This window comes from Peromyscus californicus, unplaced genomic scaffold (genome assembly GCF_007827085.1).
Source record: "Peromyscus californicus insignis strain IS unplaced genomic scaffold, ASM782708v3 Scaffold_21__1_contigs__length_65335640, whole genome shotgun sequence".
Taxonomy (NCBI): Eukaryota; Metazoa; Chordata; class Mammalia; order Rodentia; family Cricetidae; genus Peromyscus; species Peromyscus californicus.
The window spans coordinates 1,683,552-1,827,730 of NW_026294514.1; the positions used below are offsets into that span (position 1 = coordinate 1,683,552).

A 144,179-nucleotide genomic window follows, 5' to 3' on the forward strand; every position below is an offset into this window, starting at 1 on the left:
GCCTAACCATGATAACACCAGTAAACATGCCAACATGGACGAAGGAAAGACCAGGAGGCCTCAACCTGACACAGAGAACTACAGGCAACTGAAGAATGCTGAGCATGGCAGAAGTGGCCTTCCCCAGGGAAGAGCACACCAATTGGCTACCCAATACCAAATGGTAATCCCTGAAAATATACATGCAAGTAACCTAATAGAGACTGAGCAGGTTGCATTTATGCACTTAGAAATAGATATGTCTCTGTGTGCGTCCATATATGCATTTAACTACAATTAATGAAAACGTAGGCCATAAGTTTGAAAAAGAATGGGTATATGAGAGGGAAGGGAGGGAGGAAAGGGAAGAGAGAAATGATCTAATTATATTAATCTCAAAAAGCAAAGAAAAGGTATCTTGTTAAATAATCAAATGGGAGTAACAGAAAAACAAATATATACAGGAAAACATAATCTTCTCTGAGACTGCCAGTTTTCTTCTACTGTGAGACCATTTGAGATGCAGACATTATCCTGGCACCAAAACTGGGCCAACTTTTTGTGTATCTTGTGATCTTCACTGAAGTACTGAGATAACGGATGTTTGTGGAGAATCTACAACTCTTGGAAACTATTTCCAGGCTGAAAATTCTAAGATGATAAGGTAAGATTGCAGGATCTGGAGCACAGTGAGCAAATCTACTCCTCGGTATCTGCTGCCACCAGCTTCCATTTGCTGTTATAACAGTTATTATGTGCTTGTTAATATGGGTATTTTAAGTTTACGTGTGGGCACAGCTTTCATAGGGGAAACTAAAAACACTTCCAGATACCCATAGCATTTACCATCTCTTTGCAACAAACCAGGAGTCTGTGATAAGACCATAGGAAACATTTTCCTGAGAGCCAAGGTAAATTAGTGTTCACATTGTAATACTCCATGAGCGTCTGTCATCTGTTGCCATGAAGCCACAAATAGTGAATTTTTTCCAACTAGGGCTTTTCTTCCACATTTGTCATTGGGTTCTACACAACAATGTGAGAAATTCTAAAATGTACACAGGTGTCAGCAGATGTACCAGTTTAACAGATGTAGTTGAATTCCAGGGAAATCAAGTGCCATTATTTCTTAGCTTTTTTTGTTAAATTTTGTATTAAGAAATTTTTTTCATTCATTTTACACACCAAAGATCTGCCTCTTGCCTCCTCCTGCCCCCCTAGCCTCACCCTCCTAACCCAACCCCCTTTCCCACCTACAAGAAGGCAAGGCCTCCCATGGGGAGGCACATCCAGTAGAGGCAAGTCCAAGCCCTTCCCCCTGCCTCAAGACTGCACAAGGTATCCCACCACAGATAGTGGGCTCCAAAAAGCCGGCTCATGCACCAGAGACGGATTCTGATCCTCCCAAGCAGATCAAGCTACAGAACTGTCTTACCATGCAGAGTGCCAAGTCCAGTCCCATGTAGGCTCCACAGCCATTGACCAACTTTCATGAGATCCCTCTAGTTTGGTTTGGTCGTCCTGCAGGTTTCCCCATCACGATTTTTAGAGAAGTAAAGAATGAGCTCTAGCCATTGCTATTGGATCAGAGCTGTCAGAACCCAGGCCCAGTTCTCATGAGGCATGCCAGCAATCCACCACCACAAGTACTGGAGTGAATCTATAGCAGTTCTCATAACAACCCTAAAAGCTTACTATGGGTTTTCAAACTCTGTATAAAAACTATGCTGGGAAGAAGCTTATTTGGTCAAGTTTGCCTAACTAGTACATGTAAGCTTCCACTTATGTGGTGGTCAACTTCAAAGTGAGGGTTACCATTGCTTCCTGGCTCTTCCTAGACCTGCCTGACACCATGTTCTAGTCTCAGGGGAAAAAAATACATTTTAGCATTCTTTCTGAGTTGATCTCTCCCTTTCCATTCTTCTCATTTCTTCAATTTATCTTGGGACATAATGTCCTTTCTCTCCTTTGCTAATTTGATGGTTACTCTTCTGTGTCAGCATAACCACATCTAGAGTCAAACCCAAACAGCTTGAACATGCTTGTGAGGAATTTTCTTGATTACATTATTTAAGGTGAGAAGCCTCACTCACATATTCAGTCCCATATTCTGGTGACAACCCACATAAAAGAATGTGGAAGGAGGTTTTTCCTTTTTTCCTGTTGCCCTCACTGCCACTAGCAATTTCATCTATCTTGTTGCCAAGGCTTCTCTCTGCTGATATGAGAACCAGTTTCTTTGGGATTCCAACATAGACTGAAGAGTAGAAGCTCTCCAGGAATTCTCTGGAACTCTAGGCCCAGAATGGGACTGCTGAGACATCCAGCATCCAGTCTCAGAGACTGAGCAAAAACTGGATTTTTGACCTTTCTACCATGAGACAGCTAGTATGGGGCTACGTAGACCACAGCCTGTAAGCCACTCTAATATCTCTCCCCACTTCCCCGTGTGTGTGTGTGTGTGTGTGTGTGTGTGTGTGTGTGTGTGTGTGTGTGTGCATGTGTGTGTGCGTGTGTGTGTGTACGTGTGTGTGCGCGTGCGTGTGAATATATATACATATATTCGTTTTTCTATCAGTTCTATTCCTCTCTCTAGAGGAAGAACCCTACTACAGCATCTCTTTCCTCTGTTTAGTCCATTTCCTGAAGCCTGTTCCCCTATCAACTACCTGTAGCTTATTTTCTGTACACGTGTATGTGTGTATGTCTGTGTTGTATAAATGAGCGTGCATGTGCCTATGCATGTGTGTGATGCTGGACATCTCCATCTTCCTCTGCCACTTTCTACCTTAGTTTTTAAGACAGGGTCTCTAACTCAGAGTTCACTGATTGACTAGACTGGCTGATCACAAAGCCCCGGAATCTTGTCTCCACCTTCCATCACTGGGACAATAATAATGTCTGACTTTTTACAAGGGAGCTTGGGATCCAAAATCAAGTCCTTATTCTTGTGCAGCAACTACTTTACCCATTGAGCTATTTCTGCAGCTGCTATAACTTTAAAAGTTCCTAGTGAAATTTCTCTTAATTTCACTTCTTTTGCATCCATTCCTTTACCTCCCAATCATGACTCTACCTTGGCATCAGGATTCCAACACCAGAACTATACTCTGGGTTGCATTTTCAAAGTGATCAACAACCTCTTTGCTAGTACACTATCTTCTTTCTTTCTGTATTAGCTTCTGTGTGAGTCAGGGTTCTCTATAGGAACCAAACCAATAGAATGAATATGTATATCCTTATCCTTATACTTACTTAAAATGAGTATATATTATATGTATAATGTTACAAATGGAGATTTATTAGAGTGGCTTACACAAGACCTGGGGAGTTGAGTATTTGCTGTGTATGCTTAGGAAGAGCTGAGAACCCAATAGGCCATGAGGGTGGATCAGCAATCCCAATCTGTCTCTGAAGCTTGGAGGAGTGCTGGAGGGGCTGCACTGCAGAGCCGAACAAGCTGGTTCTGATATTAAAGAAGGATGTGACATCAGGCCACTGTCAACAGGCACTGCCCTCTCCAGGGAAGGAGCTTCCTTCTCAGCTAATCCTTCCAGGAAATACCCTCACAGACTAGCCCAGCATATCTCTTGGTTGATCCAACCAAGCTGACAATCCAAGATTAACCATCAAAGTTACCTTTGTCTTACTCTATCCACAACACCTGACAGAAACAACTCAAGGGGGTGGGCGGGGTGATTTTGGCTCATGGTTTCAGTTAATCGTGGCTGGGAAGGCATGCTGGAGCAACTTAGTTCGAGGAAGTAGCAGAAGGTAGTGGAAACTGGTCACATTATAGCCTACCAGGATGTAGGGAGTGACACAGGAAGTGGTATGTGCAAGGACTTGATCCCAACACCCTTCTTCCTCCAGCTAGTCTCCACCTCCCACAGGCTATACAGCCTCCTAAAACAGTGCCACCAGCTGGGAAATAAGCATTCAAAAGATGAACCGGCAGAGAGTATTTCAGATTAACCATAATGCCGTCCTATAATGTTTGATATTTTGATTATTCCCTCCCTCTTTTTGAAACCCTTTTCTCTCTCTGTCTCTGTTTCACTACTCCAATTTACTTTGGTACGCCCTAACTGAAAGAGGTTGGTGTTTTCAATTGTGTTTGTCCTGTTAGAATTTTCTTTACTTGCTCATTGAATTGGGCTATAGTAGCAATTAGCTCCCCTTACCTTTATTTACATGCTGATGAGGTTCAGCCAAGACTCTCCCCCGAGCATGCTGGAATTATAGATATGCATGAGCACACCTGGGTAAACTGTTTAATTAATTTGTTTAGGGGCTGGAAAGATGGCTCTGCAGTTAAAAGCATTTGCTGTTCTTGTATAGGATCAGAGGTTGGCTCCCTGCATCTACTTTATTGAGTGACTCACAACCACCAGATCTCCAGCCCCATGGCATCCAGTGCTCTCTTCGGTCTTCCAGAGGCACCCACACTCACAAGCAAATACTCACACACAGGCACAGGCACGTACACATGGATAAAAATAAAAAGAAATCATTTGTGCACATCCTGGAAAATAATGGTTTCTTTATTGCGCGCACACACACACACACACACACACACACACACACACACACACATTTCTCTATATATCTTATTATATTTTGCTCATTTTTGCTGAATCATCTCCCCTTATCCCCACTGCCTGCTCTCACTGGTCCCCTTCTTACCTCCACATAGTCCGCCTCCTGTTTTCATTTCCGTATATACATGTAAATCTAGGCCCATATGGGAGAGGACCTGTGATGTTTGTTGTTCTATTCTCGCTCCCACTCTTCTCCTGTGTAGCCTTATGCCTTCCTCTAGAAACATCATCTCACCCCACATACTCCCCTTTCTACGTTCATATACATTTATATCTCTTAATCTAGAGTTTCCATATGAAAGAATCATGAAATACGTGTTTTTCTGAGTCAGGCTAATTTTCTTAATGATTATCTCCAGGTCTGTAACTAGAGTTTTCCTGCCTGGCCCACAGTCAGGACAAATCTCTGTTACCTGCCAGTCCCACAGCCCCTCAGACCCGACCAAGTAAACACAGAGACTTATATTGCTTACAAACTGTGTGGCCGTGGCAGGCTTCTTGCTAACTGTTCTTACAGCTTAAATTAATCCATTTCCATTAATCTATACCTTGCCACATGGCTCGTGGCTTACTGGCATCTTCACATGCTGTTTCTCATCATGGCGGCTGGCAGTGTCTCTCTGACTCAGCCTTCAACTTCCCAGCTTTATTCTCCTCCTTGTCCCGCCTACACTTCCTGCCTAGTCACTGGCCAATCAGTGATTTATTTATTGACCAATCAGCAACACACTTGACATACAGACCATCCCACAGCACAGGTCCATCCCTTTTCCTTCAAACAACATAATTTCACTCCACTGTACATATACATAAATATGTACCATATTTTCTTTACCCATTCCTCTCCAACAAAGGATTGGAAATTAATTGATTTTATAGACAGCTGAATGGCATGTAAGAAATGTATTGTATAAGGTAAAGATGGAGGCAGGGACTCACATTAGGTAGCACTTTATTTCAATGAGAGATAATAATATCTTGGACTAAGGAAGCAAAATAAAAAGGAGTCAGGGAACCCTAAGGCTGCTCATCCACTAAAAATGGCAGAGAAGTGGATTCCATAAGGACAACACTTCTGCCACCGATGTAGACGATAAAGCCAGCGAAGCTTAGTCATTGCTTCCTGGACCAGCCATTCTTCTCTTCCTCGATACAGACTGACATGTTTGTAGAGATCCCAATACCACACTGTGTTTATCTGTGTCTTCTACCACATTGAAGGCTTTGTGATGGTAAGAACATTTTTGGTTATTTATCCCTAGTAGTTATTTGTTGAACACATATTGTTCAGTAAAGAATCAAAAATGTGGTTTACAACAAAGAGAAATGGCAGTGAACATAAATAAAGATGCCCACAAAATGTCAATTCCAGATTACTAGGAAAATGATAGAAATATCTGTACTATCCGAGGAAGAAGAATAGGTAATGGAGCAGAAAGGGAAAACATCATTTGTTAGGTACGCCTATACATATAAACTCTTTGAAACAGCAACATGGGAGTTTGAACAGAAAAACATTATTTTATTAATATAGTTTCATCAGGAGCCACTGTGAAAATAAACACAGTAATAACATGGTTAGTATTATTAAATACCACGTAAGCACTACATGTATATTAACTGTTAATCTTCAAATTAAGCATATGGAGGTAGAACGATAATTGCCTGTTTTCTGGATTGTAGCTAGAGAGTTTTCTCTCTGGGTCCCACAAAACCCCGGCAGTCCAACAGCCCACTTATAAAATAAACACACAGACGCTTATATTATTTAAACTGTTTGGCCTAATGGCTCAGGCTCCTTGTTAACTGTTCTTATACCTTAAATTAACCCATTTCTATTAATCTATACTTTGCCACCATGGCTTGTGGCTTACCGGTACCTTAAATCTTCCTTGTCATGGCTGTGGCTGGCAGTGTCTCTCTCTCTGCCTTCCTGTTCTCTAGTCCCGCCTATACTTCCTGCCTGGCTACTGGCTAATCAGTGTTTTATTTATTAACCAATCAGAGCAACACATTTGATGTACAGACCATCCCACAGCCCTGGATGGTGAAAGAAATTGAGGTTCACAGAAGTTTAATAATTTGACTCAGTTAACATGCCAGGGGAGCACCAGAGCCAGGGCCAAAGCCCTGGCAGCATGGTTGTAGCAAAAGCTTGAAATTCACTTATTGTGCAATGTTTAATTCGTTATCCTAAATTGTGTCACTAAATTTTTGAAACATGTGGCAATAGTGTAAAATTCAGATTACCTGCCTAATATCTTTAAATTTTTAAAATTGTGTCTTGTTCGTTTATTTTGTGTATGTGCATGTGTGTGCATGTATGTGTGCATGTGTGGACATTCTAATGCTATGGCACAGATGTGAATTTCAGAGCGTAAGAAATAGATTGTGACGGCCTCTTTTCAGGGTAAGGCGCACTTTGCCTAGAGAACATCAGAGTTACAGATGAGCAGGGGGCGCTGGGACCTCTCTTCCCCAGCTGATGGTGAGTACTTGCCTCCCCCAGAGTTCTGAGAGATGGAATATTACAGGTGGTCTGCGAAGTGGTTGATCACACAACCGGAATAGGTTTTCTCAGGACCCAAATTATTCATTATATCATCCATTGTCTCAAATGAGAAGGGGACAGGTCCAGCCATGGAAGAAAAGGACAGGAATGTCTTGCAATCACCAAATCAGTACACCAACCATTTCTGCATCTTCTCTATGCTGACATTCTTTCTGTATATTAAAAACTGCTTCATTTTCTATCATCTCCTGAATTTGCTATTATCTCATTTTTAGTAAGAAGAGCTTGCAAAAGGCAGTTAGTTCTTTCTGAAGTACAAATCTTGGGCTCAAACTGAGCTTTGCACGTCTTTACCTGCTGAGCTATTCACTGGTGCCACAGGATCTTTTCAAGTAAATAAACATATGTGTTAACTGATTTATTATAAATGTTATCAATATCCAAACTTCATAAATATGCTACTTCTATCTAAATGTCCACATTGAAAATGTCTTTATATATTTACATAATTTGGGATCTTTTTATGTTAGAAGATCATAAATCCCTACTACATGACTTTTCTATTTAATAGGCAATTATGCTTCAGCTGAGTCATATTTTAAGAAAATTTTGATATTTTAAATTTTAAAATATCTGATTATCTTCTAAGGCAATAAACACTTATGTTGAGAATTTATGGAGCGTTCTCCAAGCCAAAGTTATAAACAGTGTTGGTGATTATCACACCGTACTCTACAAGCACTATTTAAGTTCAAACATCTCTGCAACTCATAATAATACAGACTTGATGATAATTTTCTTTTGCTACTGAGATTAAGAACAATTAAGAGCAATTAGCTATTTTTCTCTGAATTAAAACAATCCTTCCTGGACAGAGGCCCTGGTAGTAATGGAAAATGATAGAATTCATGAAGCAAGCAAAACTCACAAACATAGGAAGTGCCTGAAACTTACAAGATCCACAAGGCCCCTCCACAAAGTCACATTAGCAGTAAGGATTATTGGGGAGAGGAGACTCTCCAAGGAGCCTCACTTTGTAAGTCATCATGTTGGTGGGTTTTTCAGTGACATAACTGTCTTTGAGTTACCACAGGTTCTTAAGTACCTTTGGTAAACTTACTGGTTTACCAAGCTACATAGATGGAGTGTTCCTTGATCTGTCATCAGTGATGTTTGCTTATATATCCCTAGGAAATGTCAACAACATTAATTAATTTTTTCACAATTCTCCTAAGGCAAAGAATGGTTGTCAAATATAACTTTCCTAAGTCTTAGCATGCCTTGCATTGTCTTTGATAATTTAAGTTTCCCAACTTTTTTTTTTTTTTGGTTTTTCGAGACAGGGTTTCTCTGTGTAGCTTTGCGCCTTTCCTGGAACTCGCTTTGGAGACCAGGCTGGCCTCGAACTCACAGAGATCCGCCTGGCTCTGCCTCCCGAGTGCTGGGATTAAAGGCGTGCGCCACCACCGCCCGGCAAGTTTCCCAACTTTTATTAATTAGGAAAATAGCTTTAAAAATTCCATGGAATGCAGCAGTTACAAATATGGCTCTGAAGCCAAATGGACAGCTCAAAATGATCATGTAGTCATCTACAAGATGAGTGATCCATGCCTTCTCTTTGACTCAATCTCTTCATCTGCAAAATAGGGATAATAATATCATGTAACTCATAGGGTTGTTATGAGAACCTATGAATTAATATTCTAAATATTTTAGAAATTATCAAGCATAAAAATAGTGATATAAGTGCTGATATAATAAAAAGTTTGTCATCAGACTATTAAGTTTACTTAAAATAATAATAAAAAAACAGTGACTAGAAAATTTAATCACAACGTATGTTCCACTTGCTCCCCTCTTTAGTATTATGGTTTTTAGAGATCATTTATACAGAACACAAGTTGTATTTTAAGGTATACAGTTCTTTGGATTCTGACAAATGTGTGAGATCATAATCATGGTCACAATCTGTAGGACATTATCTTTGCCTCCCCAAACTCCTCAATTTGGAGTTGGGTTTCCTGCCATCTAGGCCCTGGCAGGCTGACCTGATTTCCTTTTCTATGGCTTTGCTGTTCTATGATGTTAGATAAATAGATTCATTCTATTCTCAGACTTCTGTGTCTGGGTCTAAGACTCACCCATGTTGACCTTTCAGTAGCCTGTTTTTAACTTTTTGTATTCAGATTTTCAAGTTTTGTTCATTTTTAATCCACTAATCCACTATTTACTTTTAAGTCTAATAAGTTTGAGGCATGGATGATTGTTTGTACTGGAATAGACAATGCTCAGTAGTTAAAATAAGAGTCATGAGTCAGGGCTTCCCCAGGGGAAACTTTTTAAATGGCAAGGCTAGGTACAGGCTACAAAGGAGAAATTGTCTAGAAGCTCACTGACACCAAAAGCCATTTCTACCAAATGAGCATGCTGCCCGCATGCCTGCTGTAAGGAAGTTCAAGTACTGAAAGTTTCATGATGGTTTTTACAGAAAGCACCATTCAGCCCATCAAGGCCTTACATTCATTGTTCAATTAACCACTATGTGGAGGCCAGGGGTCTGGAAATTGGTCTTTTCTTGATATAGAGAGGGCAGTAGAGAGCAGGGAAGCCCTGTGATATATTTTATCCTGTTTTATATGTCTATTGGTATTTGTTAATTTTAATATTTCCTGGCTTTGGGGGAGCTGTTTCCTGTGCCCTTTAGTAACTTGTTTTGAAGTTTGGGGAGTCTCTGCCTTTGCAGGGGCTTGCATGAAGCTGCTATAACCTAGCTCTTAGGCAGGATAAACAGTTACATGAACCTGCTTGAAGCCATTTCTGCTGTGTTCTGTTTTATAAGTTATAATTGTGTTAGGGTTTGAATGAAAGTAATTATCCCATTGATCAATGTGTCAGAAGTGTGAAATGCTAAACTTCTGGAAAATATTTTTAGACGATTTTTGAGTAATAACAAATATCATCTGTTCTTCCTCTTTTAGGTGGAGTGTGTCACATGGGAAATGAACAGTAGGGCTCAGCCTTGAATAATATAGAACAGTAGAAACAGCTGCTCAAAATACCTATGAACACAATTTTTTACACATATGCATAAATAATAGGTAAAAAGCTAAGTTTACATTATTGACTTAAAATATATGACATATTTAAAACATAATCTTTCTTTAAATATCTTTAAATATCTTCATGTAATCCCTGAGTTCACAAATGTATATTAAAGTAAACTTTAACCATCATAACTGAAGTTTGAATTATAAATTGAAATATAGTTACCATGTAGTGAGATTTTTCCAATATTCTAAACACCATAAGACTGCTCACTCATCGATTATACCATTCTGACATCAGAAGCTTAAAAAGCAGTTTATGAACTTGATTTTAAGTACATTGTCAATTATTGTGTCGTGATAAGCCTGGATCCTCTTTGGCACCTGAACTAAAAGTCAAACTCCAATGTGATCACTTCCTATGAAAATACATGTACTATTCCTAGCTCATAGGAAATTCTAGCACAGGTTTCATTCACCAGTAGGAAAAGTGCTGTTTTAATTTTGGGGGATGAGTGGCATGCTCTCATAAGATCTGAGAGAGCACATGTGTCTCCTGTGCTACTTTACTGTGACTTTCTTTTTTTTTTGCTCTGGTATTATTGTATGAGTGGATTTTATAAATGTCCTCTGGCTTCCTTTCCATTGGTGTGCTTACCACCCTCATTCAGGAACAAAAGGAATCTTGAAAAGTGTTACTAAACTGTCTGAAATCTCTTTCTGGTTATAAAATACCGAGCATAGACAACGGAATGGTTCTTAGAACACCTGGCCATTTCTTGTTAACCTACTGAAATTCAAATACATCCATTTGTCAGCAAAAGATAATTTTATTAATTAATGTTCATAGTCAGTCTCCAAAGCCCATCAATTCTTGGGGCTATAATATACTTTATTTCCTACACGAATTCTGGGAACTACTAAATTTTTAAGAATCTGTTGAAATCTCCTGAAATATTTCAGCTACGTGGAACATGAAAATTACAAGTGACAAGAAGAATTCAGAAGTTACTGTACTCCTGAGACATGCGCATTAGTGACCACACACTTGTCTCAAATGTACCTTGTTCTTAATGTCCTTACCCAACATAAGGACAAAGGGGATTCCAGTTTCAAAGTTGTGCGTCATTTGATGTAATGCACAATTGCTAAGAAAATGCCTTAGGGATATAAATATGTACAGGGTGGAGTCCTGGCCCTGTACTAGATTGGGTAGTAAGCCCAACCACTGACATTTGTATCACGTACAGTACAGGGGTGAGTTCTGTGGAGGTACACAAAATATTAGAAGAATAAGGGTAAAATCTTGGAAGAGACACTCATTTTGATGGAATCAAAACAGAACTTTAGAAAATATACTAAACCAGCAAATAGTAGTTCAATCAGATGGTTAAAGAAAATTTAGGTGGCCTTAAAAATTATTACCAGCCAAGCAGAGTCAAGTCACTTGTCCCTCACCCAAATGGACAAACCAAAATCCCAACCAAAACTCTTAAAATTTTAAGAGTACATATGATGGGAAGAATTACTAAGAATGTCTTAGAAATCCAACTGTAATGGCACCAGCTTTATAATGTCAGGAGGCCAAGATAACTTCTATAATAATCATTGTATTTTGGAACTTTAAAAAATATATTTATTTTATAATTAATTTAATTTTACATATCAGCCACGGATTCCCCTGTCCTCCCTCCTCCCACCACCACCCCTTCTCCGCAAACCACCCCCCATTCCCACCTCCTCCAAGGCAAGGTCTCCCCTGGAGAGTCAGCCCAGCCTGGTAGACTCAGCCAAGGCACATCCAGTCCCCTCCTCCCTGCATCAAGGCTGAGCAAAGGGTCTCAGTATAGGTTCCAAAAAGCCAGCTCATGCACCAAGGACAGGTCACAGTCCCACTGCCTGGGGGTCTCCTAAACAGTTCAAGCTCATCAACTGTCTCACTTAGCCAGAGGGCCTGGTCTAGTTCCATGGGGGCTCCTCAGCTATTGGTTCACAGTTCATGTGTTTCCGCTAGTTTGGCTATTTGTTCCTGTGCTTTTTCCATCATGGTCTCGGTATCTCTTGCTCATATAGTCTCCTGGAGCTCCACCTGGGGTTTGGCTGTGGATCTCTGCATCTGCTTCCACCAGTCACTGGATGAGAGTTCTATCATGACAGGTAGGGTGTTCGGCCATCCAATCACCAGAGTAGACCTACTCTGGTATTTTGGAACTTTTAAAATTATTTCATTAGCCAGGCTGCTGAACTGGAATCTCTATAGTATCATGCCATTGGGGAGACAGAAAAATACTTGAATAATATCCCCACATCTTTATTCTTGTTGAAAAAAATTAACGTTTTTACCACTCTGCTTAGCTTTGTTGGAGAACCACACCCATGTCTTTCCTTCCAAAAGAAGACAGGGTGCAACAAAAGCTGTGGTTGAGGAAGAGACCACATGTAGATCAGAATTCTGTTTTTCATACAGTGATGTCATCCCATCGCCCAGGCTCACTCTAACGTCTTTTTCAGCAGCTTACTTCAATGTCTCAGAGAGAAGCGAAGCATACACATAGGTGGACCCCTTCTAATTTTATCTAGGGAGTTTCTACTTCAAATACAGTTTTAATGCAAAACATTACAGAGATGAATATAATCAAATTTTAATTTTATATGAAAACAAATGGAGTGAAAAATCCACATTTTGTGAAGTAAGAAGTCTCCAAGAGGACTATTGTTCAGAGTATTAATGCTGGCATAAGGGCCGTGGAAAATGTGAGGTCTGAACTCTTTACATAAGGAAAGTCTCAGAGTTCCCTATAGCCCAGTGTCCTTCTTTGTAAAATAGGATGGTAAAAGCATTTTGTGCTTCCAAGATTTCTACAAGAAACACTCACGAGTACGTTTTGTAAATTCTAAAAATTAAATTACAGATTATTATTATTTACCAATATAGAAAGATCCTATTCAATTATTGCTTAAGAATACAGATTCTGACATCATTTTTAACCAAACAAAGAACTTTATCCTGGGTAAAAGGAGGTGGGGAGTAAGTGATGCAATGCTTGTTGATTTTGCAGTTTCCTTCAAACTCCCTGGCTTTGGTTAAGCCTTGACTTAAAAACATCAGCCAAGAGAAAGAATAGCGACAGAGAGTCTCAGAGGCTACTGGATAAAACAAGCTTTACAGTTTCCTAAATATCAGACACAAAATCAAATTATTATTATTTTACCATTTATGACCGTAAGAACTCCAAATATCATTACTCTTAAGAGAATTTTTTTGATGTTGTAGTTTAAAAATGCCTGTTACATCCCCTCTGTTTTGATGTTGAAGATGGTTTTCAAAACAATGTCTCATTGATTTTTCTCAACCACACAATAAGTTACAGACACATTTTGTAGATAATTATCATTTGATTAAGAGATACTAAGTCATATGCAAAAATTATACAAGTGAGCCACTCAGAACTTAATCCCATATCTGACTTCTATTTATTCCTCTGCATCACAGACAGAATAAATACACTTGGGTGCTCCCAAAATTTTTACGAAGAAAGGAAACAGGGTAAATCTGTGAGATTTTTCTTTTCTTCTTTTTTAAAATTTTTTATTTTTTTTTTACTTTTTCTGAAAATAGATTTGTTTTCACATAATACATTCTGATTATAGCTTCCCCTCCCTCTAATCCTCTCAGCTCTTCCTCCCCTATCCCCATCCAGATCCACCCCTTTTCTGTCTCTCGTTAGAAAACAGTGAGTCATCTAATGGATAATAATATAATAAAATATCAGATAAAACAAAAACTAACATATTGAAATAGGACAAAATAAACAGAAGGAAAAGATCCCAAGAGAAGGCACAAGAGAGAACCACTCATTTGTACGCTCAGAAATTCCATAAAAACACTCAACAGAAGATCTGTAGGGTAACTCTGTGTGTGTGTGTGTGTGTGTGTGTGTGTGTGTGTGTGTGTGTGTGTGCAATATATAACATATATAACATAATTTTTAAGATTACATTTTTTAAAAAGAATAAAAAGCCTTGATATGACATTCTGAGACAAGGAACCTCCAAAGATGCTGTTAAGTTTCTTTCCTGTAGGCAATCTACTTCTGGGTATGCAGCCTAACCTTGGTGTAATTTATTTTCCCAGTGAGATTTCTTGGAGAAAACTAAGTTTTCATTTACAAGTGGCAATTAGTTGAAGATTGCTTCTGGGTTAAGGGGAGAAGCATACATCTATGTCTTCTTTCAGCTCTAGGACCCTTTGTGCTGCAGACCTATGCAGGCCCTGGGCATGCTCCCTCAGACTCTGTGAGTCCATACACTCAATGATCTTGTTGATTTAGAGGGCATTGTTCTTCTGGTGTCCTCCATCACCTCTGACTCTAACACTCTTTCTACCTTCTTTTCCCCAGGACCCCCTGAGCCCTGCGGGGAGAGATTTGATGGGGGAGATTTTCTCTTTTTAACTATGTGTCTGCATGAAGCCAGAATTTTTCAGATCCTTTAACCATAACTTATGGCAGTAGATTGAAATCAGATGTAAATATGAAAATTCTACTGTATTCTATTAAATCAAATATTAAAGGTATTTCTTTAAAAATATAAAGTAATGCTCCTCTTCTAATTAAATTTTAGTTTCATATTTGTCAATATGTAATTGTTATTATTATTTTAAATTAATTAATAACTTAAAAACTAAAAGTGAGTCAATAAAATGGTTAGTATCAATTGATATGATCACCCAAATTTATTTAGGATCCTTAATAATTACAATATTTTGAAGAACTCCTGAAACCAAACCAAAAGTTTGACATTGCTTGACAAATACTGCTCCACTTTATGATCCAAGAATATCCATCTCTTGTCTTTACTTTTACCACAGTATTTACTTTTCAAGTGTGCAAATGGACCTTGTTATTTTTATTCCACTCACGGAAGGAAAAACACAGAGCGTTAAAGAAAGTAGTTTTATCATCAACCCCTGTGCAGTTATTGTTTCACACTTATAACACCAATCGCTTTTCACCGATTTGTTTTTCCATCTCATAATGTGATGGAATTGACAATTCAATTTAATAAGAAGTCAAGGCCTTTGGGGAAGGAGAATATTTGCATGGTTAAATGACTTATATTTTCTTGCTTGATGTCCTATCCTTTTCTAGTTACTACTTTAAAATCACTATTAAATTTGCAAACATACAGCTCTTTCAATGGCTGCTGATAATCCATAACTAATTCAAACACTCTTGTCAAATTATTCAACTATTTCTCAGTTTACAATAATATAATAGGAGGTAGGAACAGTTTCTGGAGAAATTGAGTAAGCGTCTGGGTACTAGATGAAGGGACCTGGAGACATTCCTACACTTTGTGTCATTAGATAAGGGAGGGTATGCTGAACAAATTTATGCTCGTTTTTACCTTGATAGAGTACAAATAGCACCAAGGAACCATAAAACAAAAGAAACCACGATTTGAAGAAATCTAGTGATCTTTTCTTAAAGGTAGGGAAGAAATGTTGATAGGACTGGGGAAAATCACAGAGGATTTCTTGTTTTGTTTGCAAATGGAAGCCAAATAAATGAACAAAGCCATTTATCAGAAACCTTCCTTAATTATATGTCTGAGAAATCAAAGTCATCCAAAAATTGTTTTTGTAATAGTAAATGGTTTTAATGATTAAAAATGAATTCCATTTTTAAATTATCTATGATACACATAAGTTGTGAGATATATATATAAATTTCAAAGGAAAATTTTCCATCTGGGCTGACAATGTTCCCTTCAAGAGCCAAAGACCACATAATGAAATTCCCAAAACCAGGCATGAGAAGCCCTCTTTTGAGTTGTTAGGGTTGTCCAAGAGATTCCCAAAACATTACAGGCTATTGCTATTGCCCTTGGTTGCCACCAGAGGTTGAAGTAAGTCCCTGCTGGTAAAGATATTACATACTTCAGACAAAGGTTTCAGAGGACCCTGACCTGAAACTGACCCTAAAACCTGCTTTCTGAGGACTGATTTCCATGGTACAAGAAGCTTTGTATACTTTTTGGCATGAAAACACCAGGCCAGCCTCCAAATGAGGGAAGCATCCAATAGTCCTACACAAATATGATGCCTGTGAGCCACAACAATGATCCGCCCATAGGAATGAGAGTCCTGAGCGTGCAGTATCAGCATGCCTACTTTGGTGGCAATGAACAGTCCTCTAATCGGAATAAGATTTTCTCAAAAAGAGGGAAGCCATGCCTGGTACTAGAAACCTAGCTCTTGAATGCGAATCAACAACCACCACTTTACTACCAACATAATCCCTAAGTACATTCTAAATATTTGACTTATACCCATGGATATAAGTGTCGTCCGTCCTCATCACTCTTCAAGGAAACTTCTCTTCACAACAGATGGAGAACACTACAGAAAGCCACAACCAATCCGAATGCAGAGTTGTGGAGCTAAGATCCAATGGATACATCTACAATGCAATACCTGTACCTAAAGCTCAGGGATCATTGTAGAAAAGGGACAGAAGTACTGTAAAAGCCAGAGGAGCAGGGAGTTTGCTGTGAGACTCTGCCTCCTTATAGTATCAGATGTGTGGTAGTTTGAATGTAGCTGACCCCCATAAGCCCATTGGGAGAGGCACTCTTAGGAGGTGTGGCTTTGTTGGAGTAGGTATGGCCTTGTTGGAGGAAGTATGTCACTGTGGAGGAGGGTTTTGAGGTCTCACATATGCTCAAGCCACACCCAGTGAGACAGACCACTTCTTGTTGCCCATAGGTCAAGATGTAGGAATCTCAGCTCTTTCTCCAGCGCCATGTCTGCCTGCATGCCACCATGTAGCGCCATAATGATAATGGACTGACCCTCTGGAAATGCAGCCCTGCCCAATTAACTGTTTTTACTCTATAAGAGTTGTGGTGGCCATGGTGTCTCTGAACAGCAATAGAAGCCCTAACTAAGACAAGAGGTTACACTCATACCATAAAGTCTCATCACTGTGACTGCTAAACATGAGCTGAACAAGGACAAAAATAGATATGCCAAAATGGATGGGGAAAAAACAGGAGGCCTCAATCCTTCACAAAAAACTATATGCAACTAAGGAATGCTGAGAATTGGAGAAATAGTCTTCTCGGGGAAAATCACCCTAATTGGTTGTCTAATACCAAATGATCATCTCTGCAAAACTACATACAAGTAACATTTTATGGACTGAGAAAGTTGTACCTGTGTATTTAGGAGTATGGATATGTATACATGTACATGTACATATATAACAACAATTAATTTTAAAAGAGGCCAGCCATGAATTTGAAAAAAAAATCAAGATGTTTTATATAAAGGGTATGAAGGAAGAAAGGGAAGGGAGAAGTGATGTAATTATAATATAAACTTAAAGAAATAAAAAAAGTAATTTAAAATAAAATTTAAAAAGCTTTATTTCATAACCACCTTTAATGCAGTGTGGCATTGAAAAGAATACAGAGATCTAGTTCCACTGATACTTGCCTGGTCTAACTCTATACTGTATGTGTATATACTGAAGGAAGTGCGTAGTACACCAAAAATGGCTGAAGGGGTAAAAACTAACATTTTACTTACAATTCCAGAATAGATACATGTTACCATTTGTGAGAGCTATAGAAAAGTAGTAATAAAATGAAATTATTGGAAAAAGGTCATCACTGATATCATTATCAAATGAGTAAACTATGAGGATGTGTGGACAAGTGTAGATCAGAAGCATAAAATCCATCTACTATCCTGTTCTAGCAGAAGTTTCCATCATTTTACTCCCTGCTAAACTGATAAATATTAAGAATAACTCTTCATTCTTAAAAGGAGTTAAACTTAACAAATGAATTTCCCAGAATAATATCGTGACTGATGTCTTTTAAAACCTTTTCATCAACGTATGGTTTTCTGTGGCACACATACTTTAAAATGGTAAGAGCAAGATTCATTTTTTGTACTCTTAACTGGTACAGGCAAAATACAAATCTATAATAGAGTTTTTAAATTTATATTTTGGAAAGGAGAGAAATGGTGAGCACTTCAAATATACATATGGTCCAAAGACACATAATGAGGATATATCATGGGCATAATGTAATTGTCTGGCTGTATTTCTTTGCACCCTCCCAAATCTAAAAGTGGCACTGCTTTCAAGTTCTAACCAAAAACACATAGAATGAACTTAAGTACAACGTAGTTGAGAACCAAACACCAGAACCCCAGCTTATAATCAGCATGCCCATCCCATAAATACAGGAGAAATTCTGGTGGAATTACAGGGAGAGGCCAGTATTTGCTTTGGCAGATGTTGCGTCTGTGCAAGTGGGAACACAGCTGTATGCAGAATGTTTCAGTGTTTCTGAAACTGCTGAACTAGACATAAAGGAATACCCAACTTACAGTGTATCAGCCAGTTTAGAGAACAAAGTACCGTTTTGTCCTTTTTTAGAAATTGTGTAGAATAAGCAAGCAGTAATAAACCACCAGTGAGTGGGTCCATTATAGTTTGTTTTGTGACCCATCTTTGCCACACGGCTGTAGTTGTTTTTTCGCTTTCAATATTTCATATTTTCTATGTCACAGAGAGAAAAGCTGGTGATCCTGAAGTCTAAAGCATGATTGACAGGTTACATGTGAGTGGGAAGTTCAATAAAAGTGGAATTTCTCATATTTGACTTCAGAAATGTCATGCTGCAAATTGAGAATACAGTTCGGGAACTGAAAAAAGGATTTTCACAGAAGGCTGTTCAGTTCCCTTCACTTAGTCAAATGCGCTGCTTCTTGGAGAAATTTATGTCCTTAACACATGAAAAGAAAGAGCAGCAGCGTTTCATCCTCCAAGCCAGGCTCTACGTGAAGGCATTTGTTACGTGAGTAGAGACACGCAGAGTGCCTTGCTACTCCCAGTCTCAGACTTTGCAGACTTCTCTTGGGCTGACTGATCATGACTGGCTGCAGCAACTGATTCTAAATTGAGTTTGTGTGTCCAACTCCTCTACTAATTCAGTGTTAGACCTACCTTGTGTTTCAGTATTAGTTGGATTAACAGAATTGTTTTCAAATTTTTTAATCTATTGTTTTTCAAATTTAATTTGGCACACCACAATATCTCTTCATAACTTCATTTTCTTTTCCAGCTTTAATCTCTAGACTATTTTTAAATGTTTGTGTAGTGTATTGGATTGATTATATGTGCCCTGGGCGTAGAATGCTATTATGCAAAATGATAGGATATCTGCCATTTATCTGTGACTCTGCCCCCAGGATTCCACTAGTAGAGCTTACCATTTTAGATCATAGAATACTAAGCTGAAACTACTAAACATCTTCCACATTCTCTGTGTTCTGTTTTTCATATGTTTGAAGGGGAAAGAGAATAGCAGCACTGTTGTGTTACCTACTCTCTCCTTACTTAGTTCAAGATTTTACTGAGAGTTGACTCTATCCCTTACCTTCCCAGTGAAACAACTTCCTTCTCACGGGGATATGAAGACTTCTCCCTTTCTAACACAGTTTACTGTGGCCTGCTTTGCTAACCAAGAAAAGGCATTTTTAAAAGCAAAATATCTACATCCATGAAAGAAGAATGACTTTGTGTTTGTCGCACACCAACCACTGTGTTCTGTGCTTTGCAAGGTTTATCTTAGCTCATGCCGACGTTGTCTTGCAGCTGTTCGGAAAGGCATGCTCAAGGTTCCAGTGCAGTAAGAAAAGAGTAAGAGTAAGAAAAGAAAGGGCTGGGGACCCAGGGAATCTATTTCTTAAATACGGTGTGAGGTGATGTCTGTAAGTAGAGTGACCATTTCTAGTGCGACAGATGAACTGGGGCTGAGAGGGCACCTCAGTGGTTAAATGCACTCAACTCTACTTGAAGAGGATCAGGGTTCAGGTCTCATTACATGACAGGACTCGTGGTTAATTCTGTCATCCCGGTAGCCATTTCTCTACGAGCCACTTTTGTATGTGTGGATAATGTTCTCTAAGCATGGAAATAATTAATTATGAGAATTCATGAAACAATTGTATGTTAATACATCTAGGCAATAGTAGGTGTCAGCAATTGTGTGTTTCTATATTCATATTTTAACTTCTGGTTCTTATAAAAAACAATCATCTTAGGTTTTAGAAAAAGTTGTAATTGACAAAGAAAGCAAATGTAATGAACATTTTTGTGAATCAGATTTGTGTAACATAGTAGAATTGGTACATCACGTTTACTAAGAAAAAATAGTAAAAAGTTTATGTGATGGATTTCTTACTACACAAACAAAAATTATTATTTATGAAAAGGAACTGCTTAAAGTAGGAGGGCAATTACTCCCCCTCCCTACAACAACGTGCTCCATGCTCTCTGAAGTCTATAGTAAAATTTCCAATAGTTACTAGATCTGTATGTCATGTCACGGGCTGGAAGGAGACACTGAGAAAAGAGTTGCTTTCGGTGAGTTTGGGCTCGTAGTGGAGTCTGCAAGAACAGCTACATTAGAAATTTGTCAAAGCCAGAGAGATGACTGGAGCCACACAAATAAATAGCAAAACAAACAACAGCCAAGATGGAACCAACCAAATACTGAAGAGCTTCAGAAGCAAACATTTAGCAGAAAACATCAGTCCTTAACTGTCACAACACTCTCAGAGTCCCAGTGGCCCTACATGCTGTAAAGAGGCATGTACTTCTGCGGGGAACATACATGACCTCTAACACTCTCAGAGTCCCAGGGGCCCTACACGCTGTAAAGAGGCATGTACTTCTGCGTGGAACATACATGACCTCTAACACTCTCAGAGTCCCAGGGGCCCTACACGCTGTAAAGAGGCATGTACTTCTGTGTGGAACATACATGACCTGAGGGAAAACTGCATGCGCAGCAGAGACAGTGCCTGGTGTCGTATTTGATTTGAGAGAAAATGCTGTTATTTGTCCATAATAGATCCTGTGACAAAGAAATTCCTTCCAACTAAGCATGGGTTCCAGGATCCAGGCAGGAAGAGCCAGGCCCAGCTGGAATACCCATAGGAGGAGGAAGGAAAGTCTACCAATCTCCATGTGCCATTTACAGTCATCCGAAAAAGTATTTGCACAACCTGTTCACACTGACAGACATTTTAAGGGAGTTGCTTGAGACCCAGAAAATACAGGAGGCAGGGAACACATGAAGACTCAGAAGATAGAAGGGTCAGGTGACAGAGACACAGGATAAGTGTGGTAAGTGTGGAAGTATATGCATGGTCCTTCAGCAATTTGTTTTCAAGAGCATTGTGAGCAGTTCTTAAATAAGAACATGCAATACTGTTAAACACTAGTCTAGATTAAAATCATTTTGTCTTGTAATATCACAAATAATGAGAAGAAATAATTTAAAAATATGCTTCCAAAGAGAACAAGTATGATATTGAAATAAACTAGATTTTATGTAAATTAAATTAAAATTTGTCATAAGATTACAAGGTTAGAGAATACATTTTGAAAAAAAAATAGCAAAAATATAAACAAAGCTTAGCTTTTCAAATGTTTATATTAAAGTAGGGTACATGTTTGAGTCTTCAAACAAAAGCTATGAATTTTGTTTTTGGACTTTTCAAAACCCAGCTTTATTTTCCATTTATTCCTATAACTTCTTTTCTAGTTTTTAGTATAGAAAATGTTTTCATGTTGTTGAAACAGCCTCAGAATTAGAAAAAGAATGAACAAATCTTGTTATTGGGGAAATTGGGATCCCTTTCAAACTCTTGCCTTGTTAACAAAAGAATTTTGAAACAGATTCAGAAGGAAACTCAAGCACAATTTTATTTGTGTGTCAGAGAAAAACAGGGCAGGAAAGCTGTAAATCTTGGCAGCACCCAGCAGGAGAGAGATGGGGAAAGGGTCCAAGGACACCATGCTGTGTGGAAGCGGATGTGCTCAGTAATGGAGGTCCACAGTGGCTGGTACAAGGGTCGAGTGGAGCTTCAGATAACTAGTGAGATAGCCCAGGATGTCAGGAAGGCATGTTTACACAGGAAAAAATAGGTCTAGGCTTTTGGGAAAAGATGTGGATCAGCAAATTATGTTATTTAAGCTTAGAATGCATATTTTTTAAAAAGTGGTCAAGTTTAACAGTGCTGACTTAAGGGAAGTGTGTTTGTGGCGCACTGAAGGAGAGCTTTGGGCAAAGCACATTATCTCATTAAGTGGGTAACTATTATACCTCCCATTCCCTTACAACGTATTGAGATTTCCAGTGGGGTGGCCTCCTAACCAGGTAATTGACAGGCCCAGCTACATTTACTTCCTGAAAAATATATTCTACTCTATTCTTTTGGCCAAGAGGCCTAAGGAAGGGCAATTGTGATGTTTTCCTTTCCATTATCCAGGAAAGTCAGAGGTGGTGTCAAAGCCCATCATGAGGGAAGGATCCATCTTCGGCAGCCTCTAAGGCTGTTGATCCCTACCCACCCTAACAACCTTCCATCCTTTTAAAGCCAAGTTGTGGTGATATATTGTGTCCCCCAATATATTGTGCACCCTAATAAAGCTTATCTAAGGATCAGAGGAAAAAGGCAGTCACTATAATAAACATACAAGTCAAGCCACGGTAGCACATGCTTTTAATCTTAGCATTTGGGAGGCAGAGATCCATCCAGATCTCTGTGAGTTCAAGGCCGCACTGGGAACAGAACCAAGCATGGTGGCACATGCCTTAGTCCCAGCACTGACCATAGAGGTCTGGAAGTCTGTACAGACAGACAGGAAGTGATGTAACTGGGCAGAGAGAGGAAGTGAGATGGCAGAACAGAAAGGCATATGGACCTGGGTATACAGGAAATAGGTCTCTCTGGAAGCTGAGGAGTTGGTGAGGTGAGGTTGACTGTGGCTTGTCCTATTCCTGATCTCTCAGTTTTCACCCCAATATCTGGCTCCAGGTTTTTTATTAATAAGACCATTTAGCAATTCATCTTATACCAAGTCATAAAAATCTTGCTGTTATTTTATTATTAAATTCATCTTTTAAAAATAACTTCCATCAGTCACACAATTCCTTTATCAGTTCCTGATGCAAATGATAAGTCTGCAAATATTGATAACTGCCCAAAGGAAGTTTATGTGCTGTTTAAAGAATCAGTACCAATAACAAATGCAATACAGTAAAATCAGTACCTTGGGGCTGGTGAGATGCCTCAGTGAGTAAGGAGGACACTAGAAGCCTCACCTGATGACCTAAGTTCAAAACCCAGGATCCATGTGGTGGGAAGAAAAAGTCAACTACCACAAGCTTTCCTCTATACAAGTGCACTCTGTGTCATGTGACATCCATACACACAGAGAGAGAGAGAGAGAGAGAGAGAGAGAGAGAGAGAGAGAGAGAGAGAGACAGACAGACAGACAGATAGATGGACAGAGAGAGGGAAAGAAGCAGAGATAGACAAATACACACATGCACACAGACAGACAGACAGACACAGACTGACAGAAGCAGACAGAAAGACAGGGACAGTGAGAGAGAGAGAAAGAGACAGACAGACAGACACACACACACACACACACACACACACACACACAATCAAAAGAGAGAGAAGAGACAGAGAAACAGAGAGACATTCATACAAAATAAGTTCACTTTTTCTTCCAGTCAAATTTCTCAAGCAAGCTCTTTATAACAGCCATCTCCATTTCCACTCCTTTGACAGGGCTCTCATTCTGCTGCAAAGGATCTCTTTGTGTTTTCTAGTGAGATTGTCAATCCAGTGAAAACCCCTGTATGGCGGCCTTAATAACTTCAAGAATGCCCAAGGCTATGGTGCCTCTACATTTCGAGATTTTTTTTCTCCCTGGCTCTGTTCCTCTCTGAACATCCCTCTTCTTACAGGTGAAGCCCCTCAGTAGACTCGTGTGTTAATTGTTGTCAGTCATAGTCCCCCTCTTTCCTCTCCTTAGCACTTCAGTTAGGATGTACACCCAGATGCCAAACGCATCTCTCCAGTCAGTCATCACTTTAGACTTCTAAACTCATTTGCACCACAACTTTTTTTTAAAAAAAGTCGATTGACTTGTCTAAAACCAAATTCATTACTCCTCTCCAATCCATCTTCTTTTTCCTAGTTACCACTAGTTACTGCAGATTCCAGTTCCAGGGTCAGTTCCACAGGGTGGTCAGCACAGCAGAGACCAAGGATGCTGTCACTCATTACTGTGTGTCAGCACTTTGCACAATGTCTCTTACATAATAAGAGGTCAATACATACTTTATTTGAATGGATAAAGGAATGGTTCATGGACTTACAGAAGAACAGGTGACGTTGTTTGAATCAGAATGACTCCCCCACCCTCACCCCCCACCCCATCCCCACTGCCGCCATGGGTTCATATGTTTGAATAGTTACTCCCCTGTTAGTGAAACTGTTTGAGGAAGGATTAGGAAGTGTGCTCTTGTGCCATTGGGGACAGGCTGTGAAGTTTCAAAAGCCCATGCCATCCGTTCCCAGGCTCGCTCTCTCTCTCTCTCTCTCTCTCTCTCTCTCTCTCTCTCTCTCTCTCCCCCCCCCCCCAATCATGGTTGTATCTCAAGATACAAGCTCTCAGTGACTGCCTGCAGCTCCAGCACCATGCTTGCCTGTTGTCAGGCTTCCCACCATGAGGGTCATGAACTCCACCCCTCTGGAACTGTGAACCCCCAGTTAAACACTTCCTTTTATAAACTGCCTTGGTCACCGTGTCTTGTTTAAGAAATTTAAAAGTAACTATGACAACAGGTTATTAATTTTGCCTGGGAATTTCAATTCAATAGTAGAGATGAATCTTGAATAATGAAGATTTCATTAAAATATAAAGGAAAACCAAAGAGGCAATTAGAAGAAAACACTGGAGGAAATAAAGGTTTCAAGAGAATGAATCAAAACCTACAAAGTCAAGGGCCTTGCAATTTGGGATAATGGTGAGGAAATAAAGGATTTGGAGAAGGAACTGGAAAAGAACATGTTGCCTGAAGTTTGAGGCATCTGAATTTTGTCACCTAAGCACTGGACAGGCAGTTGATTTTTTCAAGCAAAGGAGCGGTTGTGTGTTTTACACAATACTGTGCTGCGTGTGTCTCATCCAGTTCACCGTCCTCTATTCTGTCCAGGTAGTGCTGCAAATCACTTCATTGTATCAGCTGGTTCCCTTAGAATCTGGAAACTGTAGCTATAAGCGGGGAGTGGAAAACAGCTCCTCTTCTGCATGTTGCAAATTTTTGTCAGCATCACCTTACATTTGGACCTTCATCTAGCATTCCTATATTTGGTTTCATCTGTTCCCTGGGGAGGTACGAGGGTCATCCAAGCCATGCCCCCTGCTCTAAGTTTAACTCCTGCTTTATGGAATTTTTAGTTTAGCTCCTGAGCACCCCAGCCTCCTGCCTTGTTGCCTCTGCTTTAGAGGAGAGAGAAGTTATTCATCTGGTTCCTTCTTTGTCTTATTTTCTGTGTTCTAATAAATGACAGTCATCCCATCTTTGATTCTGTATATTGAAATACCTAGTGTGACTTTATAGGGCTCTGACTGGGTCCTTGATTGGCAGAAACTCTGCTGTGGATTTGAAATGGAATGAGTAGAAGACTGGTTAAATAATTCAATACCCTAGGCATAAATAAGGTCAGGGACCATGTGACTGAAGACAATAGTTAAAAAAAAAAGACAGCGGCTGACATCTAGAGAACTCTTTCAACGTGCTAGTCTAAGTCCATGATTCTTTCGAGATTGGCATCACATTATCTCTATTTCATAGGAGACCCAGGGAAATTTGAAGCAACAGGTCTCTGGCAGGAAGTGGAACCCAGGGATTGAACTCCAGTTTTCTGGTTTTAAATTAAACAAGGCTGGGGCCAGGCTTGCACCTCAGTAGGAAACCACTCACCTGGCGTGTATAAGGTCCTGGCTTCTGTCCTCAGCACCACAAAAATGAAAAAGAAAAAAAATGCATGAGACTTCCAGGGGTGTTGGTCCTTTTATCTAGAACAAAGCAATGGTGTTTGGCTACTAGTTCACCAGAAAGAATCACCGAGAAAGAGAAGTCAAAATCACTTTAGAAACTCAGTCTTGATGCCCGGTGACTGATGAAGCTTTTCACAACAGGGGAGAACAAGAATAGTCAGACAGAGGCTTAGGTGTCTGCTATGACTCCCCGGCTATTCAAAGTCACGGGACGTCCGAGGCATGACGTGGGCTGGAGGCTGGATCTGAGCTGGATACTGTAAACAGGCTGAGGTGAAGATAAAGAGTTCAGGGCTTAGATAAATCATGAAAGCAGAGAGCAATGCCTGAACTAAGAGGAGCACTGGAGTGAGAAGAATTCTCAAACTGTTAGATACAGGTCTGTGTCATTCTTTTTCTGTCCATAAAGAATAACAGTCGTGAAAAAATATGTGTTAACCAGTGGAATAGGACAGGAGGGATGAAAAGAAATGTGTGTGGTGTAGCACACAAGAAAGCATGCAACTATTCCAGAGATTTACATTTACCCTTATTTCTTTCCTTTTTACGGAGAGAGAAGAAAACAAAAGGAGGAGGAAAGGGAGATAAGAGAGCTTGCAACAATGTTTTCCTTTCCAACTGAAAAGCAGGGTCTGCTAGATTGATTATTCTCCTTAGAACTGTTTGGCCACCACAACAAGAATGACATCAGCAACCCAATCCCTGGCTGAGCAGAATGAGTCGGGTTTTTTTTTTTTTTTTTCCGTCCGTTTTCACTTTATTAAAATATTTTACATTTGTTGAGAAAAAACAAAACAGAAAACCCACAGTCAGAGGAACCCAGTGAAGGGAGAGAACTGAAAACCCAAATATGGAGAGCTTCTGATTCGCCGGAACTGCAGAGGCCTGAGCACTAGTGCAGTTCACAGAGTGAAAAGCAAAAGGCTACTCAAGAAATAAGTCACCCTAAATCGCACGAACTTCAGAGCTTGAACTTGTGAGAACAGATAGGGGTGGGTCTGGGAAGGGGGCAATCCTCTGTTCTCAAGGACGAAGTTGCAGACCTTGCTAACTGTAGGGAAACAAGCAATATTGCAACATCGTCTGTTCTCCATAATGCATTCTGCTCACATTAGTATAAACTTCTGTCGAGGTTTCAAATGTATCTAAATATTTGTTTCCTTGGATCGAGGCAGGCAGGAAACGCGGAGTAAAGGGTGGGGCGGGAGCTTGCTCCCTTGTAACGCTCCGGGCCAAGCAATCTGCGAACACTCCGTTTTTTGGCAAATGATTTGCCATGATCTGTTTGAGACCCAGGCTGCTAATGTTGACCTTTACATCCCTCAGCAATGGGAGATTTATAACTAGGGGGCTTCGTTTGGAAAAGGAATCCCCGTTTGGCGACTTTCAGCAGTTACTTTTCTAAAGAACCACTACAGACTCAGAAGTGTGAGTAGTGAGGCCCTTAAGCTGTTGCGAGTGTGTGCATCACAGACTACAAAGAACACCATGTCATCTTATTTCTCATTAAGAAGACGTGCAGTCTCCAAGATCCCACTGCTTGTTATTTTATACAAGTACTAATTAAATATTATCAAGAAAGCCTACCAAATTCTACAACAATACATGAAAAAACACAAAACAGATAAATTCATTCCCTGAAATTCTTTAAAGATTAGTTTTTAATGTGTAATTGTGTATGTGTGGTGTGTGTCTGCAGTGTGTGTGTGTATGTGGTAGAGTGTGTGTTTGTGTGTGTGGTGTGTGTGTGTTTTAGGCCTCCTGAAGGCTTCTCCATCATCTCAGCAAACTGAATCAGACTGAATTGGAAAGCCCAGGTTTAATGGGAAAAGCATTCCCAGGTGATTCCCACCCCTCAGAGAGGAGACAGGGACATAAGACCAAAAGAACCATGTGTCTGTTTTCTGGGATGCAGCTTATATACCCTGTGGGAGTGGTCTTGAGCCTCTCTGGGGGAGGAGCTGTGTTTGGCTGGCTTTGAAGTGTTGAGTTTGGGGAAAGAGATGGGGAGGGGAGTTGAGGTGGATCTTCCACCAGACTCCTTTGGGTATAGGGATACCAGGGTGCCAGGGGTTGAGGTGGAGCTCCCAGCCAAACATTCCAGACTCTTTGGGTATTGGGTCACCAGTTCAAGTCTGACTACTTCCTGTGGGCATGGGGCAACATGGGGAAGAGGAGTTGAGAATTGGTGAGCTCACATTCGCATTCAGAAGGAGGTGTGAGTGCAGGAGCATCCGGTTAATTGTCATCCTGGAGACCTCAGGAATCTGTTTCTGGAGGAAGCAAAGAAGACAAGTTTCTAGGGGAAAAAACAGGTCATTAACATCTGCCATAAATGTAAAGATGAATGTACAGAGCAGAAGAGCAGATAGGCCATTTAGTGGGACATCTTGGAAAACTGGAGGGTGGAAGGTACCAGCTGCTGGACAGACCACGTATCCTGAATAGGTGACTTCTTGAGCCTGGAGAGATGGTACCAGCATGGATGTCCCAGGAGCTTGGCAGCCGAGGGGGTGGTGAGGATCACAGTATGAATGGAGAAGGGACCTCAGAAGAGAGAGATAGGGGAGGTACCTGACCAGTGAGGGAGTTTGAGCCGGGAGGTAGTGATTGAGGAGGAAAGGCCTTCCATAAAGGATCTCAAAAGGGCTCAGGCCTGTAGGAGAGCATGGGGTGGTCTGGAGGCAGGTAAGGGCAATGGGGAGAAGGGAGGGCCAAGATAAACTGAGTTCAGTGGAGAGCTTGGTGAGCTGTTGTTTGATGAGTCCATTGGCCTTCTCAACCTTTTCTGAGGATAAAGGTGTCAACCATAGTTAGGAGGTAACAGAGTTCTTTAGGTGTGGGCATGTGAGTGAAGTCCACCTGCCAATCCTCACCTGGTTGATGTCCTCAAAGCTGGTGCAGAGGCTGACATATCTGGAAGGCCCCTGTGAATGGACCTGTGAAATACTCAGGAGAGTGTGGGGGCTGAGAACATTGCAACCAACCAGAGGTGCAGGGCAAGCAGATATGACCAGAAAAAGAGTGTGAGAAGAATCGCCCTGAAAGAATGCAGGGAAGTGTCAGGGTCTTAAGTGGGAAGGAAGGGATCCCATCCACCCCTGTGACAGAAATTGGTGAGGAAACTGCAGGAATTGAGTGAGATGCCAAAACAGAATAGGTAGCTCCTGTGTCCAAAGGAAAGTCAATGGACTTACCCACTACCCAGAGTGTCATCCTAGGCTCCGAGAGAGCAATGGGAGTCAGCAGGTCTAGGCCATGTCAGTTCTACACCAGGCTTAGGAGTTCTCAGTTGCCAGAGTTGGTGAGGCTGGACCTCCATGGCATGACATAGAGGACGAGCCTGCACAGGGGCATTCGGATTTCCAGTGCCCAGGCTGTCGGCAGACGGGGCATGGCCTCCTGTGCAGCTGGGGGTCAGGGCAATACCGTGACCAGTGGCCCTGCTTGCTGCATTTGAAGCAAGTTTTTGGAGGAGATGACTTGGGCTGAGCTCTGGTGGGATGGAGCCTCATGGCCGACTTCCTTTGTACCCTTTGTGGGGGCCCTGGTGGCCTCAGAGCAGCTGCTAAGGCTTAGGCTTGGAGCGCATTCTGTTGCAGCCTTGTCTGTTGGGTTGACTCAGTTGTCATTCTCGAGCATTAAAAACTTTAAAAGCCATTTTCACCAATTCCTGTAGGGGAGTTTGGGGATATTCCTCAGCCTTTTTAAAATTTTTTCTAATATTTGGTGCTGACTGAGAAATGAAATGGGTGGGAAGGCAGGAGTCTGGCGAGACCGAGTATAAGAAGAAACCAGGGAAGATTTGGGGGTGTTAGTCCAGTGTGTAGGTTGAGGCTTTGGGAGATGAAGGGGGAGCAGTTAGGAGAGGGGAGGACAGGAAGGAGGGTAAAGAGGAGGAATTTGGTCTTAGATTTGCAGCCCCAGAGGAGGAGGTTGGGTAGGTAGAGTTTGGGGGAAGTGGAAGAGTGGTGAGTGTCTCCAGCTGTGAATGGACCCATGCTATGAGATATTGGCCTCTGCAGAGAGGGCAGGCACGCAGAACCCAAAAACCATGGATGTAGGACAGTTCTGTAGCCCCAGTTTGAATAGATTTTGTAAGAGACCCTGCAGGGGTGTTTGGGGATCAGGCTTTGAATGGCAAGTGCCATTTCTCAAGTCTATGCTGGGGACCCGAAGCCTAGCACAATGAGTCCAGTGTGGTAAGTCTTGGGTCAAGAAAATGGGTGTGTGTGGGAAATTCCCTTCAACAGAATGTCTTCTGAAGAAGGGGTCCCATGGAACAAAGGTAGCCCTTTGCTCCAGAATGGGTTGGGTGGAGCAAAGGCAGCCCTGTGCTCCGGAACAGGTCGGAGGGTTGGTGCGGCCACGTTTTGGCAGGACACCCCGAAAAATGAAGAGGCCCTGGGCCTCCTCGGCAAGGACTTGGAAAGGGCAACTTACCCAACTGAGAGCCGATCTTAGTCTAACAGAGAGCAGGTGTTGGGGAGAGGGGTGTTTTCCCACCATGCGGCCCTGGGCCAGTGGGGAAAAATGAGCCCCGCTCAGTGGAACCTCCAGATGATAAGTTTTTGCACCCTGATAGGGCTCTCAGCCAACGCAGCAATCCAAATCAGATCGAATCAGGTAAAGCCCAGGTTTATTGGGTAAAGCATTCCTGGGAGACAGGGCCATGAAACCAGAAAAACGACTGTCAATTTTCTGGGATGCAGCTTATATACCCTGTGGCAGTTGTCTTGAGCCTCTCTGGGAGAGGAGCTGTGTTTGGCGGGTTTTGAAGGGGCACGTTTAGGGAAAGAGATAGGGGAAGGGAGTTGAGGTGGATCTTCCACCAGACTCCTTCCAAACAGTATCAATGCTGAAAATCCTGAGACGTCATTGAACAGTGAGGATGAACACACAGAAATTGCAAAATTCACCCCCAAAAGAGAATAAAATAAGAAAGAAAAATGACAGTAACATTAACATTGGAAACATGTGTCCAAACCTTACAATGTCCTCAAAGGGGAAATGAGCACACCAACATTAACACTGGAATCAAGTGTCCAAGCCTTACAATGTCCTCACCTCAAAGTAAAGACTAAAGAAATGTAACCCAACTAAGCTGACATTTGACACATGGTATTCAAACAGGGGCTGTTCTTCACCCTTGCAGATAAATATTCCCCATTGTTACTCCATACCTAAGAAAAGTTCATTCACTCTTCCATACTTATCACACCAAATCTGTGCCTTTCTGGTGAAAAATTGTGTGTATTAGCATTATCAAAGTGGGACTAAAATCTGAGAAACTAATGACACCTGAACTCCACTGTTATTTTGTCTCTGAGGCGAAGAACATTTATATTTGGATTCCCATCAGTTATTTACATTTTACTGCTAACTTTTCTTTTATTCTCCAATGAGTGCTAGCAATCAGTTCAACAAGGTATGATCTAAAGATCAGGTCATATAGACAGACGTGGTCGTTTACCCAGAGCCATCTGAGATAACTGACAGAAGTGATGTTTTTAGGCCTCTTTACTGGAGATGCAGATTCATCAGGACCAGGGACATGGTCCACATATTGAGAAATCCTAGAATAAATGCCCAAGTTTCAAGCTTTCTAGTACTCTAAATATCATTAAAATACTGTGCAGCATGTATGAGGAATATTTAATGAATAAACTATTATCAGGCATAATTGTTTTATAATATAGTCTCTAACTCTTTGTAGGTCTATGAAAATTATTTTCTATCTCATAGTAGATGTATCCTCATATCTAGGGAAATAGCCAGTTCAGATCCATTCCCCTACACAACTGAAAGAAACAGATGTGTACTAATAGATGCCAGAACAGAAATGATTGGGTAATTTCCTTCTTAGGCTACCTTCACTGATCCTCAAAGAGACTAGCCTAGGCACTTGAAAAAGCACTTAAGGGCTTGACTCTGGGCCATGGGGTTTTAGCCAAGGCAAATTGGCCTGCTTTCCTCCTCAGAAGGGGCATCGCTGCTCATAGTTCAGGAAGGGAAATCACTTGGATCCAGTAGACAGCCTCTCAGAATACGAGCTGTACAATTCTGTTACAGGCGGAGTGAAGAGCCATCACTGACCATATGAAAAACAGATCTCAGACCAAAAGAAGTCAGCTTTGCTCCTGTGAGCTACATTCACACGAATTCAGCCTGGACTGCTAGGTTGAAAATTTCTCATTTATTTATTATAGTATTCCCAGGAGGTATGTTAGAATAATTCATGGATAACAACCAACTACTATAAATAAATAAATTCTAAGTTTCAATTAAAAAGGTCAAATATCTAGTTTTATCATAATCAGCCCAGCTAAAAAATATACCTATCTAAAGCAACTTTATAGCAAAATATCTTAATGTCTTGTATTCATTAAAATAAATTTCTTCAAATTATCCACTAAAATAATTACTGAGTAAAGCCATGATGGAAAAGGCATTTTTAAATTCTAAATGGGCTTCTTCTCCCAATTTACCTCATGTATAAGAGTTAGACCCAAAACATGTGCAGGAGCAATATTTTATGAAAAACAATGTCTGACAGACATTTGCCAAGTCCATCATTCTTTGCAATTCTAAATGCATATTATTCTTTTCATTTATGGAGTCCTCATGAATATTAGACCAAGCTAGCCAATAAAAGACAAAAATAAGCCAGAGAATTTAGACAAACCTAATTTGATTCTAAGTAATCTATCTGTTTGCTAATGAAAAGTCATAAACAAGGATATTCACTCCAGAGCTATTCCTAAAACAATGACAACTACTCAAATATATATCAACAGCATAATGGATAAATTTGTGACTATAATCACACAGCAACAATGATAAATGATCTACAATGACACAATGCTGCAAAAATATTTCAAATATAGTTTTGAATAAAAGAAACCAAAGTCAGTTTGTTTTATACTATATATTTCAAATTATACAAAGTGAAAAATTAATCTTTCATGGTATAAATATAAACTATGCTTAATATGGGAAGTAGAAGACGTGATACTGACTGAAGTTGAGTACAGGAAGAGTGCCTGAGTTGTTATGAGCCTTGGTGTACTTTCTGGGTCCTGTTCGTGTGGGTTTGTTTACTTTGAGAATATGAGCCCATGAGAAACTAAGAGAAATAAGTGTGTGTGCTTGTGCTTGTACACACACATGTGCAGTGCATTCATGCATACGTTTGAATGTTCACAAACAATATGCACTTTCTGTGTGAATCGCACAACAGTGAAAAGATCATTTTCAAAACTGTTGTGATATTTGATACATCTGAGGGAAAAATATATTAGCAACAAGGATGAGACAAAACAAAGAAAAGAACTGCCAGAGAAAGCCAGCAGAGAGGGTAGTAGGTGAAAGAGCATTCTTATGAAATGAGTGCTGCTCTCCTTGTGGATTCACAAAGAAGCTGTAGAGAACAAAATATAAGCTAAATTGTCTGGGGAACACTGAAGACCACAAATACTAAACATGCAAATAATCCAATTCACCCAATGAGCAGAACAAATTAAAGAATAAACAGAACAATATACAAATCACAAGATCATCACAATAGATGTAGATAAGGTGTTTGATAAACTTAATCACATTTAAATAATAAAAGCACTTAAAAAGCTAGGAACACAAGAAAATTATCTCACTATAAGCAAAGTCATATATGAAAATCCCACAGCTAATATCTTACTCGGTAATAAAACTGATAGCTTTTCCCTCCAATCAGAAGCAAGGCACAAATACACACTGTAGCCACTTTGATTCAATGTAATGCTAGAGTCCTTAGCAATTAGGCAAGAAAAACAATAAGAGACATCCAAATTAGAAGAAGGTGGGGTTATCTTTTATACTTACTAAGAATGATGTGAACTTATACAAAAAGAAAATTTGTATCCTCTAAAGAACGCATCATCCTAGTTAACTTTAGCTGTCACCTTGAGCCTGGAGTTCTCTGCAAGACTTGACTGAGGAATTGCCCAGATCAGACTGGCCTGTGAGCATGTCTTTGGGGGATTGTTTTACTTGCCTTATTTGATGTAGGGGGGACCAGCCCAGTGTGGGTAGCACCATCCTCCTGGGCAGGTGGTACTAGGCTTCATAAGAAAGCAAGTCAAACAGCCGAGTTCCTCCATGATTTTTACTTCAAGTTACTGCTTGCATCCCCACACTGACTTCTCTTAATGATAGACTGTGACCTGGAAGTATAAGCCAAAGAAATCATTCCCTCCCCTGAGCTGCTTTTAAAAGATTATAGTGTTTGTTTGTATGGGAACAGAATTATACTAGAAATAGAAGCAATATTTTTTTAATCAGTAAAGTTCCAGCATGTAAGAGCACAAAAATCAGCTGTGTTATCATCATTTCCAGTGAACAATTCTAAAAAGAAGCTAGGGAAATAATCCCATTTACATCTGCATATAAGAGGAGAAAGACTTGGGAATAATCTTAACCAAGGATGCATTTTTTTCTTTGTTTTGGTTTTGATTATTGCAGACAGGGATTCACTGTGTAGCTCTGACGGTCCTGGAATTCACTCGGTAGACCAGGCTGGCCTCAGACTCAGAGATCCACCTGCCTCTGCCTCCTGAGTGCTGGGATTAAACGCATGTGCCACCATGACTGGCAAGGATGCATTTTTTTAACCCCAAAAATTGAGTGAAGAAAATTAAATGAACACAAATAATATAGGAAGACATTTCTGTTTGTGGACTTCAAGAACTAACATTAAAATGCTCATACAGCCTAAATCAATACACAGTGTAAACTCTCATCAAAATCTCAATGACCAAAAGAATCCTATTAATTTAAGAAGAACAAAGTTGAAGACTTCATACTTTCTGATTGTAAAACATTACAAGACTCCAGCATATACAATGGTGTATCGTAGGCATAGGTAAATAAAGCTATGAGTATATGATTGATTCTTCTTTGAAAAGGGTGCCAGGAATAAGATAGACATACTCGTTAACAACTGGGGCTAGAAAAACTCAATATCATATGCAATAGAAACAAATATGACCTTCATCTTATACCAGGAAGGAACCCTCACTTGTTCCCAAATCTCAGTCTAAAGAACTATGAAACACAAATGTGCATAAATGCCTGTTCCTGTGGGTGTTTCTGTGTGTGTGTGTAGTATTCATGTGGGCGTCTGTGCAGGTGTGGGTGCTGCTAAGTATGCATGTATATGCATCTGTGTGTGGAGGGCAGAGGTCAGCCTTCCCCGGGATTCCTCAGGAGCCCTGTGTTTTGAAAAAGATCTCTTGCTTGCCTGGCTGGAGGCTGCTCTTTAGGCTAAACTGTTTAGCCAGAAGTTCCCAGGGATCTGCTTTTCTCTGTCTCCCTGTTCTGGGATAACAAGCATTCACCAACAGGCCTGACATTTATGTGCATCCTGGGATTGAACTCAAGTAATCATGGTTATATGGCAAGCAATTTACTGTCTCCCCAACCCAAGAAGGAAATTTCCATGATTTATAAACTACATCATCTATAATATTTTTGTAATAGCAGCCTAAATTGACTAAGATGGGTTTTTTTAATTAAAATTTAACTGGATTTTCTTTGTTTTGTCTAGTGACATTAACAAGAGTCATAAAGACAAGCTGGGCTGTAATGAAGGAGTACTGTGAGGGGACTAAAGTTGTGATTTAAGGGTATAATTATCAACTGAGGGTGAGGACAGGTCTAAGTATCATTGTGCCTATCCAAAAATGTCCTCACAGCCCCTAACATGAATATTGAAGAGAAAGGGCTATGATTAAAGAGTAAGTAACACCAAGAAAGATCCAAGCTGTGTCGGTTCGGAGATCGTCAGTGTCAGTCCAGGATACGGGAAATGTGAGCGCTGATGCCAACAGCTTCAGCAGGAACAACAGTGAGATAGAACCACTGATAGCAAGAAAACAAAAAGGATGACTGGTTATCCCAGCCCCCGACGTGGGGCGCCAGCAATCACCTGCATACATGCTGACATAAAAAGACATCTAAATTGAAATGTTTGACTCAATGGCCAAAGTAACCATGCACTCAACTCTCAGATCTATAACCTCCCCAAGTGATGAAACACTATGGTGTTTAATTTGATGCATTTTTGAACTTCAAGCAGAAGCATACTATACATATTCTTTAATGCTATGTTTCTTTAGTTCTGCATTGCATTCATCTACATTGCCACAGAAGAGTGGGTAATTATATTTTTCCCTCTTGTTTGGCAAGCTACTGCATGTATGTGCTACTTTGCACCCATTGTTCCAGTCTAGAGTTGACAGACTTCAATAATCATCTTCCCCTGAATAGTGATGGAAACCCATGCTAAGAAATGTATGACCAGGTGACTTCATCAGTACGAAAGCATGCAAGATCCAGGGTCCTTGCTCAAGTGACCTCAGTGCAATGAAACTAATGAATGGTTCAGTAACTGGAAGCCATACGAAGCAGCTGCTGGTTTTAATAGTATTTTTCTAAACATTCTTTGTGTGCCTATAAGTGGTACACCCTAGCATAATGATTAGAACATAGTAGCTACGTCAGTGAGTAGCATAGATGTCCACCACTACTGAGCATCCTTTACTATGTGTATGTGCATGTGGATGCTTTCACAGGAATGGCAGGTGATAGGCTTGCCCACACCTGTATCACCACAAGTATGTGAGGAGTAAGTCTTGCTAGAGCTTTAGGCCAGCTATGGCACCAGTGGGTTGTAGGGTTCTGGATCCATTAGAATGCTGTACAGCATCTCATTTTACAGAAACATGCACTGCATGGCTGCGATCCTAGTCAGAGGCTTGTGCAGAAAAGGTTTAGCACAACAGGTTGAACTGCTACACCTAGTCAGGCTTGTCTATCCTTCTGTTCACTCCTTGGCTGGCAAGAGAGAATTTGGATTTTGTAGTAACTAACCGGTTAGAAGCACTTCACTCTGCACAAATGGTTTATAAAATAACACAACTTCATGCTAAGCACCTGATTTCCTACCTGAAGTCTGTGTGCTAGGCAGAGACCATGTACTTGACCATTGCCTAGTAAACAACCAACACTGGTAAAGGACTAGTGGCAACAGAGAGAGCTCATTAAGAAAGGCAATAGAACAAATAGTTATGGATGGATAGGGGGTTCTGGAATGGGAGGATAAAGAGTGTGGGGGGAGGGAAAAGAGGATGAGGAGAGAGACAGATAAAATTAAGGGTCATTTGAGGGGTACTATGGATACCTAATATAGTAGAAGTTTCCTAAAATATATGCATATATGAAGGCAATATAAATGAAATTGCCAAATAATGGGGGAGACAGAGACCCAACTGGACATTCCTTGTCACCAAACGAAGCTTCTTGTTTGGGATTCAGTCACATCAAGTTTAGGTTTTAGCCAAAGGGGTCGCATGGGAATCTCCAAACAATGCAGGCCATTGCCAAGACTATAGGTTGATCTCCACAAACTGAGCAAGGCCCTACTCCTGAAGACAACACCTACACAACTCATTGAACATAGAAAAGTTGAGCTGGTGTCTACACAGAACCTTCACCCCTACATACTAGTGTCTTTGGTACAGGAAGGTGCTCTGCAGGCTACCAAAAGAGAAACAAGCACCAACCCAGCCACACACCCTTTGATCTGCAATGGTGTCCTGCCTGCAAGACATCCTAGTGCCATGGCTGGACAAAGCTTGGGGAAATAACCAACCAGTATTTGATTTGACTTAAGCCCCATTTCATGAGGTGGATACCAAACCCAGCAATGTTTGGGTGGCCAAGAACATGAGACTAGATAACTCAGGGACTTAGGGTAAAACCAAATATTACTGTCCTAAACCCCATGGAAGAGGAGGCAGAAAGAATACAAGTGCCAGAGGGGATGCAGGACACCAAAACTGGCTCTAATACTTTTGAAGCTTATACACCATCACATTATAGTGAGAGATTCAGCATGATGAACAGTAATGAGCTCTAAAGAAATATAAATGTGTTCTAATCTACATAGAAATAAAATTAATTGTAATTGCCTTGGAATTATTTTACTCTCTAAATAAAACTATACTTTGTATTTATCTTATTTACTTTTTTTTATCTTTTGACTGAGTGAAAACATAAAACTCATACATCCTAATTGGTTCCACATACATAGTGTTTGATGCATTTACACATTACATAATGTTTTAAATCAGGTTAAGCATATTTATGTCCTCAAACACCACTTCTTTAAATTCCCCCTTTTCTAGCTTATTGAAATGAACTGTACATTACTGTTATCTATAGTCACTGTACTTTGGAAAGGTACCTGAGAACATCCTGTACCTACTACCTAACTGTAACACAGTACCTGTTGATTAGCCTGTCCTCATCTCCCTCCTGTCCCTCTCCTCAGCCTCTGGGAACTACTATCCTCCTCTCTTATATGAAAGTCAACATTTTCAGATTCCATACATGTGAGATGTTGTACTTACCTTTCTGTCCCTGACTTAGGATAATAATCTACAATGCTGCGCTTTCAGATTCCATGCATGTGAGATGTTGTACTTACCTTTCTGTCCCTGACTTAGGATAATCATCTATAATGCTGCAAACGACACAACTTCTGTCATTTTCTGGCTGAATTTGTGGCTCCCTTGTTGATAAGTGAGAGGACCAGGCAGACGCCATAACAGGCTGCTCAGTCTTCTCTCAGAGATCATGCCTCAATTTTAGTTTCCTGAGATTGGGCAGGCAGTTTCTGAAAGAGCCACAAACAAAAGACAATCAGTCTCCAACACTCCTTGACAGCAAGGACAAGGAGGCCTGGAACGTGCAGGACAGGCCTGATCCACAGTTAGTAAGCTCAAGGTGATAACCACATAAGGACAAAGACTGGTTCAGACCTGCCCCAAAATTGAAAACTGTAGCCCTGACCAGCCAGCCCCTGACTAGCCCTGGCCAATTAGAATGTACTAATATGATTGCCACTGCTTAAGTCAATTGTCTCTAAAGTGACCTAACTGCTCTAGGAACTCCCCTTCTGCTGTGCTTAAAAGGAGCACACACATCCCTCTCAGGGTCTCTGCCATCTTGCCTTTGTGTGGGGTGGCAGATCCCAGCATGCTGGGATAATAAATGTTCTTGTTGATTGCATACAAGGATGGTGGTCTTTTACGGGACTTCTCCAAGACCCTAACAATAAATACTGCATTTTCCCTTTTCCTTTCATCACTGATGATACTTAGGTTTTTGTTTTTGTTTTCTTGGCTATTATGAATAATGTTACAATGAACATGTGTAAGAAATATTAATATGAGACTTTTCTATCAAAAAGACTTTAAAACTTGTCTCAAGGGGAAGAAATTCAAATCTTTTTATCTCCCCCATCTTGTAAGACTTTTATGCAAGTGTTTTAATCTCTCCACCCAGTACACTCTTTGTTTATACAAAGGCTCTACTACATTCTCTGACTAAAGTAGCTGGCCTCTTCCCTCTTCACTTCCTGTGTGCCAATTCTTTTAAAAGGAGCCAGTTGAGTAAGACTGTGAGGTGGGACTCTAGCCAATGTGAGAAGGACCCAGTCACCACCCAAGTTAGAGTAAAACCATGTGCACTCTGTGTCTCTGAGTATTCCTTCTTTCTAACACACCCTCTTGAGTAAAGTCTTGAATTGTCCAGACACTTCGTCTGGAGTGACTGTCTCTTTCTTTGTAAGCCCAAACTTATTTCTAACACATGGAAGTATGGAACCTCTTCAATAAACTGATTTCACTTCCTTTGGATATCTACCCATAGTAGGGTTAATAGCTCAAGCATTGGTTCTAGTGTTAATTTTCAAGGAATCTCTATGCCATAATGTCTGCACTAATTCACATGACCATCAGTAGTGTGCAAGGTTCCATTTTCTCCACAGCTTCAGCATATGTTATTTTAGTCTCTCTATTACTAGCTGCTCCTGCTGGGGTTAGGTGGTGCCTCATGATTCTTGCATTTTCTTAATGGCCTGTGATGTTGATCATTTTCTTTTATGTGCTCATTGGCCTTTAAAATGTTATCTTTTGAGAAATGCCTGTTGCCTATTTTTTTAATCCAGTTGTTTTTGTTTGATTGTTTTTGTATTGAATTTTTTGGAGTTTCTTAAGCTATACTTTTTTAAAACATTTATTCTTACCACTGGCTCTAATGTACTGGAAACAGGCATTATATGTGCTTGATCTTTTTAAAAGTCACAGTTACTATTATAATAGCAAATACACTTTTCAATGTTACAAATTAGTAGTTTGCATTCCCAAGACATAGCTGTATATATTATAAGTTCTATTTATACGGCACAATCTGGCATTTCACTTTCCCTTATCTTCAGCGATTTCCATGTTTTGAAAAATTAGAGAAAAAACAGATGGTGAATTGTGAGACACATTTTAAACTCTTGCAGAAATGTTTGGCAGCAACTACAGAAATGTTAGTGGAAGAATAGCTCTGTAGAAATGGCAGTTCTATTTTACATGTACTTCCTTGAAGGAAATAATTCAAAATGAGATAAAGAATAAATTATTGAATGTATACTACATAGACATATGTTGGTACGGGTGGAGGTTTCTAGTGAGTACTGTATGTCATCATGATTCCGAGTCTCAAAACTCTGCATCATACATTGAAAATCCCTTGACTTCATTCTGCCTTCTACAATCTGTGACTTTCTAAACTAATCCTTTTCCCACTTTTTATGTCAGTTATAGCTTTTAAACTATTCTACATTTCAAAAAATGGACCAGTTTGTGACACAATATTCATCAACAATTTTCTGAAATTTTCTCATAATTTGAATAATACTTCAAGCTTCTGGATATGCATTGTCATTTTATATTATGTTTTCATTTTATTCCTGTTTCTATCTCTTTTATTAAAATAGTTTTAAGCCATTCTTAAAGCTATTACTGGTAAGATGATAAAAGATAAGTCCAATAATATTAAGGAGGCTGTTACAATATTTCAAAGTATTTAGAAAAAAATAGTGAAATGACTTAACTCAAAATTATATCGTATTTGTTTTTATCATTTGTAACAAAAAAAAATGCCCATTTGTAGTTTTTCTTTGGCAAACTCCTCAAATTAAATTTTATTAAAACAAACTTTGAGGAAACGAAAACAGTGAAAAACAAGTATGCACATATTTATAACAAAAGAACAGGCTTCGTTTTTGTGGCAACTCGGGATCAAAGGTTATTTGTTCAAAAATAATCCAGAACTCATTAGAGAACTTTAGTGTAACTGAAGTATCCTAAATTATCATTTTATTCCAGTGGTCCAATGTAAAGTTTTAAAAGTAATTATTTTTTTCTGCTTTCCCTTGGTTGAGCAATCTTGTTTATTTAATCAAAAATAAAGAAGTTCAAATAACATTAAGTGGCACTCAATTATAAACTTCCGGATAGGAAGGCCAGGGTAGTTATTTGTGTCATTCTGTGTGCTGGACATGGATGTAAAGGAAAAGGAAAAAAATCATATTTACTACTATTGCATACCTAAGCCATACCTTCCACTGAACATTCGTACTGAATTACATGACTAGAACAATCCAAACATGGAAGATGCAGTGCGCTTGGACCCCGGGGCGGCAGCAGCCCCCACTTGCATAAGGCTTTACATTTCTTAAAACACATTCATCTGTACCACAAGTCTTATGAGGCTCTCCTATACCACCCCATCTCTGAAGAAGGCTGAAGGGTCAAAGAGGTCAAGTTACTTGCCAAAATCGTGAGTTGGTAAATGAAGCAGCCGGGATAAAATCCAGACAATTTGACTTCATAACCGAGCAGTGAAGTTTAACCAAGTTCTTGTTCATCTGTGGCAGGAACTGCTTAGCAATTAGTCCAGATTTTACTTGAGTACTTTGGAGTTACGTTTGCTGAAATTTCAAAGGAATGAATAATGGAACTTACAAGATTTTCTGCAACCTCCTTTCCTCCTCTTCTTGAATGGCTATAGTGGACTTTCTCTACATTTTTCATCATTGGAGAATGTGTACTTCTAACTCTTTAAGGGCAGCTACAGCTGCCACTTCAGCAGCAAATTCTATTTGCCACCACACCCACAAGCTAGATGCATAATTGTCCTGACACCTTTGCAGAGATTTGTTTTTCCTTGTCCAGGTGTGTATAGCTCTACTTCCTTTGAGACAAGGAGTTCTTTGACAACCTTCTCCTCTTTTAACTGCTGTATCATCTTCCTTCATCTCTTTAATTATGGTATTCTTACTTTAAGGGAAGGTAAATAACAATGAGTCAAATCAGTTTCATATTTCAATCAGAGACCCATAAGGAATCATGATGTGAATCTTTCAGTTGGTGTGTTATAAAGACAACAGGCCTCTGTAGCCAAAAGTCTACCCAGTCTAGTGGTGTGAACTCTGTGCAATCATGTGGTGATGGGGGTGGTGATAGCATTGGTCTTCTGTGATGATTACATGCATTTGAGATGAGAAAGCCTCCAAACTGACCTTGCAACAGTAAATAACTAGGAAATAGTTGTGAAATATGAATTATAATGATTGCAATATGAAAATTAGAAGACAACCCTTTAAAATCAATAAGCAATATAACCAGGATGAAAAAGGAAGAGTGAATGTGTGAAAGAGAGAGAAGTAGAGATCAAAATGGAGAAGAGATTGTGTGGTAGAAATACTAATCCCTGGAGGTTTTTCTGGAGTCCCTTCATTTAGCAATATTTGCATATAAACTTGGTGGTGTCCTGTGCACCTGAAATGATTCATAGTGAATGAAGCAGCCAAGACTGACACGATAAACTGCCACAAATCCTTCTAAAACCACAAGAATGGGCAGTTTTCCTTGTTTAAAAGTTTGAGTCACCTGATACTGAGGTGACAATACTCCTGCTAGATGCCACAAGCTAACAAGCACAAAGCCCAATACCAACAGTGGAGTGTGTGATCAGTGAACTGCCATAGTCCCTTAAATATTACAGCACTATTGGCTAACCTCCAGAACTTGATAGAAAGGTCCCATTGCTGAAGACACTACACATTTGAGTCATAGAACAGGAAATCAAACTGGTAGTGACCTGAAGCTTCATCCCTACTAACTGCTTTTCATAGTTCTGGAAGATGCTATGTGTGCTACCAGAGGATAAAAATAATCATCACTTGTACCCAGCTACAAACCTTATGAGTTACAACGATGACTATTCCAGCCAGACATGCCTATTAGGTATGATAGTAGCATGAGCATCACGGAACTAACCATTATCTTTTCAGATTTAAAGCACACACCACAAGATAAAAGCCAGGAACCTATGGTAGACAGGTCATGGGCCCTAGGGGAGAAACTACTACTATTATTCTACTAAGTGGACATAGTACTAAACTGACTGCTGGTGATTTATCATTACACCCTTTGATGAATGCAGCTCTCAACTTTCATCAGAAAAGCTCCTATTTATAGTAGAAGCCAATTAACACAGGGCCCCACAACTGGCCAAGGCACAAAGAATAAGGCTGTGAAATGCTCGGCATAAGATGGGATATCTGTATCAACCACATCCCCTCCTGTAAAAGTTCAGAGACCAGGATGAAAAAGGTAGGAGAAAGATTGTAAAGCCAAAAGAGGAGGAGACGACAAGGAAACAGTGTTCTCTGGAGACAGAATACCAGGTGTACATATGAACTCAGTGTTTGTGATAGGACAGCATGCATAAGACCCGGGCAAGCTCAAACCAGACAAAATCACAGCACAGAGAGGGGAGATAGGCACAAAGTCCCAACCCTTACTGAGAAACAATCGATAGTTGTTGGAGAGTCATCTTTGTTTAGGAGTGTAGTCCCTGACAGTATGTAGCACAGTGGGAGGCTGGTGTCTGGTCTTAAAGGCAGTCCCACACTGTTTTAACAATGAATTGTCATCAGGTCTGTATTTTAAAAAGGAATAGGAGCTGGGCGGTGGTGGTGGCACGCCTTTAATCCCAGCACTTGGGAGGCAGAGCCAGGCGGATCTTTGTGAGTTAAAGGCCAGCCTGGTCTACAGAGTGAGTTCCAGGAAAGGCGCAAAGCTATACAGAGAAACCCTGTCTTGAAAAACAAAAATAAATAAACAAATAAAAAGGAATAGGTTTAGGGTGAATTTGAAAATGACAAATCTATGGTATGAGGCAGGCAAGAGAATAGTTGCCATGATAAGGGATGGTCACGGATCCATAAACAATGCAGGAGAATTGATGGAGTAAGGGATCTCATTCATAAGAAACATCTCAACTATCATCCTCAGGGACAGGAAGAGTTGGTACAGCGACTTAATGGTTGTGTGACTCTGGAGTCTCCCAGACCTGTCCTTCCCACTTGCTAATAAACCTGCGACTTTGGTCAACTTTTCATACCTCCATTAGATACATTTTCATCACTTGTAAAGGTAATCTACTATCACTATCTCCATAGCAGCCCTGAAAATTAAATCCAATAATCTCCACTGAGTTCTTAACACCAAAAATGGCCCATAAAGTGCTCTGTGAACCTCAGCTATGAACTGTACCCTGGAAATGTGGAGTCATTCAGACCTCAGGTCATGCTCTCCACTTCCATGCCCTCCTGACACACATGTGCAACATTTCTGCCTCTTTCAGGTTATTGTTCAAGGCATCTTTTTCACTCCAATGTCTGTCTGTAAAAACCCAACATACATTTAGAGTCCCTGGTTTAATCATCTTTGTATTTTCCGCATTCTACATTTTGAAGCTTAATTAAAATTTCCTGAAAATCTCATCAAACAGAGTTTTCTTGTTTGTGGATGTGTCAGGGACTTGGTATTATTCTTCATTCTTTCTAAGAGTCTTACATTTGAATACTTGACTATGGAAACAATGTCCATTTGTTTCCCCAAAAGTCACTTCCTTATCAAAACTCTTGTGGTGCTTTACACATGATAAGACTGGCATGTTGAAAAAGTAAATCTGATACATTTGATGATTCATCCTTTTAGTGATAATTGAAAGGAAAGCTGCCAGTTAGGTTACAAACCCATTGTAATAAGCCCATTGACATGAATGCTTGCTTCTGATGTTCTGCTCCTGGAACCTGTTAATGGGGAAGCAATCTGAATGGTGTCCACTAATTAGGGTTGAGTTCATACCTTCTGATTCACTGTTGATTGCTGTTTGGTGTTTTTATTTTTCATAAAACATTTCCAAAATGTAAAAGCTGAATTTCCTCAATTAAGATAAAATTAAGTTTTAAGCACAAGCTTTGTTATAATTTAAAAACAGACATGGTGGCTGTTGACCCTGTGTGAGTTGCATTACTTTAATCATATAGGCAGGCATCAGAAACCGGGCTGTAAATGTTGGCTGGCTTAACTGAGTATAAAAACTCAAAGGCAGCTTGGCCAGTGAAAGAAACCAGCATCACTGTGCCAATGAAAGACCTGCAGCAAGACTTCAAAATGTCCCCAGAGGGCAGCCAGCCAAATGCACGCACCAGCCAGTCCTCCAAGTCTGGATTGTGAAAGGGGAAGCATGCTCAGGCTGACCGCGGTCCTGTGGTGGCCACTTCTCTTGCACTCAGCCTGGTGTGGAACTTCGGCCTCTCCACTGGCAGTTCGCCTGTTCTAACTGTGTCTTTCCATGCCCTATGGCACAGAGCATTTCCTTGGACATGACACCAGAACCAGAGGTGACAGGCTGCCTGTCACCAGGAGCCAAAAGACAGGATTCCATGGGTGAGAGATGCCAGGAAAACTGAATCTGGGGCCAATTTGGGAAGTAAACCACCTCACAGATTCTTGCTCTGCTTGGGAACAAAATTTCTGTCCTGTGAAGGCATGAGTACACACCCCTTTCATCCCAAGGAAACCATACTCACAGTATAAAACTTCTGTCCTGTGAAGAAGTGAGTACACACCCCTGTCATCCCAAGGAAACCACGCTCTCAGGCCTGTCGGAGCTTTGTCCTGCTGCTCACAGCCCGCTGGTACACCAACTCATCTAGCACAGCAGAAGTTCCTTTCTAGGCTCTCCCTTGCCAAGGATCATGATTGGCAAGCATAACATACAAGTCCACCTTCCACCAAACAACCAGAAAACAGCTAGAAAACTCCTCCCATGCTTTAGAAACATGTCTCTGAGCCAGAGACTCTTGGTTGATGAGAGTCTCAGAGTCCAAACATAAATTCCTAATGTTAATTAATACAATATGGGATTAAGTTAATTTTAAAAATAAACAGTTAAGACCCAAACAAATTAGAAGTCTGGTTCACATATAAATTCCAAAAAAACAAAACTGCGTTCCCCAATTAATTATTAAAACAGTAAAGTATGTATAGCCGTTCAACATTCTTTCCAGAGAATAAAATTCATAGCGTGATTTTATTAACATCTGTATTTTTTTCTTTTCTCCATTCAAATGGGAACTTTTCTTCTCTAATCTCAACAATCAAAGTGTCTTTGATGTTGGATTTTTTTTCATTCAGACCCACTGTTATTTGAACAACTGTTTACAAATGCTGATATTCTCATGATAAAATATCTCCACCCCCCTTTCAATTTGATCAGAGGTATTAATTCTTACCTTATGTTGACTCTAGTGCTAGACTCTCTATACAATTAAAATAAGCCTGTGTGGAGCTTATAACAAAAGGGCAAAGCAGATATAAAAAATATCTCTCATGTAGGTCAGAATGATATAACAAAGTGAATCGAAAGTGGGAGAAAATATCCATTGGGACAAAAGGCGCTGGGCATGTTTTGTTAAGGACCTTGCACTGAATCACCTTGGAAAGTGAGTGACCTCATGGTAGAAAAACACAGAATCTAGAGCCTGATGACTTAAAAATACAGGGAAAATGGAAGACCTTACTGCTGGGGCAGAAACTCTGAGACAGCTCACAATAAAACCTCTCGAGATACAGGTATATTTGAGAACTCCTACAGCTAGGAAAAAATAGAAGGGATTAACACATGGAATTGCGTGAAATTAAAATGTTTCTACACATCAAAGGATACAGCTAAGTGATGAGACAGCTTATAGAAAGGAAAAACATCTTGGTTATCCATATATCTGATGGAGGGTTAATATCTAGAACATACAAAGAATTAAAAAACGTAAATACCCCAAACTTCAAAAACCCCAAAAGTAGGAAAATTAAAAGAAGTAGAAATGGCCAGTAGACATTTAAAATCCTCAGCCATCAGGGAAATGCAAATGGAGCGATATTGTGTGAGAACCCATTTCACTAAGGTCAGAATGGCCATCAACAAGTAAACTGATGACAAAGGCATCTGGGGATGGTCACACCACCAGTGGGCATTCAGACTAGAGTGGGTAACAATGTATTAGTTACTCCCTATGAACTCATTCGTGCCTGCAGTGCCCCAGACCCAGGACCTGGTGATGAATCAATGTAGACTGAGCTTTGCCTTCCTTCGGGTCTAGAACGTCCAGAAAGAAGAGTTAAGGTTTTAAATTTATTTCTACAGCAAGAAGAAGCTTCTGAAGGGCCTTATGGAAAGGCATGTGAGCAGTGGCCTGTGTTCTGAGACCACTGCTCTTTCACAGCATACTAGGCAGGTTTGTGGAACAAAAAGTTCAGAAAAGAAGATGTGATGTTTCACACTTCCCTGCCCCAGTGTTGTGTTCTTTGTGGTAGAACAAGAGTCATCAGCAATACTCAAAGCTGGCTGAGTCACCAAAACTGTTCTAATACTTGCACTGTATTCTCTTTGGAGAATATAAAAATGTATTTAAACAGTGTATTATGCGGGGAAATTTAAGATATTGGACAGTTTTTCTATTATAAACAATACAGCAGTTAATGATGTACACACATCTCAGTTCACACATATCTAGAAGATAAACACCCAGAATGAAAGGCTGCCTGTGTTCTTGATTTCCATGCATATGTAAGTTTCTCCTTTTTTTTGTCTTTTTTGTGTAATGTGAATATGTGTAAGTACTGGTGAGTGAGAGAGTGAGAGAGTGAGTGAGAGAGTGATTGAGTCAGTGAGGGAGTGAGTGAATTTGTAGAGGTCAGATGACAACTTAGGTGGTCTGTTATCCTCTCCCACCTCATTTGAGGTAGGATCGCTTGTTCATTGCTGCCTAAACCAAGCTACCTGGTTTAGAAGAATTCCCCCCAGAATTCTTCACTGAAGTGCTGGAATTACAGAAGTACTCTACTGGCTCCATGTGTATTCTGGAAAAACACTCTCAGGTCTTCACACTTCCATGGCATGGCAAGACCTTGACTTGTTGAGCCATGTCTCCAGCCCGTGATTCCTCCATTTTTTAGACATCTTGTTTTCTAACTGGTATAAGGTGAAAGTCTACATTCTTATCACTATTACGTGATGATTATCTATTTAAATAATTTATAAGATTCTGAAACATTAAAATCATGTAATGGATCTGGAGAGATGCTTCAGCAGTTAAGAGCACTTGCTGCAGATGGGAACAAATACAAAGACCCACACTCAGACATTATGCAAAGAGTGAAAAACCTTGGAACACATAGCTCTAAATGGGTGTCTCCTTCAAACCGCTCCCTCATGCTCAGGGAACCCTGCAGAAGAGGAGATGTGTGGTGATAATGTGTTCCCCAAAATATTGTGCACCCTAATAAATTTATCTGGGGTCAGAGAAGAGAACAGCCACTAGATATAGAGGCCAGAAAATGGTGGCACACACATCTTTAATCCTGTCACTTGGGAGGCAAAGATCCATCCAGATCTCTGTGAGTTTAAAGCCACACTGGGAACAACCAGGCATGGTCACCCACGCCTTTAATCCCAGGAAGTGAGCCTTTAATCCCAGGAAGTGATGGCAGAAATCAGAAAGGTATATAGGGCATGAGGACCAGAAACTAGAGCTAGTTAAGCTTTTAGGCTTTTAGCAGCAGTTCAGCTGAGATTCATTCTGGATGAGGATTCAGAGGCTTCCAGTCTGAGGAAACAGGATCAGCTGAGGAACTGGCAAGGCGAGGAAGCTGTGGCTTGTTCTGCATCTCTGATCTTCCAGCATTCACACCAATACCTGGCATCAGGTTTGATTTTATTAATAAGACCTGTTAAGATTCATGCTACAGAGATGGAAAGAGTGTTCATGAGTATGTGGTGATGTATTGTGTTCCCAATATATTGTGCACCTTAATAAAGTTTGAGGATCAGAGGAAAAAGCCAGCTACTACAATAAACATAGAAGTCAGGCAATGGTAGCACATGCCCTTAATCATAGCATTTGGGAGGCAGAGATCGAGGCCACACTGGGAACAGATCCAGGCATAGGAGTACATACCTTTAATTCCAGCACTAACCATGAAGGTCTGTAGGCCTGTACAGATAAACAGGAAGTGACAGAGCTGGGCAGGAAGAGGAAGTGATGTAGCTGAGGGGAGAGAGGAAATGAGATGGCAGAATAGAAGGCATATAAGCATGGGTATACAGGAAGAGGGTCTTTTTGGAGACTGAGGTATAAGTGAGGTGAGGTTGACTGTGGCTTTTCCTATTCCTCTGATCTCTCAGTTTTCACCCCAATATGTGGCTCTGGGTTTTTATTAATAAGACTGTCTAGCAATTCATCTTACATGAATATACTATTATAGCTTCCAGTTTAATGTTTTTATGGGATTTCTGAGTATGTGAATGAGTGGGTCTCTGCATCTCTATCTGTTTCTAGTGCCTTTTTGCGGGGGAGGGCTCTTTTCTTTCTGTTTTGTCCTATTCCAATGTATTAGTTTTTGTTTTATCTTATCTTATTTTATTATTATCCTTTATAAGCCTATGTGTCTTCTAATGAGAGACAGATGGGAGGGGAGGTGGAGAGGGACTGGGATGAATATAGGGAGGAAAAACTGTAATCAGGGTGTATTTTGTGGAGAAAAAGGCTATTTTTTTACTAAAGGGGAAAGAGACCTTGGTGTTCTTGCAACTAGACTATGGTCCTGATCTTAACACCCACATTGGGCACCTTAAAACTTCCTATAATTCCAGCTCCAGGGGATCTGATGTCTATTTTGTAGACTCCAAGTGCACCTGTACATGTATGGGTATACATACATGTAGAACACACACACACACACACACACACACACACACACACACACACACAAATTTAAAAGTTTTTAATTTAGAATTTTAAAATTCACATAAGCCTCAAAGTGTATCAATTCTTTCAAATATGTGTCTTGTCAAGAGAGATCTCATCTCTCTCTCTATATATATATATATATAAAAGACCAGAGCCTCATATAGTCAAGTGTCACCCTTAGAACATGACTATAAAACACATTTTGCTTTTCTCAGTTGGAATTTGCAATGTTTATTACTACAGATTTAATCATGTCATCATTGTCAATTAGATGTGCTCAATATGTGTAATATGCAGAGAAATAGACTGGATCTGAAGCTCAGGGGAAAAAAACAATAGGCACCCCTGCCCACAAAGCAGTTGTCATACATTAGAAGTTTCCACAGCATCTAATTTACAAACAAAACTTCTAAGTACAATAAAAAGCTAAATAGAAGTATCTATATAAATATGCTACCTAAAATACGCTATGAAAAACCTTTTTAGTTACAAAATACTATCTTTTATTAATATGTACATTTAGTACTTTCTCGTTGAATCTTTTTCTGTAATACAGTAAATTTAAATTCACTGTGAAAATGTTTTCTACTGGGGTAATTTATATGACTTCTGCTGTGAACATAATTTATGTTGGCACAAAAATAAGTCTCCAGATGATCAAGCAGACAATTGGGCTTCTCACTTTTCCACTAGTCCATAAAGACCACAATATTTTGCATAGTACTTAGCTTACTCTACAACATCTAATTTTGTATGTATAATAATTCATTTACAAGATTGTTCTTCTCCACAATTTGAAGTGAATAGTCTCTTCAAAACAGATGTCTTAGCTCAAGATACCAGATTGTTTTATTGGGAACAAACAATAACTAATTCTGTAAAAAGCCAGAAATATATATGCTTATGGTCATAATTCTGATCCTATGACTACTGAAAAAATAAAATGATTTAGTTATGAAATTCATAACAAAATCTTGCCCCTTAAGTTGAAGATTATGGAGAACATAGCATGTATTTGTATCTGTGTACACTAATGAAGGTTTATAATGTAATATTCTTTTGGGGAGATTGGTTGTATGGTAGTGTTTGAGATTTTGTTCATCTTTTGTATGGAAGAAAGGAAGTTGAAGCTACCCAGAAAATAGCCAATTGCCAGGGAGCAATATGGAGAGACAGGAATAACATGCACCAGGGTCCAGAAGAGCTGAGTGCCAATTCCAGCTGTGATAACCAAATGACCTGAGCCAACCCCTAGCCAAACTTTGACCTATTCCTGTAGCTGAAAAGCTTGACCAGACAGTCTCCAAGACTCCTTCATGGACCATCCTCATCTAACACCTTTTATTTCTAGCATCCTAACAGAACAGTTTAGTGCATCAAAGACTTGAGTTTAATCTGAATAAAATAGGACTGACTTCAGTTTTGCTATTCACACACACTAGCCAATCCATCTACAGTGAGTCCCTGGTCTTCTGTGGCCCAGAAATGACCTTTAAAACAGTTACTATTGAAGGAGGGGCACAAAAACGGAGGAAAATATGTATTGCTTCTTTCTCCAAGTGTGACTGTGTGCTGGGTGCCATTTGGCACACCTGGGAAGAAAGAACACCAACTGAGGGATTGCTTTGATCAGGTTGGACTATGGACATTTTTGAAAGTTTTTTTTTTCTTGATTGCTACTTGATGTAGGTGGACCCATCTTACTGTGGTGGTGCCACTCCTGGGAAGAAGGCCCTAGGCTGCATAAATGAGGTAGCTGAAAGAGAAGAGAACAAGTCATTAAGCAGCATTCTTCCATTGTTGCTACTTCAAGTTCCTGCCCTGCTGGAGTGTTCCACCAGCTACCTTCTGTCATGGACTGTTACCTGGATGTAGGAGACAAATAAACCATTTTTGATACAAGATGTTTTTTGCTATCTGTTTACCAAATCAGTAGAAATCAAACTAGAATGACCCTACCCTAAGAACTGTGAGTTACAAATCTTGTGGTAACATTCATTCAAGATTTAATTATCCTTGATTATTTTGAACCACATACACTAATAATATAAATATTCTAATTCGTTACAGTGACTATATGCCATGCATTTTTCCAAAGCAGCCTCAACTCCAAGGGATTTGTCCCAAATTTAAACTAGGTTTCAGACCTTATTCTTTTTTGAAGTTTAGGAAATAGTATTTCCTATATTTTTCATTCCTTGCCTCTGACTTTCTTCCCTGATTATAATAACAAAAACAACATGAAAAGAAAAGATAAAGAAGAAACCCATATTCTCACATCTTACACCCTTGAATATGGCAAATGATCTCAAGTTGTCATGGTGACAGAAGGAGTTGAAATCTAACGTAAGATTTACCCATTAAGTAGTAAGTGACCACACAAGGTTTAAGATACATGACAAAGAAAGCCAGAATTGCTCTACTGCTTATTGCATTCCCTAGAAAAGATATTAAGAACCTTATTGGGTAAAAACACCAACCAGTTTCACAAACCTGCAAATTGTCTTCTGGGTAGAATACAGAAGGGTTGCAAAGCTTGAGAGCATAGCTAATACCCTGGTTGCTACATGAGAATCCACACAAGACACAGAAGAGGGCATAAAAGCTTATCAGACATAGTTAACAAAGGACAACAAAAGTATATGGAATAATAAAGGCATTTGTTTCTTTAATTTTACTTTTGCTATAAACATAGTAAGACCACTAGTACACAAAATATAAGCATCTTCTTAGACTTTGTTTCACTATATTACTCTAGGTAATTCTTAAAAACTGTACGGTTTCCAAATCAAATGCACACACATGTGGTTGAATGGTTACCTTCGTGAGAATCATACCTCCTCATCAGGCATCAACTCAAAACCTGCAGCAAGTAAAGATAATGCCTGCAAGGCGTCCTAGGAGGACAGTGGCCAGAGATTCTTAGTCTGGCTGGCCACTGAGACTATGGATAGCTGAATGACTTCAGGCTCCAGTTTCTAAAACAAAGAGGATCACTAAGGCTGCCTCAAGGGTGGTTAGCTCTGTTTATTACCACCTTCTGACTCTCTAAAGTAGCTCAGAGTGTAAAGTCATGGTATGAGCCCAGGATTGGGAGCTAAATGTAGAGAGAGCCAAAAGAAGATGTGTTCAACGAGACTGAGGAAAACAAAGAAGCCATGGCTGTGCACTCTGCCCTACAACAGACAAAAATAAAGTGGGACTTTTCAAGGGTCAGACTTGAGTGGTAAAGGTCAGAGGAGATGGTTCTGCCGGCGGCATTTGGCAAAGATGAAAAGAGAGCAAGATGGTGAGCAGATGGTCTCCATTCAGAATTTGTAAAAGGGAAATTACATTACAGAAGTAGTAATTCAGGTTACATAAGAGGAAAAGCATGAGACATGGTCACTTGAAAACATTGCTATTCTCCTTCTATGAAGCATTTGAAAATACATCAGGTAACTTTGTGTCTGTGGCAACTAGCATACAAGGCTGAAGGAACAAGAATTCAGGTCAGACATATACGAGATAGTCATATATTGGTATATTGCATATATAAATTGTACATACATACACTTTTATATATTTTATATATTTTATTATAAGGAGTTTGGTAATTATTTTAAAAATCCTTTGAGTTCCTGAAACCTGACACTTCACCCCAACTTTTCTCTATAAAGGTACTGAGAATAAAATGCATGTTTCATATAATTCACATCAATATAAGAACAGAATTCATTCAGCATGTAAAGAATGCTTATTAATTCAAATAAGTTTGTATTAATAAGAATTGGGGATGAAAACATTAGGAAGTCACCATCAAGTTATTAATGTTTAATGGAAATTATATTTCAAAGAAAATGTCTATAATTGCTATATAAATGCATTGAAATAGTGTCTTAGGTAAAGGACACTCTCAAAAACCACAAAGAAAATAAGAAAAAAGTAAATACAAAAGAAGTCTGGAAAGACTGTTAGAAAAGTAATGAGATTTACAGGTTGACCAAAAATATCAAGAAATCCTCCAAAGGATATTTGACATTTGGTCAGTCAGTCAGAAGAGACTTGGCAGTTGGTCAAGAGAAATATGAATCATAAAAGTTCCTCTCCTCCATCATACAGTGCACTCGAATCAGATGTCAGCTAGCTAGTTCTTGGTCTCAGTCCTAAGAGTCAGTAACGTAAATATTTGGCTTTATGATCCAGATTAGATTTCCTTTTTTCTTTCAGCTTGGAAAACATGGAGCTCACACTCACACAGGAATTGGGGAAGACTATAATGATCATCCCATTCATCGACACTGGTCTTTACTTTGGCCAGTGGCTGGGGCAAAGCTGTCATGTCTACCACTCACTGCACAAGCCTGAGCTTCCAGCCAAGTGTTAGGAAGCACATTCTGCTATAGCAACAGACTAAACAGAGAGACAGAGTGAGAAGAGTTGAGCTCTTCCAAACTCAGGGAGTTATGGAAGGAAGACATTTCCAAAGCATACCACAGAACACAAGAACTGAGATCATGTGCGTCCTAGTTAATGACAAGCTTAGTAAAAATATAAATAAGTATTTTTGACTAGTGTTTTGCCAATATAGCCTTTTATGAATCTGTAGATGATTTAATTTTAATTTCTCATGAACTACATATCCAAAGAATAACTTCAAAATAATTCTTGTTCAGTTTTCAAATGCTAATTCCTTAAATAAGAATATGGGACTAGTTCATCCTTTAAAGGCATTTCCCTACAGGCTTTCAGGTGAAAAAGAAAGTTTTAACAGAACCAAATATAAGTTACAGAAGAAAAGAAAAGCTCTACCTGTCAGATCCCCCTCTGTGATTCACAAGCATGCATGTGCATGTGCACACACAGAAACACATATGCATACACACCATCTCATCACCTGGGAAAAATATCTTTTTTTTACAAACTACTATAAGCAAAAGAATACAAGTATGGCCAGTCTGGTCACTATGTTGTGGAGCTGGGTGAATTTTAAAACTGCATCGAGAGCAGGCCATCTGTGGTTCATGAACTTGTTCTCTATTTTAGATCAGTTACTGGCTCTTAGTTGATCTAATTCGGTGCTTTATGTTATAAAATATTTGAACACTTGTACTATGATAGTATGAAATTCTTAGAAATACCATGTATGTACATGCCAACTTTTAACAAATACACTACAATACACACAAAAACTGAAAAAGACTCTCATTCCTCTACTATGACTACACCAAGGAATAAAATCCTACACCTACTCATAATCAACTAATGAAGACTAAACACGGGTACTAAAGCATTCACCTGAAGGCTGGAGAGATGGCTCAAGAGTTAAGGACACTGGCTGTTCCTTCCAAGGATGAGAGTTCAGATGGTAGCATCCACCCTAGGAAGCTAATAATCACCTGAAATTCTAACTCCAGCTCCAGATCATCCAGTGCCCTCTTCTGGTCTCTGCAGCACCTGCACACACATGGCAGATACACATGAATAAAAATAAAAAATATGAATGTTTAAAACACTTGTCTGCTTATTGCAAGGACTTTGTATTGATCATCTAAGCACATGACTAAACGTAATCAGCTAAAATATACTTGGCAGTTGCATTCCAGAAAAATTTAGTACATTCAGAAACTGTTCTAAACACAAGGGTTTTTTTGTATATAGAAAATGAAGTTATTTCCAGGCTCAATGAATTGCAAACGGATTTCTTTCTTTGCATGACTAACTGACAAGATCTTCAATTGATACAGAAAGTGGCCCAACTTTTTATATTCCAAGAAAGGTAGTTCCGCCAGGTTCAGACACTAAATGTCAATATCATTTATCATTACACACACAAAAAAAATGTTTTTGCAACAGTCTAGAATCCTCATGGAGAGCAGTGCTCCATGTTTCACCTCAGCCTTGAAAGCACAGGTCTAGGCACATGTATACTTTTGAACTCACAGTGGGTCTATAGGGAGATGTGCAGTGGTGTCTTCCAGGGCTATAACAAGACCTTTGTGGGTCACTGCAAACACGTTCAAATTTTAAAACTTGGAATTATGCACACTGGGTTCTCTGACTGTAAGGAAAATAAGTTAACAGTTAATAATGGAAAGATAAGCATAATTAAGTATGGCAAAAATTAATTTCTTCTCTCTAAACCATTTACAAACAGCTAAAAAAGGAATGTATAAGTAGCAAAAGGAATCCAAATAAACAAAAAATAATAACAAATTTGGACAAGAACTCCCATAAGAATATTTATAAAATCTTATTGAATTTCACTAGAGCAAAAAAAAAAAAAGAAGAAGAAAAAAGCTACTGAGTTACTCATTGAAAGGAAAACCTATTATGGCATATCTATAATCAAGTGACATAAATATCGAACAATATCTCAATCAAAGTTCTAGAATTAATGCACAAAAAACTTTTATAATATGGTGTTCTTCAGATAAGGACAAATAGAGCAATGAATGGGATGGAAACATAATAACTCCTTCTATTGTAAGATCTTTTGGAGAGAACACTGCAGAACTATAAGTAAAACAATGAAATATTTCAAATCAATGGAGAATGTAAATGAAGTAAAAAGGATTACTGAATTCTGGAAAAAGTATAGGCTAAATTCTTGACTTCCTTGTACTTTCTTAAGTCAAACACAGATATAAACTATAACATTAATTGTCCAGAAAATACTACTTACACTATATACAGTAGTTTATTTTTACTCTGGTTATATAGCAGTATTTTATATGGTTCATATCTCAAAATAACAGTTAATTCTAGATTGAAATCCATTTTAACAGGGATAGTCATGAGAGGGCCTCCGTAAAAATGAAATGACTCTATCAAATAAAATTGTAAAGCTGAAGTAGCACCACAACATTCTCCATTATATATGGCTTTGTTGGTTTTGTAACCCAATGACTTTAATCAATTCCATACATTAAAAAAATACATCTGTGCCTATGTTTCTTTCTCTGTGGTTTTTGTTAGCTATTTAGGACAGAAATGACTAATATTTAAGTTTTCTGTGTCTCCATATTCAAAATTGACATCAAATTGTGTTATTCACTATTTATCCATGAGTAAATATTAATCAAATCTAGTTTTATTTTTCCCACACTCTTTGAGACACAACTTTTTTAAAACAAATTTTTAAAGAAAATACATCACTACTATATTTTACTTTATGCAGAATTACAATATCTAAACTAAGAATTCTTAAGAAATGGTATTATTGCTACCAAAAAAGGTAATTGTTTCATTTGTGAGACAAAACGTTCTCTTCTCTTTGGATAAAATGTGTCAGCTGTTCCATTTCTCTGGCCTCCTGATTCTGCGGCAGAAGTTTAAATCATTTCCAGACTTTATGCTATTTTTATATTAGTGCTCTGAACAAAATTTTATTCGGCATACTCTCCACTTAGAAATAATTTTTCAGGCAAAATATTCTACCTCGAAGAGATGTGCAGGAAATTGGTTTGTTTGGTCTGTGCAGGTTTGTTACACGTGAATTGTTTAAAGAAGATGAAAGGTAGCTGCAAGTGGCCCTGGAGAAGACAGTGTACTTTGTCTGGAAAGGCTCTGAGAAGACACGAGACACTTTACCAGTTGGCCAAAAATGAGTCTTCTCTTTGTAACAAACAATATTGTGGATAGAATACGAGTAGCGGCTATGATGAATGAATGTGATTCTCCCCTGAAACACGTCAACATGTTAGAGAAGACTGAGAAATCACACAAATTTTGGTCAAGAAGGCACTTTCTTATCAATCATCAGATGTGTGTGATAGGTCCAGCTTGCTAGTCATCAGTCACTTAAATTCTCAGTCCTTACAGTAAGGACACTGAATATGCTGGGCACATGTCTCCCTAAAAACTTATGATACTCTGAAGCCAAGCTCCAATGTTAACTTAAAGGAATGCAAGGAAGGATGCCATGGATTTGGTTGACTAACAACTCTAATACCCAACCTTTTCCACAGTAAGGAAATTCTTTTGGGCTCCCTTAAATCTGAAAGCCTTCCAATAATTCTTTCTATAATGTGGTTGGAAAACAGATGATACTTTTTCTCAGAAAAATTAATTCCATACTTGAGTAAAGTTAATAAATCACACCTCACTTTTTCTTCTTCTCCAGACTGGATAGTCACGGGCTTTCCTTTTAAAATCTCAATTTTCCACAATTTACCATGCAATAGCTTTGCAGTGATCCTACTCCAAATTTTCTAGACTTTTATACTCTAGATTTCAGAAGCAGATGACAAAATCCATGAAGCATGTGTAGAGGGCTGGGTGTTCTTTACCAGTATGAGCACATGGACAAATATGATAGTTATTTTGGAAACTAAGGAGATCTTTGTTCTGTGTGTATTATGACCACCAATTTGTGAAATGATTATAACTTTCTTCGTGCCCAGAATATCATTGTAAATGACTGGGTGGTTCTCCTCTGCTATCCACAAACCAATAGGAGGCACAAATAGCTCTTCTTTATAATATCCTAAGTAAAGATAGATTTCAAATTAGATGGATCAAAACACTGGTCATTTTCAGATCATTTACAATAGCAATGTAGATTTATGCTGTGTTTTTGTGCATAAGTCAGTACAGAAAATTAAATTTATATGATGAAAGATATTATGACAGTGGAAAGCATAAAATATTTAGAATGTGCATATCATTGAACAGTATATGCTTGCATACTATTGAAAGTATACGTGCTTTTGGTTCATGCAATATTACTTAATTTCTTTGGGCATTATTTTTGCAAATGTGATTATAAACAGAATTATTGCCTCACATCTATAGGAAGTTGTATTAGTTATCAAAAAGGGAAAAAATAACAAATGTTTCTCAAGGATGTGAATACATGGATAAACATTTCATAATCTCAAAAATAAAAAAGCAAACCAAGCTGGGCAGTGGTGGCGCATGCCTTTAACTCTAGCAGAGAGAGGCAAGTGGATCTCTGTGAGTTCAACGCCAGCCTGGTCTACAGAGCTAATTACACAAGGGAAGCCTGTCTTTAAAAATGATAAATAAATAAATAGATAAATAAATAAATAAATAAATAAATAAATAGATAAATAAATAAATAATAAAATACTTGGAGTTTTTATTATACAGGTCTTTTACTTGCTTGGTTAGGGTTACCCCAATATATTTTATATTATTTGTGGCTATTGTGAAGCGTGTTGTTTCTCTGATTTCTTTTTCAGCCAATTCATCATTTGTATATAGGAGGGCTACTGATTTTTTTTTATTTAATCTCATATCCTGCTACATTACTAAAGGTGTTTATCAGCTATAGGAGTTTCCTGGTAGAATTTTTGGGGTTACTTATGCATACTGTCATATCATCTGCAAATAGGAAAATTTGACTTCTTCTGTTCCAATTTGCATCCCCTTGATCTCCTTTTGTTGTCTTATTGCTCTAGCTAGAACTTTGAGTACTATACTGAATAGATATGGAGAAAGTGGATAGTCTTGTCTTGCTCCTGATTTTAGTGGAATCGATTTGAGTTTCTCTCCATTTAATTTGGTTTGGCTATAGGCTTGCTGTATATTGGCTTTATCACATTTAGGTATGCCCTTGTATGCCTGATCTCTCTAAGACTTTATAATGAAGGGGTGTTGGATTCTGTGAAAAGCTTTTTCAGCATCCAATAAGATGATCATGTAGGGTTTTTTTTTCTTTCAGTTTGTTTATATGGTAGATTACATTGACAGATTTTTGTATGTTGAACCATTTCTGCATCTCTGGGATGAAGTCTACTTGATCATGGTGGATGATCTTTTTGATGTGTTCTTAGATTTGGTTTCCAAGTATTTTATTGAGTATTTCTGCATCAATGTTCATAAAGGAAATTGGTCTGTAATTCTCTTTTGTTTTGTTGAATCTTTGTGAGGTTGGGATATCAGGGTGACTGTGGTCTCATAAAGTGAATTTGACAATGTTCTTTCTGTTTCTATTTTATGAAATAATTTGAAGAGAAATGGTAATAGATCTTCTTTGGATGTCTGGTAGAATTCTGTACTAAAACCTTCTGGCACTGAGCTTTTTATGATTGCGAGACTTTTAATGACTGCTTCTATTTATTTAGGCATTTTAGATCTACTTAAATTGTTTATCTGGCCTTGATTTTACTTTGGTAGGTGATATCTATTGAGAAAATTATTCATTTCTTTTAGATTTTCTTACCTGATGGAGAATAAGTTTTTAAAGTATATCATTAAGATTCTCTGAATTAACTCAGTTTCTGTTGTTTTGCCCCTTTTTGAAAAAGGAAATTGAAGAAGATATCAGAAAATGGAAAGATTTCCCATGCTTATGGATCGGTAGGATTAACATAGTAAAACTGGCCATCCTACCGAAAACAATTTACAGATTCAGTGCAATCCCCATTAAAATTCCAACACAATTGTTTACCGACATTGAAAAAACAATACTCAACTTCATATGGAAAAACAAAAAACCCAGGATAGTTAAAACAATCCCAAACAGTAAAAGAACTTATGGAGGTATCCCTCTCTGATTTTAAGCTCTACTACAGAGATATAGTAATAAAAACCACATGGTTTTGGCATAAAAACAGACATGTTGGTCAATAGAATCGAATCAAAGACCTTGACATAAATCTACAGTAGAGGGGTCAGGGACTCCACGAAAACACAACCCACAGAATCTACTGACAAGGACTCATGGGGGCTTGCAGTGATCAGGGAGCCTGTAGTGGTCTGACTTAGATCCTCTGCATACATGTTATGGCTGAGTAGCTTGGTGTTCTTGTGGGACTTCACATCAGTGGAAGCAGGGCTGTCTCTGACTCTTTCCCTCCTACTGGGTTGCCTTGTGCAGCTTTGATGTGATTGTTTGTGCCTGGTCTTATAGTAGCATAATATGTTGTGTTTGGTTGATGTCCCTGGGAGGCCTGCTCTTTTTCAGGGGAGATGGAAGGAGGGTGGATCTGGGGGAGAGGGGAGGTGGGAGGGAGACTGGGGGAGAGAGGAAGGGGAAATTGCAGTTGAGATGCAATATATTAGAGAAGAATTAAAAACGAAATAAATAAGTAAAACCACAACCAACTAATCAAATTACTGAAATTACCACAAATCCGAGAACGCAATGTTGTTTCTAAATAAGCAATACCCTTTTTGACTATTTACAACAAGCTAATATGATTGAGCAGTTGACATTTGCCTGTATTAGGATGAACATTTTAAATCAAAACTGGCTAAATTCAGAAATTTTGCTTATTTCAACTAATAATCATTTCTTTGTCCAAAAAAGGAAGATACTGACATATATGTATTCTCATTAGTTACTCAAGAAAGCTACCAGGAAGCTGACGACTTGTCCCTCCTTATGGCCACAAATATTTATCTCAGTTCAAATTAACTCTTAAAGGCTTTTTAGCCAAATTAGGTAGTTGGTACTGTGAGACCAGAGCTGGGCAGCAACAGTGGGGCTGTGGCTCAGTGTGTGGACTGACCACAGCATGCTGTTCACCGTCTGTCACACATCTGGTGAGTTGTCTGAACCCCACTGCTCGCTTACAGTAAATGCCTCCTATGTGGTTTCAGAAATGGAGAAATCTGAGGCTTTTGCCTTCTGACTTACAGAATAACATCAGATTTCTAAAGGACTTCAAAATGTGGGCTGGAATTTCAAACTCTGCCTTTGCCACACTGCATACAGTTGTTGTCTGATTGCCACATTTAAAATTTCCTTAGGAATTGCTCACTTATGACTCATATTACAAAAATGTGACCTACTTAGAGCTCTACCAGTTTAGAAAACTGCTTTAAAAGATATGTGAGTAGAAGCTGATACATTGTTTCAAAAAAAAAACAGAATGAAAACTTAGATTAATACATCTTTTAAATATATGTCCTTGTTCATGTGGAACTAATCACTATTCACACTCAATTGGTTGGCAGAGTTTCCACCTTCTTTTCTTTATAGCATCCACTACTTGAATGTGTTTTATAGTGATATATAAAAATACACTTTATAACAAATTATGCCTAAAATTACATTTTAACTTACTAATGATTATTTTTTCTTAACTTTCTACTGCAGAAAATTCAAGTTAATTAATTTGATTTTTGTGTAAAATAGATTTACGTTTGAATCTCAGTTTTGCCATGTACTATGAAAGTACAAGCTATGAAACTCATTAAAATCAATTAGCTCATTAATTCTGCTTTCTGTTTGATAGGATGATTTTTTTAAAAAAAAAATGGGCTAGAGTGAGACCAAATAATAAATATAAAATACATAACTTAACAAGTGGTCTATATTAACTGATGTATAAGAGTACTATATATTAATAGTACTAATATCTCCTAGCTAAGAAACCAAACTAAGAAGTCCACTAATCATAGATACTTTTACTATATAAAGACCATATATTTTATATATTATCATATTATATATGTGTGTGTGTGTGTGTGTGTGTGTGTGTGTGTGTGTGTGTGTGTGTGATCAACTGATGCACATCACAGAATTAACACAAATCCAACAAGCTAAAAAGAACAGTTTCATTAACTAAAACCAGGTTGAAAACGAAAGGACAGGGCTAATGATTACCTGCAAGTTCAGGTCAACATCAGACATCCTTAGCTCTCTCCATATTCCTAAAATAGCAAAGCATTCCAGTATCACAAAGGCCTGCTTAGCCATCACTCCTAGCAAGAATCACAAAGAGAGGAAGGAGGTTCTTGGGCGTGGCTGCGGAGATGGGTTCCACGAACAAGATCCTTGCCAGCCACAGTGCCACCTGTAAGCCTTGACAGAACAGGGCTCCTCTGTCAGTCACAGAGGTGGCGTTTGAATGAGGGTTTGGCAGTCAGGGACTCTTTTCCTTTTAGGAAAATTCTGAGGCTGTTTAGGTTTCCAACATGGGAACATCTACAGAAACGCTCCTACTAAAAATAGGGAACTTCCTGTGGTAAAATAAAAAGCCCGTTCCCAACAGGCCAGCAGAGAAGTTCAGACAAGAACTAGAACAGAAAATCATACAAACATTAGAGATGCAAAGCGATGGAAGCAGTGTGGCTGGAGATGGGATCTTTTGTCACAGAAACCATAGAATCACGTTGGAGGGGAATATTAAGAACATGCAGACATGCCTTCACAGGACTTGAGATAGGGCATGAAAAACACAGCACTGCTCTAGAGACCAGGCTCTCCAAATGGAGAAGAAACTTCTCACTGATTTGCTGGGGTCAGCTAAGGTTGGTAATTTTACAGTTGCCTTGAGCATGGTATTGAAGACTTTTTTTTTTCCTCTTTTGTGCAAATATCCTGGCTTTGTAGTTAGAAGGCTAATCAGCGGCCAGCTTGTCCTGGAAATTGCCGAGTTTTTTTTTTTTGCAAATGGTTTGAGCATCCTGTACATTCTTGCTCGTGGTCCATCTGGACCAAGTGATAAGGCTGATGGTGTTGGTATACCAGCTGCCATAGCTGCAGAAGGAGCACAGAGGCAGAGCATGAGAAAACACACCCCATGCTGTCAGGGGACAACCAAGATGTCTACATGCAGAACTGAGTAGAATCTGATCTAGAAATTCAGGCCACAAGGGGCCAGGAACAACCTGAAGACAGAAACGCCAAGCCTTTTATCCCATTGCTGTCACCCAGCAAACACCTGAAAGCCCAGGTGAAGAGGCAATGTTTTGGCACAAATGGCCATCAGATTCCTGTCTCAGGGTTACTATTGCTGTGATGAAAACCATGAACAAAAACAACTTGTTGAGAAAGGGCTTGTTTGGCTGCTGTGTCCTGAACTGCAATCCACAGAGAAAAGCTAAGGCAAGAACTCAAAACAGGGCAGGAACCTGGAGGCAAGAGCTGATGCAGAGGCCATGGAGGAGTGCGGCTTACTGGTTTGCTCCCCATGGCTTGCTCAGCCTGCTTTCTTATAGAACCCAGGACCAGCAGCCTAGGGATGGGCTCTCCCCCATCAATCACTGATTAAGGAAATACCTTACAGGTTTGCTTTCAGCCCAGTCTTCTGGAGGCATTTTCTCAATTGAGGTTTCCTCCTCTCAGATAACTCCAGCTCCTGTCAACTTGACATAAAACTAACCAGTGCAGTCCCTGAAAAGTAACCTGTACCCTGTTGCCATAACCCACTTGCGGGGGTAGAGGGTAGGTTAGGAGGTGGGATATATGTAACAAAGCCAGTAAAACTATAATGTGTTCCCAGGCTGGCTGAGCTCCAAAATCAATGGTTTTCAAGTCAGTTAAGAGCAGGTGAAACTAGGGGGTTAATTAGGTTTTTCTTTACCCATCAACTGAGAATGGACAGCCTGTGGCTAGTTGGAAAGCAGAGATATATTGGTCAGAGTAGCTCTGGAGACTAAGTAACATATACATGATGGCAATATGCAAATGACCTATGTGAAAGATGGGGTAATTAACTATGCTCATTTGCTAAAGCAGAATCTCCTGGAGGAATGAGAAATATTATGGCCATTCTTAGTGGTTCTATCAAAAAAAATGTAATGCTGGGAAGGAACTATGAGAACATATTTAAGCCTCAAACTACATGTTACATCAGCTGAAACCCAAAGATATTCTTGACTCAATATACATTACTTACATGTAAGAAGTCCCACAGTAAGATCAGTCCTGGTCTGAAGTGTTTAAAGGGAGTGGAGTGACTCTAGAGCAGTTTTCTCAACCTTCCTAACGCTGCAACCCTTGAATGCAGTTCCTCATATTGTGGTGACTCCCAGCCATAAAATTGCTTCATTGCTACTTCATAACTATAATTTCACTACTGCTATGAATCATAATGTAAATATTTGATATGCGACCCCTGTGAAAGGGTCATTTGACCCTAAGGGGGTCATGACCCACAGTTGAGAAGCACTGCTCTAGAGTAAATCATGACCAAAAAGAAAGTTCTACTGCTAAATAAAAGAGGTTTCAGAAAATAATTTCTGAAACATTTCAGACCACAGTGTGATAGTTTTTCTTGTGGTCCTCTTCTGTGGAAGGTGAAGTGGAGACTCTACACCTTTCCAAACAATGGTAGGTAGATTTAATCCAAGATTACATATCTCTTGGATCAACCCCTTTTTTCCCTAAGTTCTGGAAAATTAAATAATGAGGTCATTTCTCAGTGACAGTAGGATTTGTCAGTGATTCTCACTTGGGAATATTGACGGTGAAAACAAATGGTATCAGTCGCCTCTTTTAGTAACACAGAACACAAAAGAGTTTGGTTTGTTCACATGTCACACAACAACCTTGACCAATTTTAGAACTTTTTCATCACTCAAAAAAGACACTTTGAATTTGATAAATGACTTACCCCATAAAGTGTTTGCCTTGCAAGCAAGGACCTGAGTTCAATTCCCAGAAACCCCCAAAAAAGAAAGAAAAGAAATAAGAGAGCTGAGTATAGTATTACATGCCTTTAATGCCAGTTCTGGGAAAGCAGAAATGGGAGAATTCCTAGGACTTACTGGCCAGCCAGCCTACCCCAATTGGAGAGTCACAGGTCTCGGTGAGAGACCCTGCTTCATAGCACAAGGTAAAAAGTCCATAAGGAATGACTCCTGAGCATGCTCTCTAACCTACACATGTACTTGCACACATGTGTGCATGTGCACACAAGCAATCTCTCACACAAACTTCATAATCGTTAGTACTATTCGCTCATCCTCTCCATTCTTCCCACCAACCCAATGTAATTTATACATGCACTTGTTGTCTCTGCATATTTTTATAATGTGTTTTTCTATATCCCTCCTGACTAACTGTAATTCTGCACTCATTGATCAACATCTCCCCGTCTGCTTTTTACCACTACCCTCTCCCTCTGAACTCAGTTTTCTCAGATTTCATATAACATATCATTTTCTTCTTATGGAATGTGAGATCATGAAATTATTGTTTTTCAATGTCTGGGTTATTTCACTTAACATTTTGTTCCCCGTGTGCGTGTGTGTGTGTGTGTGTGTGTACCACATTTTCTTTACTCATTTGTTGTTAGGTACTTAGATTCACTCTTTGCTATTCTATTAGCACTGCACAAAACATAAGTGTTAAGTATGTCTTCCACATACTATTTCAGTTCCTTTGGCAATACACCCGATAGTAGGATTTCTGTGCCATATGGATATCTTTAATAATCAAGTTCTTTCATAACCAACATCTCAAATGTGGCATATGCTTCTGCCACATTTTCACTGCACTATGCTACCATTCTGACAATACTTATTGTAAACATTTTTCTGTCTGCTTAGTACATTCTTCCTATGGAACTTATTGTTCTGGATGGGTAGCACATTGGAGAATGTGAGTATCCTTCAGCTCAGAGTACTACCTTCGATCTTAAAGTCTACTTTAGTTTCATACTAAAACATCCAAGTTCAAAAAGAAAAAGAATGGAAGGATTTCAAGGAGAGAAGGATGAACAACAAAAACAAAAGAGACATACCACATACAGTACAGAAAAAAAAACTGGATAAAAGTAAGAAGATGGGTTAAGGGGAAGAGTTCGAGATTAAAGAATCACGGCTTTTAAGTTATAAGCTAGTATTTAAAAACAGATTTCTAGAAGACAGAAAAGAAAAATGGTTAGAAATTATTGACAGAGATTTTTTTTAGAAAGTAAACATACATCATGCATAGGAAAATTTTGAATTTGGGTTACTCGTATAAAAGTGGATTATATATACACAAAAATGTTGGTTTCCAGCAAACATGTAGTAGTCTGTGTATTTATTGTAAAATGATGATGAATTTTTTAGAAAAATACTAGCTCAGCCACAAACACTTCTATACTAATGTCAAAACTAATTTTTTAAAAAGCTAAAACCAATAAAATTCACGTGTCAAGAATTTATTTTTGTACCTCGTATATTACCCTAGGGTTTCTTTGTAAAGATCTGTGGTAGGCCATTATGCAGCTCCAGAACACTTGCCTAGTATCCAAGGGTCCTGTGCTATATCCCCAGCACTGCAAATCCAAACAAAATGAGAGAGAAGGCCTGGCACACAGTTTGCTTGCTTCAGAAGATTTTCCTAACTCCGTATAGTCCCCAAATGAGCATCTCCAAACAATGTTCGTTCAATTATTTCTATATTTTCCAAGGCAGAGTATATGTATTCAACATTTAAGCAAAATTGCCAAGTACTTTCATAAAGAATAAGCTAAATAGCCTGAAGCTCACAGGTAATAGTTCTCTATACAGAGTAAGATCTGAGCAGTTTTCCAGGAGGAATATACTCCTCCGTCAGGAAGAAGCTAACATTCACTGGGTCCACCTAAAAGCCCTCACTTCAAAAGCATAGGACTGCAACCTGTCATTAACCACTGCTGTGGTGTGAGTCTGAAATACCCCCAAACATGATCATGCTTCAAATTGTCCACTATTTTGAGAGGCTTTGGAAGACTTTGGAGGTGGGGCCTGTCTGAGGAAAGTAGGTCACTGTAGATGAGCCTTTGAAGGTTATAGGCAGCCCTGGTGCCAGTGCATTACCTACTTCCTTGGTCACTATGACATGAACAGTCACTGTCTCATGTTCCTGCTACTACAAACAGCTGTCTCGCCATGTCTCCCCTACTGTTGGACAAGTTCTCTAGAACTGTGAGTGAAAATAACCCCCCCTTAAGTTATTTCTGTCACACTACACAAAAGAAACTAATGTAACCATCAATTCTAGAGCTAATGAAAAAAATACTCTCTTTTTTTCTTCAGAAACACATGAAAGTGAATTTAAAGAAATACATATTTATATGTTTTATAATAAATTCCCATTATTTAGAATACATTTGAATAACTGTTTTTATTAATATTTATAGAAACCATATGAGATTGTCAGGCTAGATTTTTTTTTTATTTTACAAAGAGAACCCTTAAGGGCAGCTATTGATATACCACTACAATATGACCAGAAGGGGTGAAAACGGAGGGCGGGCGGGGGCAGTAAGATGTTTATCCAGAAATCGGATTGAACACCATAAACAGCAGGAGTTAAAGGAGCTTAAAATTTATGCATCAAACCACTGACCAAAAGCGTTCCACGATCATGAATAACTAGGAAAGAATGACAACTGTGTGATCTGTCTGGTATAAAACTCCAATGAATGGAGCTTCTCATTTGGAGAGGGAAAAAACCTTCAGTTTACTGGATATTTATTAGACAGTGTCTAAAAGTCAGACTCCAGGAAGTGACTAAAGAAGGACATAAAGGCATTTGTCATTAATAAGGAATAGCCTCAACATCATACCAAATTTTAGTTGACCATTACATTCTATGATCATAATGGCTACCAATAATATTTTACCACTAAAAACAGTTAAGTCCAACTATCTACAAACTTCATTCCCTCAACAAATAGTTACCAAGTATGCACTCTATGCAGGAGCATTGTTAAGATGTGTAGCAATGTGCAGAACAAAGTCTCTGATCTTTTGGGACTTTTTCTCTAAAAGTATCAAAAATAAAAAGTTAACAATGATATAATTGACATTAAGAGGATCTGGGGGAAAAGGGAGGCTGGGGGAGCTGGGAGGAGTAGAGGGAGGGGAAATTGTGGATAGGAATTATTGTGTGCGAGAAGACTCCATTTTCAACAGAAGAAGGAGGAAGAGGAGGAAGAGAAAGAAGAATGAAAGCAAAGCGGTAGACAGAAGGGCCTCTCTGGGGAGGTGATTTGAACAGAGGGCTTACAGAAGGTGAAAGATGGGGCAGTGGTGGTGCATGCCTTTAGCCCCAGTATTTGGGAGGCAGAGCCAGGCAGGTTTCTGAGTTCCAGGCCAGTCTGCACTACAGAGTGAGTTACCAGGACAAAACCAAGAGCTACTCAGAGAAACCCTGTCTTTAAAAAATAATAATAATAATAATGTAAAAGATGAGCATATTGGTCAAGAGAATAAGCAGAATATCCAAAGATGAGTACAGAGGGCTTGACACAGGTGTTTGCTCGGCATATAAAAATAAAAATCCTTCTCTCATCAGGCCGTTGATGGAACAGCACAAGGCTGATTAGACAGAAGGAAGGAAATGAAAGACAGGGGCTAGGGAGATGCCTTTTCAGTAAATTGCTTGTCAAGAAAGCATGAAGAATGAGTTTGACCTTCAAAAACCCACATAAAGAGCTGTGTGCAGTTTGAATCCCAGCACTGGGGAAAGTGAAGACAGGAAGGTCCCTGAAGCATGCTGACCAGCCAGCCTAGCCTCCAAGCTACCCCAACTAGATACCTCACACTAGCAAATAAAAACTCCATTATCAGAAGTGGATTGCCTCTTTTTGCACTGATGGTCAGTGGAGTCATACAGACTCCCAAACATTACAGTCTATTGCCACCGGCTCTTGGCTACCCTCTAGAATTTGATGGTAAGATTATATCACCCAAACCACCACATACTTGGGCCCTTGGAGATATGAAGCTGATACTCACCTGGAAGCTGCATCCTTACTGGTCCTGGCAGGTGCTATGCATGTTGCTAGAGGAGAAAAGGAGTCCTCAATTTCTCCCAGACATGAACAAGATGCACCCACTGGTGTGAGGGTGGCATCAATGTTATGGGAACAGCCAACCACTTTCTGATGGAATCTGAGACCCACTGCATGAGATGGAACCTATAACCCGGCATCATTAAAAAGGCCAAAAATCTGTGGCTAGATAGGTCATTGGCTCTACAGGAGAACCCAATACTATTATTCTGCTAAGTTGACATAGAGCCTTAAATGGAACATACATTACACACACACACACACACACACACACGCACGCTCACACACACAGGGCTCAGGGATCTTTGCCAAAGAGGCATCAGAAAGACATTAATGTCAGGGGTGGTGGATGGCACCAAGTAAATGGTGTTTTCCAGAGACAAGAGAGACATTACACATATGAACTCCCAACAACTATGATAGCATGCACAAGATCTGCACAAGCTCCAGCAAGACAAAATCGCAGTATAGATGGGACAGAGAGATGGGCAGTGGTGGTGCACGCCTTTAATCCCAGCATTCAGGTAACAGAGGCAGACAGATCTCTGTGAGTGCAAGGCCAGACTGATCTACAGAGTGAGTTCCAGGACAGTCAAAGCTATATAGAGAAATCCTGTCTTTAAAAACAAAACAACAAAAAAAATCCAACAGCTAGTTGAGGAGCTACTAGCATGTAAAAGATACCAGGAGAGAGAAAGTCAGCTTATTTTAATGATATAATCCCTCAAAAGTAACCACATGCCAGGGCAGGTCCCACTTCCAAGACTAACTGCACAACAAAAAGTGCACTCGATGGAGAAATAAATTTTAAAAAGAAGGAAAACATATTCACAGTGGAAGTGAATATGTTCAAAATACATTGCATAAAATTTTCAAAGAATTAATAAGAATATTGTTTGCAAAAGCACTTTCACTACAAGATAAATGTTCAACCCAGTGAAGACAAAACTTATAGAATGATGGAATACATTACAAACTAAGTACATGGAGTTCTTTTCAAAACAATTTAAAGAACATAACTGAAGACAAGAAAAATGTTTCTAGTAAAAATAGGTGCTGAAACATAACAGCTTTTTCTCAAAAGATATAAAAATGATCAAGACTTTAAAACTCAGGTAAAAAATTTGACAGCTACAGAGAAATGACACATAAGGTTGTCTTCTCATCTCTACACACGTGCACACACACACACACACACACACACACACACACACACACGCGGCAGCGCGCAATGGAAATTAGTTTACTGGAGAATCAGAGAGAAATCTGTGTGGTGAAATTTCCTAAGTTGTCACAGGAGCAACTGGAACAAGCTCTGATATGTAGATTGTTAGAGCAGGCCACAGAGAAGCCCTAGCCACTGTAACAAAATGTTCCCACTTCATCATTAGCCTATTAATACTCTCATTTCATCCGTACACCAGGGAAAACTCAAGAAACTCCAGAAGTGGACTGTCCTCTACCACCACCACCACTACCAGTAGAAAATTTCCTATACTGAAAATTATGTTTAAATGCAATCAAAATCCAATTCTTGTGACTCATCCAAACAGAAGTGTGTCTTTTTCATTTCTAGATTTTAGAGGTTAGCAATCTTGTGCTGACCCAGCAATGATATAATATTACCAGCATCCTTCTACAACTTAATGGTCACATGACTGTTCCACATCAGTTTGCCACTGTCAAGACCTACTCAAAATCCAATGGCAGGAGAGGACTAAGGACTTGGGACAATTTGATTCTATTCATTTGCTAAATTGATACAGTGTCTGAATAGATATGTTTATATTCATAGACAGTTTTCACTCTCAGCCTGAATGAGAAAAAAACTCTCTTTTCCAACTAGCTAGGATGAATTCAGAGTTTATGGATTCACAAGGTGCTAAGGATAAGTGACAGTTTGGTGTTCAGCCCTAAACCAGACATTTATATCAGCCTCTCTAAGGCTCAGTGGACATTAGTGAAAAAGGAAGCAGAAAGATTGTATGAGCTGGAACACAGGGAGAAGGGCTGTAAAATCCATCTGGAAAATATACAACCATTATCATCTCAAACTCTCAACCACGACACACCAACGGCTGCAAGAGAATAGACACATCAACAGTCATAAGAAAATGGAAGAGACACTCAGGGCCCCCCGACTCCTCAATGCTGAGCTATTTCCTGTGGGCAGATTCAGGGAAAGGGGAAGCCATTGCCTTCAGTGGTATATCCCCTGGTGATTCCATCAGGGTTCAATGGATAGTGGTAATCTAATGGTCACATAGATGTCCCCTGTTACACAAAAGAGGTCACATGACAAAAATCAAACATCTTTAATCTGTAAAAAGAACAGATAGTGGAGAGAGATGATTCGGGAGGAATGGAAGAAGATGAGGGAGGAAGGAATGGAAGAAGATGAGGGAGGAAGGGATAGAGGGAAATGAGGCAGGGAGGGAGGAAGGGAGTTGAGAGGGGGATGGAGGGAGGTGAGAGAGAGGGAGAGATGGAGGGAGAGGAGCAAAAGGGTGATAGTGACCAAAACATTATGTAAAAAATTTACTTAATGTATGAGAGAGAGGGAGAAGGAGAGAGAGAGAGAGAGAGAGAGAGAGAGAGAGAGAGAGAGAGAGAGGAGAGAGGGAGGAAAGGAGGGAAGGAGGGAGGGAGGGAGGGAAGGAGAGAGGGAGGGAGGGAGGGAGGGAGGGAGGGAGGGGAGGGAGGGAGGGAGGGAAGGGATTTGGAGGGAAAATGAACAAAAAAGAGTAAAATGTAAGTTTCATTTTTGTGGTCTTCCTCCAAGCAAAGAATCCCAGTCTAAACGTGAGACAAATATTATAGAAAGTAGCTGTAGCATTCTATAAGACACTTGATTAGGCTTCAAAACTAAGAAAAACAAGGAAGTACATGGGACTCTGGCACAGTGGAAAGGAACCAGAGGAGACATGCTGGCTACACGCAATGTGATATCTTAGATGAGATCTTGAAACAAAAAAAGAAATATTAGGGAAAAGCTAAGGTATCTGGATAAAGCAGAGCTGTCTCTTCACAGCAGTGAGTCTGTCTATATTAGTTAACTCATTGTGACAAATGTGCCATGCTAAATGTAGTGATTTAAGTGACCTCCATAGGCTCATGTATTTGAATTTTTGGTTCCCAGTTGGTGGACTGTGTTGTGGGGTATTTGTACACTGTGTGAAGGTGTATTTGCTGTGATTGGTGTGATAAAAAGCTGAACAGCCAATAACTAGGCAGGAGGTATAGGTGGGACTTCTGGGCAGAGAGAGAACTCTGGGAAGAAGAAGGCAGATTTGCCAGCCAGACGCAGAGGAAGCAGCATGAGCAGCACCAAGAGATGAGAGTATGGGCCATGTGACAGAATGCAGATTAAAATAAATACCAATTAAAATAAAATAAATATAAGTTACAAGAGCTAGTGGGACAAGCCTAAGCTAAGGCTGAGCTTTCATAACTAATAAGAAGCCTTGGTGTCATTATTTGGGAACTGGCTGGAGGGACAGAAAAAGTGTCATTGCAGGACTGTTTAGGAAGGATTAGGAGGTGTGGCTTTGGAGGAAGTATGTGACTGGAGGTGTGTCTTGCTCTAGATCCAGTTCTCCTACACTCAGGTATTACAGTTGCTGCATGAATATTCCTCATAATGCAATTTTACCCTGCTTCCTTCTTGGGGATCAGATGTAAGCACCATGCCTGCCTATCAGCCACCATGCTCCTGGCCATGATGATCATGGACTATGAAGCTGTAAGCAGGCTACCAATCAAATGGTTTCTTTTATACGTTGCCTGGTCATGGTATCTCTTCACAGCAGTAGAACAGTAACAAAGACACTAATATAAGGCCTTAACACAGACAAAATGAGGTCAAGTAGATGGAAACTCTCCATATCACCCTCAAAAGATTTCTGTCAGTAGTAATTCCAGATTACTTAAAAAATATAGCCTAACTCTAAAAACTTCAAAAACTATCATGTGAATTTAGAATTTCTCTCTAATCTGAACCACATTCACCATTAATTTTTAAAACATACTAAAATTGCATGCTATATAGAATAATTCTGCTTGGTAAGCAATTAAAACCAGAATAAAGATGCTTGAATTACACGGCACCTCTTTTGCTTCCTTGGCCGACAGGCTGGCTTTCTTCATTGGGCTCTTCTTCTCATAAATAGAAGAGGGAAATTGTGTAGCGCTTAACACAGGAATATAAGCTCTTCCTCTTCATATCCTTCTCATTAATGTAGACATCCATGATTGTAGACTTTTGAAGGCTGAAGTCTATAGTTGCTGCCTCTAGGGTCAGACAGATCTCAGTTTAACCCTCACTGCATCTGTTCCACTGGATGAATCATTTACTATTTCTCATCTGTTTTTCCAGTTTTAGAACAGAGGCAGTAATTTAACTGACTTCATGGTTTCAATGTGTGATTTACATGAGAAACTATGTGGGAATCATTTCACACAGGACTTAACACATAACTCTCAAGGAAAATGTTAGCAATAGTTTTCTCATTCAGCTTCTAAAATTTATTATACAAAGAGGTTTGTGATGACATTTCCACACATACACATGATTTGCTTTCATCATGTCCATCCCTACTATTGCTCTTTCTTATCTCCCTTTTACTTTTCCTCTTTCTGTATCCCTAATTATTCACCTTCATTTCATGTTTTTTCCTTAGCTCTTGCATAAGAAAGGAAACATATACTTATTTTTATAGGACTAACTTATTTCATGTACCATAATGATCTCCAGTTAATGTCCATGAACTCCATCTTCACTTTTAGTCATTAGAGCTCTTTACCAAATGCTTCTGCTCCTACTCCTTTCTGTTCCAGGACATGGTAAATTTCACTTTCTGGTGCTTTCATGGAGGGAGGTAGGAGGGTAGAAAATATGACTCATTCTGTCTAAAAGATGTGAGACCAAGTGATGTGTGTTAATTCTAGGACAATAGGAAACTCTACAGTCCTCTCTATTGCAACAGGCAAGTTTAAGGAGACAGCTAGACATTCCGTCAGTGTCCCGCACTGAGCAGCACCAGTGAGCAAGACTCTGATGCTGGTCTGCAATGACATAATGCCTCGTAGGGGCTGAGATGGCTTGGTGGTATGGTGACATTGTATTTGTGCTGAAATGTGATTTTATTTGTATGTTAATAAGTAAAGTTTGCCTGGAGATCAGAGGTCATAGCGAGCCAGGAACAGTAGTCAGGCAGTGGTAGACCACGCCCTTAATCCGATCACATGGCAGGCAGTCTCTGTGTGGTCAAGGACACAGCCAAGGTGGTGACACGAACCTTTAATCCCAGAACCAACAATAGAGACCTGGAGGTCTGCATAAACAGGCAGTGACGAGGAAGTCATGTGGTTGGGTTTAGAGCCAATGAGAAGGCAGAACAGAAAGGCAATAAAAACACAAGACAGGCAGGAAGAAACACTGGGGAAACAGTGGTGAGGTGGCAAGATAAGGTAGCCGTGACTCTCTGATCTCTTTAGCTATTTACCTCTGTATTTGGCTCTGCGTTTCTTATTTATTAAGACTGTTTAGAATTTCGTCTACATACTGGTTAAGAATGCTCAAACTGAAAGCAAGAGACTGGAGTTCAAATCCCCAGGACCCACATAAAGAGCCAGTTTTGTCTGTGCACGTCTGTAACCACAGCATTGGGGATCGGGAGGCAAGTGGATTCCAAGAGCTCACGGTGGCTGAAATGGCAAGGGTTCAGTTCCCAGCACCTATGTCAGGAGACTCACAGGAAAATTTGATGCCCCTAGCCTCTGCAGCTGCACTTGTGGGCACACTCACAAACATAGACAGACACACACAGACAGGCATACACATACACACAATTAAAATAAGAAAAGACCTGAAATACTTTTTATTTTAAAAAAGGAAATGTTTCAATTGCTAAGCTTTTGAGATCTGGAAAGTATAATCTAGTCAATAGTACCTGATATCATTGATCTTAATATTATACCATATAATTCAAATTAATATACCATGTTGAAACAGTGGTTCTGTTAATAAAATATCTAAAAATATCTCTAAGAATGCTCAGTACATGTATAAGAAATAGGGACAAATTGCCTACTTCAGATAAAAATATCAAAATTATTCCAGTACTATAAAAGATACTCTTATCTAATGAGATTTTCTATGCTGCTAGTTTTCTTTACTCAAATATCCTATTGCATACAATTTAATATGTATAGTTTTTTCAAAGCATAGTAAATAATCAATTATAGGATCATTAAAGCCTTTTAATTCTATTTGTTTAATATTTGAGTATGCCTCACCAGTGACCACTCTTTTGTTTAATAATTCAGTCATTTTGTTTAATAAGTCATAGTCAGTTCTTACAAACCCAGGGAAAGAAGGAAGTTCTGTTTGGATAACACAAACTTCCTAAAGTCTTATTTAAGAAAGAGTGCATTCCTCTGTTGTCTATAATTTCGAGCATCTAACAAAGTCCGTAAAAAGCCAATCCAGCTTATAATTCCCAAGCCATGTGACAAATGGCCCCATCTATAGGGTTCTTTTCTTCTTTCTGTATCCTTTCATTTAATGCTCAGAACAAAAATCTCATGACATAGGTAAAGTAGAAAATACTTTAGAGAGAAAAGCATGAAGTTGAGATGAAATAATTGATTTTCAGAAAGTCACATACCACAACTACCACGGCAGAACTACCAAGATCCTGAGTCATCTACTCCATGCCTCCCCACAAGCTGCTCTGCTTCTGATCAAGAATGCTGTCTGAGACAAGGCTTCTGAGTTACTGGTAAAGTAGAATGCTGAGGTTTAAGGGAGCAGAGATTTGAAAGGTATGTGTCAACAAGGAAATTCCTTTTACAATATAGTTTGTTCTTTAAAATGTTACTTCTCAGTCCTCTATAACATTTCACACATATTTCTCATGTGAATTGTAACCTGAGAATCTCCATAAAGCAAATGAGTGGTCAGCTGATACATGAACACTTACAGTTTCACAGATCACATAATTAGCATATTCTCCACCTTCCTGCGTTATCTCAGAGAACACACTTGAAGCCATGATTATAATATCCCACTTGTCTTGTATTTCAGATACTGCCCTATCCGATGGAACAGTTCTTGGTTTTACTTTGAAATGAAGTACCTAGAGTCTTTGGGTGGCCTAAAGGTGCCTCCACAGGAGCAAATGGTAACAAACGAATGAGTGAACACAAAAGACATCAGTAAACAGCAGGAGCAGGTCAGGTGCATGGCTTCACATTAAGTAAATTGTAGGTGAGTAATTCATACCTGCATTCTAACTGTCCATTTTTTCCAAAGGTACTTCTGCCAGACACTAGATCACTACTGCATTTAAAAAGTTCAAAGAGCACGTTCAGATTTGAAACTATAGGCCTCATTTATTTCTGCTTTCTCAGCTGGCAAACATGAAAAGCTCCCAAGCAGTAAAAGATGAAGAAATAACTTACAGTGGATGGAAAATGTTAGGAAAGCACAGGCTAGACAATTCTATGAGTCACTTTTGAGATAGCTAACGGGATAGGGATTCCAGGCCACTCATTAAAGTGTGGGTTGAATCGTTGCTTTATTTTTCAAGAATTTCCATGGGAGGCACTTGGAGAGAAAAACAGGAGGTAGTCATACTCAACTGCAGCCAGGAAAGGACCTTTGAGAGCAGCGAGATGTTGGCACAAGCAGAAGATACTCTACAGCACAGATAGAGTTCCAGTCTTCCATGATTTTTAGAAGGCTTTATGGCACTATTTCAACAGTAAACTGCAGTATTCAAAAGCTTACCTTAAGTGAATAAATGTTGCTTATAAGTCACTTTTCATTTTCTTCCAGGTTCATAAATAAAGCATGGAGGTTGTCTAAAATTTAAGTATTAGAAGTGTCTATTTCTTGCAAAGGAAAAAAATTTCTAAAATAGAAAATAGTGTTAGATTCACAATTTTCTTTGTGAGAAGAAATTATTAGCTATTATTTCAAAAATGAACTTTAAAAAGAATGCTTACCTTTCAGACATTAAATTAGGATAATATCAAGACATTTATTACTTACCTCATGGGAAAATATGTTTTACACTCTCCAAACAATCTTCCCAAATTAGACAACTGTCGACTATATCTGGTGAGGACAAATGGTACAAAGAAGACATCACAAGTCCTGGTTCTTTCACACGCTAAAGTTGTAGCACCTCTAAGAAGATGAGAAAATAATAGCATCTAATGCTGGGGATTATGTGATAGAAACCTGCAAACAATCCGTGTGTGTGCAGAACCAGCTACAGAAACATTCTGGTCAACTTCGTAGACTTCAAGTTGACATAATCTACTCATTTGGTCCCTTTACTTCAGACAAATATTTTACTTGAGTTTTGTCAATTAAGCAACAAAATCCACTAATTTCAGTTTTCTTTTTTAATTTTAAATGTATCTTTTACTTAAGAATTTCTCAAATGTTTCAAAGATGTGAACATAAGGTTATATTTTCACTCTTTTTGAACCCAAATTATTTAATGATTTCCAACACAGGATATAACATACCCCAAGAGACAGATCAAGAACAGATCAACAAAACATCAGTGTAGGGAGAAAGATCAGAAAGGAAAGCATGCCCCCTGCTGTTTATGGAGTGACACTGGCCAACAGTACTTTGTCTGAATGCGTGAGTCTGGAACATACAAGAGGATGAATGCTTTCCCTGAGTCCCTACATCCTACTTGCAGCATGTGGCAACATGCCTGTGACCAAAAGTACATAACGAATTAGTACAGACAGCTCTAGCTTCTGTCTTCCTCTGCACATTACAGAGGTTTGAACTTGTGTGTCTTGTATTTGATCTCTGAAGCATCTGGATGATATGTGTCCATAAATATGATTGTGCAATTATTAAAGAGTTTTGCATGCTCTATTTGGCCAGCAGTGATGGTTGCCTGGTGACAGAGCAAAAATAATCATCTGGCCGGGCGGTGGTGGCGCACGCCTTTAATCCCAGCACTCGGGAGGCAGAGGCAGGCGGATCTCTGTGAGTTCCAGGCCAGCCTGGGCTACCAAGTGAGTCCCAGGAAAGGCGCAAAGCTACACAGAGAAACCCTGTCTCGAAAAACCAAAAAAATATATAAATAAATAAATAAAATAATCATCTGAAGAAATTTCTTCATTACTTCTGTCTTTTGCCTAAAAGAGAAACAAGTGTAAATGGCACTCGGCCTTGTGAGAAGACAAGCACTTATAATAAATTGCCTATTGATGGTTTCATAGACTTCTGAAAAGTTCACACTATTCAACAAATATTTTACAATAATTGGCAAGTGAATTTTACACACGCCTGTTGATCTAGGGCACAGGTGTGATTGGGGCTCTTGATTTACATCACCTGCTACAGATCTTATCAGTGTGAAGCCTGGACTATCTGCTCAGTTTTCATGTCTGCTCTTCCTCATCCACAAATTAGGATCACACTTACAGTTACCTAACTAGGCTGCATAAGATTTAATATAGAAATAATGGCATTTAATACAAGTGATTAAAAGTATAAATACTATATATTATTATTATTTCTTTAAAATTTGTTACAATGACTTTTGAGGAACGAAGTTCTCATAATGAAATATTTTAAAATATATTAGAGTGTCCAGTAACAATTAAGAAATAAATATCTGGGTCTGAAGAGGTGGCTCTGAGGTTAAGAGCACTTGCTGCTCTTCCAGAGAACAGGGGATGGATTTCCAGTTCTTTCATGGCAGCTCACGCCATCTGTAAATCCAATTCCACGGTATCTGATGCCCTCTTCTGGCTTCTATTGACACTACACACATGTGGTGCACAACTATACATCCAGGCAAAACACCCACTATATAAAATAAAGATAAATCTTTTAAAAAGAGATATTTTCAAAATAGAAAAAAAAGATATAAGTAGCTGTTTGTAGAAAACAGCACAACTCAGCCAACATATACAAAAGTATGTTTTTTAAGTACCTGGACAAGGCAAACTTTACTCTTGATCAAGATGGTACACTTGAAAGTGAGATCGGAGAGGCAGGAAGTGCATTTGGTTTTATTCTAACTTTAGCTGTGTTTTTGCCTCATTAGCTATGGTCCAAATGCACAGTCTTCTTCAACTGGCTAGTCTGAAAATAATTGGAGCACAGAAAGTGAAGGAGGAAAGGGAAGGGGAACATAGTTCCAAGGAGAAAAGGGTCACTGCTCACGTCATCAAACTCCTAGAATAGAGCCATGAGTTTTTTTGTAAACAAAGGTTTTACTGGGTGGGGGGTTAAAATATTTTCATGCAAATGTTGCAAGGTGGAGGGAGATAAAAAGATTTTAATTCCTTGTCCTATACACATGTTTTATAGTATTTGATAGAAAAAAAATTATATTTGATATTTCTCACAAACATCTCTTTTAAAAAAAACACTCTTTCAAGTTCATTAAGGTATTGGCCCTCTTTTTCTGTTCTGTCTTGGAGTAAGAAGCTGCAATAGGAAAGGATTACCCTTCAGTAATAGTTGACTCAATTATCCTGAGATAGGCCCCCAATACAAAGAATTAATTAGTCCATCTATTTCGTTAGCACAGCTTAAGGTGATCCCAACTTCCTAGGAATGGTTCCTTGGCCAGGAGAGTGATCAGACTCCATTGGAATGTTAAGACTGTGCCCAGGCCAGAGATTCCATTTTCTTGACCCAGAGGCATTTTCTCTTCAAAGGCCTTTGTTGCTACTTTAACATTCCACCTACCTAAAAACCCTGATCACTTAGGAACTAGATGAGATATCAGGCTTCCTAAAACACTTTTAGCATCTTTAGCCTTTGGCAGGGATGAAACTGTTAGGAATCCCAAGGACATATCTAGCTTTTAGACGAGAACGAAACTGGTTACTTTTCTTTGGGGGTCTTTGTAGCATAAGCTGCCTAGCCAGGTTCTACCTCATCCCCTCTCCCTTATCATCCCTCATTCCTTTGAAGAGACAATCCTGTCATTATGAGATTGGGGCAATGATCCCCTGGCTTCTCCTAGGTGAATGTAGAATGCCGGGTGTGGTAGTATTGCAGTACCCCTCCAAAGGGCCTGTCAGATGTATGAAGGAAATGAAGCCTTTGTCTGGAGAGGATTTTAAAATGTCCAAATCAAACTCCATTAGAATTTCTTGATGGCATCCCAAGAGCCTCCATCTTTTGGAGTCTTTGTTTTCCTTTGACCTCTAAGGTTGACCTCCAGAGTGATGAATCTGTTAGATCCAAAGAGGTCTCCCAAATGGCAGTACTAATGACAAAAACAGAATTATAAGGTGGGTTTCTGTTTATCAGACACCTTAACTCACCCCTGAAGGTCAACTACCTCAGACAAGTGCATCTAGTTCCTGGTTAATTCAAACAGCCTGTGTCAGCCCAAAGACCCGCACTCTGCTGTCTATCATATAAAATCTTCTGCCCCACTAGAGATAGGCTTGCTGGTTTGATTCCCAATAAGCCTTTCTTTCTACCCATGGAGTGGTCCAATTTGGTGATGTCACTGTGCCCTCACTTACAGAGCCAACAGTCTGCTTTTGTGCCTTTTAATAGCTATTGCATCAGCAAAAAGTCAGCATAATGCCCTTCTCATTTGGCTTCTAGATGGGGAAAGAAGTGTTTATCCATCATTCAGTTCTTAGGTTAAAACAATAGTGGACTTGTCTCCCTTGGCTGTGGGAAGGTGCTACAGTGAGCCAAGATCAGAAGTCTTGCACCTGGGCAACTTCTTTTTATCAGGAAGAAAATCTTAGTGAGATATAGTTGTCTAAATAACATCTCATGTAGACTTACATCTAATGTGAAGGGAGTTCAATCCCTTGTACTGTTACCAATCCTCTTAGGTCTTGTTTATACGTTCCTGATAGACGTTTAAGACTGCAATGGCCAGGATTAACTTTTATTTTTGTACTGTCAAGGTCAGTTAAGGATCTGGTCCTCAGGGATCCCTCAGCCTTGAGAGTAACCTTAATATTTCCTAGGGACAAACTAGAGAGGAGTTTGAGGTTATCCATCAGTGTCAGGATAACTTAGCGTGACTGAAGCTTCCCATGGAAGTGCTCAGGAACTCTTTCCTCTTCATTGACTTTCCATTATTAAAGAAGATTTTTGAGAAATGAGCCACAGTCCCCTGGGACCTCATTGACCTTGGAGGTCTGGGGAAAAATAGTCTTTCTTTCAATTTTTCTGACCACATTAAAATAGCCTCCAAATGTGATTATCAAATACCTAGATCAGTCACACAAGTCTGGTTCTTATAATTATTTCATAATATTTTAATAACCAGAAATATCTAAATCAACTTTGATTAGACATACATTTTAGCCAATCCTTGTAATTGGTATCTTTGTCCTTACAAACTTTAATATCATAGGCATCATCTCTAAGATTCATCCTCTATGTACCTTATATAATTTCCTCCAAACTTCACAGCTTGCAAAAGCTTTCTAGTCTTTTCTGTTTGGAAAATATCTAGCCCTCTTAATCTTCAACCAAAGTTCAGTCTCACCAAAGATCCCCCTGGGGAAACAATGCATGTATTGGGTTCACTCACTGAGTGTAGGTACAGGGTTACTGACAGGGATGTGGGTATTCCCAAAGCAGCCAAACCTGGAAGCCTCCACACAAGCTATAGCTTTCCCATAGCAGCATAAGTGATCTTTCTCAGCCTACACACACTATCTCCCATGCCAAACCACAAGGCCACATTGATTAGGGCCCAATGCATACAAATGGCTGGAAGAGAAGCTAGATATTCAGAATGAAAATCCAATAACCCTCTTTACCCACTCCTTCTATGAAAGAATAGGAACAGTCAACAAACCCAGTGGTGGTCATCTTTTGTAAGCAAACAAGGCTGGTCTTAGGAAGATAGCAGTTGTTTGGCTTAGAATAGTGCAGCACAATACCACTTCAATAATAATAATAATAACCTGAATATAGGAAACTGCATACATAAAATAATCCAGTAAATTAATATTTCCTAGGGACATACTTGTGGTGGTATTGTGTTCCCCAAAATATTGTACACCCTAATAAACTTATCTGGGGTCAGAGACAGAACAGCCAATAGATAAAAAGGCTAGAAAATGGTGGCACTCACACCTTTAATCCTAGCATTCCAGAGGCAGAAATCCATGTGTTCAAGGATACAGCCAAGCATGGTGACTCACGCCTTTAATCCCAGAAAGCGAGCCTTTAATCCCAGGGAGTGATGGTAGAAGGCAGAAAGATATATAAGGTGTGAGGACCAGAAACTAGAAGCATTTGGCTGGTTAAGCTTTAGGCTTTCGAGCAACAGTTCAGCTGAGAGCCATTTGGATGAAGACTCAGAAGTTTCCAGTCTGAGGAAACAAGACCAGCCGAGAAGTTGGCCAGGTGAGGTTAGCTGTGGCTTGTTCTGTCTCTCTGATCTTCCAGTGTTCACCCCAATACTTGGCCCCAGGTTTGTTTTATTAATAAGACTCTTTAGATTCATGCTGCACATACTATTAAGCTAAATCTTATTTTAAAAAAAATGCCACAAGGCAGTTTTTATATAGACCATGGAGTCACTACCCATAACCTTGTATTAGGTTTTGAATGAGTATATGTAGAAGACATAAAGCAGTAGAAATGTATAGCAAAACATCACCAAATTGATGCTTGCAACATCCGGTAAAACTAGGCTAAGAAATCTGTTAAAACTATGATGCTGGAGTTACTATAGAGAGATCTTTAAGCAGAGGGTCTGCTCTAGCCTTTCCATGGATGAGCATCCCATTAGATGTTTTTACTACAGGCATCTTTATCTCATGAAATAAATATCAATATACACAACAAGTGCTGTTTCTTTATAAAGCTGCATCCATGGATTTACATTCAACAACAGACTGGATGCTGAATCCAGTGACAGCTAGCAGGACCAAACGCACCAATCTTCCTCAGTTCCTTATAACCCTTACAAATTTGTTTACATCACTCATCATCTTTTGGGTTGTGCACTGAGAACAGGGATTAACAGACCGAATATATGAGTTAGAGTACCTCACCAAACAGAACATTTGAATCTGAAGAGTCACCTTCTGATGTCTTCACCAAAAATGAGTGGCAGTCAGTACGCATGATAAAGGAGGACCAAGCCAACAGAAGTATCTGTCTTCACAAATATCCATACCGAGACCCTTCCTAGCTAGACTTGGGGTGACCAATACCCACAATCTATTTAAGTACATCTGTAAACAGAGGCAGGCAACCTGAAAAACTTAGTAAGTACCCTCCCTCCTACAAAGACATCAAGTTGTAGGACAATACAATATTTTTTTTCTATAAAGACCACTCTTTATCCTCTAGTTCATATTCAGGCCAGGACTGTGTACAGGAAAGCCTTAGACATTCCTTCCTTAAGGTTCCTGGATGAAGAGAACCCAATGGGTGAAGATACAGTGAGAGAGTCTTCACTGATAGCCACCCATCTGTATGACAAAACTTTATTGAAAGATATTCCACATCCTTGTCTCCTTCTCCAGAATGTCCACTGGAGTTCCTAGTTCTTATTCCTTTTCTCATGGGTAAACATGAGAAATGGAGATCTATCTGGTAAGTTACTTTACTATTTATATAAATAATGTATCTGCATGGCCCTACCGCAGCCAGAATCTATGCTGATATCCAGGATTCCTGCTACCACTGAAGGCTGAGCAGATGCTCAGGGTCTGGGCTGCCTCCTGGGGACATGTTGGTGTTTGAAGGCCATGCTGCCACTGGGGCCATGCCAATCTAGGTGACCTGCGATACCAGCTAGAGCCATAATGACATTTGAGCCCAAGCTGCTGCCAAGGACCATGTCTGGGTCCACGGTCCTACCACAGCCTAGGTCTGTGTTGATGTCCATGGCCAATGTTGCCACCAAAGACTACACGGATGCCCAGGATCTAGTTCACCAACTAGGCCATGTTGTTGCCTGAGGGCCATGCCACTGCCAGGGACATACAGACCTGAATGGCATGTACTGCCACTCAGTGCCATGGCATCATATGAGCCTGAGCTATGGCAGGGGCCATGTCTGGGTCCATGGTCCCATTATGATGTCAGAGGCTCCTGTCATCATCAAGGGCCATGCAGATGCTCAGGATCTGGGCCACCACCTGGGGCCATGCTGGTGTTCGAGGGCCATGTTACCACTGGGTTCATGCCAATCTGAGTGACCTGCAACCACCAACTGGGGCCATGGTGACATCCAGGCTGCTGACAAGGACCATGTGTGGGTCTGTGGTCCAACCACAGCTGGGATCTGTGTTGATATCCATAGTCCATGTTGCCACCAAGGGCCACATGAATGTCCAGGGTCTGAGCCACCACCTAGGGTCATGTTAGTGTCTAAGGGCCATGCTGTTGCTGGGGCCATATAGATCTGAGTGGCCTGTGCTGCCATCCAGGGCCATAGTGTTCTACAGTCCCAGGCTGCTACCAAGGGCCATATCTAGGTCTGTTACTCTGCTGCAGTCGTGGTCCGTGTTGATGTCCCTGGCTCCTGTTATCACCAAAGACAGTGAGGATAGGGCTGCACAGAGTTGGCCCCACCCCTCACTGGCTGCAGTGCTAGGGAGAACTGGCCCTGACCCTCACCAGCTGCAGCACTCAGGAGAGCTGCCGAGGGCCGTGGGAGTATACAGCAGATGACAGCTAGTGTTCCACAGCAGATGTGCAACTCCCTGATGAGGAGCCCCACCTGGCAAAGCCGTGGGGTCACTGGCTGTGGAAATCGCTTGTTTTCTGCCTGTAACCTTCTCAGGTGCCACTGCTATGCCTCCCTAATAAGAGCAGCTGTGGGGTGCTTTCCACTGCTCTTTGGTAGTGTGTTTTACATCTCTGGGCACACATATAGTTATGGATGTTCAGGAAGATGATTTCTGTTTAAGCTATATAATTCTGATGTATAAAAATAGTACCAGAATATTCTTTACTGACACAGGAAAGTAACAGTATTCTCAGTCTCAAAGACAGCATTTTACACTTTTTGCAAAGACCTTAGAACTAGTCCAAAACAGACTAAGCTGCCCCTGCAAAATATACACAAAGACTAATCCCCAGGTCTTGTCTATTGCTAAATCAAGGCCAGGCTGTTTACATCAAGACATAGTCCTTGCAGTAACTCCCTTTCTGCACCTACCGTGACCACTCAAGGTTCAGCCAATTGTTTAATGTCTGGGACCCCTCACCAACTTAGAGCTACATGCATGGGTCAGTGTGACTTACTAGCCTGAGAGAAACTACATGACTTATCCTGTGTTTTGAGAATGGGTAGGGCTCTGAAAATGTAACTTACAATTGTCCAGATTTTGGCTGTGGAACAGAGCAGGAGCGATGTAGAGAGAGGGGATGATGAGGAGCAGCAAAGGAGAGCAGGGCAGCAGAGGTGCAGAGAGAGAGAGAGAGCAGAGGAAGGATGTAGAGAGAGAGATGTGGAGGCAGTGAAAGGGAATTAGAGAAGCTGTTGAGTAGAGAATGAGAAGGGATGAAGAGCTAATTAGGAAACTGTGAAGAGAGATTTTTTTCAAAGAGATTTTTCAAGATGAAGTAAGGAGAAGGTTACTATCAGAAAGCATCTGTATTTCTTTATTTTTCCCCTCAGATAGAAAAGGTCTAGCCCTCAGGTAAGACTTTTTCCTAAACCCTCGCTACTCTGAGGTCTTCTTTTTGCTACTCCAGAGCAGACTGGGAGCTGGTCTCTCGGTCTGTGATAGAGGACAGGCCCTCACCTCATCTGGGCAGCACAGTAGAGCTGACCCTGTTGGCAGAAGCACAGGTGAGCTGGCCCTGAGGTCGGGAGAGCAGGAGAACTGGCCCTGCTCCTTGCTGGCTGCTTCACTGGGTGAGCTAGCTGGGGCAGTGGTGACGATGAGGGAAAGCTGGCAGGCTGACCACCCCAGCTACCACCCAGCCCCAGAACCAGGGCTATAAATTAGCCCACCCCAGCATCCACCTTATCTGTAAGCTGCTGGAGCATGTGAAGGGGCCAGACCTGCAGATCCAAAACTGTAGGATCTCGACGACACAGGACAACAACAGGATAGTCAAGAAGAGCTCCAGTGAGGGCCCAGTATCAATAGTGCAGCAGAAGCCAGAGGCCTCGTACCAAACCAATGGCTCATTGCCATAAACACAAGTAAAGATGTATAGACTAAAGGGAATACTGTGTGATACACTGGCCCACACTTCAGCTCCATGGGAAGATTTTGTTGTTGTTTTTGTTTTTCTTTTAAATTTTATTTTGGGAGGAAGGTTGCAAAGGCAGAGGATGGATACATATGGGAAGTGAGGGGGATCAGGATGCATGACATGAAATCTACAAAGAATCAATAAAAAGTTTTTAAAAAAATAAATAATATATCTGATATAAATAGAATACCTAATGAAGAATGGCCTGAATATCTGTATTGGATCATGAGAAGGACAATCTGTTTGGATTCCCCGCTCCTAAAGACGTGACTCTTTTAATACTTGGGAACTTACTGAATTATCTCTGTATTTTATCTGGCTAATTTTAACGTGTTTGTGCTGGATCTTCATCCATCAAAACTCCTGGAATACATATATTGAACCCCATATGCCAAAGAAATCAGTAAACTTTGAATGACCCTAAGTTAGGTGGAGGTTGGCTCCTTTGTGGGTTAAACTCTCAATATTTCCTTTAAACATTCCCTTTGACCCTTTCTTTCAAAGGTATAAACTATTGATCTCTATTACTTTTTTTGATCTAGATAGGAGGCAAGCAGTAATGGTAAAGTCTCCTTTTTAAAGTTAATTTTCTGATAGAATCCCTCTTCTCTCCTTTGACTGGACTCCTGGAGCTATGCCTGGTATTTCACTGTGGATCTCTGCATCTGCCTCCATCAATCACTGGAGAAAAGCTCTGTGATGACAGTTCGGGTACTCACCGATCTGGTCACTGGGGTAAGCACACTCTGCACTATTTCTAGCAGTCCAAGCTGGGGTCATCCTTGGGGATTCCTGGGAACTTCCCTAGCCCTGGGTTTCTCTCTATCCCCATGATGTCTCCCTCTATCATGGTATCTCTTTCATTGTTTTCTCACTCCATCCCTATTCCAGCTCGACCATCCCATTCCCTTGTGTTCTCACCCCCTATCCCCTACTCTCCATTGCCCACCCCTCATCCCCAGTTTACTCATGGAAATATCATCTATTTCCCCTTCCCAGGCTGAACCATGTATCCCTCTTTGGGTCCTCCTTGTTAGCTAGCTTCTCTGGAGCTGTGGGTTGCAGTCTGGTTATCCTTTGTTTTACATCTAGTATCCACTTATGAGTAAGTGCATACCATGTTTGTCCTTCTGAGTTTGGGTTACCCTACTCAGGATGATATTTTCTAGAAGAGGGATTCTATGAGCAAGTGCAACAAGATCATGATGGGGAAACTTGCAGAGATGACCAAACCAAACTAGTGGGAACTCATGAAAGTTGGATCAATAGCTGTGGAGCCTGCATGGGACTGGGCTAGGCCCTCTTCATGGCAAGACACTTGTGTAGCCTGATCTGCTTGGGGCGCCCCCTGGCGGTAGAATCAGAATCCGCCCCTGGTGCATAAGGGGGCTTTTTGGAGCCCACTACCTATGATAGGACACCTTGCGCAGCCTTGAGGCAGGGGGAGGGGCTTGGACTTGCCCCTGCTGGATGTGCCTCCCCATGGGAGGCCTAGCCTTCTTGCGGGGAGGAGTAGGGAGCAGGCTGGGAGGGGAAGGCTGGGGGGTGGGAGGAGGGAAGAGGGGGACCTTTGATGTGTAAAATTAATGGAAAATTTTTCTTAATTAAAAAAAAGAAATCTCAAGAACACATGTTGAAATAATCAAACACTCAAAAAAAATAAAGTTAATTTTCTGTAAGTCACTCTGCCTGGCTTAGAAATGCCGTATTGTAATTTACCATATGCAATCATGAATTATGTATACATACTTTAGAGCAATGGTTCTCAACCTTCCTAATGCTGTGATCCTTTAATATAGTTCCTCATGTTGTGGTGACTCCAAACATAAAATTATTTCATTGCTACTTCATAACTATAATATTGGTACTGTTATAAATCATCATAATGTAAACATCTGATATATGACCCCTCCCCAAGGGGTCATGAACCACAGGTTGAGAACCATTGGTTTAGAGACACAAAAACAGAAAATATCTAAAATACCTTAAGGATAATATGAGAATGTTCTTTTTCCTTAGCCTGCTTATGTCACAGCACCTAGAGAATGAAAGCAAAAGCATGTTCCCAAAGTAAAGTTCCCAGGGCATGATGGGGCAGAAAAAAAGAGTGGACAGCAAGCATGGAGCAAAGGAGTTTCAAGCATCTTAGAGAAACACGGGCTTGGGTATTCCAGATATTAGCACTGAGCACATCCTGCATCTCCAGCCTCCTACCCAAGAAAACTGATGCCCACTGGCAGCAGCTTGCTAGCACCTGGAAATCTGTTCTTTCGGTTCTCCTTGGGATCTGTGTTTTCCCAAGACATGGCTCTAGGCTGATCATTTTCATGAGCCTTCCAAGTCTAGCCATGTTCCAGTGCCAGCTTCCTTTGATACCTGGCAAGCATTGGAGGCACATGGCTGGGAATACTCTCTAGAAACCAAATATATCGTGTAAAGCAATGTGTAGAAGTCAAACAAAACAAACGCCATGGAGATACAGTGTTACTCCGTAAGTATAATAGAGAAGAAGTAAAGCCCTGAGGGCCCAACATCACCAAGAAGTTTATGGGTGCCACCAATTTGGTTCATGCCATGTAATTACATTAACCAAGATAGTATCAAAGTCACATGGCTTTCACCATCACTATGATGTCATTAGCAAAGATAGTGGCCAAATCATATAGTTGCCTCCATCTCCCCCACACACTTTGGTTTTTTAAGACAAGGTTTCTTTGTGTAGCCTTGGCTGTCCTGGAACTAGCTCTGTATACCAGACTGACCTCAAATTCATAGAGATCAACCTGCCTCTGCCTCCCAAGTGCTGGAATTAAAGGTGTGCACTTGGAAAGAAGTAGTGTGATACAGTGTCCCTCCCATTTAGAACTGAAGGATCCATAATTTCTTATTTTCTGCCCATCAACCAATTATGGATCCCTGCACTAATCACCATCTGCTGCAAATAAACACTTATTAGATGAAGGCAGAGATATGTGTTGATGTATAGGCATAATGATAAGTTGTTAGAAGTCAATTAGTACTATGTCCATTTAACAGAATAATAGTACTTAGTTCTTCACTAGAGCCTAGTAGAGGGCCTTTCTAGCCACAGGCTCCTGTCCTAATAATGGTGTCAGGTATAGGTTTCATTTTGTAGAGTAGACCTTAAATCCAATCAGAAATTTGAATTTGACTGGTTACTCTCATGGTGTTAATGTCATTATTACACAGAGAATATGCCTTGATAGGTTGGCCACTCATTATTGTAGTTCTCAGGGTTCACAGCTGGGTATCACTGATGATTACATTTCTCTTTCAGTATCATATATAGCACTTTCCAGAACCTTAGAAGCTAGCCAGTATGGATAAAGCTTCCAGCTCAGAACCAACTTGATTCCCCCAGATTCTGTGACTCAAGTATATGCTGTCTTTAACAACAGGATCTTACTGTTGAGTTCTGGAGGGTAACCAAGAGCAATGGTAATAGCATATAATGTTTGGGGGTCTATACTACCTCACTGTCCAACAACTTTAAAAGACATAACCCATTTTCTGGTACTGCACTTTTTATTTGTTATATTACAGTGTCTAGTTGGAACATTTTTAAATATTTTTCCATTTAAACTCTTTTTTGTGTGTGTATGTACATATTTTAGGAAGCTTCTACAGTGGTAGGTTTCCATATGACATTTTCAAAATGTCTTTCATGTTCCTCTTTCCACACATCCTCACAGCATTTTTTGTCATTATTTATTTATTATAGACATTCTGATTGAGGTAAGATGGAATCTCAAAGTAATTTTAATTTTTCTGAGAGATAAAAATGTTGAACTTTTTTATTAATTAACATTTTTATTTATCTTACATCCCAACTGCAATTTTCCTTCACTCCTCTCCTTCCATTTCACCCCCACATCCTCTCTCCCCCCAGTCCACTCCTCCTCTGCTGGATGGAAGCATAGACCCACTGTTTCACAGAGACAGCGATGAGCATGGTTCCCCTAGAGCTGGCGGTAAACGTAGTTCCGCCATGTTGGAAAGCTGAGGTGGGCGCAGCCAGGAGCCAAAGCTGCCATTTCAGTCCTAGTCACACTGCAGTTTAAAGCAACAGATTCACAATAAGACAGATTCAGATGGAATAAGACTTTAAATGGCTTACAGTGTGTATAAAAATGTATGTAGGCTTGGAAGAGAGAAAAATGAATATAGACAGTTATATAAAGAAATAGTTTTAAAAAATAAAGTCTTTAAAGAGACAGTAAAAGTAATATAAAAAATAAGCCATGTAAAGATCGAAATCACACAGAGTCTGGATTATATTGTCTTTGAGATTTTTAACTGCAGAGAGACATTTGATTGTAAAACCTGCTGAGTTAAATCAATGTGTAAATTTTAAAGGTATCTTGATTTCGAAATTTATGTCCAAGGATACATTGCTTTAGAAAAAATGTTCTGCTTTTGTTTCCACAGAAGATAAAAACCAATGGATTTCTTCCAGGCTAATATGGTTTGATCAAGGAAGATCCACTGACAGGCCCAGATGATCCAACATCCAAACAGCTTCAAGGCAACTGGCTCAAAAAATACAATATCACAGACTATTCTAGTCAGGACTTGACCACAATTCTTAATTTTCTCAGGATCCCCATAAGAATACAGTGCCCTTTATCAGCAAGAAGTAGTCTAGAAAACTATGCCCACATTCCCAAAAAAATGCATTATGGATGTTTGTCTTTGTTTAGGTTGTTGGTTACAAATTGTTATTGGTCATAGTCAATATCCTTCTAAAAGAAGAAAGGAGGATATATAGGAAATATAGGATATAGATATGCTAGGATGTAAGGGTGGATTGTTGAACCTCCTTTTAAAGAACAACTTATTTAAAATGTTTTACATTGGTATAGATTTTAGTTTATTGATACAAATTTAAAGTTAATTTTGTATTACTTTATGTATATTTCTACTCTTGTTTAAGGTATTATGTTTGTGTAACTCATTTAAATTGTAATGAACAACTGAAAAATACAGAATAATAATTAGTCTTCTATGATAGTCAAACTCATAGTCATGTTAAGTTTTCTAGGTATACATAGATATAATTCAATTAGGTAGATAATCTTCAAACACTTCAAAGACCTACAGAATATGGCATTTAAAATGTTTTAAAAACTTAGGCTTTCCTGGAAAATGAGACACATCTGCTCGTGGCAGCACCAATTTACTTCAGAGAGAAATATGGACATCAAAGATACTTCATATAGCGTTTATCTTCTTCTTGGAAAAATAGCCATTTGGGCAAGAAACTGTTCTTGCCTGGACTGCTTGACAAAATGTTGTATCAACTGGATATGCAGGACCCATAGGAAGGTGACCACTGAACTTTGCAAGGCAAAATGGTCCTTCAGGTTCCTGCTTCACAGAAGAAACTGCCAGATATTCTACAGGACACAGAAAGAAGTGACTGAGAGACTCTAGACCTACAGGCTGAAGATGGATGCCCCAATGTTACAGAGGAACTTTGAATGACTGTCCAGGCAGCTGTTTCTGTCATTCCAGATTTTTGGATGTTGCTTACAATGTTCTTCCTGTTTACTTAGGTAATATTATATCCTTCTGTGGTCTTTGATGTAGTTGAAGACTAGATAGTTATAATTTTCCTTGGTTATGATAAAAGATAAATTAGATATGAAACTTTAGACTCACAAATATAGGATAGATAGAATATTTTCTTTAATTTTGCCAAATACAAATAGACTAGATATTGTAACTGTAATTCTTGCTTGATAACTGTTCTATTATATGTAATTTTACCATGTTAAAATTAAAACCTCCCTTTTTGTTTAGACAGAAAAGGGGAAATGCCATAGGATAATACTTTTGTACATTTGTTTAATGAAATGCTGATTTGGCCAGTAGCCAGGCAGGAAGTATAGGCAGGGAGAGCCGACTAAAGGAATGCTGGGAAAGGAAAAGGCAGAGTCAGGAGTCCTCATCCAGACACAGAGGAGGCAAGATGACAAGGAAGAACTAAGAAAAGGTACCAAGCCACATGGCTAAATATAGATAAGAATTATGGATTAATTTAAGTACAAGAGTGAGTCAGTAATAAGCATGAGCTAATGGCCGAGCAGTTATAAATAATATTAAGCCTCTGTGTGATTATTTTATAAAAGTCTGCTGAACTGTGAGTGAGAGATTTGTCCTGACCACAAGCCAGACGGGACACAGGAAAACATTCAGCTACATTTGACTTTGTTCACTTGAGTATAGCCTTCTCTTTTATGAAGTTTAAAGAAAGTTAAATGCCCTGGCAGATATCTTTATGCTCACTCAGAAAGAAAAAATTGAGAGGTTTAAATTTCACTGCTGTCTCAGGTTCTGTGACTGACTCTGTAATCTTAGCTGCACACTGGCAGGAAATAGAAAGTCTGTTTTGTGCATTTTGCTACACATGCTCTTTTAACAAATATTTATCTATAAGGGCTTAAGAATAAATGACAAAATCCATGTAATTGTAAAATTCATTTTTGCTTTACAATTTTTCTTACTTATATTTGAAATTAATTGTATGATTCCTGAACTCATTCCCACAACTTTATTAGGACATTAAATTAAATTTCCACATGATTTTAATAAAAAATGCTTTCTTTCAGAATAGAGTTTATCTTGTGTCAGAAGTACTTCTGACATATCACACAATGTGTTGGTTAGCCACACTCTCAAAGAAACTCTAGGGAAAATATGACTCACTATATGGGCAAGGTCATTTCTTTTTATAAGAACATTTTTTTAATCTGAGTAAATTTTGCTTTAATTATGTAGCACTGAAATTTTTCTGTTGAATTTTTTCCCTCTGGAGAATTAAGCTTCTTGATTTAAAAGAAAAGTTTGTTGTGTAGCTATTTCCTCCTAATTGAAATATTCCCGCCTGGAGTGAAAGGGTGGCTTATAAGACTTGGGTAGCTAATGAAACTCAGTGAACTCAGAAAATTCTGGAAAGGTACAGGATTCACAGGATGCATATGCAGGGTTATCTAAGCAGTAAACAACTGTCCGGGAGAAAAGAGATGGCTGCTGGGGCCATCTACAAGTTATACAAAGATGTGGCATTCATGATTTCTCACTCATGATAAGACAAGGAGATAAAGCTGCATTTCAGTCACAAATGCACTCTGTAAGCAACCTCTCACCAATACCCCTGTAAAATAACTGCAATAAATTTATCAACTCATCAAGCTAGAGTTGGCTGGAACTATTTATTTGGTCTGTTGTTGGTGCCCTACCTATTGTGAATAGACAGTTGAACCCATCTCTCCAAAAGTCACACAATACAGTCAGACAAAACAGGGCCCAACAGAACCACACATGAGCTGGGGAGACACAGGGGCCTGGATTATGTAATGGGTGGTAAGACATGCAACTTAGGCTGAACAGCCTGAGACTGAGCACTATGTAAACAGCCTCAATGTGGCTACCTTGGCCAATTCACAAAGAAATGGTGTACCTTCTTGTTGTAGTATAAGTTGTATGCTCCTTTCAATGAGTGATAAGACTTGCAACCAAGGTCAAGCTATCTGAAAGTGTATAATCCTAAGGTGGAACACTAAGGTGGCTGTCTTTCTCTGTGCGTTATGGGATGGCATGCTATTGAGTGTAGTCTGTCAATAAGGAATGGGGATTCCCCCTAAATAGTATTGCAACATAATTTTTGGATGTGGCTGTGGAATCAGTTGTGTGGTCTTTGTTGTGACTGCTAAGACATGCGACTGAGACTCAGCTCTTTACCCCGCCCACCCCCAAAAAAACAAACTTGCCTGTGTAAGGGAGGAATTATAATGAGCAAAAGAGACATAGATTCTACCATTTACATTAGCCTCTGATTTGATAGAAAATTTGGAGATGAGAGAAAGGAATGATGGAAGTGTTAGCTTGCTATTCTTACTGAAGGTGAGAGAGAGAGAGAGAGAGAGAGAGAGAGAGAGAGAGAGAGAGAGAGAGAGAGAGAGAGAGAGAGACCTGGAATCCAGAGATTTGGAACCAGCAGAAGAAGAGGAAAATGAGAAGGGAAAGTCTGAGGTAGAAATGGTAAAAGATACCATTTTGTCTAGTCTCTAAGACAGGAAGGGAAATTGAAATCCCTGTTTCAGCATTAAATGGGAACCTTAATAATGACCAATTGCAGAAAACCAATGCAATCAGGGAATGTTCTGTTTCTGAACTCCTTGACTTGGAAGAGGCCTGGGTTATCAAGCTGTGGAACATGGGGTGAATGGTCATGAAAGCAAGAAACTGTGTGATATAACTATCCATTCTACCTGAAGACAAAGGCTATACAGTATGAGGCAATACAGCGTAAATCAATTCCTAAGTAACTGACTGTTGTAACCCTTTTGCAACACTTGGTTTTTTACCAGCTAAAAGTCTCATGAATATCAAAAACCATAAGAGAATCAGGGAAGGACAAGCATTACTTAGGGAACTGAATATTCCTGAGGCAATGTTTGATGTCCAGTTCACTGGGATGGAATGGGCAGGACTGTGTTTCAAGGAAAGACAAAAAGGCAGTTAATCCATCAGGAACCTCAAATGGAATGGGGTTTTAATGAATATGCTGAGTCCCATGGTGGTATGAGCTCTTCTCAAGGTGGATCTAAATGACTTAAACAAGTATGTAAATCGGGTTTATAAAATTTCAAAACAATTAAAGGGAGATTATAAAAGAACAAATCAGAGAAAGGGATTTTCTTGGGTTATACTTAAAATCAAATGCTACAATGTTTGTATCAACTTGGAGTTCTTAATGGACATTGACCAAAAGCAAATGCTGTATTGTAAACTTCTAGAAGACTTTAAGCCTGAGCAATGATTCATCAAATGGATAAAAGAAGTGGATGACAGACTGATGCAGACGAGAACAATTAATCTTTCCTCATAGTCGGCAACCATGCCCCAAGAACAGTTGTGTATATTGCTCAATCCACCACCTTCTTAGCAGCTAGTGACAAAGCTGTGGATGACAGCATCCACCATCACCCCCAGGAGGAGGGAGCAAGACAACTCCTAGAGCACTACTGGATTGTAGTGGGTTAAATAAAATAGTGCTTCCCATCCATCCCTCTATACTCAGCATTGCTTTTTCGGGGGAAAACGTGATACACATGATGGAATCTTTCCATGCTGTACTATACCTTGCTGCTGTGTTTGCTTTTACGGAACTGACTGCAAGTTCAGTTCAGAAGTTTGAGGCATGGGGCTATCATGAGTTGTCACCCATGTTGGAATGGGCGTTTTGGTGCTAGATACCTGTGGGCAACCCATGCTCCATGAGTAGCCACCCCCCATTCGTGTTCTTTTAAGTATCTCCAATAAAGTCATTGGCTTATCGAGAAAGACTTTGGTGGAAACATTTCTTCACTGTGTTGCTGGGACCCTATATAGAATGAATAGACATCTGTTCATGATTCCCCAAGAAAAGTCATGCAACAATCCATACCGGTATAGTGATTAATATTGTCAACTTGATATGATCTAGAATCATCTAGGAGAGATGCCTCTGGGCACATCTGTGGGTGATTATCTAGATTAGGCTAATTGAGATAGGAAGACCTACCTTATCTGTGGGTGGTGTTAGTCTCTGGGCTAGGATTCTGGACGGTGTGTATAAGGGAGCAAGACAGTTGAGCACAAGTATTCATCACTCTCTACTTTCTGACTGTGGAAGCCATGTGACTAGTGGCCTGAAACTCCTGCTAACATAACTCCACACCATGACAGACCTTAACTTCAAACTGCAAGCCAAAATAAGTCAGATATTTTGGCACAACAATGAGAAAAGTAACTAATATAGCTGGTTTGTTCAAATTTGGGCAATTGTACTGAAAATTTAATTGAGTACCTTTTGTATATCTTCTGTGAAAATCTAGCTATGTGTTTTAGGATTTTAAGTGTACTGAATAGGTTAAGCCTTGAGTTCCTAGGCATCCCTTTGACCTTTTTATTAGAATATCTGAAGTGGGCCCACTCCCCATGGGATATATATATATCAAACATAGCCAAACACCACGTATATCACAAGGAAGACAGCAGCTTAAAATGGTCCATAATAGGTAGTAATTTGAGGTGATAACACTCTTCTTAGGAAGAGTACATGATTAATACTCAATGATTTTATGTTAAAAGAAATGAGATCTAAATTCAAACTGTAGAAGACATTTTCAATATCTTACCTCGACCTTGACATGGACCATTCTGCTGTAGGGCTGTATCTGATCATAACCCACATATATTGTGTAGTACTCAGACTAGAGGTCCTTAGGAGTTAGTACCCTCTGGTAGACATTTCCAATTAATGGCTGGCAGGATCGCTGCATATGAAATCTGGCTAACTTTTACCTCAGTTGGGATGTTTGAGGTATTATACTCTCCCAGAATTTTCCAACAGAAATGGGAGCTTCTTGGTAATGCACCCATTCTGGCTTGAATGTGTCTCCCTTACATCCACATGATGAGATATAAACTCATACAATAATGGTATTAGGAAATTGAACACTTTACAAGTGGATATACCATGAAGACTGCTATGAAAATCTCATGATTGAGATTGGTACTCTCATAAAAAGATTCTAGAGAGCTAGACTGCCACATCAGCTATGTGACATAACAGCTCAAAGAAATCAGTCCAATAAGTTAGTTATCACCATAAACCAGAATTGACTTCACCTTGATCTCGAGCTTAATGGTCCCCAGTACTCTGAGAAATAAACTTCTGTTGCTCATGAACTCTTGCATCTGCATCATTTTGTTATGGTAGTCCTAGGGGACTGCAGTACCCTCCTGTTGTCTTTTTTCTCAACCCCTTACCAACATCTGAAACAGCATGTACATACCACCTCCACTTGAAACCATGTCTTAGAGGCTGCCGTTGGGTATATAAGATAGAGGCAACTTAATCTGCCCCTTCTAATTGTAAATACCGTACTTATATAATCTTTTTTTTCTGTTGGCTCTATAAAAAAATACATGTACTTCTATATAATGAGGCAGAAATTACCATTTCAAATGTACCTTGATCCACTTCATCAATATTTAAAGAAAAAAATTAATTCTATACTTCAGTTATTTCAGAGACACTTGGCAATGCAATTAAATATTTTTAACATAAATACTCTTAAATGGAATTCATTTTAAAGCAATATACTCATATAAACTCACTGGAAATTTTCAGAGCAACAGTGCAATATATCTTTCAATATATTCTGGGCATTTGTGTGAGAAGAATTAAAATATATTGGAATTATATTTTCATTCCACACAGATACCCTCAAGTGAAGGAAAATATGTCTCCTACATTTTCCATGCAGTATAACACGTGGTTCTCATTTACAGTCTTGTGTGTGAAAACCTGACTTTATGAATTTACTTATTCCATGACCTGATAATCCTCTGTGGCTAGAAGTATTGCTTTTCAAGAGAAAAATGCCTCATCGAAATTTTATGCATTACTCATGAGCTAAAAACTAACATTTCTCCTGGAATACATCTCTGGAAAATCTATAGAGGTTTTTCCTCCATCTTTACATTTTTTAATAATTTTGGTTCATATTCTACCAATTTTTTACTTTGCATTCTAATGTAGAGGAACAAAGCATAAGTATAAGAACAGTCATGCCAGAAAGCATAATTATTCATCAAAAGTAGGGTATTTTTTCCTGGGTCTTACCAGAGTTATGAGAAAAACAGATAAAGTAATGAAGCAATAGGAGAGCAAGATAATTAACAAAATGTTCACTGCTTCTCACATGGCATTCACTCAGATAAATTCCATTCATAAAGAGCCTAACTTAATTATATCATCAAATTCATGGGGTCATTCCTATAAATGTCTTCTTTTTTTTCAGAGACTGAAAAAAATCTCAGCGTTTAAGATAAACTCATATTGTGAGAATGGTGGAGTTGAGATTTAGACAGAACTGTTCTGATACAAATGTACACCCACACAATTTAATAACTCAGTCAAGCTAACTTAAATAATTGTGTTTCTGAACCTCTGAGAGTCTTTGTTAGTTTGAATCATACTCTCCAGCAGGATAAAGAAAGCTGTTTTTGAAGCTTATTTGACCATGACACCTTTGTATATAGAACAGTTTAAGGGAGAAATACTCAATTAGAATATTCTCTCTGCATGCTTCCTTGAGTATTAAAGTTGGGTTAGTGTCACAATTTGATATATAAAATTACTTTTACTTCAGTAAACAGAATACTGGAAAGAATAGAAAAAAGGGTGTCAAAATGCTTAAATGTTCTGTTCTTTCTGGAAATAACCACCATGAGGTTTGACTAATTATTTTATTTGTTTGTTTGTTTGCTTGCTTGGTTCTTTCATTCGTTTGTTTATTTTTTGAACCAGGGTTTCTCTCTGTAGCCCTGGGTGTCCTGGAACTCACTTTGTAGCCCAGGCAGGACCTGAACTCACAGAGATCCTCCTGCCTTTGCCTCCCAAATACTGGGATTATACGTATGTGCCACTATTGCCTTCCTGGTTTGGCTAATTCTTAAGAGTCAACATTAGTTTTTATATAAATTTTAAAGTCTCATGTGTTAAACTCATGACCAGATTTTATTTTATGTTACTTTTTATTTTTTAAGTTACAAAGTAATGGACGGCACTCTGCATTTTTAGATATGTCACTACGTTTTTTGTTCTTCATCCTCTTCCCTCTGCCAGTTCCCACGCTCCCTGCATCTCTCTCACTGCTCTCCTTCCTCTCCAAAATAGACCCTCCTGCTTTCACATTGTTTGTATTTCATCACTCTATCTTTTTTGTTTTTCCATCTACTCTCCCTCAAAATGTCTCCTCTTTCATGGTCCCTTTTCTACATTTATGGTACATACATACATAAATAGCTATAGATATGGATATACAGGATAGAGCAGGAACGTCCACTTCTGAGAGAAAATGTGGTACTTGTCTTTCTTTCTGAGTCAGGTTCATTTTGCTTGTTTTAAAAAGCATCAGTAACAGGTTCGTGAGTTGCATCCACTTTCCTGAATATCATCACGTGGCCCAGGTGTTGAACTCTGGTCATTGGGTTTGGCCTTGGCCCATTGAGTTAGCTCACAGACCCGGTAGTCCTCTTAATTTCCTGGATTTACGGGTTACTGATGCTTTTTAAAACAAATTTATGAAAATAGAAAATCATAATTTTAGCTTCATTCTTATCTCTTTCTAAAACTCTAATTACATGTGTGTTACATGTTATGCTGGTTAGGTTTGGCAACTTGACACAAACTGCAATGATTCTATTAGATTGGCCTGGGCCATGTCTGTAGAGCATTTTTTAATTAACAATTGACACAGAGCCAGTCTTATGCAAGTAGATCTGAGTTGTATAAGAAAACAAGCTGAGCAAGCCATAGAGAACAAGCCAGTAAGCAATGTTTCTCCCAGGTCTCTACCTCCAGGTTTCTACCTTGAGTTGCTGCCCTGACTTCCCTCAGTGATAGTCATGACCTGGGAATTGGGGGGTGAAAACCTTTTTCCATTGCTAAGATTGTCTTGGTCAGTGTTTTACTGCAGCAATAGAGACACATGTTACATATGCTCCTTCACTTATCCAGTTGTTCTGTGTTTGCATTTCAGACACAACTGATTATAACCTGTAGACCCCTTCCATTGTAGTATACTGCTCTGGTGTGTTGAGATTTTTACAGCAACAGTTAAATTATGGGTAGAAGGTTTTCACTCAGTCTAGGATTCCTTAGTCCTGAATATAACTCACTCTTAACATATAGTTCTTGGGTTTCAGTGGAAATTCTGTACCATATTTTATTTATCCATTCTTCAGTTGAAGGGCATCTAGGTTGTTTCCAGGTTCTGGCTATTACAAACAGTGCTGCTATGAACATAGTTGAGCATGTGCCCTTGTGGTATGATTGAGCATTCTTTGGGTATATGCCCAAGAGTGGTATAGCTGGGTCTTGGGGGAGATTGATTCCCAATTTTCTAAGAAAGCACCATACTGATTTCCAAAGTGGTTGTACAAGCTTGCATTCCCACCAACAATGGAAGAGAGTTCCCCTTGCTCCACATCCTCTCCAGCATAAGTTACCAAGACTGCAATCTAATAGGACTAGAAATCTGAACTTTGTTTCCTTAGGAGGCAGTTGTTGAAATATGTGCTCATCTTTCCAAACCTCCAGAAGTCTTCTTTCTCCTTGGACTACCTGTGAAATACATGTATTTGTGTGTATTCTAGAGCAAAAATAAACTCACCCCCAAAGTCTCATATCATAAGGCTTCATTGCTTATAATGCAATGCAATTATAATTGATTGATACCTCAGCGGATGTAGTCTGCTTTCTAGTATTGGTTATTTACCAGTATCTAGTATTCAAAGATCAGCCCAATAGTTGAGAAAAGAAGGAATGGACATTTATATCAAGTTTAAGGATTTCCATTTGTGGTTCCCTGAATTCATGGATTCTGTTGTGGTGATATTTTGTTTGTGATTTAACAAATAAAGCATGCCTGAAGATCAGAGTGTGAAGCTAAGCCACAGAGGCCAGGCAGTGGTGTCACACACCTTTAATCCCAGCACTTGGGAGGCAGAGGCAGATGGATCTCTGTGAGTTCAAGGCCACCCTTGGCTACATGAGATTAATCCAGTCTACAAGAAACAGAGTCAGGCAGTGGTGGCTCATGCCTTTAATCCCAGCACTAGGAAGGTGGAGACTGACAGGGATATGGCTGGACAGAGAGAGCAATATAAGGTGGGAGGAGAGAGGAACTCATGGCATTCAGGCTGAGGATTTACTAGAGGTAAGAAGTCTTTCTAGTGGCTGCCTGCTCTGCTGATCTTTCAGCATTTACTCCATATCTGGCTCCAGGATTTTATTATTGAGACCAATTAGAATTCAAGCTAAATTCTGTCATCGACCTCGTATTCTTCAGGTCAGTAAGACTATGGTTTTCTTGTCAGTCTCTACTCTCCTGAGCATCTTCAGGTCAGTAAGTCTGTGGTTTTCTCACTGTCTCTACTCTCCTGAGCATATGTCATGGTAATGCTGCCAATGGAAAGACTAAATAAGCATGGGTGTCAGTCATGTCGGTTCCAGTTACTCATGTCCTAATTTTCCAGTTTTCTCTGTTCCTGGTAGATTTCTAATAGATCAAAAGGTTATTTCTGATAGTTAGATAGATTTTGAAATTATTATCTATAGGAGAATCAGTCTAGCACCAACTACTGTGCCAATACTAGAAAGCAGACTTCATAGCTGAGGTATCAATCAATTATAATTGCATTGCATTATAAGCAATGAAGCCTTATGATATGAGACTTTAGGGGGAGTTCCTTTTTGCTCTAGAATGAAGATAATTGTGCCTATTTTGTCAGAGGGTGAGGTACTTTTATACTTTATAAAATTAGGTTTGGAACTGAAGGGATGGTTCAGCTGGGGGCGAGGGTGTTATAGAAGCCTGGTAAAGTGAGGACAACCGCTGGAGGCTGTGTAAAGGTGGGAGGAGAGAACCAGCTACCTCAAGTCATCCTCTGACCTCCTATAAGGCTGTGGCATGTGCAGGCCACACCTACACATCATGCAAACACACACTAACAATCGTTAAAGCAGTGTTTAATTGCATTGTTTCTCTGTATAACTTTTGAACATGTCATCTAAAATCCATTCAGTAAACATTTTTGGTTTTGTTTCCAGGTTGTTTTTTCAGGAAAGGTTTTGTATAGCAGAAACTGGCCTCAAACTCACTGTGAAGTTGAGAAAGACTTTGAACTCCTGACCCTCCTGTTCCTAACTCCAAAGCTTAGGGATTGAACCAGATTTCTAGGTAAACATTTTGTAAAAACTGTCACCATGAGGGCTAGGGATGTACCTAAGTGGTGCCATGTAAACTACATGTGATAGTGCACATCTGTAACCAACTATTTGGGGAAATCAGAAATTAATGGTCATCTTTGGTTGCACAGGGAGTTTAAGAGTTAATGGTAGGGGTGGAAAGATGGCTCAGTGTTTAAGCCCTGACTTGTTTGCAGAGGGCCTGAGTTTGATTCCCAGCACCCACAGAGAGGCACAAAAACATTCATAACTTCAGTTCCAGGTGATCCACGTCTTCTTCTAACTTCTGCAGGCACTAGGCAGACACATGATATACAAACATAAATGCCAACAAAACACTCATACACATAAAATAATAAATATATAACTAAATAAATGATTTTTTAAAGAGAGTGTTAACACAAGAAAGTAATTAGGGATTATGTTGGTTTAGTAAAGTGGAGGTTGCAGAGTTAAGACCACGCTGTGTTGCCTGAGGCCCTGTCTCAACAAAAGAAAGAAAAAAGTTTTTCCACCATTTTTTCCACATTTTTCACATTTTTCATGTCATTCTGTCAATATTATTATTTGCCTATAATGTAGGGTACAGCACATAGAAGTTGAAAGTTATAGTATTCTAACTCACTGATCCCTACATGTGAGTAATGGTTTTAGTCATAACCCTTTCTCTTTTACACTACAAATTAGACTAAGCCAGGTTCCTCTTAATCTTTTTGCATACCAGGGAAATATTTTTTCTATCAATGTTACTTTATCACTCCTTGTTTAACAATAGATTTGTAATTAGATCTCTTTTATTTCTTTTCTGTTAGTGTATATTCATAGTACAAAATAATGTGTCTCATTATGAAATTCTCATCCATGTATACCATGTAGTTTGATTATATTGATTCCACATACTCTACCCTCTCTCGCCACTGTACTAGTCCTTTTCCATTTTACAAATGTTCTACCTCATAGGTTTATGTCTTTATTTTTTACCTAGAGGTTGTATATGAGAAAAACATGCAATATTTATCTGTATCTAGTTCATTGCTTAACATGATGAGCTTTCAGTTCCCTGCCAAGAGCCATGACATAAGAAAAGCAGATGGCAACTGAAGTTCAGGTGTCAGCCCACCAGAAGAAAAACTCTCTGATGGGAAACCTCATTTCAGGCAAGGCCATGAAGCTACAGACTCCGGAGTATCATTTGCTTCTGTCTGTAATTACACATGTGCTAATGCAATTTTCCCCCACTGCCTGTATTGTAGTATATTTATCTCATGAATACATCTCACTGGGTATTTATGTCTGTGGACTGTCCAAATGATGGGTCCTCCTTAAGCTGTATAAGTTTGATGAATAAAAATAATGTTTCATAGCTAGGCCCATTGTCCCACAAGAGGCCCGTGAATCTCACTTAGATCCCAGCTCAGATTTATCATGATTTAGGAGCTAGGCTGGCTCAAATTCCTTTAATTAGACCAGATTTCTTGCTAATGGTTTTTCAGATAAACATTCCCTATCTTAGTTCACAAAGACATACTAAGCTATCTGGCTTGGTTATAAATACAAAAAAGGCCAATTATTGCTAACTGGCAAATAATTTAGTGTGGAGGCCCACAGTGATTCCATAGTGAGGTCTTACTCCATCTTGACTTGAGGTCAGAGACTCTGAGTTTGTCTTCACCCCCCTCCCCCCACCCCTGCAAGGTACCATAATAGGATGTTTTGGCCAAATTACAGGATACTTTGCCTGAAGATGTATTTACCAGATGTCTTGAGTACTAAGGAGGTGTTTACACTTGTTTGTACTTTGTATCTTGAACTGTGATGTCCTTGGAAGGAGGAGGTCTTTTTGCTCCCCCTTGCTTTGGGTATAAAAAGACTGTGAGTAATAAACTCAGGCATGTGTGGTATTGACCCAGAGCCCTCCCAAAGCTATCCTGTATCTCTGTCCTTTTCCTTTGCATCTATGCCTCTATATTTCCTGTTATTTCTCAATCCTCACTCCTCCATTCAAGGACCCTTCGATGGGTCAGGGCAGAACCCCAACAATTTAGTCTTTGCACCCATTCCTGACATCAATTTGTGAAAATATATTCTGACCAGTCAAGGCTACAGAAAATAACTTGACTCTGTAGCCCCTAATGAGGGCTTCAGGTATTCTCAGATAATTAGAAGTTACACACAGGACAGAAAAAATATATTTTAAGATTTAAATCTCTTTCAGTGTCACTGTGCCTTGGAAAGTGCTGAAGTGAGCTCATATTAAGAGAATTAATGTAAATCTGAGTTCCAACAAAAGCATTTGAGACACAGCTCTCTCTGTGTAAACACATCAGTCCAAGAGAGAACCTGGTATTGATGACTGATCACAAAGTATTAGTTTAAAATGTCATTATACTCAGAAATATAGGATGCAGTACATGATTTCCTTATTTTTCTTAGACTCCTCAATTGTGTAGTCTTAAAAAGTGGTTCATTTTACACAATGGAGTATTACTCAGCTGTTAAAAACAATGGCATCATAAAATGTTATGGCAAACAAATGGAACTAGAAAATGTCATCTCACGTAAGGTAACCCAGACCCAGAAAGACAAACATGGTATGTTGTAGCACGAATCTTAAAAGGTCTTATTAATAAAAACAAACCTGGAGCCAGGTAATGGGGTCAACACTGGAAGATCAGAGAAGCAGAACAAGCCACAGCCACCTCACCTTGCCAATTCCTCAGCTGATCCTGTTTCCTCAAACTGGAAGCCTCTGCGTCCTCATCTGGAATGAATCTCAGCTGAACTATTGCTCAAAAGCCTAAAAGCTTAACCATGCTCTAGTTCCTGGTTTTCAAGCCTTATATAGCTTTCTGCTTTCTGCCATTACTTCCTGGGATTAAAGGCGTGAGTCACCATGCCTGGCTGTTTCCAGTGTGGCTTTGAACTCAGAGATCTGGATGGATCTCTGCCTCCAGAAGGCTAGGATTAAAGGTGCAAGTGCCCCATTTCCTGCCTCTATGTCTGTCTAGTAGCTTTTCTGTTCTCTGACCCCAGATAAATTTATTAGGGTGCATGATATATTGGGAACACAATATCACCACAGTATGTACTCACTTACAGGTGGATATTAGCCACAAAGGATAACCATACCACAATCCACAGACCTCAAAAAAGCTAAGTAACAAGGAAGTCTCAAGGGGGGACACATAAGTCTCACTGTGAAGGGGAAATAGAATAAACATCACAAGTGGATGGGGGGTCAGGATGGGGCTGGGCATGAGAACAGAAGGGATCAGGCTGGGGGAGGAGGGAGGCACAGAGTGTTGGGAAAGACCATTGAAATCAAGGGCATCTCTGGTATGAGCTAGAAACCCAGAGCAATGGAAACTCTCAAGAATCTATAAGGGTAGCCTTAGACTTTTAACAATGGGAGACAAATAGATAGTTTTTATTGAGAATTTCATACTTGTATACAATGTGTCTTGGTCAAACACACATACCAACAGTTCCCTCATCTACAATCCCTCTCCTACACCCCCCACCACTCTTAAATCCTAACTTCATGTGTTCTCTCTCTTTATAAACACACTCACTGCACTCTGTGCTATCTATATGTGTAGATAGATGCATGACCATCTACCAAAACAAGAGAAGCCTTTCAGGGGCATCATCCTCAAAGAAACCTTACTCTCTTCCCCAGGACCATCAATAGCTTCTTAGACAGGGATGGGGCTTTATGAGCCCCTCCTCTGTCCATGTAGAGATTTTTTTTCTCACACAGTTATAGCTGATGTGAGTTCTTGTGTGCAATGGCTCCATCACATTCAGAATGTCTGTTTCACTGAAGACATCCACTACTTCTGGCTCTTAAAATAATTCTTGCTCCCTCTTCCCTAATGATCTCTGAGGGAAAAGTGGTATGACGTAGCTTTCTCATTTAAGGTTGTGTACACCACAATCTCTTATTCTTTCTGTGTTGGACAATTCTGGATCTCTGTATTAATCACTGTCTACAACAACGAGGAGTTTCACTGATGAGGGTTGACAGGTTCACTAACCTATGGATATAAAGGTAATGACTTAGGGACAGTGTAATACTATGCTCACTTGCCAGAATAATAGATTAGGTTCTCTCCTGAGGCTTATTACCCGGCAGCCATGTGGTTTGGGCCCAGTTAATAGTACCAGGCATAAGTTCAATCTTGTGGAGTAGGCTTTAAATCCACTCCAGAAATTGGTTGTTTACTCCTATAGCATCCATGCCACTATTACACCAATGAGTATATCAGGACAGTTGTTATTATACCTGGCAAGGTTCACAGCTGGGTACAACTGTTGACAGCTTTTTCTCCCCTAGTAGCATGCATAGAATCTTCAGGTACTATGAAAGTAAGCCAGTAGGGATGAAACATCCAGTTTGGTACCAGCTTGATTTCTCTATATGCTGTGACTCAAGTATGTGGTGTCTTCAGCAATATGGTCTTACCGTCGAGTTCTGAGGGGTGATAAAGAATACTGTCAACAGTCTAAAATTCTTGAAAGGGTCTATGGGACTCAGCAGACTAACAATTTGAAAAGAGGTAATCTATGCTTGGCACTAGTAATTTATTAGATAACTGGTGGTGTCTGGGGGAGATGTTGTACCCCTGTCATATGATAGCTCCATCTAAATCCCTTATATAGGCATACATGTATATTTTAAGAAGCTCCCACACTGACAGATCTCCATATGGCATTTTTAAAGGCTTTAGTGTTAAAGCCTCTCTATACTCCCACCTGCGACCCCTCCCACTCCCACCTCCTTGAACCTTTCCTGTTCTATCATTCCCTTTCTTCCTTCATGCCACATGTGTTCTTTTCACCTTCCCTTGAATTATGTGCTACACATGGCACCTACACTCGTTTTCTGACTTCTGTAGGTACTCCAGTTTAAACACACACATCTGAAAGTCAAAGCCAATAGCCACATTAAGAAAGAACATGTGGCATTTGTCTTTCTGGATCTGAATCAACTCAGAATAATTGTTTACAGAAACATCTACTTATTTGAAAATTCCATAATTTCATTTTCATAGCCCAATAATATTCCATTCTGTAAATGTACCATATTTGCATTATCCAGTCATCAGCTAATATACTTATAAGCTGTTTCCATTTTGGGCTATTGTGATAAAGTAGAAATGAACCTGGATGAGCAAGTGTCTCTGTAGATATAGAGTCCTTTGGGAATATGCTCAGGAGTCATAGAGCTGGTTCATGTGGTATTTTTAGCTTTTTGAGAGGCCTCTACACTTGTTTCCATCATTCCTGCACCAGTAAGCACTTCTACCAACAACAACGATGTGGTCCCCTTTTCCCACAGCCACGCCAGCATTTGTTCTTTTTGAATAGTTCTTAGTGATCTTCACTGTACCCACTTGAAACTATTTTTCTTGAAAAATAATCCTATTATATTCCAAAATAGAATTTATTTTATGAATAAAAGTTTAAAAAGAAACAATCTTGGAAGAATTGAAACAATGGTTTAATTGGGCTAATTTCTCATTAATTTTAATGTTTTCAATAAGAATAACTAAAATTTTTTATTAGCTTGTGATCAGCTTCCTCCTATGCAGAAAATATATATTATCTTAAATATGTCATTCTTATCCTAGACATTTGTTTTTAGATATACTTCAGAGTGAAACAAAATGATGCTTTTACTTGGTCAGGAACTTTGTCAAGCCCATATTTTTCAAATCATAAGATAATATGAGATTCACTTTTCATATTCATTCCTATAAGGAGGAGTGGTTTTCAGAAGAGAAATTTTTAGCATGCTCTGATAGGAGAAGGTTATTTTGTAGGACCAATTATGCGAAAACAGCCTGGGAAACATTTATCCTTTTTTTAGCATAAAACAATGACTTCTTTAACAGTAAGGAAAAATACCATTGCTTAAAAACAGGTGCCTGCTGCCTCTGGGAAATTAAGATCCAGCTTCTCAGAGAGCAGATGATTTCCATATGTATCCTTTGGCTTCAATATGAAAACCAGCATCTCTAAAATGGAGTGTCCCTTTCAAATGGATTCAGAGGGACTCACCTTTGCACTCACAAAACTCACATCTTGTTATTTCTTAAAGAAAAATCAATATATTTTTCAAACAGTGTGGTGTGCTTGCATACAAATCTAACTCCACATAAAACCACAGTCATAAAAAGCAAAGGCCTTCCAGTCACTGACTGTAAAGGAAATTATTACTTTTTTTAGAAGCTGAAGTTGAGACAGCTCCTCAATACATATTTCTCTGTTATTTCTCCAGTCCATTTGATAAACCAATAAAAGACATTTTCTCAAAATGAATACCACTGCTATTTTAAATGGCTGGAATGTAAACATGGTATCATGTATTGTTGTTGCTTTTAATCACTTTTTAATAATATTTTGTCAAATTTCCCCCTCCCATCATGTCAAATTTGGTAGAGTCAACATTTTCCTAGTTTTAATTATTAAAATTCAGACCTATGTAAAGTTTTAATTTTAAACTCAGTCTACACTGTACCAGCCAAAGCATGAGGAGTGATCTAGATTGCTAGGGAAGGTCAGAGCAGAAGGAAACCAACCATTTTCTTCTTCTCACTATAAATTTTCTCCTCAAGGCCTCTTCCCTTCAATGTGTGTTTGGTAGGGGTAACGGGAAGAAAGTGAGAGGAAGGGACGGAAGATGGAGGGATGGAGAAAGGAGAGACAAGGAGGGGGAAAGGGAGGAGCTTCTAAACTGACGTTATATTATCATATTCCACTGACTAATTTAGCTTTCTCTGTCTTTCTGGCTAGACACAGGTGCCTTGTGTGTGCCAGTCATTCAAACCTTGGCTTTTCTGTGAGATCTCTATGAGTTCTTAGTATCTTGAAGATTTTCCTTATAACATAATTTTCTGCTAAGGTAGATGAAACTTCATGTCAACCTCATTCTCTACCTCTAAACCCTTCCCCTAGTGGTACACCTTCTGCCCCCTCCAGCTGGAGCTTCCACCCCCAACAAGATGCTCTGTATGGTGGGCAAGAAGGCCAAACTAAGCTTATATTGTGGTATTTATGCCTATTTTCATCTCCTCTTTGCCCCCTGCACCAGGCTCTCTCCATCATGTCAATGATCTTTCATGATTTCCTTTATTGAAGTAGACCAATAGGCAAACAAATAGGCAATGCAGATATCCAGTCAGGAGACAATGATATCTAGTCTCCCCTCTGGTGGGAAGCCCAGTTTCTCATGACCGACTCTCTTGGTACCTCTCCTGTTTTCAAATTGACTTTAAAAAGAAGAGCCTCCTGAATCTTTAAGAGAAGAGAAAATGACACTTCTAATACAATCACTACCTTCCTGATTCTTCAGATTCTGCTTCACCAACCTAACCATGAGTATTAAAAGTGGCAGGGATGTAGCAGGTGTAGAAGGCTTGGTTCCAAGACATACTAACTCTTAATAGCTGCTAATTGGTGTGTGTTATGACTAATCTTGGTTGTCAACTTAACTACATCTGAAATTAACAAAAAAACAAGCATCTGGGCACACCTATGAGAGATTTTTCTTGGTTGGATTATTTTAGATGGGAGAACCACCCTAAATCCAGACCATTTGAGGTCAGAAGATCTACTTCTGCCTTCTGTCTGCTTTCCCCCTGTCTCACGGGCATGTTCATCTGTCTTCACTGGTGTTAGAACTACTTCTTCAGGATTCCTATGTGGACTGAAGACTGGCAGCTCTCTGGGATCTCCTGGGATGCCAAAACCAGATTGGGGCTGCTGAGGTACCCAGCCTCATAGACTAAACAACTACTGTATACTTGGCCTTTCCATCAGGAGACAGCCATTGTTGAACCACAGACTATAAGCTGTTCTAATACATCTATGTTTAATATGTAGATGTGTATTAGTTCATTCCACCAATTCTGTTCTTTAGAGAACCCTGAAAAATACAAGGCAGTTTTCTTCAGCATGAAAATAGATAGATAGATAGATAGATAGATAGATAGATAGATAGATAGATAGATAAATAGATGTTTTGTCAGCAAGTGCAGAAAGATGGGGCAATACAAAAGGAAGGTGAGAAGGGTATGCTTCCTCTTTAGTCCTTCAAGAAGAACTTTAAAGCCTAAGACAACAACCCTTGTCAGGGAAGAGAAACAGCATGCATCTGAGATGCAACAAATAGTGAGGTGAACAGGAGGCCAGAGTGGTTCCAGAACATGCAAAGTCATATTTAGAACTGAAGCAGGCATGGCCTGGTGTCAGATATGTTGGAGCCTTTATTCAACTACTTTCCTAGTGAGTAGAAATGTGACTTTGAGAAACTCGGGTATTCTCCCTAAATACTTGCTTCCTCTCAGGAAAATGAGCATGTGTTTACCTCCTCAGAGGATTCTTGGGAGAATAAAAATATAAAACTATTTACCTCAGTATCTAATACATTACATGTTTGTGCTGGCTAGTTTTGTGTCAAGTTGACACAAATTATAGTCATCTCAGAGCAGGAAACCCCAATTGAGAAAACACATCCAGATGATTGGTCTGTAATCAGTCAAGCCTGTAGAGCACTTTTTAAATTAGCAATTGATGGAGAAGGTGCAGCCCATTGTGGGTGGTGTCACCCTTGGGCTGGTGGTCCTGGGTTCTATAAGAAAGCAGGCTGAGCAAGCCAGAGGGAGTAAGCCAGTAAAGAGCACCCTTCCATGGCCTCTACATCAGCTCCTGCCTCCAGGTTCCTTGTGGGATGACTCATTCCTACAGCCAGCCCAAACCAGTAATAAAATACTTTCTGAGAGCTAACCTGGGTCTGCCTAAGGGCCTTAGCAACAGCAGCTTAGACATGATCTGAGGATGACCTGGACCAATGAGAGGCAGTCATGTCACACCAGCAGATGCATATTCATCACACCTTCCCCCAGAGTGGGTGGAGGGTATATAAGGCTTGCCTCTTCCTGAATAAACTGAGCTGGTTGTGTCAACATTCTCCCAGAGTCTGTGTCATTGACTCTGCACCTACTTGGCCCCCTCCCCCAAAGGGAACAGCACAGGACCCTGCCACAGTTCCTGCCCTGCAAAAACTCATGCCTTGTCTTTCCTTGATGGCATGTGACTATATGTGAGCCAAATCAACCCTTTCCTCCAGCTGCTTTGGTCATGGTGTTTTATCACAGCAATAGAAACTCTAACTAAAACAATGTTCATCAAAAGCACATGGAAAGTATCAATGTGTTTTTATTATCTGATGCAATGATCATCTCAAGATATACCTTCAGATGTTCTAGGTAGCTCACTAAAGCAATTAAACCTCACAACTATTATCTCCTATCCCTACATATTTAGGAAAAGGAAATCTCTATAATTTTGTTAGAAGGCATAAAGAAGTGCTTATATTCATAAAACACTGATCATTGTATTGTCCCTGGCTTAAATACAGTGAGTCACACTGAACTTACAAAGCTACATAAGTTTGGTTTTCCATGCTATAATTTTATTAAAGATTGCCACTGAACACTAGTCAATAGTAGTTCAACAGCACCACAGTCTGGTTTTACTGAATAAGTTGCTCAGACACAGACATTTCCTGGAAAGTGTGTTCATCAAGCTATAGTTGTAAAATGCCAGTAATCCATAAGAAACAACAGAACCTAATCAATTTCATGAAATATTTTAGATATTCATAAAATATCTATCTTGTATACCCTTCATTAGGTAGCTAGATAAGAATATGCAGGGAAAGGATTTTCTGAAGAAGGAAACTTTATGCTGACATTAAATTAAATCTGAATTAAATTATAGAATCACAGAGATCAAAACACATTTTTCCCATGTATCATAGAGTACATGTTGCCATGGTCCCAAAATAAAATTATGTTATCAATAAATGCAAAGACTATTTCTTTTAAATAAATTTAGGCTCTAAAATTTCTTAGTCACATAATTTTATGATGAATGAGCAATTTCTCTGTATCATAGATTTAGAGTTCCCTGAAAACCTGCTGTGATTTTGCAATTGGTTGCTATTAAAAAAATAATGTATTTTTATAAGTATGTGCTTGTTGAAACTACTATATGTTAATATTTCCCAACAGTTTCCCCATAAATTATATAATTCTGTAATGTAAACATTCACCATAAAATTTGCCTAATGTTGTATACTAGGATGTATGATGGGACAGAGGTTACAACAACTTCTTTATACTACAATGACTATTGTACTATCAATGTTTTGAAGTAATGGGCAAATCATAATGATGCCAATACTGAGCTTAAGGAATTAGCACCTGATGCTGCTTGAATGTTCGTGGCTACTCCAAAACTCACACTGAAACTACACTCCCATGCATACATTATGGGGTGAGGCATTTAGTAGTTTGTTAGGTCATGGGGGAATCCTACTCCATAAATAAAACTTAAAATATTTATTTTTTAATAGCTTCATCCATTGTCTGGTCCCTTTGCCCTTTTATCAAATGAGAATGCAAAAACAAGGCACCGTTTTGGAAGCAGATGGCAGCCCTCACTACACAAACCAGCCAGTACCTCAGTCTTGGCCTTTTCAGCCTTCTAAATCTGCAAAGAGCTATGGGCAACTAAGAAATGCTAAGAGCAGCAGAAACAGTCTTCCCCAGGGAAGAGGACACTAATTGGTTATACAATACTACATGGACAGCCTTGAAAACATACACACACGACTAGCACATAGACTGAGCAGGTTGTGTTAATTAAACAAATGTGATTGTTTGGGGCATATTGAGAATGGTATAGGGATACCATGGTTCTGGATGGCTGTGGATGTGTGAAAATATGACCTCAATGCAGTGGAACCTCAACCATAGATTGCTGTCGGTTATGTTTCCATCACCACAAGAAGGTATCTGAGATCAACATATAAGAAGGGAACGTATGCTTTGCCTCTCAGTTCAGAGGCTTAAGTCCATGGTCAGCTAACTGCTGCTCTGTGGTGAAGCAGGGTGACCTGGCAAGGGACACCTGGCAAAGCAAAGCTACTCTCCCTGTGGTGGCTGAGGTGCAAAGGGAAGAAGAGGGCTCCAACATGGGACTCTCCCAAGGGGAGGAGGCAGGCTCCAACAGGGGACCCTCCCAAAGGAAGAGGGCAGGCTCCAACATGGGATACTCCCAATGGCCTAACTTCCTCTGAAGGTTTTGTTGCCCCCAACAATATAGTCAGTTGCAGTTCATGCCCTCCACACATGACCTTTTGAGGGACATTTAATACACAAACCATAAAAACAAGTGTTTTAGAAATAACAACAAGAATGAGATTAACTTTCATGACAATGCCTTACAGATCATCATATCAACTGCATGATTTAAAAAAAAGTAGAATTCTTGTTTGCTTAACGGTACATAATTTCTACAGAACTAAAAATTGAAACTAAATAAATGGAAATTTTATTATCTGATTGAAAAAGTAAATGATATACAAACCAATTTACTGCTATTATTAAATTAGTATCAAGATGAAGATACTCATATTATTACATTTGAGGAGAAAAACATAAAAAAAAACCCTGGGGAGATAAAAAAGATAGCACCACTTTAAACACTACTCAGCCTTGCTGCGGGATGTTCTGTATGCTCTGAATGTGTTGCTCTGATTGGTTAATAAATAAAGTGCTGATTGACCAGTAGTCAGGCAGGAAGTATAGGCGGAACAAAGAGAGAGGAGAATTCTGGGAAGTGGAAGGCTGAGGAGGAGACTCTGCCAGCCACCGCCATGAGAAGCAGATGTTAAGATGCCAGTAGGCCATGAGCCACGTGGCAACTTATAGATTAATAGAAATGGGTTAATTTAAGATATAAGAACTAGATAGCAAGAAGCCTGCTGCAGCCATACAGTTTATTAGTAATATAAGCTTCTGAGTGATTATTTTATAAGTGGGCTGAGGGACTGCAGGGGCTTGGCAAGACCCAGAGAGAAACTCTCCAGCTACACAGCCTCCATTGCTTAAGGACAATTCCAAGCATTTTCCTAAGTTTTTAATATGTGATCCTTATTTGGCTGTAACAATAATGAGGTTTTGAAAGGTCTGGTAGATATAAATTAAAATTTTCCATGCCTCATCATCTAGGCAAAAGGCAACTAAGCATTCTCTCTGGTGCTTCATCTAGAAGCACCCACTGAGACAACCAGAGGGCTGGGAGATGACTCAGGAGCTCATCATGCAATGCAACACAAGTTTGCTGATATCTTCCTGAGGGTAAGGAGTAACTCACACTGCACTTTTTCAGGGAGAGCTCCACAATAGTACTGAGTCATGAGATTTATATTTATAGTATACACCCATGTCTTAGGCCTGCTTAACTGAAATGTTCAAATGTTATGGGTTGTTTTTTTACTTTCTATACTCTTTGGCTCCTTGTGAGACCTAGCCTGCCACCCAGCTCCCAAATAAATCACATGGGCTTATTCTTTTTTATAAATGCCCGGCCTTAGCTTTGGCTTGTCTCTAGCCAGCTTTTCTTAACTTAAATTATCCCATCTACCTTTTTCCTCTGAACTTTTATGTTTCTTTATTCTATATGCCTTACTTCTTACTCAGTGGCTGGTTGTGTAGCTGGGTGGCTGGCTCCTCATGTCCTCCTCTCCTCCTTTTCTGGCTCCTTGATCTCTCTCTCCCCAATTTTCTCCTCCTATTTATAGTCTCTGACTGCCAGCCCCACCTATCCCTTCTCCTGCCTTGCTATTGGCCATTCTGCTTTTTACTAGACCATCAGGTATTTTAGACAGGCAAAGTAACACAGCTTCACAGAGTTAAACAAATGCAACATAACAGAATGCAACACACCTTTGCATCATTAAACAAATTTTCCACAGCATAAACAAATGTAACACATCTTAATATAATATTCTAAAACATTCAAGCGATTATTTTTAAGATGGAATTAATGCTGAATCAATTTAGGGTTCCAAATATTCAGTTAGAAAAATGTTGTTCTTTTCCAAACCACTGTATCTTTACAAGCTATTTATAATACCTTTAACGTGATTCAAAGTGTTGGAATTCAGTGGTATGACTGTCCTCTGAGAAACAGGCTGCATATGCAGACAGATACCCTGGAGCTCACACAAAGAGGCAGCTGCATTCTTACCCTATTAATAGCATTGCTTTTAACCAAGTTCCTTTGTGCCTTATTCAACAAAAGTGGCATTTTATAGTTGCATTAGAGTTGCACAAAGACATAACAACAAGCACCTTTTGAGTGCTCCAGTTGTTTACTTCCTATGCCAAGAAATACACATTCATTGGCTCATATCTAGCAACACATCAGTGAATAAATCACTTAACCAAACCTCTTATTTTTACACGTAAGTTTTGAAATTGTTTTTGTACAAACATGGATGAAAGGTGGTTTCAGCAAGTAAATAAAAGTTCAGTTCATTGACAGCTAAGACACATTACAAAGCTCTGTACGGAGGCTTTGGCCATGGGCACTAGCCCTTTAGTCCAGAAAATTCCACAACTAAATGAAAACTTTATGAGCCTCATATTTTTAATTATATGTGTGTATACTGTGCATGTGTGTATGTATGTGCATGTGCGTGTGCGTGTACGTGTGTGTGTGTGTGTGTGTGTGTGTGTGTGTGTGTGTGTGTGTGTACTCATACCACAGTATGTGTGTGGACATCAGAGAATAACTCTATGGAATCAGTTCTCTCCTGCCACTTTTACATGTTCCGGTAATTGCAACTGCTGAGCTAGCTCTCCAGCCCCTCTATAGGCCTCTTGACACTAAAGTTTTAGAGATAATCTGAGTATGTGGAGATACCCATTAGTACAACCATTTCCACATGGAAGTAGATGCCACAGAATAACCACCACTGCTCCAAACCTCCCACACAAAAAACCTAAAGCAAAAAGAGAAAAAAGAAATGTTAAAGCTTGAACCACAAAAGCAATATACAGTGGAAAACAGTTCATGCTGTTAAATGTGCACTTTGAGGCTCCAGAAAGAGAGAGAAAGGAAATAGAAATTATTTTAAATATTAATGGCTGAGAGTTTTCTAAAATCTGAAAGATGTATCAACCTATAAATCTAAGCTCATCAAACACAATGCAGAATAAAAGCATAAGAAGACTGTGACCCACAAACTGATAGAAGAGCCCTCAGAACAGGCCATGTCTGCAGACCGTCTGGTTCCTAACTTCCAGTCTCAGATTTATAAAATTATGAATTCCCGTTAGTTAGGTCACTTTTTGTTATAACATTCATAGACACCAACCCAGTCTATTATGATAAATAATGAAAATTGTAACTTCTATCTGATACCCATGCCAGCAAATTAAGAAGAGATGGAATCATATGATAAAGCATATCTACACATATCTGCACATACATCAGCAACGAAAACACACACCAAAAAAAACCCCAGAAACTAAAATATACAAGCAAAAGACCAACAAGACAAAAAAAAAAATGCTCAAATAAAGCAACGTGAAACAAAAAACACCGTTGAATTCATTTTATATTGGTCAAATACTCCTGGGCATGGGGCCTACCCTGAAGTGTGGTTAATATATCCAGTGAGACTCTATTGGAGTATCTCCCTTTACAAATGGTTGTCAATTGGAGAGAGCTTTTTCGTTAAGTCCATTTCCACTTCCCTCCCTCAGTGCTGCGAACCCATCTGGCTTGGACCTGCCACCATCTCCATGAGTTCACATGTGTATCAGTCTTGTTTTGTCTGGAAGACACTATTTCCTTGGAGTCATCCATCACTTCTAGCTCTACAGTCTTTCACTCAGCATTATCTTCTGCATAACTCTCTGAATCCTGAGGGGAGGGATTGGATGAAGATATCCCATTTGGGATGGAATGTCCTATAGACTCTCATTTTTCTGCACATTATCCAGCTGCAAGTCTCTATTAGTTCCCATATCCTGCAAGAGGAAGCTTCTCTGATGATGACTGAGCATGACACTGATCTATGAGTATAGTGGAATGTCATTAACAGTCATTTTATTGCCATTTTCCTCTTGCAGAACAATTGTATTTGGTATTCCCCTAAGTCCATGACCTATCTAGTCTCAGGCTTTTGGCCACCCAAGCAGTGTGAGTCACAGGTTCCCTCTCATGGAATGTGCCTTAAATCTAATAAAAGAGTGGTTGGTAACTCCCAGAACATTTGTTCCACTATTCCATCAATATATGATGCAAGCAGGTCATTGTGTAGACTACAGGGTTTGTAGCTGGTTTGATGATTATCTCTCCCTCCTGGCAGCATGCGGAGTACCTTGCAGTACCATGAACACTAGTTAGTACAGATGAAGCCACCACTTAGGCACCAGCTTAACTTTTCCATATTCAATGAGATATGTAAATATATGACTTTTTACTAAAAATGAAAATTATTGCCTAAAGTCTTTGAAGGTGGTCTAAAAAGTCATTTTTTTCTATATCAGCAGATTCAGGAATCAATCAATCCATATAAAAATATTTTAAAAACCTATACTGAAGATGAACAAACTTTTTATTGTCATTAGCACTGAAAATAATACAGTATAACAACTATTTATAGACATATTGCATTAGATATTATCAATAATCTAAAGATTATTTCAAATACACAAAAGGATGTTTTTAGTATAAATGCAAATACAATGCTATTTTATATATATAAACATATATATAATATGTATATTATATATATACATATAAACATATATATATATATATATATATGGACTGAACAGCTAAGAACTTTGGAATTATTGGAGAATTACAAAATTAACCCCACAGACATGTAGGAGATGCCAGAAATATAAAATGTAAATTCATAGATAAGTTTAGTGGAATTTCATTAAACACTAGAAGGTGTTTTGGAAAATAAAGGCAGTTTCTAAATTTATAAAGAATGATGAGGGACCCAGAAAAGGCAAAGCAAAATAAAAGTAGAAGAAAAGCCATGTGAGTGCCAGGTTTCAAGGCTTACTTAATATAAAGTTTCAACTAGAATGTGAGGGTGACATAAAAGCAGACATGCCTATAAAAGGAACATAGCAGAGGTGCGGGAGATAATTTGTGTCTATAAGGTCGTTTTAGAAAAGGTGTCAAGGTAATTTAATGGGTGGAATAATGGCTTAGGCTGCAACAACTGCATGCCCACATGGAGAAAACCCTCCAACACTTCCTTGGCACTGGAGGCAGAAATTATCTATCTCATTAATGACCACTTAGTTGTAAAACCTAGAAACATAAAAATTTCTAAAAGAAAAATATTGAATGTCTTCATGACCTTAAAGATATGAAAGTGTGTCTTAGACAAAACACACAGAGCAGTAAGCATAAAAAATTAAAATATATATTATCCTCACCTCATCACAGTTTAAAAAATCATTAGCAACCAGGGAAATGCAAATCAAAGCTGCAGTGGATAGGATTTTAATTTTAGAAACAGACAACAGAGTGAGTTAGCAATGATGCTGAGAATGTACAACATTCATGCATTGCTGGTGAGTGTAAAATAGTGTTGGAAAGTGATGCCCCAAAATAACACTGAAGACTTCCATATTTAAATTAAAATACAACTCCATCCTGAGAATTAAACTAGGATATAAAAATCTGTAAACAGCCGGGCGGTGGTGGCGCACGCCTTTAATCCCAGCACTCGGGAGGCAGAGGCAGGCAGATCTCTGTGAGTTCAAGGCCAGCCTGGACTACCAAGTGAGTTCCAGGAAAGGCGCAAAGCTACACAGCGAAACCCTGCCTCGAAAAAACCAAAAAAAAAAAAAAAAAAAAAAGAAAAAAGAAAAAATCTGTAAACAATAAGTCAATTTAGAAGCTACCCAAATTCCTTCAAATATCAGTGTCTTAACTGACATTGATATAAAAAGGATCAGGAATCCTCTCCCTCTCAACCTCTCTCTCTCTCTCTCTCTCTCTCTCTCTCTCTCTCTCTCTCTCTCTCTCTCTCTCTCTCTCTCTCATATGTGTGCGTTGGTCTGTCTGTCTCTGTCTCTTTTTCTCTCTGTGTGTTTCCCTTTCTAGCTTCTAGCTTTTCATCCAGTTCCGTCCCACTAAATCAGTTACCACTATATTTTTTACATCTCATGCATATCTGCACACTTTATTATCAATTTACCAACTCATTTGTGTTTTACTATTTTTTTCTTGAAAATGGAGATGTGGCCGGGCGGTGGTGGCGCACGCCTTTAATCCCAGCACTCGGGAGGCAGAGCCAGGCAGATCTCTGTGGGTTCGAGGCCAGCCTGGGCTACCAAGTGAGTTCCAGGAAAGGCGCAAAGCTACACAGAGAAACCCTGTCTCGAAAAACCAAAAAAAAAAAAAAAAAAAAGAAAATGGAGATGTGGATATTTCAGTCTTTGTAAGAGCAAAATCATGTATGCTGATCCTCTTAAAATTAATACTCTGTTTATAAGACATGCCTTTGTGTAAATACTTTGTCCAAGCCAAGCATTTAACACTGCACTAGATTAAATGAGGCACATACACAAACATGCACACATGCACACACACACACACACACACACACACACACACACTTAGAAATACCTCTTCTGGAATCATTTTAAATGTTTCTTAACATCTTTTTTTAATTAAATGAAAATGTTCAGCATCAATTGCTAGCAGTACAAGATTTCAGACTTGTGGGAATGGTCCAGGATTGTGGGAGCGTGCTCCAACCCCTGTCTTCACAGTCAAGTGACTTAAAAATGCCCATCAAGGAAGAACTGATTAGAATCCTGATTTTCATCTGTTTGAAGAGAAGACAAGAGCAGAAGAGGTCCCAGTCTTACATTACTCGACTTTCTTGCTCCAATATATCAAAACTTGACCATCCCAGATCACAAGGAACAGCTGAGAAAGAATCAAAGCAAACGCTGTACCTTGCAGCCAGTAGAGCCTGCCAATGTGAGATTAGAGCTCTCCATCCTAGCAAGAAAACAGCTTTGGGAAGTTCTCCACATTTGTGACTCACAGATATTCCCAAGGGTTGCTGTTTCCATCTTGCAGTCAACAGACTTGGAGGAAGACGTGCAGTTCTGCTCAACTGTTGTTCTTAAGCAACTTGGCTGAAAGAGATGTTTAAACATTTGTTGGAAAGATGATATATTTGAGTGCTTGAATTTTTTAAACAAAACTCTAGATTTTAAACTGATTTAACTCCTGATTCAACATGAACTAAAATAAGGGCTGAAGAACAAATACTATTTTATATAACACCTATTATGAGCTTAGCAATTTTCCCATTTAAAACTCCTAAACTAGGGGGTACTTATTCCAAGAATAGACCTGCCCCCCACCCCGCCCCATACATATCATTTCAAATTGCCTCCAGATCCTGAGCTTTGTGTCCAACAGTTCTGGATCAGGAACTGGCCACCCAGTTCAGGATCTCACCTTGGCTTCTACTCTGACCAGCCATGCCAAGTGACCTCCCATTCCACTAGGATTTGATTGCTGGCTAATGTCCACTTTTGTCTAACCCAAGCTCTCTAAGTATCGTATAGCATTCTTGATCTACATTTTCTCCCCACACTACTAGTCTATCTTACTCCACTACGTGTGCAGACTGCTAGTTTTCACCCTCACGGCCTCCTTTCTACTCTGAGTGAGCTCCCTCATTCCTTCTTTTCTTTCCAAAGTCCCAGTTAATAAATGCTAGACCTTAACAATTGTCATGATCTAAATATGGTCACGTTGGTGTTTTTCTGCACATAAACATAAAGGTATAAAAATAACAGAAGAAATATTATTAAATAATGTTCATTTTGTTCTAATAAAAGTCATCCCTTCATTTAAAAGGCAAGTAATAGAAGAAGCCCCAATCTCTCTCCCAACCTCTTACATTACTCATGCCTGCCCTGTTCCCTCTCCCAGTGGTCTGTCTGTCTGACTCTTGGCAATCCCATCACACACACTTTCTCTGGAATGACAGTTTTTTGCCCAGGTTCCACACCCATCCCTCCCTCTGTTCTGCAGATCACACTCTGTACAGATGGAACAAACTGGGTTCAGCCAACAAACTTGTTTAGTTTAACTTACACAGCATTTTAATTTGCCTTTCTCCCCTAACAGTTGCCAATGTGGGAAAATTAGAAGAGTAAGCTTGAAATTAGAAAGTCCAATCTCTGACTGACAATCAGGTCTTTATGCACAGCAACATCCAGAGCTGCAAAATGTCAGGAAAGTAGAGCTGACTTTTAGCCAGGAGGGCTTACCTGAGACACTTTCCCAATTCATCTCAGTAGAATTTAGAGATTGTAATGCTGGCTATAGAGAAAAGTACAGTATATGATGCTCACAAGCACACAGGAACTGGATACAGAGAGGTTCAGTTTCACTGCTGTATTAGAGGGAATTCAACATACTAACTCACTATCTGGGTACTTCATCTTGAAAGGTAATCTCAGATGTGTCTTTAATAAAAACTCCCACTTCTCAAATCTCCATTTAGACCTTTTTCCTCAGGCGACCAATGAGATAGCACTCTCTATTTGCTTCATTCAGTCTCTTCCTTGTCTCCCACTTCCAACTTCCTCCACTACTTTTTAATTTAAGATGCAAACATGGGGGAGACCAGGAAATCCGTGGACTATGATTGACATTAACATTCAGCATAAAGGGTTTTTCAAACACTTCTGAGTAATTTTGATAAATAGAATTTCTACTTCTAATAGTAAAAATGTTTTAAAATATTCAGTGTCAGATAATGCTAAAGTGGGGTGGATGTGGATGTGTGATTTCCATAATGATTCTTTTATGTAATAATTCATAGTAATAGTCAATGAAAATGTGACAAGATAAATGACAACTAATAGGGAAAACGTTAGACTTATCCACAAGACTTTGCCTCAGTTCTTTGAGGAGGAAGCATGAGGCAACTAGGTGTATCCTTGCCGGATACATCTGAAATACAGGCAATGCTGGGCAGTTCTGGAAGACTGACAAGTCCTCTGTCCCTCATTCAAAAATAGTCACTTGTATATACATTTGCATATGCTCACACAGACATACAAATATACACATACAATTTTAAAACACAAAAAATAAAATAAACTATAAAAGTAATAAACCAGAAAATAGTTAAACATTAACTAGACAAGTGAATGAGAAGTGTGAGGTGGGACATTCTAACTAGAGAGAGAGAGAAGACAGACAGAGCAGAGAGACACTGCCAGCCACCACCATGAGAAGCAAGATGTAAAGATACCGGTAATTCACAAGCCTTGGGGCAAAGTATAGAATTATAGAAATGGGTTAATTTAAGATGAAAGAGTTAGCTAACAAGAATCCTGCCATGGCCATAGTTTAAAAATAATATAAGCCTCTGTGTGTTCATTTGGGTCTGAGCAGCTGTGGAACCGAGAGGCTGTGGGATCAGTGGGTGAGAAAGATTTATCCTGATCGCAGGCCAGGAGGGACAGAGGAAAACTTTCAGCTACAGAAGCTTATGTCCTGTTACACTTGAATGAGACATTTGTGGATGGAGGGGCTATCCAAATGGACATAAAGACTTAGAACTCACAGAAGTAGATAGAAGAGGATGCAGCATGTCAAAAAAAAAAAAAAAACCAGAAGACAGACTAAAATGGTCTGTCTGAGCAAGAAAATCATTTACGAGCAGGTCATTAAGACAAGTACAGAACACTGAAGACTGCTGATATTAAGGATCCTCTATAAGGAGGGTGATGTGTTAGAGAAGTATTTCAGAAGAGACACTCTATAGAAAGAAGGGACTTGTTGACATTGTCAATTGCCAGAGAAAATGGAACACAATAAAATCAAACGTTGTTTCTTAGGTTTGGTAATAACCTTAGTGAGATCAAGGGATAGTTCATGGGGAAGAGACAGAAACTGCATTGGATTGCCCAGTTTATTCAACGCAATTGTGGAGGAAAGGGAGAATATTGACCAATCTAATCTAGCCAGAGTACAGTTGGGGCACACATACCTTGTCAGTAATTAACAGCTCTCTAGTTGGATTTAAGACCCACTCAACAAGAGGAAAGTCATGCCTGATACCAGAAACCTTGAAAACTACACAGACTACTGAAGTCATGGATCTTGGAGGAGATCCACTTTACTAAACCAACCTAACTATGCTCTAAATATTTTTCCTTACACCCACAGATAAATGCAGCCCTAACTCTTAACAAGGAAAGTTCTCTTTGCAACAGATGGAGATCATTAAAGAAAACCGCAGCCAGTGAAAATGCAGAGCTGTGGAGCCCAGTCCCCACACATAACCTACAAACAACTTCCACATTAGAGAAGATGGGGAGGAAGGATTATAAGAGCAAGAATATCATGGAATTTGTTGTGAGACCGTGTCTCCTCAAAATGTCAGAAGCAACACCCCTGAAGTCTCACCAACATGACTGCACACTCGTGAGCTGAACAATGATAACAATAGACATGCTAAAGTAGATGAGGGAACACCCAGAAGGCCTCCACTTTACAGAAAGAACTATAGGCAACTACAGAATGCTGAGGGCAAGAGAAATAGTCTTTCCAAAGAGAGAAAGAGCTCACTGATTGGTTATCCAATAACAAATGATCAGCCCTGAAAACATGCATACTAATAATATTATACAATCTTAGCAGGATGTATTTAGGAATATATATGTATATATGTATGTATGTATATACATATACACACATGTAACAACAATTAATGAAAAAGAGGCCATAGATTCAAAAGAGAGCAAGGAGTGGTATATGGCACGGGTCTGGAAGAGAAAAGGGAAAGGGGAAATGATGTCATATTTTAATCTAAAAGAAAAATAAAAGCAGTTTAAAAAAAGGAAAAAATGATGCTAATATACCCATCCATGTCATTACATTAAATGACTACACATTAATGAGTGTTAGTCAATTGATGTGAGTAAATCAATATATACTGTGTATGAAAAAGCACTTGACTTCAGGAGAAAGAGAACAACCTGACAGATGATGATTAATTCAAAGAAACCCTGGATTGGTTGCTTTATTTATGTTGTTTCTTGTTGATTATTAAAATGACTACAAGCAAATTCGTGGACAACAAACAACATTGGGTTGAATTTTCCAAGACTCACCAACATAACTCTGAGCAAACCCCTTTATTCTTCGGGTCTTAGTTTGTTTACTGTACAGGAGTACAGGGCTTAGGCTGAGTCATGTCAGTAAACATGAAACCTTGCTAGAACCCCACTGTGAAGCACTGAGTATTTTCTGGGGGTGAGGAATGGCTCAGTCTCTGAAGTGCTTAGTGAGTTCAGACCAGCAGCACCCGCAAAGAAGCTGAGTCTAGCAACACACATCTGTACCACAGTACTGGAGAGGCAGTAAGCTCCAGGTTCCATGAGTGATTGAGGAAGATACATTTAAGATACCAGCACATATACATGCACATAACCACCGATGCACACATGTATAATACATACAACACCCACATACACATGCACACACAGAGATACATACATGCACACTCACACAGGTACATGCATGTACCACCACACACACACACACACACACACACACACACACACACACACACACACTCACACACACACACACACCACAAGAATTATGTATTTTTGCAAGGGCAAGTTATTTTCAGTATTTAACAGAAGTTTGTTTGGAGATACAGATGCATTTTACAAGTAAATTGTATAACAAATTAGCAAATGGTCACATATGTTAGAGTCCACATCAGAAGAACATTTAAAAATATTAATCAAAAACATGATGTGATAATCTTGCTACTTTTTTTTACTGTCTTTAACATTAAAAATATAATACAATGAAACAAGTCAGATAACAGAAAGAAAAACAGCATGATTTTCAACACAGAGATTTTAACGGAGATGACTGGCTTCGTGCATATTAGAGGGACTGAGCACAGAGTTAACTCAAACATCAATCGCAAACCTGAGACCCGGGGAACAAAGGGAAAGGGTAAAGACAAATGAAACCTAGGAGAGAGCAGGAGGTGACCTGGATCCCGTACTGTAAGGAAAGGGTCTGGGCTGGCTGTAGCTGGTTACCCTGAGAGAACATTATGAGACTGCTTCTAGAAGCGCCAGCAGGGGCAGGAGGCCGGGACCACTCCACGGCTATGGCCACAAATGGAAGCTTGGTGTCTGAATCCAGGAAGAACAGTACAAACTGGAAAACATCTTGCCTCCTCTCCCACCCTCACTCCACAGTATCAAGTCCTACTCCATGCCTTCAGGAAGCTGCGGGGTGTGTGCGAAGTACACAGCTACTAAGGTCATTGTCCTGGAATCCCAGAGATGAGCAGAAGAGAGAGCATGTGAGGCTAAGAGACAATACAGATAAACAGCTCAACCCGTTGAGTGAAACTGTGGGCACAACGACCAATGTTAAAGCACAGCTCTTACAGAATGGGTCATCAGGGGTTTATACACGAGCAAATGAGCACATGTGAGAGAAAAGAGGGAGCTCTGTTCCATTATTAATAAACGACATGCACCAAGAGAGAAGGAGGGAAAGATCTCTGTTAAAATGGAGGCTAAGCATCATGCTGCACGTCTACAACCCCAACACTCACGAGGCTGAGCCTATAGGCTCTTGAGTTCAAGGCCAGCCTGGACGAGAGAGTAAAACCCAGTCTCAAAATAAACAAAGAGGATACAAGTCAGTGGTAGAATGTTTGCCTAGCCTACAAAAGGTTCCAGATTTGATCCCCAGCACATAGGGGGTAAAAGCAAAAATAGCAATATTAAAAATTCTGTGTAATGAGACAAGGTGGAAGCATGGCTCTAAAATCAGTCCCGTGAGCCATTATTAAACGCCCCATAAAACCAAGTTGCCTGAAATATAGGTTTGCCTGGCTCAGACTCATGAACAATACTAGTGAGGAAGTACCCCAAAGTTAAGATGGACCAACAGTGACATCTGCTGCCAGGGACTTGTTTTGAAAGTGGGCTGTCTCAACATTTGCAAGGAGAGTCCTGCCAAACCACTGGGCTTGGGCTGTGATGAGTCAGCACTCCCACAACTCCTGTTTGTCATTTATGCTATTAGAAGATTTTCCAAAGAGAACACAGAACATGGGAAAATAAGAGAATGTTTGAAAATGTAACTAAAACAAACAAAAACAGTGGAGGCTGAGACATAAGCGATGAGAAAAAGACTCCACTTTATCTTTTCTCATCCTGTTTCCCTTTGGCTAAGTAAGTTCAAATTAATTCTGTAATTGTTAGCAAGCATGAACATGCTTCCAGTGAACAGGATTAATGTAACCATTGCCTGCTTCAACAGATTCCAACATAATAGCCAGGCCACAGAGGAAAAAAAATGTCCAAGGATCAAAGGAGATTATGCATAAAATTTCAGAGTAACCCTTGCTTAGGAAAACCACTTCCTAATTATCTAACTATTTACCTGGATTATACCTCCTTCAACATCTGCTGGCCCTCAGGCATTTTCTTTTACTTTCATGAAAGCTGGTTGAACATAAGGTTTGAATCAAACATCATGTTTAAAATGATCATAATAACTGCTAGTATAAAATGCTCAATGTGATTCAATTCTATAAACCAGAAAATATGAAAGAAAAAAGAGTTAATTTATTTGTTTATAAAAATAGCAAATGATAATGAATTCAATTATTTTGAAAGAAGTTGAGCATGACCAACATTTCAGTTGAAGAACTCTTGAGTTTGGACTTCCATTCCAGGAGCCACCACACAATGTGGCATCTTGAGCAAATTACACTTCTCTGGGCCTCATTTTTCTGTGCTATAAAATGAGAAGATTGTACTGTATGTGGGATGGCAGATGGACTGGCTGCAACTCTTTTCTTTCTTGAATTTAGCAATGCCTACTTATGAGTTAGTCACATAGCTACATGAAGACTCCATGGAAAGACTTACTAGCAGGGTATATTGTGGACAAAGGAAGCATAGAGTCCCTATGAGCACCTCAAAGATGTTCTGGATTACTGTAGACAATGGATGTGTGGAGTGTTCATGTGCACCTCACAGATGTTCTGGTCTACTGTGGGCAATGGAAGTATGGGGTCTCCATCTAAACCTCACAGATGTTCTGGCCTCAGACAAGAAGATCTTGATCTTCTTTTGGAACTGTAGATTGCATTATCGACTGCACATTTAGTGCATATTATGACTTCCCTCTACAAGGTGCTCAACAGATATTATTTCTTGTACTCACAGTATTTTAAAGACAAGGAAAACAAGCCTCAAAAAACATAAAGAATTTCCCAGAGTCAGAAAACACAGACTCAATAAGTAACATAATATCCCACCATTTTCTGTTATAAGTGATCTTAACTCATATTTTGGATCCATACCCCTAGCCCCCCCCAACATAAAAGTCATATATTATAGCATCCCTGTGCCTTGCATGTCAGTATTTACTATACACATATGCTTACACAAAGAAAGCATAGCTCTTTTGACATGAAGTTCAGCTAGCCTATGCAAACACAAAGGGGCAGTACAGGAGACCTGGAGAAAAAACATTTGAGAAAGTGCTTTTTTTTCCCCTTTACATCCAGCCTGTAATTTCCTCTCCTTTATCTTTTCCTATTTCCTCCCCTACCTCATCTCCAGGACCCCCCATCTGCTTCTCCTCTGTTTCTCTTCAACAAGAGGGTAGGCCTCCCATAGGTATCCACAAAGCATTGTGTATCAAGTTGTTCTCAACAGACTAAAAGGATTGCACTTTGAAAGATTAAAAGTGATAAATGATAGAAAAAAATGACACAACAAAGTCATGTTAAAGTTAAAAGAAAATAGAATTTGCATTAATTAAATACAGAATAGCACTAAATCCAAAGTTGGAAAGATTCACATTCACAGAACACTGTGATACACCAATTGGATGTCTGGCTGATGTAACTGCTGTAATACTCAGGGTTGTACTCGGTGTAAGTGAAGATTAATAAATACTAGCTGATGGTACTAGTTTATAAATAATGTGAACAATGAATTCATAGTAAAAAGAATACTTCTGAGGTTTCTTTAATATGAGGTATTGCCTTGGCTTTAGTCATGCTTTAGGTCATAGTATCCATGTTGGGCCGAAAGCAAACACTCTAACTTTCCATTAGAGCACACTAACTCTTCCCATCAGATAGCAAAACCATCAGCAGCCTCCAGAAGTGGTCAATAATTGCAGGTTTGCACATTGATGTTTTCAGTGATAGACAATTGCCTTTGGAAAATTACCTGGCAAGATAGTTTTATTTTTAAAAAAAAGATACAAGAATGGAACCATAGAATAAAAATGAGTACTAGCAGTCAAAAAGTATCTTTCATACCAAAATCCTATCAAAAAGTATATTTCATATAAAAATATTGTGTGGTCTTTTGGTTACCTAGTTGATTCATGTGTGTTATAAGCCTCTGTTCTTCATTTATGAATAAATTCTTCAATTACTCATCTCAAGGAACACACTGACAAATCAGTCTAACTTTAAGAAGCTGGTAACTGGAGCTAGAAAGATGGCTCATCAATTAAGAGCACTTGCTGTTCTAGCAGAAGACCTGGGTTCCGTTCCCAGCACCAACACGGCTTCTTACAGATTTCTGTAACTTTGGCTTCGTGGGCTCCTGTGCCCTCTTCTGGCCTCTGTAGGCATTAGGCACATATGCGGTATACAAACACACATGCAGACAATCATGCATATGCACAAAACAATAATAATTTTTAAATGAATAGTTGGTTGGATATAGGCATAAGAAATTAAAATACAAAATCACAAACTACATGTACGCCATGAGCAAGAGAAGGCATTTCTTTTCTCTCATGGGAAAGATGCCAAGAGACCAAAGGTCAGAAAGACACAGAAGCACATGAAGATCAGTGCGTGTCTCTAGACACTAATAATTTATATGGTTTCTCTAGACACTAATAATTTATATGATATTAAAATAGTAAAAGATGGTAAACTTGAAATTATAGACCCACTCATATATAAGATACCTCTAAAAAGTGGACAGTCAGCAATTACTGAGAAAGTGTGCTTATATAACTTATGTAAAGCAACATCCTACATTATATTTCATACCTACTGTTCTGCAGCAGTATCATTCCAAAGTGTGAAGGCCCACTGTGACATCATGCACTGAGTCTGAACAAGAAAGCTCTACAGAGTGCTGTTCAACATATATTCCATGACTAATTCTGTTTGTAGAGTGAGCTGAGTTGTGGCTGTGGTCATACTCAACCAGCCAAGAGAATGTTTCCAGAGTGCAATTGTTCCAGCATGAAGGCACTTTACAACATGTCCCCATTGCCTTTTGATACTCTGTGGCCAGGAGACTGCTGAGAAAATATTATTCACCAGAATTAGACTGGACTAGTCATCTGCCTGGTTGTTACATTGCACGTCAGCTCAAACCATGTCTGCAACTGAACTTACCAGATGTTTCTAATTTCTCTACCTTATGAACTACAAGTTGAACTTTTTTCCTGGCTTTGAAATATTTTAAACAAATAACTTTCTGTGATGTCTCAGGAAAGTTACATAATAAAGTCCCAGGTAGTATCATAATAAGAGTCCAGGCTCTCCTGAGCTGCCGTAGGCCTGTCCCACTCACTGCCTCTCACATTCTTTTGATAAGGTTTTAACTCTAAGATCCTCATTCCAATCTAGAAAGTCCCATCAAGCTAAAAGATTTTAAAAACCACTAAAATTCTGAAGCTATTCTACATCCTCTGCTGATGTATTCAGTAAAATACGTTACATGAAATTAAGCTCTTAACATACATAAAAGTCACCAATTTATACACCTTTCAAATAAGCACTATGTTCGAGAAAACTATCCAAAGATTGTGCACATGCTTAAAAAGAAACATACAAGAATAATAACAAACAAGTCTTTATTAATAGAGAATGGCAGTAAATTTTATATTGTGTCCAACAGAAATATGACAGAGACTGTAAGACAATTATACCCATAATAATAATTAAATGAAAAAGTAACAAATAGGTCAACATGAATATATATGTAAATATATACAAATTCCTACATATACTATATAATTTTGTAGCTGTGGATTTTATTTTGTTGTCATGTACAAGAATTCTTTATTTAAATATAAATAACTTTGGAGGGATAGTGCAAAATGAAAATAAACCGAAAACATGAGGGTTGGAGAACTCTACACACATGAATTAACAGAAGGAGGTGGGGTGTAAAGAAGGAGCAGAGAAAGCAAACAGCCCTGGGAAACCCCTGCTTCCCAAAGCCACATGAACCTGGCTCTTGTTCTCATCAGAACACCTTTCCACAGTACTGCGGGCACCTGTCTCCATTCAGATCCTTTGCAACTTCTCAGGAGCAGCATTTGACTCTTGACTACAGCCTCCCCTCTTCCATGAATTGTCTTACCCTGGCTCTCAATATGGTCTCTATCAGCCCCCTCTGGGATGTCCAGCAGCCTGGCACCTCTTTTTTTTTTTTTTTAACCTGGAATTATGTCTTCAAGGTTTTGGCCACAGGCATTCCCTATAGAGTGAGAACGGGTTCTCAATGTCTTGATATACTCCCTTGGAGACATATCACTTACATTTTATTTATAGATGATCTCCTGTCCTATACCTCTGGTACTTATACGTATCCATCATTTCTCTCTTCCTCACTTTCCTGTCTCAAATTGTTATCCACTCTCTGATTGGCTACAGAGCGCTTCTTTCAATTACTGTATAAAATATCAACTTAATCTTAATCCTCCCCAGTCTCTCCTTCTTTCATGGTGGGTGTGTGTGTGTGTGTGTGTGTGTGTGTGTGTGTGTGTGTGTGTGTATGTGTGTAAAATGCCCTATTTATATGCATATATGTGTATGTGTGTATTAACTTTAAAACTGAATTCCAGGTTCCTCATAGTTAAAAACTAAATTAACTACATACCTCTGTCTATATATGCTTTAACCAAGATTAGTGCTCTATAATAGATTATTACTAAATTCTTTGTGAATGCATTTTTGTGAGTAAATTATTTTCCCCCATAACCGCTATAGCTAACACACATTTTAGTAAGTACAATAATATTTAGGAAATTGGCTTATGAGCTATTGACTTACTGATTTTTGATCCCAGCTTTTCTACAATGGATTTGAAATGGTCTATATACTGGTTACTGGTTTACATGTCCTCCTTCCTCATTGGGCTGAGCTTTGGGGGCTTAGGGCTAAGACGCTATTTTACATTACAAGGGACTAAATTCAACTAGTACCTTATATTCATCTTTATTAAAAGAAAAGGATATGAAGTGCACACATTTTCTAACATTTTCTAAACAGTACCTTACTATTTAGTGAAATGATTTATTTCTATTAAAAAGGAATGCATATTTGCACAAGATAGGATTTATCTTTCACTATTGCATCTGAGTGATGAAAGGCTACAAAATCCCATATGTGGTAAATAAATGTTTTACTACACAACTGAATTATTACTAAGAGTCTGGGAAATAGACTAAAACCTGCAGCTGGAACTTTTCTGAAGATCCCCCAAATCTCTGGAGCTATATTGAGGTTCATTGGAGATGAACCTAGGAAGCTAATGTGGCCTTCAAGCCAGCTCTCATATAACTTCTGGGAAATCTGTCTTGCTATTGCAGGTGTTTGGGTGGCAGTTTTGGTACCAGTCTTGGAACACAGAAATCCTCCCACAAAGTTACCACTCACCATCTGTTAAAGCCCCCATGGGGTTACTGGTTAGTAGCCTTGTACCAAACCCCGCCCTCTCCAAAGCATTGCCAGGAAACAGAGTGGAACACTTAGATGTCTACACACCAGGAACCTTTCTGCCTCTCTCCTCACTCCACAGTCCATTACTTTTTATCCTGAAAGCACCATCCTTTCAAATATCCAGCCAAGACACTTTCCTGTGCTTTCACATCCACTTTATTTTACAGATTACACAAATCCCCCCTCATTTATGAGGTTCAAATTTCTAGAATAAAAGCCAAGTGTTGTTCTTTTACATCTATCCCTTGAGAGATGATGAGCTCCAAACCAAATGTTTAAATAGAAAGATGGAAGAAAAATACAGCACATTCCTCATAAACTAGGTTCCTTTCTCAACAAATGGTCCAGATCTCTTGCTGGCTCATCCATCATCGGTCTCATGTGTTCCCTTTTATTCTCTACTTTATTCTCATTGTGATTCCAGTTCGTATCACCCTGTCCTTGGGCCTTATCAGCTTATTCCTGAATTACTACAACAGCTTCTTTGGACTTCTACTTCATCCTGTCACTCCTTTCTTCTAGGAAAGCCTTTACCATGCCTCTGCAAAACCTTCCACTGACTGTCACAAAATAAAACTTCATCTGCTGACTTGAAAATGGTACATGCAAGCTGCCTTAGTCTAACTTAATTGACCTAGTTCCCAACATTCAGTCTCCTTTCCAAAGAGGTTAGCCATCAATTTGTCCCCTCATACATCCCTTACACACTTATGTAGCATTACTTTAACTCACATTGCTACATTATCTCATCTTATGTAAAGTGTAGCCAATGTTTAGAACCAATACACCACTGCACCTCTCTCTACTCCTGTACAACGTAGCTAAACCATTAGGGACCAAATTGTCCATTTTAGTATATAGTTCTGTTTTTCATTATGCACCTATTTCTCTCATTTTACTCTTTGTATGTTCCATTTATTGCAAACATCTTGAAGCATATCTTCTTCATTGTACGCACCACAAAAATAGATATGTTATAGGCAATTCATGTAAATTACCAACCAATGGTGCCTTTTCAACCCAACTTATTTCTCCCACCCTCAACATTTACATATATTTCTTTCTATATGACATCATTCCCTACACTAAGAATCAGAAAAAAAAATTCTTTATTGTTCACACAGAAATTCAGAATATAAAAATTAAGTATATAGAACTGATATGTTTCAAAATAAAGATGCAAAGCCCATAATAGAGACAACAGCAGTCATAAAGTCTAAAAATCTAGACTATAAAAGAGATATGTTAATCATATAAAAGATAATAAAAAAGATACTAGCTTTTATATTTAAGAAGAAATATTTTTAAATTATTTCTTTTATTTTTCAGATTATAATATAATTATATTATTCCCCCTCCTCTTCCTTCCTTCAAACTTTCCCATATACCACTTAACATTCTTTCAAATTCATGACCTCTCTTTTTATTAATTGTTGTTACATATATATATATATATATATGTATATACATTTTAAGTGTCTCTTGGTTGTATAATAAATAGTCCAAGGAAATAATAGAATACAACGTTTATGTAGGTCTCTTAGCAGAGACCTCACCCTACCATATTCCTACATTAGCTCCAAGCAGAGTAAAGAGACACTCAGGTGAGTCTGGCAACTACAGTTGTGCTGTTTCTAATCTATTGCCTTGGGAAGGAACTGCTCCAAATCAACAGTGGCATGAAGAACAGAGGTGCTTTTAAGCATACTTTCAGGACCCACAGGAAATAGGAAGCTGGAACCTTATTTAAATAATTTAGTAAAGCCTATTTATTTTCTCTTTTTTAAAAAAAATGAAAGAAATAAAGAGAAAGTCAGTCCATAAACCATCCTGCAAAGTGAGCATACTAAACTTTTGTCCCTAGGTAAGTAGCTATTTAGAGTAGAGGCTGAGTTATAAATTAATAATAATAATAATAATCATCATCATCATCATCATCATCATCAAATACTTACAATATACATTCAAATGTATTACCTAGAAAACATCTAATTTACTGAGTCAGTTGACCAAGTGATTAATTCCTAGTTGATCAACTCATCATAAAAAGTTTAAGCAAGACTCAAGACTTAAAAACACAATTTCTAAGTAGTCTTGAGTCCATTTTAGGAAACATGATGAAACACTAATAAAATTTAAGTTAGAATATAGTCTCATAGATCAAAAAAATTCCCTAGAAAAATGTAATGCCAAAATAATTTGTTTTACTGGCTATGAATATAAGCTTTGCATAATGAAGTGAAAGCATGCATGATAGCATAACACAATCATCAGATTTAAGAGTAGAATTGACTATTTTAAGATATTTATTCTTATACAAGCTAAGATGCATAAACTATAGGAAAATGAGGTGGTGACTATTTTAAGAGACTTTATAAAAATTACTTATTTTGTACAATTTTATGAATCTATCAACTGCTATCATCATTAACAAATCCTGAAAGGAAAAATTTTTACCTACATCGCCTTTGGGTAAAATGATATGATGGTTTAAATGGCTGCCAGGGCATAGAAGAGCATAGTATTACAAATGCATCAATCTAGGGAAATGTTTTCATCTTGTCTCTTAAGCAAATATACTGCCTTCTCTACACCCCTTATTTCTCTCCTAGCTTCCCGACCAGCATTCTGTTCACCAATGACAATGATGGGAAATCGTGGGTCACTTGTTTTCATCTCAGATTCTGTGAGCATCAGCTGAGTGCACAGCTGCATGATGAACTGCTTGTCTGGATACAAAATTCTCTAGCTGCACCCTCACTGCCAGAAATTTTAAAAATATTTTAATTTATAACTTTGCTGGCAAATGTATTGTTAACTTTGTATACCTATAGTTAACTGTCAAATGTAAACAACAATTTATTTAATACAACCACTTCCTTATTCTTCTAAGTAAACTTAATGTTTGATTACTGAGGAAATGCTCAGGGGAAAGCACTAAATATCAATTGAAAAACATCTAAACTCACATCCAGGTCGACAATTAAACATTATAATGTTGGTTGAGACTGCATATGGAAGTATTACTCTTAAATCATAAAAATATAAAATAAAATCTCAACAATATGACTGCCAAAATATGACCTGAAAAATGGCAACACTAATTGGCATGTCAATGTGGATGGAGAAATCTCACGGAGCCCCACTCCCTAGACACCTAGATGAAGAACTAAAGGTTTAATGATTGCTAAGAAAGGTAGAATCAGTCTTCTCCAGGGACCAGCCCCAGTCGGTGATCCAATCCCAAGTGGTCAGCCATAAACACAAATACACATGAGCAACCTTAAATTAACTCAGAGGCCAAGAATTTGAGAAGTGTTGAAGGAGGACATGAAAAGATTTGGAGAAAGGAGAGAAAAGGGGGAAATGATATAAATACAACACTCATATATGAAACTTTCAAAACTAAATAAAATATATTTTAAATTAAAAATGTAAATTTGTAGTAAGTGGGTAAATAAGGCAATCAGGCATTGGTGGTACATACCTGCATTTCCAGCACTTGAGAGATTAAGACAAGGAATTCAAAGCCAGCCTAGACTATATAATGAGTACCAGACTAGCCAGGACAATATAGTAAAAACTGGCTCAAAGGTTAATTAATTACAAAGCTAAAAGTCACTGACTTGACTACAGACTATTGATGTGTAGAGACTGAGGTGAAAGGATGTGAATGAAGGAAAACTGGTTTTGACCATTTTGTGCTGAATACTCTGTGGAAATAACCCACTGAGCCCCATTAATGAGGGCAACTAAGACATGTTAATCAAAACAAAACATGAAAAATACAATTTACTTCTCTCTCTCTCTCTCTCTCTCTCTCTCTCTCTCTCTCTCTCTCTCTCTCCTTCAAAGTGTAGGTCTTCCTCAAAAATCTTCTCTTTAAAATGACAGAAGGAAATTGTTTTAGCTCCTTTAATGCTGATTTCTAAATGGATCCTCAAGACTGTATAGAAACATCAATGGAGACATACATGTTGGAAATGCTGCCCTCCACACGTTTGCATTCTGCCTCTTCTCCTTCCACTAGAACACTATGTAAAGCCAAATATTAGCATAGCCTGACTGAAGAATCCTACCTCTCCTAGTAATGTGCAGTGAAATAGGCTGCTAGACACTGGGACAGAATACCTGGAAGGAAGTGGCTCATGAAATTCCTCACCCAAAGGGGACCAGAACTTAAAGCTGAGTTCAGAAGAGGTTGTGTACATAAAGGTGGGGAGCTCAGTGTGACTCAGGATTTAACACCCTGGTACACATCTCAAGACCAAATTCTGAAATCCTTCCAAGATGCCTACTGGAAGTTTGTTTAAAAAAAAAAAAGATGACTTCTGTCTACTAATAAATTAGAGATGACCAAACAAAACAGAGTATTGAGGAAAGGAAGTAAAACATTCCAGAACAATGAATATTCCCAAATGAATCTATTGTGTGAGACTTAAGAGGCCAGAAGTTGACTTTGCTTGGGAGAGGCTGAAGAACATTTCCTTAACTATGGTGCTAAAAAATGCAGGGGCAAAGAAAGAGTTACTGAGAAGCTTCTTAGGCTGCCCTGAAGACCAAGGCTGATGGCAGGGAAGATGCTGGAACTTGTCACTGAGGATGAAAAGACTCAAGAGGAAATGAAAGTAGATGGCAGGACTTGGCTGTCACATGGAATATGTGTGTGGGAACTGTAAATGGCAGTCAGGTTGAAAGGGCATCAAGGACACAATGGCCAAGAGATATTATAAAAATGGCTCATAGACCATGCTTTCTAAAAGCAAGGAAGGCAAGAAGGGCCTGTTGGTAGTCAATAAGGGAATGGAGGCAGTCAAGAAGGGAAACTACAGGTGAATAGGGGTGACACTATATAACTGTAGAGAAAGGAATATGTATAACATGACAGTGACTCATTATGGAATCCATTGGTGCTCCAATACCAAACAGCAAGTGTGCATGTGGGATTAGAGTAGCTGTTATTTTAAAGACAAGGTTCTCAGAGATTTAGACTTCTGGTCAAGTCACTAGAAGCAAGGGTTGTAACCAAAGTGAAAAAAATCTAAAATAAATAGTAGAAGAATAAATGACAAGTATTGGTTGTAAGCTCAAGATCATCAACTACATAGTACAATTATTAAGCATTTCCAGTAAATTTTCCTCCAGAAAAACCATGAGTCTCCCTAATGGAGCTTAATATCACATTGGTTGCTGTGGATATCACTCTGTATAAAAAAACACTAATTGGCCAGTAGCCAGACAGGAAGTATAGGCAGGACTAGGAGAGAGGAGAGAGGAAAAGGAGAGGAAGGTAGAGGAAGGAGAGACACCAGCTGCCGTTCAGGGAGCATCACGTAGAGGCAACAGTTAAAGCCACGGAACACGTGGCAACATATAGATTAGCAGAAATGGGCTGAGTATAAGAGTAAGAGCTAGACAATGGTAGGCATGAGCTAATGGCCGAGCAGTTTAAATAATATAAGAGTCGGTGTGTTTGTTTTATAAGTGGGCTCCGGGACTGGCAGGGCTTGGCGGGAGCTGAAAAGAAACTCTCCAGCTACAATTGGTGAGTATGGATCTTCTTTACTCAATGCCTTATTCAAATGCTAATATTTTCTGGGAACCCCTTACATTCACAACCAGACAGAATATTTTTTCTGGTCAAGCCTATTGCCTGGTAGAGGTGACACATAAAACTAGCCATGACAAGTGCATCCATAATCTGGATTCTCTATAATTTTGTTTCTTTTATAATAAAATCTAATTCAGAAAGCTGCCTTCTGGATACTGAAAACGTCTCAAACATACATTTAAAGAAGTAAAAGTACATAGGACTTTATACTCCATGATGGTAGCCTATAGCATGTAATTATTAGTGTGGGCATATTGAAACCCAGCTCCCTTCTCAAAAAGGGATGATTTGCCAGCATGGTTATACTCCATCTCTTCCCATGAGACTATGGTGAGGCTGAAAGTTTGCCTGTAACCTGACCTTTTGATAGGCTCAGTCTCTTCCAGTTCAATTTTCCACACATCAGTAGTTGTCTTTGTATAGCTATATTGTTAAATTTCTAACACATGAATTCTGTTATTTTTAGATCTTCTTCAGGGAAACCAAACTTTTTAAGACAGAGTCTTGGCATGTTTGTCATACAAACAGCATGTTGAAAACACTTTTGGGAAGTGTCAATGAAAATCAAAAACAATAAGGAAACCAATCAAATAATATGAAAAATAAATGTGATTAAAAACATTTATATAATGCATAAAAGTATGCTTATAATAACTGAGAATACGTTTAGACCTCATGGGGAGGTTTGGAAGGAAAGCAAGAGATAAGAGAGCAACAAGCCTTGTGTTATTAAGGGTATTACAGATTTATATTCCAATTAAACACTAGGAATGAGTCTACATGGATAGGGATTCTAAGTTAAGGACCAATATTATAAAGACTAGAATGTATTACTTTTTAATGTAAAAAGAAAACTCTGTATCTAACAGTGAGTATGAGGCTAGGGCAAAACGAAGTGACATATATATGGAAATATGAAATAAGAGGATGAGTTCTTAAAATAACAACAGTAATTTCAATAGATGTAAATAATGCCAACTTAGCCATAACAGAAAAGGACTGTTAGAGTTAATCACAGAACAATAGCCTACTATATATCATCAACTGTAAAATTTCCTCTTATTCAAAATTTAAAAATAAAACATGCAGAGTGATTGTCAGAAAATGATCCAAGAATGAAGTCACATGAGAAGATTCTGAGTGCTTGTGAAAATCTCCCAGAAACCAGCACAAGAGTCTTGTGACATCAGTTTCTTCATAAACAAAAAAAACACAAAATATTGGTTTTGAATTATGTTTTCATGCTCCTCTCAGGTGTAGCAAATAGGAGTGAGTTTACTTCAGATTATTCATTACAAATGGCTATGTTATTTGTTTATATGCCTCTATAGAAAAGCATGCTTTTGCCACATGCAGCAGCTTGTCTACCATATGCAGCTTGACCTTGTGATTATACACCTTATTCATGCAACCCTTTCAGAGTATAAATTGTCTGATGCTCTGAATAAAATTAGCTATTGCGTCAGACTTTAGTCTGCCTCATTGACCACCTCCATTCTCCCAGGTCCCGCCCTTATTTGAGCAGTAAACAAGTGTTATCCTGGACAAAGACCTGAAGGTGACTATGAGATAAGACAGTAGGGACCCTCAGAGAAGGAGGTGAATGGGAATAATGGGCAGAAACCAAAAGGCTTTGCCTTATGTCAAGCTTATGCATCATTTTTTAAAGGAAGAAGGAACACAAGTATTAAAATCACAACTATTACATTGCTTTCAAGTTGGTTATGATTATAATCCCTGGTTTCCAGATGAAGGAACTCTAGATGAAGAAGTAAGGGGCAGGGTCTGAAAAAAATAATGAAAAGGGTGTATAGCAGAGAGAACATCTTTTTTTCTAAGTAGCAATAAAATGAGTGCTCAGAAGACCAGGTAGGCTGCCTGCAGATCTTCTCTACGCTCTCTGTTGCCCCAGACCCGATCCCTCAGGCTCCTCTCTAACTAAGGCTGTAACAGAACACCAGCTGCAGGTTCAGCTCCCCTCCATCCACATCTCCTATGGATCCCACAGACCAACCCAACCTGGATTCCCTTCTCCCACTCATCACCATGTGTCAGCTCCAACTCAGGCAGACACCTGCTGGTTAATCTTAGGTCATATCTGCCAGAAAACCAGGTGGGCTGCCCAAACACCTTCTCCACTCTCTCTGCTCCTCCAGAGCCAATCCCACCACTAAAGCTCAGCTATTTTTACCAAAGCAGGCCCTGGATATTCCAACATAGCTAAAGCACAAGAAAAAGGCCTTAAAAACCAACTATAGGAAGATGATAGAGGTCCTTAAAGAGGAAATGAATACATCTGTTGAAGAAATCCAGGAAGGTTCCAACAAATAATTGGAGGAAATGAATAAATCCTACAAATGAAGCCAAGAAGAAGCAAAAATTGTTTAAGTCCTAAAATTGGAAATAGAAGCAATAAAGAAAAAACAAATTGACAGAATTCGGGAAATGAAAAACTTACAAACTACAGAAAAAAGTCTCACCAACAGAATATAAAAGATGGAAAAGAGAATATCAGGCATAGAAGATGTGATAGAAGAGATAGATACATCAGTCAACAAAAAATGTTAAACCTAAAAACTGCCTAACATAGAACATCCTGGAAATCTGGAACACGATAAAGAGACCAAACCTAAAAATAATAGGAATAAAGGAAGGAGAAGAGTCCCAGCTCAAAGGTCAGAAAATACTTTCAACAAAGTCATAGAAGAAAATTTTCCTAACCTAAAGAAGGACATGCCTATAAAGGGACAAAAAGGATTCAGAACACCAAATAGACTGGACCAGAAATGAAAGTATCCTCAGGACATAATAACCAAAACACTATGTTCTGCTCATACCTTATGGCTGTTAGCTTGATGTTTTTGTGGGAGTCCTAAGGATGGGAGCAAGTGTGTCTTTGACTCTTTTGCCTGCTCTTGAGACTCTTTGCCTCCTGTTGGGTTGTCTTGTCCAGCCTTAGAGTGAGGGCTTTTGTCTTGCCTTATTGCATTTTGTTTTGTCATATTTGGTTGTTGTCTCTTGGAAGCCTGCTCTTTTCTGAGGAGAGATGAAAGGGGAGTAGATCTGGAGTAGAGGGGATGTGAGGGAAAGCTGGTAGGAGTGAAGGGAGGGGAAACTGTGGTCAGGATGTATTGTATAAGAGAAGAATCTATTTCCAATAAAATAAAAAATAGATAAATGAAATAACTCCTAATGATATTCTGCTATACTCATAGATCAGTGCCTTATGCAGTCATCATCAGAGAAGCTTCCTTCAGCAGCAGATATAAATAGATGCAGAGACCCACATCCAGACATTACATGAAGAGGGAGCCTAAATAGAAGGTCTCCATCAAATCCCTCCTCTCAGAGCTCAAGGAATCCCATGGAAGAGGAGGAGGAAAGAGTATAAGAACCAGAGGGGATGGAGGACACCAGAATTACAAAGCCCTTTGAATTAACTAAGAAAGGCACATATGAGCTCATAGAGACTGTAGAAGAAAGCACAGGGCCCACATGGTCTCTGCTGGGTCCTCTGCATATATATTCTAGTTATTTGCTTAGTATTTTTATGGGACTCCTGACTGTAAGAACAAATGGATTGCTGACTCTTGAGCCTGCTCTCAGTATTCTTTTCCTCCCATTGGGTTCCAACTTCAATATGATAGCTTTGCTTTATTTTATTATATTTCTTTAGAAGCCTGTTCTTCTCTAATGGGGGGGGGGAGTAGATCTGGAGAGGAGGGAAGATGGAGAGTAGAGGGGAGAACTATAATCAGAATATGAGAAAATAATCTATTTTCAATAAAAGAAAAATAAATTTTAAAAAAAGACAAAGAAGAGGCATATAAACAAGGGGAAAGACCCCCTTTCAATTTGAGGCCACATGGGCACTAATTCAGACTGTTAACAAAATGCTTAAGGATGATAAGAAGGATGTTAATAATGAAGAAGAGATGGATAAATCCTGAATGAATATAAACTGTTAGGGTCCACGAGAAGACACATGTGTAATCAATAAGAACGTTTAATTTCTCAAGAACAAAAATTCCAGCATGCTCGGTCAAACCATCTGACAAAGTGGCAAAAATGGTGGCCCTGAGAGAAGCTCGAGGGCTCCTTTTAAGCAAGATTAGGGGAATTCCAGGGAGGAGAGGCTAGTCTGGGGGCTGATTGGTGGATTTCAACAAAACATTATAGTGTCGGTAGGTGGCTCCAGTGGTGAGGGACTTTCCAGAAGCAGGGTGGGGAAAGCTATCTTTAGCTAGCAGAAAGGGTGCCTGCTGATTGGTTGCCCTGAGCTGTGGTTTTTCTGAGAACAGCTTGCTCAGTTCCAGTAAACCAAAACTGAGGCCTGGTCTCTGGCAAGGCTACCAGGAGCTTGCCATGGCCCTGGTCTGGCTCTCTGACCCTCTCATAATCATAGATAATCAAATCTTAAAGTTGGTAAAACAGGTAAAAAGAGATTTCCCCCATTTAGGAAATATCGAAAGTGAAAACAGGTATACCTGTGCTGATGACAACTCCCTCAGCTCCCTTACTGGAGCCTCATTTCAGTAAGTATCCTCCATTGACTGAAGATGATCCTGAAGCATGGGGTGAGGAAGCTGATGATCAATCTAATCTTGAATTCTCTCCACTTCCTGATGAGGATATGGCGAGCCTGTGAAAATACTGTGTTTAGCTAGGCAAGCTAAAGCATGACAGGGAAAAAGAATTTGTTTGCCAATTCCTCCCTGGGTTCATGATCTGCACTTGGTATTTCCAATGCACTAACCAATCTATTTAAGATTCTAGAAGGAAAGTCGTCCTTGGATACTCTTCCCCTATTATCTCTGGAGGAAATAAAAGAACAACTCTTTGAATCCAGACTAAAAGAGGCATTTGTGTATCATGTGGATCCTTCACTGCCTTTAAACTTGCTGGGTTTTCACCACTAAATTGTCTCCTATAGGTATTATAGCACAAGAGGATAAACCTCTGAAATGGATTTATTTACACCATAAGAACCTTTACCTTACTCTTCTTGATCAATTAGTCAATCAGAGGAGGACTTGATGTCAACAATTATACAGATTTTATCCTTACTGTATTACATTACCCTTAACTAAAAATCAACTTTAACAACACTATAGAACCCTGTGAATTTTTCAAATTTCATTTGCAAATTACTATGGAAGGATAGAAAATCATTACCCATCTGGCAAGCTATGGTATTTTCTCATACAAACTGAATTTGTGATTACAGAAATTGTCCAATGTTCTCCCAATTCCGCAGTCAGACACATTTTATTGATGGTTCATCTAATGGTATAGGAGGGATTCACGGTCCAGATATTCATCAATCTAGTTATACTTCCTTTTCCTCAGCCCAACAGGTGGAACTGGCTGTTTTGATTCATCTGTTATGGTTAATTCATAAACCCTTAAATATTATTTCAGATTCTGGTTATGTTGTAAGATTATTTCTAGCAGTAGTCTCATACTTGTGTACACTCTAACCTCCCTGGTTTCATTGCACAAGGGAATAAGCATGTTATGCACTAACCAGCCCTATTTTTTACTTCTCTAAAAGAAAATTGGGAAGAGGTATACATCTGTCATTGCAGATGGATCCACTGAAACATTATGGATTCCTCTTTGACTCCTCCAGCTACAGGCCATCAAGGATGATGGAAGAGAGCAAGGAGACACCAGAAGTCACCAGAAAGATAGCAAACCTGTGGTGATATATTGTGTACCCTAATATGCCTGAAGATCAGAGAACAGAACAGGCCACTAGATTAAACATAGAGGCCAGACAATGGTGGCACACACCTTTAATCCTAGCATTCAGGAGGCAGAGATTCGTCTGGATCTCTGAGTTCAAAGCTACCCTGGACTATATGAAATTGACTCAGTCTAAGAGAGAAACAGAGCCAGGCAGTGGAGGCACACACCTTTAATCCCAGTACTTGGAAAGCACACATGCCTTTAATGACTGGGCGGAGAAAGGTATATAAGATATGAAGAGACAGGAACTAGAACTATCAGCTGAGGCTTTTCAAGCTAAGGCGTCCTAGAGGTAAGAGGTGGCTTGTTCCTTTGTCTCTCTGATCTTTCAGGCAAATTTTATTAGGGTACACAATATGTCGCAAACCTCCAGTTAAAGGTCAAAAAGAGATATCCACCATATCATCAGAAGTCACGTCTGCCCACCAGGGCAAAGTTAAGGCCCTATGTACCAAAGGAGAAGTTATTCTAGGAAACACACAAGAG

At 39.2% G+C, this 144,179-nt stretch overlaps 1 long non-coding RNA gene across 2 annotated transcripts; it reads left to right on the forward strand.

Moving 5' to 3' along the window:
• Positions 1-18,890: 18,890 nt before the first annotated feature.
• Positions 18,891-93,988, forward strand: LOC128117466 (uncharacterized). Of its 2 annotated transcripts, XR_008220810.1 has the most exons (5): positions 18,891-19,013; positions 76,240-76,408; positions 76,671-87,530; positions 90,706-90,820; positions 91,245-93,988. It is a non-coding gene; the product is annotated as an uncharacterized LOC128117466 (long non-coding RNA). The 2 variants fall into 2 exon arrangements; XR_008220809.1 differs by lacking the exon at positions 90,706-90,820.
• Positions 93,989-144,179: the final 50,191 nt, after the last annotated feature.